Consider the following 144,179-nt stretch of genomic DNA (forward strand, 5'->3'; position numbering starts at 1 on the left):
TATCTAGAGAATGAAAAGGAGCTAAAGTAAATCAGAACCTCCAGCTAGTTAGAGAAAATAGGTAAAGAGAAAGGATCAGAAAAGCCTAAAGTAGGGGGCGTGAATTGGCACCAGAGGAGAGAGGATGGTGGATCAGCTCCCAGAGACCGACACAAACAACCCTCCCTTCTTGTGACCTGAGCGAGAGGTAGTGCAGAGAGATCGCTGCTTCCCCGAGGCGATCTCTGAGAGTTGCGGCCTACTTACCACCTGAAGCTGCAGACCTAGCCTATCTATCTGCCGAAGGCGAGCCCATGCATCCTGCCCGGGACCCTGACACATTCATTGGAACTGTCCTGAGGCTCAGCGTGGGGTAAGGGTCTGAGGGGCCCAATGCTGCAGCAGCCACCATCTTATCAAAATTAAATAGTGGTGAGAGACTCACTACAGGGCTGTACAAGGCGAAGGGAGGGCCGAAGGCCCTACAAGTTAAAGGGGTTGTCCCGTGAAAGCAAGTGGGGTTAAGCATTTCTGTATGGCCATATTAATGCACTTTGTAATATACATCGTGCATTAAATATTGGTCATTGCCCCTTCAGCGCAAGCGCGTCTAATCCAGGGAGAAGAAGGCTTCGGTCGGAGCCATGGAGACGGGGACGCCAACACCGGAGGGGGTAAGTGTATAACTTCTGTATGGCCAATATTTAATGCACGATGTATATTACAAAGTGCATTAACCCCTTAATGACACGGCCTATTTGGCGTTGAGGACCAAGCGATTTTTTGGTATTTTTCCATCTCCATTTTTCAAAAGCCATAACTTTTTTATTTTTCCGTGGACGTGGCCATATAAGGGCTTGTTTTTTGCGTGGCAATCTGTAGTTTTTATCGGTGCCACTTTTGGGTACATAGACAATATCGTAAAATTTTTTTTAAATTTATGATAACGGAGAGAAAACGCATCAATTCTGCCATAGATTTCTTTTTCTTTTTTTTACAGCGTTAATCATGCAGCATAAATGACACACTAAATTTTTTCTGCGGGTCGGTACGGTAACAACGATACCAAAATTGTTATATTTTTTTTAGGTTTTTACACTTGTTTGCAATAAAACCCCCTTTTTTTTGGAAATCTTTTTTTTTTTCTCTATAGCTGTATTCAAAGTCCTGTAACTTTTTTATTTTTCTATTACGGAGCTCTATAAGGGCTTATTTTTTGTGAGACGAGCTGTAGTTTTTATTGGTACTATTTTGGGGAATGTACGGCTTTTTTGATCACTTTTATTGCATTTTTTATGAGGCAAAATGCTAAAAATTAGCATTTTGCCTCTGTTTTTTAGCGGTTTTTTTTTACGCTTTTTGTCGTACAAAATAAAAAGCGTGTTCAACTTTTTGTACACGTCGTTACGGACGCGTCAATACCCAATATGTGGGGTTTTCATTTTTTTTCCCCTTTTTTTATGCTAATATTAGAAAAAGCATAAAAAAAGGGTTTTTAAAATATTTTTTTTACATTTTTCTTTTTTTTATGTTCTTCTTTTCTTTTTTTTACACTATTCGAGTCCCTCTGAGGGACTTGCAGCACTATGCCTATGATTGCTGTCATAAGGCATGGCAGAGCTACTGCTCTGCCATGCCTTATCGCTTGTACAGCGATTATAGGCACAGGCAATACAGGACGCCAGTGTCTGGCGTCCTGTTGCCATGGTGACAGGCCGGGCTCTCGCGATGACATCGCGATAGCCGGCCAGAGACACAGAGGGAGCGCGATCCCTCTGTGAACTCTTTCCCTGCCGCAATCTACTTAGATCGCGGCAGGGAAGGGGTTAACAGCGGGGGGCGCATCTCGGATGCCCCCCCGCCGTTGCAGTGGGACGCCGGCTGTGACTGACAGCCGGCTCCCGCTGCAGGATAGCGCGGGATCATATGTGATCCCGTGCTATCCCCAGGACGTACCGGTACGTCCTGTTGCGGGAAGTACCAGGCTCCCAGGACGTACCGGTACGTCCTAGAGCGGGAAGGGGTTAAAGGGGTGGTCTCGCGAAACCAAGTGGGGTTATACACTTCCGTATGGCCATATTAATGCACTTTGTAATGTACATCGTGCATTAAATATGAGCCATACAGAAGTTATTCCACTTACCTGCTCCGTTGCTAGCGTCCTCGTCTCCATGGTTCCGTCTAAATTCGCCGGCAGCTTGCTTTTTTAGACGCGCTTGCGCAGTCCGGTCTTCTCCATTCAGCACGAGCCGCTTCAGTGTGCTCCCCGCTACAGCTCTTCTGCGCATGCGCAGACGAGCTGTCACTGCTCGGGAGCGCGCTGAAGCGGCCATTCTGTACCTTCCTCTGTTAGAGGAAGGTGCAGAAAGTGGAGCTGCCCAGCGGAGAAGCCCAGCGGAGAAGCCCAGCCCAGCCCAGCAGCCCCGAGAAGCGTCTCAGGTAAGTGATGGGTCGGGTGGGGCTGCCGCTGCGCCGGGGGGGCTGCCGCTGCGCCGGGCTGCGCCGGGGGGGCTGTCGCTGCGCCGGGCTGCGCCGGGGGGGCTGTCGCTGCGCCGGGGGGGGCTGCCGCTGTGATGGGGGAACTAGCGCTAGGCCGGGGGGGGGCTGTCGCTGCGATGGGGGGGCTGTCGCTGCGCCGGGGGGGGCTGCCGCTGTGATGGGGGAACTAGCGCTAGGCCGGGGGGGGGGCTGTCGCTGCGATGGGGGGGCTGTCGCTGCGATGGGGGGGGCTGCCGCTGCGATGGGGGGGCTGTCGCTAGGCCGGGGGGGGGGGGGCTGCCGCTAGGCTCCGGAACCTAGCGCTGGGCTCCGGGGCCTTCACCTGGGCTGAGGGTCTAGCGCTGGGGAGCCGGGGGCTAGCGCCGGTTACCTGCTGCCTGGCGGTGGGCGTCTGGTCGGCGGCTGCGGGGCGTCTGGTCGGCGGCTGCGATGCGTCCGGTTGCCATGGAGACACAGCTGGCGGCGTCTCGGGAGCGCGCACGTCGGGCTGCAGCGAGCGACGGGGAAAGAGCCGGCGGCCATCTTGAGGAAACTTTTATAAGTTGCTGAAACGCTGGAACGGTAAGTACAAACCAGCTAGAAATGTCATTTACAGGGGGGCTTAGTTATGTATGCTTAATGGGGGGGACTGGGCAAAAAAAAAATTTAACTGCTTCCTCGAGACATCTCCTTTAATATGGCCATACAGAAGTGCTTAACCCCACTTGCTTTTGTGGGACAACCCCTTTAACCCCTTCTGTTTTGGGTCTGCAAGACTCCATCCAAGCAGGGCTAACATCATATAAGGTGACAGCCTGGCACATACATACAGAGGCTGCAGCCTAAGACCACCTTATTGCGCCCACTCATTATAAACCACCAGCAGCACAGCAGCAGTTTAGAGACAGTACCTCACATTTAACCAGATACCCATCTCATACAAGGGCCTGCTTCTCTCTGCTCAGTGGTACCCCAGGATATATACAGTCTCTTCTGGTAGCAGCAACAAACTCAACTCTGCTACACACATTTTTCATATCAGTGACATCTAACTAATGAACTATAGCACCACCTAGTGGATGAAAACGATATCTACATCAAATTACGTCACTGATTTCTCTATAGAGCATCTCCGCAGGATTAAATTAATTTACCAAAAAGAATATCTCTTTGCCTATAGATAAGACAAAATTTTGAACCGATAACACTAAAGTTTCAGCGTCCCGGCTCACTATATATTACAGTTTGCCCTACTATGGTCCTGTTGGACCACAGAATACAACTGCAAGACAACAATTTACTAATGTGAACAAATAAGATCTACCTTTCTCCCAGCATAGTGATATTTGAAAGCAGACACAATGGGGAAAAATACCAGAATTGCCAATTCTGAAGTAAACAAAAATACTAAAACGCCTAAAAGATCTCTGGAAAATGAAAAACTCTTCAAAAAACTCACACTCCTGAAAACCATGAGATCCAGGAACACTCACTGAAGAAGGCGAATCCTCATTTCTATTTGGCCCTTCTTCAGATAGTTATCTCAAGGAAGAGGTGCAATCACAAGGTATCTCTGAACTTAGAGATTACATTAAGGCCTTGCCAAACAAAGTTTCTATAAGAGACTTATAATTCCAAGAATTAAAGAGGAAATATCGGAGCCAAGAAAAGAGGTCAAACAAATTTACTCAAGAGTACAAACTGTGGAGGACACCTGTACCTGAGTGGTTAACCATTCGGCCCGAGCATTGATTATGTCATAAATAGGAAAAGTTAATGGGGCCCAACTCGATTATTTAATTCTAAGCGCAAAAGAATTAGCGTCCAAATTTTATGTACGTAATCTAATTCTCTCACTTCCTGATGTAATTTTACATAAAGGAAACGTCGCATGGTTACCTCCACGTGGTGTTTCCTGGGTAACGCAAAGAACCATGCAAAATGGTGAACATATTTTTTTTGGCATCTCTCAGAAACCCCTCGAATATTTTCATAAACCCCTCGAATGTTTAGGCAGAGATTAATCAACGCAGATCAACCAAGTGATGTATTATGTTGTCTGCAAAGCTTAAAGGTCAAGGAAGGGATTCTCTACAAAGCCGGGCTGGCTAAGAAGATCGAATATGCTGATAAAGAGATCATAATTTTCTAAGACCTATCCAAACTGACCCTTGACTTAAGACGCTCCAACCCCTTACAGCTCTGGGGGAAAGGCTATACTTTACAAATGGATGTTCCCTTTTAGACTGATGATACCTGTACACAATAAAACCTGGACCATCAGAACCCCTGAAGATCTTCCGTTTGTTCCAGCTAAATTAGCATTGAGCCATGTTCAAATCCCTGACTGGACCACAAGTAGAGACTTCCTGAATATTCCCTCTCTTCCCACATGTAAGGCCTGGTCGTCGGTAACATCCCGCAAAAATAAGAAATCTCAGACTCTCTACACGGATCCGTCTAAATGACCTAGAAGAGGGTTCTCCAACCAATGACAATGCTTGAATTCTATACCCGAACTGTGTGGCATTATATAGCAGCACACGCATGCGTAATGCTACTGTTAAAAAATAGCCTCTGGAATATCACCCTACCATTTTATTTTACCTTACTAATGTATTAATTTGATGTATTTCTCTGTATACTGCTGAATGGCTTATTTCATCAGAGCGGTCACTCTTTGTTGGTTGTTTGATTTACACTGTGATTACTTCCCTACCCCAATCCTATTTTTGTTGTGCCCTCCCCTCCCCATACTCCTAATGCATAAATAAGAATATATATAAAAATATTTATTTATCTAAAGTAAACTGTAATGCACTAAAAGAGAATCATGATACTTGAGAGAGCAGAAAAATCAGCCAGGACCTAAAGAAACTGTAGTGTGCTAAAGGAGAAACTTGATACTTGGAAGAATAGAAGAAATAGAAAAGAGAAAAGCAGGAGATCAAAGCATAGAGAACAAAAAGGATTGCCGTGCTTAATTACCCGCTTGTGTCCAAATACAAAGTCTGCACTTCATGCTTGCATGTGTTCCAGTTGTACTATGGATTGTCTAAGGAAAAATCTACCTTAAAGTAAAGTAATTCTGAACTGCACTAAGAAAGCTGAAGTCTCCTTGTTGTGAAGAAATAAATTGTTCCATGTTTTCACCTTGAATTCTGCCCCTGGAGTACCTTTTCACAATTTAACTTCGGCACTGAGGTACCTACCGCACGTCAGGGGAAAGAAACATTTTATATTATTTTTCCCATTTTTGTATTATTATTTTGTCAGGCACAGGCCTTGGCATCTTGAATTGACAACTAACATCTTACCCTGCCTGACTTCGTGTGTAGCACCCAAAAGCCAAAGAGACAATTTATTTTTTTCAAGCTGCATTCCGCCATCCGTGTAAGAGAGGAGCAGCTAGCCCACAGTAAGGCTGGGTTCACACAGGATGGAATTGTCACGGATTTTCCATGCGGAATTTCTGCAGCCAATCCGTTGCGGCCAAGACACATGAAAACTGACATGTACCCAGAAAACAAAGATGCAGCATGTCAATTCTTTTTTCATTTCCATAGCAGCTTCTCTCCTCTCTATGGGGGGAGATGGCCGCAGCGGAAACGCAGCAGTTTTCAAGCTGCGCTTATCCCGTGGAAATCTTGAGGTTTTTTAGTGTGGCCAAGCCGCGAGATTTCCGCTGGATTTTTGTTCCCTGAGAACCCAGCCTGATAAGCACAATTTTACGTTGATCACTCCTCCACAGTTTAGCTGGTTGCAACTTTTTGGCGTGCACGAACAGGATTGTGTGTCTGCTACTTATCCGCAGAAAGGCAAAGCATATTGTTTTCAGTCATCAAATAGAACTCAAAAGTCTCTGGATCTCCAAATTGAAATTTGTGCTGTAAAAATGTGTTTCTCTGCTCTAAAAAGGGACTTTGAAAATGTGACAGAATGTGAAGGATTAATCGGCGATCATGGAAAACTATATGTCATTTGTTTGAGGAAAGTAATGGATCTTAATTGCCTTTATTGTGAAGATCAGCAAGAAAATGTGTCATTTAATGTTGTTCATTGTTATAAAGGGCTATTTACAACTTTTCTGCCATGTAAGGGCGCCCACCCACTGGCGATTTTTTTCCCTGCGAAATTCGCAGCATTTTTTTCTCTGCAGGGGTCTATGGGACTTGTAATGTTAAAATCGCGATCGCGCAAAATCGCAATTTACCGCGAAATCGCGATTCTGCGCGATCGCGATTTTAACATTACAAGTCCCATAGACCCCTGCAGAGAAAAAAATGCTGCGTATTTCGCAGGGAAAAAAAATCGCCAGTGGGTGGGCGCCCTTAGGATGTACAAAATGGCGCTGGCAAAGTGGAAAGTTTGTGCTGCACCACCTCCTCACAAAATGGCGACTCACTACTGAGTTGTGTTGTTCTTCCCCTAAAAAGCGTGCAAAAGAGTGCCTCCAGAAAACATCCCTTCTCACCATCTACAACATCTGCACTGAGGTGCCATACTGCACACTGTAAAGGCAAGGACTACTACCCCCATTTTTGTTTAGTTCTCCACTTTTTATATTCATTATTTTTGTTCAGAATGGGTCCCTACTAGAGATGAGCGAACGTACTCGTCCGAGCTTGATACTCGTTTGAGTATTAGCGTGTTCGAGATGCTCGTTACTCGTAACGAGTACCACGCGATGTTCGGGTTACTTTCACTTTCATCTCTGAGACGTTAGCGCGCTTTTCTGGCCAATAGAAAGTCAGGGAAGGCATTACAACTTCCCCCTGCGACGTTTAAGCCCTATACCACCCCCCTGCAGTGAGTGGCTGGCGAGATCAGGTGTCACCCGAGTATAAAAATCGGCCCCTCCCGCGGCTCGCCACAGATGCATTCTGACATAGAGGAGGGAAAGTGGTATCTTGGTGGAGCTGCTATAGGGAGAGTGTTAGGAGTATTTTAGGCTTCAAGAACCCCACTGGTCCTTCTTAGGGCCACATCTAACCGTGTGCAGTACTGTGGAGGCTGCTTTTTGCAGTGTTGCACTTTTTTTTTTTTTGGTATATCGGCCGTGCAGAGCATTGCGCCCTGCAGTAATACTCCAGGGCCAGAAGCGCTTAGGCAGGGACAGAAGACATATTGATTGAATATAGGCAGTGGGCCTTTGCAAAAAAATTTGGGGAAAAAAATCTATTTGGGCTGCCTGTCACTGTCCTCAGTGTTCTGGGTCTGTGCTAGGTGTAGTAGTTCTCCAAATTCATACGCAGCCAGCTAAGTGTTACAGCAGGCTTGCGCAAAATTATTTCCTGGCGTTCCGTAAGCGAAGTCAGCCTCCAACCACAGGCCAACAAGCGGCACATTTAATTACAGAGTTCTGTTTCTGCACTACTGGTAATACAGCATGCTGAGGGGTAGGGGTAGGCCTAGAGGACATGGACGCGGGCGAGGACGCGGAGGCCCAAGTCAGGGTGTGGGTACAGGCCGAGCCAGTGCGGTGGCCAGGGGTAGAGGTAGGGCCAGACCGAATAATCCACCAACTGTTTCCCAAAGCGCCCCCTCGCGCCATGCCACCCTGCAGAGGTCAAGGTGCTCTACGGTGTGGCAGTTTTTCACAGAGACGCCTGACGACCGACGAACAGTGGTGTGCAACCTTTGTCGCGCCAAGATCAGCTGGGGAGGCACCACCACCAGCATGCGCAGGCATATGATGGCCAAGCACCCCACAAGGTGGGACGAAGGCCGTTCACCGCCTCCAGTTTGCACCACTGCCTCTCCCCCTGTGCCCCAACCTGCCACTGAGATCCAACCCCCCTCTGAGGACACAGGCACTACCGTCTCCTGGCCTGCACCCACACCCTCACCTCCGCTGTCCTCGGCCCCATCCAGCAATGTCTCTCAGCGCAGCGTCCAGACGTCGCTAGCGCCACTGTTTGAGTGCGAGCGCAAGTACGCCGCCATGCACCCGCACGCTCAAGTGTTAAACGTGCACATTGCAAAATTGATCAGCCTGGAGATGCTGCCGTATAGGCTTGTGGAAACGGAGGCTTTCAAAAGCTTGATGGCGGCGGCGGCCCCACGCTACTCGGTTCCCAGTCGCCACTACTTTTCCCGATGTGCCGTCCCAGGCCTGCACGACCACGTCTCCCGCAACATTGTACGCGCCCTCACCAACGCGGTTACTGCCAAGGTCCACTTAACAACAGACACGTGGACAAGCACAGGCGGGCAGGGCCACTATATCTCCCTGACGGCACATTGGGTGAATTTAGTGCAGGCTGGGACAGAGTCAGAGCCTGGGACCGCTCACGTCCTACCCACCCCCCGAATTGCGTGCCCCAGCTCGGTGGTGGTATCTGCGGCGGTGTATGCTTCCTCCACTAAACCACCCTCCTCCTCCTCCTACGCAACCTCTGTCTCGCAATCAAAATGTGTCAGCAGCAGCACGTCGCCAGCAGTCGGTGTCGCGCGGCATGGCAGCACAGCGGTCGGCAAGCGTCAGCAGGCCGTGCTGAAACTACTCAGCTTAGGAGAGAAGAGTCAGACGGCCCACGAACTGCTGCAGGGTCTGACAGAGCAGACCGATCGCTGGCTTGCGCCGCTGAGCCTACACCCGGGCATGGTCGTGTGTGACAACGGCCGTAACCTGGTGGCGGCTCTGCAGCTCGGCAGCCTCACGCACGTGCCATGCCTGGCCCATGTCTTTAATTTGGTGGTTCAGCGCTTTCTGAAAAGCTACCCACACTTGTCATACCTGCTCGGAAAGGTGCACCGGGTCAGCGCATATTTCCGCAACTCCAAGACGGACGCTGCCACCCTGCGGACCCTGCAACATCGGTTTCATCTGCCAGTGCACCGATTGCTGTGCGACGTGCCCACACAGTGGAACTCTACGCTCCACATGTTGGCCAGGCTCTATGAGCAGCGTAGAGCTATTGCGGAATACCAACTCCAACATGGGCGGCGTAGTGGGAGTCAGCCTCCTCAATTATTTACAGAAGAGTGGGCCTGGTTGGCAGCCATCTGCCAGGTCCTTGGAAACTTTGAGGAGTCTACCCAGATGCTGAGCGGGGATCCTGCAATCATTAGCGTCACCATTCCTCTGCTATGCCTCTTGAGAAGTTCCCTGCCAAGCATAAAGGCAGACGCTTTGCACTCGGAAACGGAGGCATGGGAAGACAGTATGTCGCTGGATAGTCAGAGCACCCTCATGTCTATATCTCAGCGCGTTGAAGAGGAGGAGGAGGGGGAGGAGCATGAGGAGGAGGGGGAAGAGACAGCTTGGCCCACTGCTGAGGGTACAGATGCTGCTTGCCTGTCATCCTTTCAGCGTGTATGGCCAGAGGAGGAGGAGGAGGAGGGGGAGGAGCATGAGGAGGAGGGGGAAGAGACAGCTTGGCTCACTGCTGAAGGTATACATGCTGCTTGCCTGTCATCCTTTCAGCGTGTATGGCCAGAGGAGGAGGAGGAGGAGGATCCTGAAAGTGATCTTCCGAGTGAGGACAGCCATGTGTTGCATAGAGGTACCCTGGCACACATGGCTGACTTCATGTTAGGATGCCTTTCTCGTGACCCTCGCGTTACACGCATTCTGGCCACTACGGATTATTGGGTGTACACACTGCTCGACCCATGGTATAAGGAGAACCTTTCCACTCTCATTCCCGAAGAGGAAAGGGGTTCGAGAATGATGCTATACCACAGGGCGCTGGTGGACAAACTGATGGTAAACTTCCCATCCGACAGCGCTAGTGGCCGAAGGCGCATTTCCGCGGCCCAGGTAGCAGGGGAGGCGCAGAGATCAGGCAGCATGTACAGCGCAGGCAGGGGACCATTATCCAAGGCCTTTGCCAGCTTTCTGGCTCCCCAGCAAGACTGTGTCACCGGTCCCCAGTCAAGGCTGAGTTGGCGGGAGCACTGTAAAAGGATGGTGAGGGAGTACGTAGCCGATCGCACGACCGTCCTCGGTGACGCCTCTGCCCCCTACAACTACTGGGTGTCGAAGCTGGATACGTGGCCTCAACTCGCGCTGTATGCCCTGGAGGTGCTTGCTTGTCCTGCGGCTAGCGTCTTGTCAGAGAGGGTGTTTAGTGCGGCTGGGGGAATCATCACAGATAAGCGTACCCGCCTGTCAACCGACAGTGCCGACAGGCTTACACTCATCAAGATGAACAAAGCCTGGATTTCCCCAGACTTCTCTTCTCCACCAGCGGACAGCAGCGATACCTAAGCAATACGTAGGCTGCACCCGCGGATGGAAGCATCGTTCTCTATCACCATCCAAAACGGGGACCTTTTTGCTTCATCAATCTGTGTATAATTTTCCTCCTCCTCCTCCTGAAACCTCACATAATCACGCCGAATCGGGCAATTTTTCTTAGGCCCAAAAGGCTCAGTCATATAATTTTTCTAAACAATTTTTATACGTTTCAATGCTCATTAAAGCGTTGAAACTTTCACATCAACCAATTTTTATTTTAACTGGGCTGCCTCCTGGCCTAGTTACCAATTAAGCCACATTAACCAAAGCGATTAATGGGTTTCACCTGCCCTCTTGGTTGGGCATGGGCAATTTTTCTCAGGTACATTAGTACTGTTGGTACACCAATTTTTGGGGGCCCTCGCCTACAGTGTAATCCAATTAATTTTTGGCCCACCTGCATTACAGCTGACGTAACATCAGCTGTGTTGGGCACTGCAATGGGATATATTTATGTACCGCCGGTGGGTTCCAGGGAGCCACCCATGCTGTGGGTCCACAGGGAGTTGTAACTGCATGTGTCTACTTCTAAAGAACCCCAGTCTGACTGGGGCATGCAGTGTGGGCCGAAGCCCACCTGCATTAAGCACGACATTACTACCTCAGCAGTGTTGGGCAATGCAATAGGATATTTTTATGTACCGCCGGTGGGTTCCTGGCACCCACCCATGCTGTGGGTCCACAGGGAGTTGTAACGGCACGTGTCCACTTCTAAAGAACCCCAGTCTGACTGGGGCATGCAGTGTGGGCCGAAGCCCACCTGCATTAAACATGACATTACCTCAGCTGTGATGGGCAATGCAATGGGATATATTTATGTGCCGCCGGTGGCTTCCTGGCACCCACCCTTGCTGTCGGTCCACAGGGACTTCACAATAGGGAGTTGTACCTGCCTGTGTCTATGAATTAAAAAGCCCGGTCAGGTTGGGGCATGCAGTGTGGGCCGAAGCCCACCTGCATTTAATCTGACGTTAGCTCTGCTGTCCAGGGCACTGCACTGGGATACATTTATGTACAGCCGGTGGGTTCCAGGGAGCCACCCATGCTGTGGGTGCACACGGAATTCCCATTGCGGAGTTGTACCTGCCTGTGACTATTTATAAAAAAACGCGGTCTGACTGGGGCATGCAGACACCTTGACAGAATGAATAGTGTGTGGCACATAGGTTCCCCATTGCTATGCCCACGTGTGCAGCTCCAGATGGAGGTGGCACAGGATTGGATTTCTCATTGCTTCTGTACAGCATTGTGGACTATCGCCCCGCCCCTTTTAAAGAGGGTCGCTGCCTAGCCGTGCCAACCCTCTGCAGTGTGTGCCTGCTTTTCCTCTGGCAGACGCACTTATAAATAGACATGAGGGTGGCGTGGCATGAGGGCAGCTGAAGGCTGGGCAGGGACAGTTTGGTCTGTGCTGTGGACACTGGGTCGTGGGGGGGGGGTTGGGCAGCATGTAACCCAGGAGAAGTGGCAGCGGAGTGTCTCGCCTGCCCTATCCGTTGCTGTGTCGTTCCCATCACTTTCTTGAATTGCCCAGATTTTCACAAACGAAAACCTTAGCGAGCATCGGCGATATACAAAAATGCTCGGGTCGCCCATTGACTTCAATGGGGTTCGTTACTCGAAACGAACCCTCGAGCATCGCGAAAAGTTCGTCTCGAGTAACGAGCACCCGAGCATTTTGGTGCTCGCTCATCTCTAGTCCCTACCTATGTATGGACAGAGCATATACGAAACCTTAATTAGCAAATCATAGAAACATGCCAGAAAAAAACAGCTGCCTATCGTTAGGATGATTTTTTTGCCCATTATATACCCCAATAGCTGAAGGAATGGCCAAAGATCCAAATTAGAGCTGAACCCTGACCTGTAAGATAAGAAAATAACATACTACAAAACATAAAACAATAAAATTCCCAATACTGGCACCCATTTCACGAGCCCCACCTTTCCCGCCTTCAACTTCATAGCAAGTGCGGCCGATTATATGATTTATATTGACATGATTTCCAACTACCAATCCGTTTCACCAACTCTGGACTCAGCGCCCAGCTTGCCGCCTCTGTTGCCGCCCCTTTCCATAAAGAATGAGAAGAAAATGAACTGCTGTGCGACCCCCCACATCCTCTTCTTCCATCGGGTCAAAATGAAACCATTAAAATCAATGGTTTTGTTTTGTCAGGTTTTGCGGTCATGAAGAAAAAAAGTCACACTGTGCATGTCCATGACATCATAATCCCGGGCATGCGCAGTGCCTGTCTGTCGCAGCCTGTACGCAATCTCTGCCAGCAGAGCGAATGAGCTGCGGTGCTACAATGCTAAACGATATTCTGCTGTACTGTGAGATGACGGGTGATGTGGGTCACCACAGAGGCAACAGGCCCCCCAAATCACATATGTGACTACAGTGAGTTGGCGCAAGACATGAAGGAGCTCCTGCCCATGTGTTGTAGGGTGTGGGCAGACATGGCTGGCATAGTGGTAGTTTACTATTAAAGTGCTAAGCCGAAGCCAGTGAGACAGAGCCCAAGTTCCACTGGATGCGTAATACCTGGTGAGAGTGATTCCCGATTACTAGAAATCGTCATGTAATTTGCATCAGAAACCCAAGGTGCAGCCTCAGATTTCCACTGCTGGTTTGCATTTACAGGCCTGAGTATTTCCTGACAATATAAAATACAGGTTTCAAGTTCGGAAAATAGAACATGATGCATGTTTTAATTTTAATGGGTATGTTCACATTTCTCTGTGTTGTGCAATCATTCTGGTTGTGCAAAAAATAAGAATAGAGCATGCTCTACTTTTCTACAAATTTATGCATCAATTGTCCCCATAGAAGTCAATGGGGGGGGGGGGGGGGGGCACAAATGCACACACAATACACAAGGAGATGCGTAAAGCACTGTGTAATTGCGCTGGAAAGAACACATCTGGAACTAATTAGCCATTTCAATCAGTGTGTTGGTTTGTCACGACCAAATGAACATGCTTCTTTGGGGCATGCAGTAAAATACTCAGGTGTGTACAGAAAAAAGCATTGTTCATTCCACAAAAACGCAGCTCTCAGGCATGCGCAAATGTGCTTGAGCTCATGTGAAGCCGGCTTCAGGGTGGTTTCATGCGGGAAGGAATATTCTGCAGCAGATTTCATGCCTTTAATTTGAATTTAATTGTAAGGAATAAATCTGCTGCAGATCTGCACCAAAGTCTGTGGCAAAATCCGCAGCAAATCTGCGACGTGTGAACGCACCCTTATGTTCCCCTGACGCGCAATTTACATAGCGGTTTTTCTGGCCTATAAAAAAGCCATGAATTTCTTTCTTTTTTACCAGCTCTTTTTTCTGGCACTTAGTTATTTCTACTAGCGGGCCACTTTCAGACGAGCGTTTCATATTTTAGCTCGATATTTGCTTTGAGTTTTTCAGACATTACTGCGGACCTAATGTAAATCTATTTATCTATTAACAAGTCCGTATTTTTCACGGCCGTTTTTTAAAAATGCAAGGTAATCTGTTTTTTCTGTCTTTGCCTTCGGATTGCTAACATTTCCTACTGATGAGTATTTGCCCAGTATAAAATAAAATATACGGAGGCATAAACAAATCAAATACTGATGACATACGGTTGTAATAGCATCTATAACACGTCCGTAATACGGATCTGTCTTACAAAGTATTACAATACGCTCGTCTGAAACCGGCTTTATGCAATAATGTCAAAGCAGCCTACACTATCTTCTGAAATGATTTCAGCTAAAAATTTACAGCGCACAATCTTATTTTCAGCCACTAGGGGGAGCTTCCTGCATGTAGATTCATGCAGCTCCCATTAAACTAAGAAATAAATCCATATTCAGCAATCTATAGACTCTCTTTAGAGTTTTTCTGTGTTCCTTTATGGCCCCACTCTGCATTTTTTTCCTGCCATGTATTCTACTGTATGAAATTGGGGGTTTCTTAACCCTTTAGCTACCAGCCATTTTTCAGATTTTCATTTTTTCAGCCCTTTCAAGAACCATCAGATTTTTATTTTTCTGCCAACAGCTGTAGGAGGGCTCGTCTGCTGCAGCATGAGTTATATTTTTTTAATGGTATCATTTAATGTACCATATAATGTATTGGAAAACTACAGGCTTGTCCCAGATCCTCCCAACCTAATTCTGATTTCCTACATGGCATCTCGCATTGTCTGGGTGGGAACCCAAAATTTGATACAGGACGTGGGAGATAAGAACCTACAGTTGATTCCGCAAACTTTTGTACGTCACCAATTGCCAGATCGGGCAAGAAAAACCGAAATGTCCCACATTATCCTCTTAATTAGCAAGAGATGTCTTTTGAACAATTGGTTGCTAGCCAACCCCCCGGGGATAAATGATACTATTCAACATTAAAACATCTTCTAAAAATGGAGAGAATAGAGACTGAGAAGTGTGTGGAGACCCAAGCCCCGAAATTCTTCATAAAAATGGAGGGAATTTATGGAAAAATGTCTTGATCTTAAAGAAATCAAGGAGTATATGATCCAGTTTATTAACATAACGAGATACTATACACAAAGTGACACAAATCCTAAAAATGACATGATGAATCATGAAGGAGAGGCGAGCGCTGGAGGCTTGCACTGCGGGTTAGTTCAGTTAGACAGTTATTATCTATGCAACATATTTCTGTTTTTATAGTAAGATACTAAGTTTTTGGATGTTCAGGGAGGGGAGGGAAGGGGGGTTAAGGGAACAAATAAAAAATGGAAGATGTTTATATGAGTTTGGCTTTCTAACAAACACAGAAATTACTAAGGTGGATAACCAATGTTGCTTGATAAAGGCGAAAACGGCAATGTGATAGAAATGTGTGTTACGTGGTCATAATTCTAGGTTACAATTACTGCCTACTTCTCTAAAACTTCCTTGAAATGCCAATAAAAAAGAGTTATAGAAAAAAAATAACACGTTAAACTTTATCCTGTGCATCCGTGTCATTATGATGACTAGAGCATGCCGCGATTTGTTTGCCGCGCGAGATCTCGCGCTGACAAATCGCGGCTGTCTGCCTAGGGTTGCGTTTGCGTTTTCCCGCCGCAGAATTTCTGCCCGTGTGCAGGAGGCCTAAAGGAGAGCTTGTTTTAGCAAGACAAGCTGGAGTTTTTATTTCTGCCATTTTTGGGTATACATGACTTTTTATTCAATATTTATTAAGACACAGGGTGACCAAAAAATGGAATTCTGGCATTATGTATATTTTTAAATCTCATGTGAGATAATGATTAGGGATGAGTGAGTATACTCGCTAAGGCACTACTCGCTCGAGCAATGTGCCTTAGCCGAGTATCTCCCTGCTCGTCCCTAAAGATTCGGGGGCCGCCGCAGCTGACAGGTGAGTTGCGGCGGGGAGCAGGGGAGAGCGGGGGGGGGGGGGAGAGGGAGAGAGAGATCTCTTAAAGGGGTATTGTGGAGATTGGGTGAAATTTTCAAAACTTCCCTAACATTTCCATTTATCGACATTATTTCAAACTCCCATCTAAATTGTCAAACCGAGCTCCAGTACCTTTATTTTTGCTGACCTGCGCCACCGCTGCTTTCCAGACAGTTTCGGATTTCCATATTGTTACTTAATATGGGTGCTGGGAAATGCAAAAACGACATCTCCCACAATGCCCCATTGTCAGTTACTGATGTGTGTACATTAAAAGTTGCACAAACTAGGTCGTCATTACAGAATTTGAAGGCAGCGAGCATGACTGACCAGTAAATAGCGGTGCCTACCCATCATAACCACTGGATACCAGTGGAGAAATAGGAGTGGTTTCATACCTGTATGATGGGTTTCACTTTCCTGTTCCATTCGGGAAGCAGGAAAGGGGAATCCCCGAGTCTGAACAGTTTTGTCTTAGGACAGAACCAAAAAGCACTGAATGGACTCCATTGACTATAATTGGGTGCATTCATCTTCCGCTCTACATGCAGACCTTCTTCTGCCAGTATTTTCTATATCTCTGCAGCTTTCTAAAACAAGTTAGAACATTATGTTACCAAATTACATGTTCTCGCCTTATGAAGCACCCGAATACCCCTGTGTGTCTCTGCAGAGGCCACTAGAAGGAGCTCAATGCATAAGGAATTTTAAAAGTCACATTGATCTCAATAATAATCTTTATTTATATAGCGCCAACATATTCCGCAGTAGTAATCAGTTGATGAGACAATAGGGGTGCGGGTCCTGCTCCAACGACCTTACATACTACAGATAATAGGGTGATACAGAAGGTAAAGGGGCTAGAGATGTGCATGGTATGGCGAGGTGGAGAGTGAGGGATGCTATACACATAGGCAGTGGTCAGACATAAGCTGTGTGGTGGCTGAATCGGTATGACTGCAGTGAGCGGTTGATGGCGACTAGCAGGGATTGCAGTCAATAGGTCAGGGAGTAATGTTATCAGGCGGAGTACAGAGGGGTTTGGTTTAGGGGATATGGTATGCCTCCCTGAAGAGGTGCGTTTTTAGAGCACGCCTGAATTGTGTGTGCCAGTGATTGCCCGGATAGCTTTTGGTAGCGCATTCCAGAGGACTGGTGCTGTTCTGGAGAAGGGAATGAGAGGTTCAAATTAAAGGGGCACTTACTCCGATTTCGTTAGCAGAGTGGAGAGCCCGGGATGGGTGATGGATTGAGATGAGGGAAGCAATGTAGTGTGGCACTGGGCTGTGGAGGGCTTTGTGGATGAGGGTGGCGAGTTTAAATTGTATTCTGTATTTGACGGGCAGCCAGTGTAGTGATTGGCACAGGGCAGAGGTGTCAGAGTAGTGGCTGGACAGGAAGATGAGCCTGGCTGCCGCATTCAGCATGTATTTGAGGGGGTAAGAGTCTGGCTCGGGGGAGGCCCATCAGCAACAAGTTGCAATAATCGAGACAAGAGTGGATGAAGGCAACAGTAAGTGTTTTTAGTGTGTCCACGGTGAGAAAAGGGCAGATTCTTGAGATGGAGCTCTAGGGGACCCCAACAGCAAGGGAAAAAGGAGAGGAGGTAGAGCCAGCAAAGCAAACACTGAATGAGCGATGAGATAGGTAGGAGGAAAACAGGAGAGAGCAATGTCCTTTATTCCAATAGAGCAAAGCATACTGAGGAGGAGTTTACGGTCAACAGTATTAAATGAGGCGGAGAGATCAAGGAGGATCAGTAGGGAGTAGTCGCCCCTCGATTTGGCTGTCAGGAGGTCGTTTGACACTTTAGTCGGTGTGGTTTCTGTTAAATATTGGGGGCGGAAGCCAGACTGTAGGGGGTCAAGAAGAGAGTTTTCTGAGAGATAGCTTATAAGGCGAGAGCAAACCAGACGTTCCAATAGTTTGGAGATGAAGGGGAGGTTTGAGATAGGTTGGTAGATGGCAGCAAGAGTCGGTTTCTTAAGCAGTGAGGATATGATGGCATGTTTGAATGAGAAGGGGAACATGCCAGAGTTCAGAGAAAGATTGAATATAGTGGTGAGGCGGGGGATGACTACCGAGAAGAGAGATCGGAGAAGTTGTGAGGGAAGATGGTTTTAGAGCAGGTGTTGGGGCGAGCAGAGGAAAGCAATCTGGAGACTTCTTCTGTCAACAGAGTGAATAGGAGCTAGATGCAGTACTGATGAGACTAGGGTCAGGGTAGTCTGAGATTAGGAGGTTATTTCCTGCCGATGCCATCAATTTTCTTTTTGACGTAAGCAGCCAGCTCTTCAGCACTGAGATCTGTCACTGGGGGCTGCAATTTTGGGCTGAGAAGGGAGTGGAAATAATGAATCAGTATGTATTGAGCTCTCCGAAGAGATTTTTTTTATTTCACTGGATATTTTCTGCCAAACTATCTACAGGATAGGCAATAACTAGCTGATCGTCGGGATTCTGATTGCTGAGTCTGGAATCTCCCTTAATGAACTCAGCGGTGGTCACACATGCAAACCAACATTCCATTCATTTCAATGGTACTGCTGGAAATAGCCAAGTTCAAGGACTGTGCAACCACTGGCGCATTCATTGAGGGATGCTCTGGATCCCAATTCTTGGGACTGGTGGAGGTTCCATCAATCGAACCCCCACTGCTGAGCTAGATAGCCTCTATCTTTTGGATAGGCAATAACTTAATTTTATGGAACAACCTCTTTAAATGTTACATTAAACTCTACAGCAAATTACTGAAAAGTCTACATATACGAGTGATTTGTTTGTGATATTTTTGAAGGTTGTGTCTTTTTTAATACATCTTCTGATGAGTTTTTTGGCATTTTTCACATAGGCTTCTATATAGGACTTGTAAAATTTAACAAAATAAAAAACATGACTAGACATTTTTGTAAAAAACTTGATGAAAAACATGTGAAATTCAGGGTGTCTTTTACAAGCATTTTAATATGGTGTGAAGGAGCCCTAAAAGGGCTTTCAGGATTGGAGAAAGCGACGCCACTTCTGTTCATGGTAATGATGATGAGCCGTAATAGCAAACACAGCCCCTTTACCAAAATATTAGAGAATACATATATTATCCTGCAGTATTAACCCCTTAAGGACCAAGTGCGGTAAATATATGGCGTTGGTCCTGGGCTTTAATCCCCACAAATAGCAAATATAAGGCGCAGGATTAAAGCTTCTGCTCCTACAATCAAGCATATATGCAGTTATTACAGGATGTACCGGAAAGACTTCTAGCAGAGGCTTTTGTTGCCCCTTTCGATACAACACTCCTTTTCTAAATATATAAGCCATTGTTGCGGTCCAGCAATACCTGCTATATGTTAAACTTTTCTTTTGTTTATGTGTATAAGTACATAAAAGTTGAATAAAATATATTAAAGTAGCACTAGTTCTGTAGAACAGATTTTCCTGCAATCCCCATTCTGCATATAAGGTTGGTACTTTATTCTCGATGTAATATAGTGCCCGCTATCTTAAAGGTGCTCTATATAAGCGGGAGAAATAAAAAATTGGCACATTTCATGAGTGTAAAGCTTTACAGACTTCTGTTTTACTCTGATGAGAGTACGAAGATCAGCAAATCCCAGCGTGAATGCCAGAATATTCAGCTTGGCAGTAATTCCGTATTTATTAGCCAGAAATATGTGACGCGCAGAAATCTCAGCCAAATGAGTCCCTCCTCTTATGTGTAAGATGTCGCAACTGATTCGTTACTGATTAAAATTCCAGAATGAACCATGGCACATACCAGCTTTGCTTATCTAAAAGTCTAACTATGCCATCACTGCAGTGTCAGCAGGCACCGTAAATCTTACATTTGTCCCCTACTCCCAAGGCTTGGAAAGTCTGAGGGAGGAGTCAGAGTCTTGGGGAGGATGATTGATCATAAAGTGAGAATATTAACCCCGCACTAATGACTAATACGCCTTTTTACTGACCTCATTATTTGGCTTTAATCCTGCACACACATCTTATTAAAACGGTGGCTTGACTGACAGCCAGGCTCCTGCTCTAACAGCCAGAAGAGGAGAAACCTCACATCCTGGCAGGTTAACCCTTTACACACCACAATCAATAGCAACTACAGCATGTAAGCAGATGACAGGAAGAGGCTCTGTCACCAACCGGCACCCCATATTGTACTAATGGGTTCTCATGACAGACGAAAGCACCACAAGGGCCTCCATGTCTGACATGTAACTCAGCGTCTCAGAACCCGTCTCCTGCAGAGTCTAATAGGCTGCTGCCATAGCCTTTAGGGAATAAACAGATAGTGTCAAATAAAGTCCAATGGAGTTTAATTTAAATTTTCAAAAAATCTTGATAAAAACATTACACATTTTTTTCTCCACAAAAACCCTTTTAAATAGATAAACTACCAAAAGAAATGATAAAAAAGCAACACATAATGGATATTACCGCATTCATAACGACACAGATGATGAAAATATTGTCAGTTATCTCGCTTGGTAAACATCGTAAAAATAATTTTAGAAAGTACCGCCAAAATTGCTATTTTTCTTTTGTTTGCCTCCCAAAAATGTAGTGAAAAGCAATCCAAAACTCACATGTACCTCAACATGGTACCAATAAAAACTGCAACTTTTCCCACAAAAACAAGACCTCATAGAGCTCCGTTGCTGGAGTAATATAAATGCTCCGGGTCTTAGAATGCGGTGAATAGCTTTTTTTGTATTAAATTGCAAAGAGACATCACTAATCCAAAGAAAAACCTCTCATGAATATGAAGAATAGCATCATAATGGTTAGGGCTTATTTACACCAGCGTTTATCGGCTGGCATTTTCACGGGTGGCCGATATACGCTTCCATCTGGGCAGTGCCACCCTACCCCCCCAACCGCTGGAGTGGAGGAAAGAGGCAGAGAGCCGGTGAGGGAAGAGGGAAACTGCTTAGATAGAAGCCTATATCGTCCGGCCATAAAAAAAAAACAACGGCTGATATACACTTGTGTAAATAAGCCCTTAGAAAGAGGGCCTCCCTCTGTCAGGCCATTGGCAGCCCCACAACATGATCACTTAGTATTGCTATTGGATTTATGCCATTAGCTTGGTGTTGGTACTGTATTTATGTCATGACCTTGTTTCTGGTACTTTATTCACTGAGCTGTTCTGGTGTTGGTATCCAATCTTGCTGCTTTCTGTACAGACAGACTGCTAGACAGTACAATATATATATATTTTTTCAAGATGTTGGCGGAGATCAAAAAAATTTGGCACAGGGTGCCCTCTAACCTAAGGCCAGTCCTACTCCCATCCCCCAATACACATGCAATCTAGGCTCAGCATGTATTCTAAAGAGGGGTGACGGTAGTAAGCTGCAGCCAGACATCTCCATCAGTGACTTTTGTCCTATGATAATGAAGAATCAAGCATATTAAAATTAAATGTAGCATGTCCGATCCATCTTATCCGCAACACCTACTGTCAGAGGTTAAATCAAGGCACATTAAATAGTTGGTTTCCCCCAGGAACATTGGTGGTATTGGCCAATATTCATGAATGTGCATGGGCACCTTTAGAGACCTGTATTGAAACTCTTTATACCACTTTAAAGAAGCAGGAGTCAAACGTACGTGTTAATGGAGTGTAATGAGGATGCTACCTGGTACTTCTTGCATATCTGTTTTTAAAAAGAACTCCCGAAATAGGATGATCACAGAGTGTCCTGCTACTGGGACTCCCTACGATCAAGGAATTTGTTTGCAAGTGTTCAGTTCTATTGCAGTGCCCCCACAGGTGGTAAGAAGTATTACATAGTGCCCATTGAAATCAATGGGCCATCCATATAAAACAGTTGTAGCACGTCTTCCAAAAAGAGATACTCTTTGCAACTGCAAATGATTGTATTGCTGTTTCAGTATATCTAAATTGCCTGGGAAGGTACCTCTGCTATACAATACACTGCCTCTCAATGTAGGCAACATGTGAAAGCGCAAATATACAGAAAATATACCAACACCGCTCTGCTGAGCTTAATATTGGGCTGCTGGCCATGTCTAAACCTTTACAGGATAAACACACCAAAAGATATATTGAACTGCAGAGCTGCGCTCCTGAATAGTGCAGCTGTGTATTTCAATATATAATATATGAAAGCTATACAAAAAAATGCTGTGCCTTCATCAGACCCTGCATGGTAAGGGGTTCTGTTCTAGCAGTATACAGAGAGGCTGGCCAAGTATTCCTCTTGTTATGTTTCCTGATGTTACGTAACTTACTGGCCGGCTGATACAATTGCTGCAAAAATAACTTAAGTCTGGAAATTCCACTGTTAAATTTAGATATTAGGTGGGTGAGGAAGGAAAAGATCCCAAAAGTGTCATTTTATTGAGAGTTTTATCTATTATTCCAAAAGTGTCATTTTATTGAGTAGATCCATATATTTTATTTTTTATTTATAATTATGTTTTATTTTGTTTTCCTGTTTCCTTATCAACTCTTGTACCTGCATTTCTTTTCAAATTACTATACATATTACTTTAATTTCATGTACATTCTATATAGTGTATATCCAGCGTGACTGAAGGGGCGTATTTTGCCTCTAAACGACGTGCGTTTCAGCTGTTTTTTTCAAAGTAAAGCAACACTTTCTTCTAAATATTCAAGCATGTGCCCAAGAGGTCGCGTCGCTCGATCAGCGTCTTTTTCTTCTCTACCCTTGATCTCAATGGCCAACCTATCTATTCTGCACAGTTGCTGATTTGGCAGCCCCTGGAACTTGTTGCCCCTATTCCTCTTCACCACATACAGCAATAGGAAACTATATATTGGAACAATTACTCCACCAATCTCCTCACTGGATGGTCATCGGAGTGGCTCCACTTCCTTCCTTTTTTCTTCTACACAACCACTATTTCTAATTTTAGATATGAATGAAGTTGCAAGCAAGAAGCCCATGGGTGAAGAAGTGATGTTAGGATGTGTTCACACATGAATCCATACAGATCCGTACTACAATCTGCAGCAAATGTTCCGAAAATGAACACCAAAATGTGTCACAATCTGCACTATTTGATGAGGTTTTTTGACATGGCTCGGCAGCAGATTTCTCCCATTCAACGGAAGGAGTGAAGTTTTCTGCAGATCTGTAAATTTTGTGCACCTCGGCTCAGTTATTTGTGCGCTGACCGAGCCTTTTTTGTGTGCGCATCAGCGTATTGTACTGTACTTTTTCGACCCGCAAGGCATGTTCATTCACACAGCAAACAAACGCACCGATTGAAATAGCTAATTAGTTCCAGCTGTGTTTTTTTTCCCAGCGCATTTACACAGTGTTTCTCGCATCTCCTTGGGTATTGCGCACATTTATGCATACTCATTGACGTCTACGGGGGAGGAAAAACATAGAGAAGGTTTTGGGTTTTTTGCACGACCAAAATGCATGTGTAAAATACTGAAATGTGAATGAACCTATTGAAATCAATGGGTTCTATTCTCTACGTATTGTGCATGCAAATTTTGCGCACGCAGATACGCCTGTGTGAAGTCGGTCTTAAGGCTTATTCACATGTCCGTATATCGGCCAGGCATGAAAACCCAGCCGATATATGGATGTGTGAATAAGCCCTTAGGGTGCGTTCACACACAGTGGAATTTTGCCTGGTGCAATTCCCACAGTCCTCGGCCACCCACATAGGATCACTTCCTGGTTACAGGATTCATAAATCCCACCTCCATGAAGCGTTTACTGTGATTAGTTCTTTAAATACTCCATTGATTGGCTGAGCCACGACACTTGAAGAACCAATCAGAGCCAATCAAAGAACATTTACATCTGCCTGCTCTAGGACCGGTCACCTGTCTGACAGACACAGTGCATAGACATGCATTAGCAAGTCCTTTTTTCTCGTCCATGAGACGAACAGGAATAGGATATGTAATGAGTTTTTTAACGCAGAGTGAAAAAAACATGAATCTTCATAGCCCCATAGGCTATAATGGGACTGTGTGCTGCCCGTGAACTAATACAGACAGCACATGGCCCCAGATATGCACTTATGCCTGAGGCTTTACACCCAGACCTTAAATATGACTTCTTCAGTAACCACAGATAACAATGTACTGCAAAAAATAACATCGTATGCTGTTAGCCAGAAATATCCATTTCATTGGGCTTTTTCCTCAGTCATTTATTAACACCTGATGAAGGGGTTTTTTATGCTCTGAAAAGCTTGCAAATCTAATCTCTCCGATTACCCAATAAAGTTATCACTCCTCTAAAACTTTTGTCTTTTTTGACACTAAAGTGTTAAATGCCAGAACATCTGCTTGTATGTGTATTAAATGCAATTAGCTTGATAATTACTTCTGGCGAATTCGCCGTCTCGCGTATGTAAAAAAAAAAGTTTTGCTTTTCAGACGTCACTCACTACATTCCTTTGTCATGGAAAGCGTTCGGGATTTCCCTGAAGAAAGCTGTAGCTGCCAAGTGATAAGGAGGAAGTAGGAGGGCTATATAATCCAGCAGCAGCGCTGCTAGAGCTCATCACTCACAATGAACTGCACCGCACAAGTAGTACTTTCAAGCTTCTCCACCTGGAGTGGAAAGACAGATGTGGGCTCAGTCCTTCTACAGCCAATATGGGACTTTGTCACATCGAAAGAACATCTGATTAGATCGCCTTTCTATCCAGTTCTGTTCTCATTCACAGTCTACATGGTCTTCTGTCTTCCTTACCTGGCACTGGATGCTCTCTCCTGCAAAATACCTGCGCTGAAGAAATTCCAGGTACAACCAAAGGCCAGACCAACTTTGTCTATGGTACTACACTGCCTGGCGCACACCGTCTACAGCCACTTGGTCTTCATATTTCCACTGACTGTTGCCTATTGGTACTGGAGACCAGTATATTTGCCACTTGTGGCACCAAAACTGCATCGCTTTCTACTTGATATTGTTGCCTGTATGCTTCTCTTTGACTTCCAGTACTTTTCTTGGCACCTGCTACATCACAAGGTGCCCTGGCTGTATAAAACATTTCACAAGATGCATCACAAGTACACCGCCACCTTTGCGTTGGCCACGCAATATTCCAGCACCTGGGAGATGCTGTCTCTTGGATTCTTCGCGAATGTGAGTCCCATCCTGTTGGGTTGCCATCCGATGACTGAAATGGCCGTCTTCGTCATCCACATCTACCTGTCCGTGGAAGATCATTGCGGCTATGACTTGCCATGGTCTATGCACAGGTTAGTTCCATTCGGCTTATGCGGTGGACCAAGTCATCATGATCTCCATCATGAAAAGTTTGTGTCTAATTATGCACCTTACTTCACTCACTGGGACAAGCTGTTTAATACACTGGCACAGAAAACAGCGAAGAAACCTTAAGAACTATGCAACTGCATGCAGGACTTAATGAATGGTCACAAGGTGACAATGCTTTGCACTTCAGGACCAAGCGGGTAGATGCACGATATTGCTATACCTGAGTCTTCAAGATTGCATGGTCAGTAAACGGTACAGAAACCATGCCTAGTGCTCCGTGTCCGTCAAGTGATACAGCAACCGGCTCTTGCACTTCAAGGACTGACTAAAGGATGAACTTTGCTTGCATCACATGTACGCTACATGCATCTTACCTGTACAGCGTCCGCACAGCAAGAACTCTACCCATAGAGTAAAAAAGAACTTTTAGTCTAAAGTATCAAACGCTGAGTATTTATTATAGGGCAATATTGTGAAATGAATTGTATTCTATGCAGTTTTATGCATCCATTCATTGCAGAAAGATAAATTATAAGTATTTAGAATGTAGTCATTTCAGTGAAAAACAGTAACGGGAGAAGGATGATACTAATTGTAGAAAGTTGTGTTAATTATGACCAAGTAGACTAAGTGGGCTAAAGAATGTGGTTATAAAGGATTAAGGAGGTGCTGATGGATGATTTGTGCACCTGTCATTTGGATTGACGGTATTTAAAGTGTAGATGTAGCAGAGCTGAATTTGCCTTTTTTTTTGCATGGTGACAATGACAAACACATGGCAATATCAGAAAGCTTTCTATCACATGGCAAACTCTTCTCTGCTGCATGAGCTTATACTGAGGGCTGCAGAAGGGGGTTAATATACGTAAAGCATCTGGAAAGTGTAATCGGAAGGATATTAGCAAAGTAGGAAGAGGGTAATAAAATGTTTGTATATGATGGAAATGATATAGAAGGAGACGGTATGAGATTGAATTAGAGCAATGATTTGCTGGGGAAATTATTTTTTTGAATGGGGAAAAAAATGTGAGATTTGGTTGGATAAAACTTTTGCACTAAACGCGGCGGGCTGCGTCCCCTCGCAACGTGGAGATGCACTGTGTGATATATTTTTGTACTGGTGGAATGTTGCAAATGATAAACGATGCTTTTATATAAGTTTATAAAGATGTATTTATGCTATTGAGAAATTATTAAATTCAGATTATTTAAATATATGTGAAATTGGACTTCTTTACTGTCTGATGGGATGGAATGTATGTATGCGGGAAAGTTGTGGGGTGTTCCGTGTGTCCGTAAAGGAAATAATTCATTAGGGCTCATGTCCACGACTGTGTTTTCATGAAACGCTTACCATACGCAATATATTGTGTACGGGCAGCAATTTCATATGTAGTCCCTGCACTGAACCCGAGCTGGGTATTAAAAAAAAGTCACATTGCGCATGTCCATGTGCATGTGATATGTGGGCATGCGCAGTGCAAAACGCAGCCATACACGGTCGGTGTTTACAAAATGCTACAACGCTGTGGGGAGACCCACTCAAATAAATGGTTTCTTTTCACGTGCGAATTCTATCCTTCTCACAATCTGCCAGAACTTGCAGGTGAAAATCCTCCCTAAGTACGGCCTTAGGGTTTAAACAGACAGGTGCATGCACTAATACACTCGCCACTATGGAGCGTATAAGTGCATGAACCAGGTACATTTATTTATTTTTTTGACTATTCAAACTTCCCACTATTGCGCTCGAGTTTCGAAAAAAAAAAGTGAGCGGATAGGTCCTGCCCTATCTCTCTCGCGCGTAGAAAAACGATGCGTGAGAAAGATGGGGCAAGTCTTGAGTTTCTTGCTCATAGTATTTATGTGCGAGAATCCCAAATCCATGGTTTAATTTGTCCCGTTTTGATTTTAACTGCCGCAAAATGGGACAAAATCGCGGTCGTATGAAGAAGCACTCCGGATGAGAAATTACTGGTGTGCATGAACCAATTCACATGAACTGAGTCTTTTCCTGTGCAAATTCTGTCTATATTGCAATCAGATGGAACTCCTGCGAGAATGTCGGCCATGTGAATACAGCCTTAGGGTATTGCAAAATATGCTCGCTCCTGTGCAACTTTTTGGGGGCAGTGAATGGGAATACTTTGCGCATGTGCCTAAAAAAATATTGGCGCAGGCACCACTAGTTCACATAGGCAGGGGAATCACCCTGTTCTGATTCAAATGGTCATTAAGCCCTATGAGGTTCCGGTGTGCGCTGGTTTGTAAAGCGTTTTGTGCATACCCGTACATACTTATGTGCGCATTTGTGCACCTCATATAGACCTCTACGGGGCTCTTTGGTCCGCAAATTTGCACAATATAGAGCAGGTCCCACTTTACCGCGTCCACAAGAACCTATAAGAATGAACCTATTGATATCAATGGCTTCTGATCTCCGCATTTTGCGCAGAGGATTTTTCCACATGCTAAAATGCGCTTGTTTGAAGGAGCACTTGGGCCGGACTCGCATGGGCGTATGTACAAAGACACAGGTGGTAGCACATCACATTTGCACTGGGGACGCTGCTTTTGACCGCATTTTTGCGCATATTACTGTACTTTTTGCGCTTGCAGGGCCTTTTCACATGGACGAAGGACACAGCCGCTAACCTATTTAAAAGACTATTTAGCGAGTATTTGTTTTTTCTTCTTCTCTTCTGTACTGTGGATGGTCTGCACAGTGAACCGTTGGACATGCGCGGTACAGTTTTTTTTTTTTGTAATCTCTGCTTTTCCTGCGCAACGTTATTGCGGGAAGGGCCGCAGGTCAGACGGCTTACATTGAGTTCAATGGAAGACGTCCGCGCAGAATACATTTAAAAATAGAGCATGAAGCTATTTTTCCTCTGCGAGCGGAAGTGGACGCCCGCTCTGAACTCAGCAATACAAATATGCCTGTGTACAGGCGACCTTCTTCGGGAGCTGCACCATGCTGTCTGCCTCCAGGCCGCAATCAGCCTCGGCAGGCCTCTCTGGGCTCTCTTTCAAACAACAAAAAGTGCATTGGTGAAACCATGTGCGTTTTTACTATGTTTGTATATATTTAGGAATTGCTGTGCATGCATTTCCCTTAGGCCGGTTTCATACGGGGCGACAACATTGTGCGATTTTCCTGTGATGTGACAATGCTACAAATCGCATGCGTGTGAAACCCATGCTTTCCGATGGGTTCCTTCTAGAGATGAGCGAGCATACTTGCTAAGGGCGATTGCTCAATCAAGCATTGCCCTTAGCGAGTACCTGCCCGCTTGGGAGCAAAGATTCGGCAGCGGGCGGGGAGCGGCGGGGGAGAGCGGGGAGGAGCGGAGGGGAGATCTCTCTCTCCCTCTCTCCCCCCGCTCCCCCCTGCTGACTGCCGCAACTCACCTGTCACCCGCACCGGCACCCGAACCTTTTCTCCCGAGTGGGGAGATACTCGCTAAGGACAATGCTCGATCGAGTAATTGTCCTTAGCGAGTATGCTCGCTCATCTCTAGTTCTTTCACATTAGCAATTTGTGGGCTGCTACATTGTGACAAAAAAAATTGATTGCTAAATATTGCCGTGATTTGCGAGATTTTGTAGCCCAGGTTTCCCTATAGAACTTTCCTTTCTGTTGCATCGCATCACACGTGTGGTGCGATGCAACTCTGATAATAGCAGGTGCTACTGTAAAAGCCCTAAAATAAGCTCTAGATGCATGGAAAAAAAACAAAAGAAAAATCATCTAACAGCCGCTGTCAGGTCCGCCGCACTTCTCCTTGCAGGGTCCGTGGCACTTGTTTAAAGTCTTCTGTCAGCGTTTCCTGGATTGGAAGCCTCAGAGCCAGTGCTCGAAGAACCAATCACAGCCATTCAGTAAATCATGGAATTGCTGTGATTGGTTCATCGAGTGCTGGCTTTGATTGACTGAGCTACGGCACTCGAGAACCAATTAGAGGCAGCGCTTTTCAAACTCCTGACCAGGAAGCTCTGCCAGAGGACTTCAAACAGGTGCCGGAGAATTCAGAGGAAGTGTGCGGCGGAGCCGGACAACACCTCTTAGGTGATGGATTGTTGTTTTATTTTTTTATACAGCTAGGGCTTATTTTCGGGTTAGCTCCCCCTCCCCCCACCCCCAAAAATCCCAGCAAAAGAGAAGAGCGTTACAAAGTCGTGCGACTTCATAGCAGCACAAAATTGCGATATCGCTTCGATTTTCTCACTGTGATATCGCTGACGCCCGTGTTAAAGAGGCCTTTATGTAAATAAAATTGTGTCAAAGTATTTTTAGGCAAGATTTAGCCTACGAGCAGGTCAGCTGCACCCCTCCTGTGTGAGATGGGGTAGAATGGGCAGTCAGACAATAATAGCAGATCTGCCAGTGTAAATATAATAAATTAGCATTTCAATAATGTGAACAGGGCAGCATCCACGAATGGTTTTAGCAAAATCAATGCATCACAGGGGATGCTCCTTTATTCTTCCAAAGTAAAAGACATGCAAGCAACGTTTCAGCTCAAAAATGAGTCTTTGTCAAGCTGAGGGAATCCCCACCAGCCCCGCAACAAATACAGGCAAACACCAATCATCGTATGCAATCAACTTAAAACCACTCCCCTAACAGGTGTGTATACTTACAGGTCAATGCAACATAGCCTGTAGGCGGCGTTCAATATATGTATAAGAGAGCACGGCACTCCAGCGGCAGATTTCTGCAGCGCCATGGAAGCACACAACGATGTCTCTCTTATTTGTTTCCTTGAAAATAAGACATGCCCTGAAAATAAGACATAGCAGGATTTTTCTGGATTTTTGAGGATGCAGAATGCTTTTTCAGCATTTTTGAGGATGCTTGAAGTATAAGCTCTACTTCAAAATTGAGCCCTATTTACAGTTAATAAAAAAGGACAATATAAATAGTGTCCAGGCAGCTGTACATGTAAAAAAGTACAATCTATTGGAGCAAAAATTAATATAAGACACTGTCTTATTTTGGGGGAAAGAGGGTATCATCACACTTAGGAGATGCTCTACAGTGTGGCCACAGATAACAGAGCCCAGAGGAATTATAGCATGATCGATACCCAGGCTGTGTCCAGAAGACCTGCAGGAAAAGAGTACATATAGTTAAAAACAAGAAATACGTGGGACAAAGTCAAAAGCATGTATAGATAATAGCTTACACATACTGTAGCCGGTTGTATTCTAGATTCAGACCATGAGGGTGGAGGAAGTCAAGTTCAAAGATCCATTTGGATTCAATGAGCTTGAGTCTCCTCTCCCTGTCTCCACCTCTCAGGTTATCAGGTACCGAGTCTATAATTTGAAATCGTAGCTGGCTGACAGAGTGTTGTTTCTCACCGAAGTGTTCCACCACAGGTACATCTGTTCTGCCTTCCCAATGTTTTGACGGCCATACTCACCTGTCTAGACAGATTGTACTTGCCCCTGTGCATGTATTCCTGGTTCCTTAGTGACTGTATGTCATTCGTAACCATGGTGGAGAACGCAATAAATGAGCACTGACTGACAGGCTTATCCACATTGTTGAGTGTCTTCGACCTCTTTCACACGAGCATTGCTTTTTCACGCTGACGGCATCGCAGGCAAAAATTGCGTGAACGGAAAAGGTTGCGATCAAGTCTCGGCCAATATGTGCATTTTATCCATTCACACGAACGGCTATGTCGTATATATGCCACAGCATGGAAAACCCTCGGTCAGCATAAATCTTCGTCATGGCATCTAAGGGTTAACTAAAGCCAGCCGTAATGTTTTTGCAGAGTTGGACGCGGATAAACTCCCTCTACCTCACTTTTCTTTGCATCTCCCATAGGAGACTATGGGAGCCACCAGCGTATATATCGGCCGAAAGATAAGGCAAGACCTATCTTTTCTGTCTGCGGATAAAATCAGTTGCCATTTTTGGTCGCAAATGCCCTATTATTGCCAGCGCAAAGTTTTTATGTGGCTAAAGATCGCTCTTCTAAATGCATACATTGAAAACCGCCGATGTCCGATGATGTCCTAAGATATAGCTGCATTTAAAAAACATACATTTAACCCCTTCCCACACTGCACTGTAAATGTACAATAGAGGTTTAGGGGCTGCACTGTCCATTTCCTTCCATTGCCTTTTTCAGGGAGTCAAACAAAATGAAAATAGAAATTCTGTCGTTAGTTTTTTAAATTTATCAGGCTTCCGGCTGCCATGGGAGCCCACTGGTACCTTGCAATCATACTGCAGGGTGCCAATGGGGGACAGAAAGTGCTCCCTCCCCCTGTCATCTGTATGCATGCTGCAATTGATTTTTGCATGTAAGGAGTTAGAATGCCAGGACTGGAGATTTCTCCATTCCTGGCTGTTAGAGCAGGAGACTGGCTGTCAGTAGTCAGCTAACCCACTGTCTTAGGCCTCATGCCCACGACCAGGTCAGATTCCGACTGTGAAATTTTGCAGCGGAATTAGACCTGGCGCCCCCCAGAGACCCTATACTCACCTGTCCAGATCCGCGTTGAGAGTCTCGGTCGGCGTGCAGTGCATGGCATGATGCTGCTGTCGCCCCAACAATGACAACTCGCTGTGGGACGGACGGCTTACATTGACTGCAATGGAAGCCGTTTGCGTGATTTTATGCACAAACTAGAACCTGCTGCGATTCTTCCCCGTGAGCAGAAAATCATGGTTGATTTCCACTCGTGATCAGGGAAAAATCCTTTAATGTGGCATGTCTATGGACGGACATTGCTGCGGAATTCTGCAGTGATAATCCGTCTGTGGGCATTGGGCCTTAAGAAGATGTGCAGGTTAGGCTGGCTGCACACGGGCATATTTGCATTGTGGAATTCGTAGCAGTGTCCGCCCCTGGATTTCGCAGCAAATACTGCCCATAGCACGCTATGGAAAAGCGTTTTTTTTCCTGCACACGAGCTGAAACCAATCGCAATTTTGCGCTTGTGGAGGAAATATCGTAGCATGTTCTATTTTAGTGCGGTGTCCGCACGGACAGCTTCCATTGAAGTCAATGGAAGCTGTCTGACTGGCGGGCCACCAGCAATTAACATTGCAGATAGGTTGTGGATTCCGCAAAATCGCCTTGTGACAGCGTGGGAAAACCTGTACTGCGCATATCCGATGGCGGTGAGCCGTCCAGACCATATGCAGCACAGATATTTCAGACGACTGACAGGTACATGGGGTCATGGGCCTGGTCGGTCGTGTGCAGCTGGCCTTAAAAGCCCATTAGTGAGGTCAGTTAAAAGGTGTGTCATTAAGGGGTTAAATTAATAATGTAGCAGAATGATGTTAACCATTGAGTTATTTGGGGTTTAGTCATTTCTGCTGCTGATCATGATGCAATAATTGCTTGTAATGCCATGTAAAAGCACAGAGCTTGGCACTTAGCACAACTCATGATATGACAATCTAGTAAGTAATTACTAAACTGTTGGATGAGAAGTACTTTTATGTTAAAGGGAAGTGGCATTGCTGTACTTGCTGCTTGTAGTCGGGCTGAGAGACGCCCTTTTCCATAGCCTTATTAGGGGCTCTCATACTTATTAAAGCCACGAGCCACGTTCAGCACTTTCTTAAAGCCCACCTCTCAGATCAGGTAACATTTCAGAATCACCTATCCTGTGCGTACATCAGGAAAACAATATTATTTCCGGCCATTAACCCCTTAATGACGCTGCCTTTTTTTTTCCTTTTGAATTTTTCCTCCTTGTTTTCAAAAGATCCTAACTCTTTACTTCTCCAGCTGTATGAGGGCTTGTTTTTTGTGGGACGAGTTGTATTTATCAGTGGTACTTTTTATATGTAGCATTTAATGTACTGAAAAACTTAAATACATTTCTAAGAGAAGTGAAATGGAAACAAAACACAGTTCCCCCATCTGTCGAGGGTCTTTTTTTACTGCCTACACGCTGCAGCAAAAGTGACCTGATGATTTTATTCTATGGAGCAGAATGATTATGACAATTCCAAATTTATGAAATGAATGAATACAAAAGCTACTTTGAGAACTGTGATTAACCATTTTTTGCGCATGGTACAGAAGTGCTTAGTGCAGTGGATGATTTGTGCATGGGAAAAACGTCTGAAAAAATTCCCAATTACTAAGGGCTCTGGAGATTCCGACTTTGTGAGATCCAGTACTTCTGGAGCTGCCTGCTTGACACTGGGAACTGGAAATTCCACTGGTGACTTCAGACTCCATGAGGTCAGCATGTGCTTGTATTGCTATAAAGAGAATGCAAATGTGTCACATGCTCACTTGATTGCGTAACCCATGGGAGGAGAGAGACAAAGCAAAATACTATCTTTTTACTTTCACATAAAACATTGTATACTTAGTAGTTTTAGATCTGAAGAATGGGAGCAATTCTGCAATTGTTTCTTTTTCCTAAGCTGTTCAATAAAAATACTATATTTGTTTTATTCTACAGGTTGTTACTAGAGATGAGCGAGCACCAAAATGCTCGGGTGCTCGTTACTCGAGACGAAATTTTCGCGATGCTCGAGGGTTCGTTTCGAGTAACGAACCCCATTGAAGTCAATGGGCGACCCGAGCATTTTTGTATTTCGCCGATGCTCGCTAAGGTTTTCATGTGTGAAAATCTGGGCAATTCAAGAAAGTGATGGGAACGACACAGCAACGGATAGGGAAGCGAGGGGCTACATGTTGGGCTGCATCTCAAGTTCACAGGTCCCACTATTAAGCCACAATACCGGCAAGAGTGGGCCCCCCTCCCCCAACAACTTTTACTTCTGAAAAGCCCTCATTAGCAATGCATACCTTAGCTAAGCACCACACTACCTCCAACAAAGCACAATCACTGCCTACATGACACTCCGCTGCCACTTCTCCTGGGTTACATGCTGACCAACCACCCCCCCCCCCCACGACCCAGTGTCCACAGCGCACACCAAACTGTCCCTGCCCAGCCTTCAGCTGCCCTCATGCCACGCCACCCTCATGTCTATTTATAAGTGCGTCTGCCAGAGGAAAAGCAGGCACACACTGCAGAGGGTTGGCACGGCTAGGCAGCGACCCTCTTTAAAAGGGGCGGGGCGATAGCCCACAATGCTGTACAGAAGCAATGAGAAATAGAATCCTGTGCCACCGCCATCAGGAGCTGCACACGTGGGCATAGCAATGGGGAACCTATGTGCCACACACTATTCATTCTGTCAAGGTGTCTGCATGCCCCAGTCAGACCGCAGTTTTTAATTCATAGACACAGGCAGGTACAACTCCCTATTGTGAAGTCCCTGTGGACCGACAGCATGGGTGGCTCCCTGGAACCCACCGGCGGTACATAAAAATATCCCATTGCATTGCCCAACACAGCTGAGGTAGTAATGTCGTGCTTAATGCAGGTGGGCTTCGGCCCACACTGCATGCCCCAGTCTGACTGGGGTTCTTTAGATGTGGAAACAGATGCATTTATAATTCTCTGTGGACCCACAGCATGGGTGGGTGCCAGGAAGCCACCGGCGGTACATAAATATATCCCATTGCATTGCCCAACACAGCGGATGTAACGTCAGCTGTAATGCAGGTGGGCTAAAAATTCATTTGATTACACTGTAGGCGAGGGCCCACAAAAATTGCTGTATCAACAGTACTAATGTACATCAGAAAAATTGGCCATGGCCAACCAAGAGGGCAGGTGAAACCCATTAATCGCTTTGGTTAATGTGGCTTAAGTGGTAACTAGGCCTGGAGGCAGCCCAGTTTAACGAAAAATTGGTTCAAGTTAAAGTTTCAACGCTTTTAAGAGCATTGAAACGTATAGAAATTGTTTAGAAAAATTATATGAGTGAGCCTTGTGGCCCTAAGAAAAATTGCCCGTTCGGCGTGATTACGTGAGATTTCAGGAGGAGGAGCAGGAGGAGGAGGAGGAGGAATATTATACACAGATTGATGAAGCAGAAATGTCCCCGTTTTGGATGGTGAGAGAGAACGATGCTTCCATCCGCGGGTGCAGCCTACGTATTGCTTAGGTATCGCTGCTGTCCGCTGGTGGAGAAGAGAAGTCTGGGGAAATCCAGGCTTTGTTCATCTTGATGAGTGTAAGCCTGTCGGCACTGTCGGTTGACAGGTGGGTATGCTTATCCGTGATGATTCCCCCAGCCACACTAAACACACTCTCTGACAAGACGCTAGCCACAGGACAAGCAAGCACCTCCATAGCATACAGCGCGAGTTCAGGCCACGTGTCCAGCTTCGACACCCAGTAGTTGTAGGTGGCAGAGGCGTCACGGAGGACGGTCGTGCGATCGGCTACGTACTCCCTCACCATCCTTTTACAGTGCTCCCGCCGACTCAGCCTTGACTGGGGAGCGGTGACACAGTCTTGCTGGGGAGCCATAAAGCTGGCAAAGGCCTTGGAGAATGTTCCCCTGCCTGCGCTGTACATGCTGCCTGATCTCTGCGCCTCCCCTGCTACCTGGCCCTCGGAACTGCGCCTTCTGCCACTAGCGCTGTCGGATGGGAAGTTTACCATCAGTTTGTCCACCAGCGCCCTGTGGTATAGTATCATTCTCGAACCCCTTTCCTCTTCGGGAATGAGAGTGCAAAGGCTCTCCTTATACCGTGGATCGAGCAGTGTGTACACCCAGTAATCCGTAGTGGCCAGAATGCGTGTAATGCGAGGGTCACGAGAAAGGCATCCTAACATGAAGTCAGCCATGTGTGCCAGGGTACCTGTACGCAACACATGGCTGTCTTCACTAGGAAGATCACTTTCAGGATCCTCCTCCTGCTCCTCTTCCTCTTCCTCCTCCTCAGGCCATACACGCCGAAAGGATGACAGGCAAGCAGCATGGGTACCGTCAGCAGTGGGCCAAGCTGTCTCTTCCCCCTACTCCTCATCCTCCTCATGCTCCTCCTCCTCCTCCTGAACGCGCTGAGATATAGACAGGAGGGTGCTCTGACTATCCAGCGACATACTGTCTTCCCCCGGCTCTGTTTCCGAGCGTAAAGCGTCTGCCTTTATGCTTTGCAGGGAACTTCTCAAGATGCATAGCAGAGGAATGGTGACGCTAATGATTGCAGCATCGCCGCTCACCACCTGGGTAGACTCCTCAAATTTTCCAAGGACCTGGCAGATGGCTGCCAACCAGGCCCACTCTTCTGTAAATAATTGAGGAGGCTGACTCCCACTGCGCCGCGCAAGTTGGAGTTGGTATTTCACTATAGCTCTACGCTGCTTATAGAGTCTGGCCAACATGTGGAGCGTAGAGTTCCACTGTGTGGGCACGTCGCACAGCAGTCGGTGCACTGGCAGATTAAACCGATGTTGCAGGATCCGCAGGGTGGCAGCGTGCGTGTGTGATTTGCTGAAATGTGCGCAGATCCGGCGCACCTTTCCGAGCAGGTATGACAAGTGGGGGTAGCTTTTCAGAAAGCGCTGAACCACCAAATTAAACACATGGGCCAGGCATGGCACGTGCCTGAGGCTGCCGAGCTGCAGAGCCGCCACCAGCTTACGGCCGTTGTCACACACGACCATGCCCGGTTGGAGGCTCAGCGGCGCAAGCCAGCGGTCGGTCTGCTCTGTCAGACCCTGCAGCAGTTCGTGGGCCGTGTGCCTCTTATCGCCTAAGCTGAGTAGTTTCAGCACGGCCTGCTGACGCTTGCCCACCGCTGTGCTGCCACACCGCGCGACACCGACTGCTGGCGACGTGCTGCTGCTGACACATCTTGATTGCGAGACAGAGGTTGCGTAGGAGGAGGAGGAGGGTGGTTTAGTGGAGGAAGCATACACCCCCGCAGATACCAGCACCGAGATGGGGCACGCAATTCGGGGGGTGGGTAGGACGTGAGCGGTCCCAGGCTCTGACTCTGTCCCAGCCTCCACTAAATTCACCCAATGTGCCGTCAGGGAGATATAGTGGCCCTGCCCGCCTGTGCTTGTCCACATGTCTGTTGTTAAGTGGACCTTGGCAGTAACCGCGTTGGTGAGTGCGCGTACAATGTTGCGGGAGACGTGGTCGTGCAGGCCTGGGACGGCACATCGGGAAAAGTAGTGGCGACTGGGAACCGAGTAGCGCGGGGCCGCCGCCGCCATCATGCTTTTGAAAGCCTCCGTTTCCACAAGCCTATACGGCAGCATCTCTAGGCTGATCAATTTTGCAATGTGCACGTTTAACGCTTGAGCGTGCGGGTGCGTGGCGTCGTACTTGCGCTTGCGCTCAAACTGTGGCGCTAGCGACGTCTGGACGCTACGCTGAGAGACATTGCTGGATGGGGCCGAGGACAGCGGAGGTGAGGGTGTGGGTGCAGGCCAGGAGACGGTAGTGCCTGTGTCCTCAGAGGGGGGTTGGATCTCAGTGGCAGGTTGGAGCACAGGGGGAGAGGCAGTGGTGCAAACCGGAGGCGGTGAACGGGCATCGTCCCACCTTGTGGGGTGCTTGGCCATCATATGCCTGCGCATGCTGTTGGTGGTGCCTCCCCAGCTGATCTTGGCGCGACAAAGGTTGCACACCACTGTTCGTCGGTCGTCAGGCGTCTCTGTGAAAAACTGCCACACCGTAGAGCACCTTGACCTGTGCAGGGTGGCATGGCGCGAGGGGGCGCTTTGGGAAACAGTTGGTGGATTATTCGGTATGGCCCTGCCTCTACCCCTGGCCACCGCACTGGCTCGACCTGTGCCCACACCCTGACTTGGGCCTCCGCGTCCTCGCCCGCGTCCACATCCTATAGGCCTACCCCTACCCCTCAGCATGGTGTATTACCAGTGATTTGATTTCCCAGGCAGGAAAAAAATTGGCGCAAGCCTGCAGCCAAAATAGAATTTTTTCCCTTGTTTTTCAAAGGACAAGCCACACTGCGTGTATTCAATGAATACTACTAAGTTTAATAACTGTGTTGTGGCCCTGCAAATGTGTCACAGAACTGCAGTGATGCAAAGTTATTCGCTACAGCAGATCAGGGATTTCCCATGCAGGAAAAAAATTGGCGCAAGCCTGCAGCCAAAATAGAATATTTTCCCTTGTTTTTCAAAGGACAAGCCACACTGCGTGTATTCAATGAATACTACTAAGTTTAATAACTGTGTTGTGGCCCTGCAAATGTGTCAGAGAACTGCAGTGATGCAAAGTTATTCGCTACAGCAGATCAGGGATTTCCCATGCAGTTAAAAAAAATTGGCGCAAGCCTGCAGCCAAAATAGAATATTTTCCCTTGTTTTTCAAAGGACAAACCACACTGCGTGTATTCAATGAATACTACTAAGTTTAATAACTGTGTTGTGGCCCTGCAAATGTGTCAGAGAACTGCAGTGATGCAAAGTTATTCGCTACAGCAGATCAGGGATTTCCCATGCAGGAAAAAAATTGGCGCAAGCCTGCAGCCGAAATAGAATATTTTCCCTTGTTTTTCAAAGGAAAAGCCACACTGCGTGTATTCAATGAATACTACTAAGTTTAATAACTGTGTTGTGGCCCTGCAAATGTGTCAGAGAACTGCAGTGATGCAAAGTTATTCGCTACAGCAGATCAGGGATTTCCCATGCAGGAAAAAAATTGGCGCAAGCCTGCAGTAAAACGTAGCTGGCTGCGTCTGATTTTTTTTTAACGTTCTGCACGCAGCACACACGTACCCAGAGCCCTGAGGACTGTCAGAGGCAGGCGATATAGAATTTTTTTCCCTTGTTTTTCAAAGGAAAAGCCACACTGCATCTATTCAATGAATAATGTATGTCTTCTGGCCCTGCCTACACAATTCTATCCCTGTAGTATTAATGCCGGGTGCAATGGTCTGCACAGCCGGTTTTGAGAAAAAAAAATAAAAAATGCAACACTGCTAACAGCAGCCTGGACAGTACTGCACACGGATAGAAGTAGCCCTAGAAAGGACCGTTGGGGTTCTTGAAGCCTACACTCACTGCTAACACTCTCCCTGCCTAACCACCACTTCTGTCCCTATTGCAGGGCGCAATGCTCTGCGGATCCAATTTTGAAAAAAAAATAAAAATACAGTGCTAACACAGTACTGCACACTATTAGATGTGGCCCTGAGAAGGACCGTTGGGGTTCTTGAAGCCTACACTAACTCCTAACACTCTCCCTACAGCAGCTCCAGCACGATAGCACTTTCCCTCAGCTAACTCACAAGGCATCTGAGCCGAGCCGCGGGAGGGGCCGATTTTTATACTCGGGTGACATCAGATCTCGCCAGCCACTCACAGCAGGGGGGTGGTATAGGGCTTGAACGTCACAGGGGGAAGTTGTAATGCCTTCCCTGTCTTTCTATTGGCCAGAAAAGCGCGCTAACGTCTCAGAGAGGAAACTGAAAGTAACCAGAACATCGCGTGGTACTCGTTACGAGTAACGAGCATCCCGAACACGCTAATACTCGAACGAATATCAAGCTCGGACGAGTACGTTCGCTCATCTCTAGCTGTTACATGTATAGTAACATGTTTTTTGTTATTTCGTTTGTTGCAACCTGTATATAAGGGCTTCTTCACACGGGCATATACGCAACTACAATAGCTGATATGGAGCGTAGTTGCGCATGAATGAGATACAATTCTTTTTTTTTTTTAACCTCTCAAACTCCTTGTCATTCCCCGTGAATTTGAAAAAAGAAAGTGGGAGAATAGGTCCTGCCCCATCTTTATCTAGTTAATACTATGTGTTAGATAGATATTGCAAGTCCCATCTTTTCTCCCTTGTACTACTAGACTGGATTCACACGGGCATCAGCATTTTTATGTTTGCCTGACGGAAACGCCTGAACGGGGGCACAAATCTAACGTTTGTGTACCAGTTTAGAAAGCCCGGCCCTGGCACATATATGCTGAGCAGGGGGAGACAATTTAGCTCTGCTAAACTGTCTCCCCCTTCCCTCCCCCTCACCAACTCTCTGCAAGGGGAGGAGGCGGGATGGGGCGGGAGCTAGTGGGCTATACTCCCGCCCTCTCTTCGCCCCTTGCCGCAGCCAGCAATGGGAGTGGGCGGGGCAGAGTTTTGCTCCGCCCCCTCCATTGCAAACAGCTGGCACGGGGCGGAGAGCAGTAGGGAAGAGGGTGGGAGTCTATGCAATAGCTGCTGGCATAACAATGCCAGTCCAAAAATGCTGATCTGATCTGGCTGGGCACTTTTACACCACGGAAATACGCCTATGTGCACCAATGCATCAGAGGGGTAGCGTATATTGGCTGGGTGTGAAACCAGGCAAACCATGACCTCCGGTTCATCAATGAGCAGCGATAAAACTTAAAAAAAATCACCACTTCGAGTTCTGCCTTTCTATCACAAACAAATATTTTTAATAAGTTCAACAATATGGCTGCCCTCCCCGCTCCCACAGCTATGGTCACCTAGCTTTCCCAAACCTCTGAATGGCAGATCTGCCAAAATAGGGCACAAACACATAGGTGCATGCGCTAATACACTCGCCACTACTGTTTTTTTTTGGACTATTCAAACTCTGCATTAGTGCGCACAAGTAGTATTACCATTTCGTTTCATCCTGTTACGTGGCCGCTATTTTCAAGGCTGCACAATGGGGCTAAAACAGGTCTATCTGCTTAAGTCCTAATGCAGTGATACATTCCCTGCTCCTCTGTTGCTGCATAACTTGGCAGATGTTATGTTCAGGAGAGCAGGAGAGCTGTGTGACAGTCCTGCGGAGCGGTAATGTAATATCCGCTAATGTACATTGGTTATCAGCCAGCATTACTAGAAACAGATACAACTAAGGGCTTATTTACAGAAGCATATATCAGCCGCCGATTTCATGGCCGGCCAATATGGGTTAACATCTGAGCTGCTTCGCCTTTACTTCCCCATCGCCGTCTCTCTGCCTCTCTCCTGCCCCCCGGCTGTTTGCAATGGGGGGGGGGTGAAACAGGGGTGGGACTAAGCTCCACCCACCCTGACCCTCCCATTGCTGGCTGTGGACCAGGGGCGGGAACTTAGCCCCACCCCTCCCCCTTCTATTGCAAACAGCTGGAGGGGAGGAGAGAGGGAGAGAGGCAGAGAGTCGGCGAGGGGGAGGCAAGGGAGAAGACAACTCAGATGTTAGCATATATCAGCCAGCCCTGTAAACAGCAGCCGATATACCCTCCTGTAAATAAGCCCTAACGCCTACTTTTCATAGACATATTTGTGCATGATAAATGTGTGTGCGCAATATGCAGAGAATAGCACCTATTGATAGTAATGGATTTGCAAAACATTTTTCATATTTTTACATTAGAGATACTCCAGAAATAACTGATGTAGTATATACAGTACATTGCCAGTTCATCTCTGCAAGTCTGACTCGTTTTATTCCATACTTGTGTACAATCTTGTGTGTTTTTTGGCTTCTGTTAAAGTTTACATTATAGGAGGAAATCAGCATCTAATTGGTTTTTGCAGTCATGCATGTTAAAGGATTTTATGCTCTGTATATAAATAAATCTGAGTGAGTAAACGTAAGACGGGGATAGAGACAGCTGTGGGCTGAGTAAGGAGCCAAAATTGTAGCATACCTACATCTTCAGGGCGTATTCACATGAGCGTATATCGGCCGCTGTTTTCACGGCTGGCCGATATATGCTACCATTTGATGCATTGGAATCCAATGCATCAGATCACACAGGCGTATTCCCGCGTACTCCCTCCTCCTTCTCTCATCCTCTCTCCTCCTCCAGCTGTTTGGGAGGGAGCAGGATGGGGGTGGAGCCAAGCTCCATCCCGCCCCTCCCATTGCTGGCTGCAGACAAGGGGCGGGAGCTTAGCTCCGCCCCACCTCACCCCTCCCATTGCAAACAGCTGGAGGAGAGAGGAGGTGAACTGGGGACGGGGAGGGAAGGGAAGCTTAGCAGAGCTAAGCTGTTTCCCACCGCTCAACGGTATATACGCCGAGCCCATGCATCACATGGTAGCGTATATCGGCTGGCCGTGAAAACGCCGTCCGATATATGCTAGTGTGACTATGCCCTCAGGTGAATTTTTAAAATAAGCTCCCATGTGTGTACAGGATAATTAATACTATTTCTGGCCATTATATGTCTTGTATACCGCTTTCATGAGCCTTGTGTGGCGCAGAAATGCAGTCCTGAGCTCTCATTCACAACCTGAAAGTTGCGGGTTCAATCCCCGTGTGGTTCAGGTAGCCAGCTCAAGGTTGACTCAGCCGTCCACCCTTTTTGAATTGGTTGAGCCGCAGCCATCATTCACCGTCGCTCAGCCAATTCATACAGTGAATGCACAGAGCGATGGCTGTGATTGGCTGAGCATACGCTCAGTCAATGAAAGACATTGCTTTCTGGAGGAGAGATTTTTAAATTGACTGAGCCGTCACCATTGCTCACCCAATTCAAAATAAGACATCCCCTGAAAATAAGCCCCAGCACATAATTTGGGGCTGAAATAAATATGACACAGGTTTTTTGCAGGGGAAGCATGGTATCACTATTTCTAATATACAGAGACACATCAGCATGCATGGGAGACATTATGGAGAAGTAGACATTATGCTGAGCGATGTAGAGCAGTAGACATAAGACAGCAAAACATCTCTGCGTCTCTCCTCCTCTCTTCTCCATAGACTTCTATAGGCAACATGTAATCTGATCTGTTAGTAAATCTTAGTCTGTCTTGTCTTACAAGTCAGGTATAGCAATTTTTCAGAATACTCGGTGGGTGTATAGTTGGGGGGAGGAAAGCAGTGGGTTAACAGTAATGTTTGTAACCACATCTCTCACCTATAAACTTTCTGAAACCAATCTAAAGCCCACCCTGGACATGAGAAAGCTTGCTCTCTGCATCCATACAGATTATGTATCTGGACTTTAATGCACAGACTATAAATCCTCATGTACATGATGGAGCCATATGCAGAAGGCTGTATGGTGTCAGATGCAGTCCCTTAAAGCTCTGTACTACTACCGAGTCACAAAGGTTCAATGTATTGGTGTACCATTCCCATCCATACTTACATAGTGGTCATAATACAACCAGATGCAGGAGGCCTTAAATAAATTTTACTTCAAGATAGAAATAAAATATCAGTAATTCTGTAATCCGTTCTGAAGTGTTCAGTCATTTTGAGCTTTTATTGAACATACAGAATGACATGACGGCAGTGGGGTGGGGTTTGTTCTTTATAACCTTGTATTCTACTTCCATATCAAGTAATGTTGCATCATTTAGTTGTCTTGTATGCCAGGAAAAGTGTTGATGCAATAAGTAAACCGCTGAGAATGTGTAAATTCTTAGAGAGCAGAGTGATGGTAGCTACTTCTATATCCTGGTGCCTAAAGGGGCTCAAAGATCCCTCTGCCATACAAGAAATTGCTGGCTTATTCAAACTCTATAGCACACAAGATATTAACTGTATTTCATGAAATATATAGGACATCTTGGAAGCAGCCTACAGGAGATTTTGGGCCTTAGGATGCCCATAGATATTAGACTAACATTGATGGAAATGGACAATTTCAGCTAAAATAATAATTGGTTGGATATAATATAACAATTGTTTTAGCTGAGTGATGATACGCTGTCATCGCCTGGAAATAGGTCAGCCTTCGCTTGAACTTTTCATCCGGTAGGCAGATGAAAGAGCTTTCATTTTCGCAAAACATCTTTTGCCCACAAACAAGCTTTCGTCGAAAGAATGTTCTCAGAAAGCTTGTACATCCGTCGTCCCGTGTCATTGAACATGTACGGCCACTTTGTAAAACATTAACAGCCACTATGAACTAAAATGTATAGGGCTGCATCTGGGAAACCAGACAACTATCTGTTCAACCATCAACCTACTTCTATCTAATGTGTATGGCCAGCTTAGAGTGCAAGTCAATGGTTGGTCAACTTCATCTTAAAGGGGGTGTACCAAAGTAGCCTTTTATCACCTATCCATAGGACCATAGGAAAGGTAATAAAAGTCTGATCAGTAGGGGTTTCACCACTGAGACCCCCACTATGCCAACAACGTGTCCCCCTTTCACTGTGGGCTCACTACACCTACTCACAGTGAGGAGACTTAATGGAGCGCCGGTCATGGTGCTGCTCCATTCATCTCAATAGGACTGTTGGAGATAGCCGAGAGCTTGTACTTGACTATTCCCGTCAGCTCCATTGACATGAATGGAGCGGTGCTGAGCATGCGCGACCGCTGTTCTGTTTAATCTGTGGATGGGTGCAACAAGTTGGATGCTGCAATAGTTTTCTGGAGTGATGGGTGTTTTAGCAGTGAGGCCCCCACCGAGCAGACTGTTGTCACCTATACTATGGTCCTTTAGATGGGTGATAAAAGTTTATTTTTGTACGTATATAAGTGAACTACATAAACTTAAATACTTGTTTTATTAGTGTTAAAACATGTAAACAAGGAATATATACATTTTTACGCTGCCCCAATAATTGATCTTGTTCATCAGTGTCCTTCTGCAGGTAAAGGTCCTACATCTGTGAGCAGCTGACCTTTTTGTTAGTTGTGCTGTAACGGACAGACCATATTTTGCTGACAGAATTGCTTGCCCATACCAGAAAACGTGAATTCCTTGTCACTGCTATGGTGTCTATGTACACTTGCAGGCTTACCAAGGGGAGCGTATACTTTTATCTCTGGTGATTATATAATGTAAGAATGGCCTAAACCATATGGCCTTATTTATAAATTGGGAAGTACACGTCCTTGGTAATTAGGTGATGTATCATAAGAACATTCGCTGGTAACTTTGTTGCATCTACTTTACTACTGCTACTCCGTGCGTCATTATTGGTAACCCACAGGCATGTTCACCTGCACGCCACTTAGTGAAACTATCCCTATTTATTTGAACAGTTTCCAAACTGAAGAGGAGAATGAGTATTACAGCTAAGAGCCTCATGAGTAAGGGAATGTCAGCACCCTCTTAACCCCTTAATTTACAATTAGGCACATGGGCCTGGAACCAAAATAATTACACAACTGTTTATTCTTTTGCTGGATGGGACTTGGTCACAGCGTTTAATAACCTTCAAACTGAATACTAACATATTTTTTATTGCATTTCCTCCATGTCCCGAGCTCCTACTTCCCTATTTCTCACCAGATACAGTACTGCTTGCTGTGACTTGAAGGAAACATTGCAAAAAACCTGAAAACATGGAAAGTAGCACCTCAATACTTAACCCTTTCCAATCCACTGTCTGATGTCTGAAGACATTCTGATTGAAGCCTGTACAGCTCCTATGTCAGAAGACGTCCGTTAGGGTATTCTTACTGTATATTACTGGTCGCTCTGTTGTCGGGGGCCACTCAAGCATGTCCCATATTGCAGTACTGGGTCTAGCCAGCAGATGGTGCCATTGTATAATGGCAGAAAGAGAAACCCCCCTAGGAAACCCTGAATCCAAAATTGGATTGCAAAGGGTTAAACAATTATGCTCTTCAAGTTTAACCTGAAATATTATATTAATTATTGTTATTTTATAATATATAAACATAGAATATAAATATGTATTGCCTCCCTAAAATATGAATAAATCTTATTTGTATTTCTCCCCCTCCCCCCCCTTTTTTTTTGTCTTATCCGTCTTTGTCTTCTTGCTTTTCCCTCCCCCTCAAACCTTCTATGTTCCCTTTCCTTGCCCTTGCTGCAAGTTAAAGGGGTTGTCCCGCGAAACAAAGTGGGGGTATACACTTCTGTATGGCCATATTAATGCACTTTGTAATGTACATTGTGCATTAATTATGAGCCATACAGAAGTTATTCACTTACCTGCTCCGTTGCTGGCGTCCTCGTCTCCATGGTGCCGTCTAATTTTCAGCGTCTAATCGCCGGATTAGACGCGCTTGCGCAGTCCGGTCTTCTTCTTTTCTGAATGGGGCCACTCGTGCCGGAGAGCGGCTCCTCATAGCTCCGCCCCGTCACATGCCGATTCCAGCCAATCAGGAGGCTGGAATCGGCAATGGACCGCACAGAAGACCTGCGGTTCATCGAGGGTGAAGATCCCGGCAGCCATCTTCACAAGGTAAGTCAGAAGTCGCCGGAGCGCGGGGATTCAAATAAGTACTGGACGGTTTGTTTTTTTTATGCCTGCATCGGGTTTGTCTCGCGCCGAATGGGGAGGCTATTGAAAAAAAAAAAAAACCCGTTTCGGCGCGGGACAACCCCTTTAAGGTACATATGGTCAGGACCTACCTGTTCCCATATTGTGACTGATATTTTAGAATGTTAAAGATGTATGTACACATATATTTTGTTTTTGTATTTGGTAAATGTTGAATTGCAGTTTTATATGGAAAACTTATAAATAAAGAATTTAAAAAAAAACAACTCATTTGTAGAGTAACAACTTATTTATAGTGTAGGAAGGCAGTGCTAGGAATGACCTTTAGGCCTCATGTCCACGCAGTCGGAATCAGACCTGGGGCTCCCTAGAGACTTTATACTCACATATCCGGATCTGCCGCGAGTGTCTTGGCCAGCGAGCCAGCACGCATGCGCAGTGAAGTGCATGACGTGCCGGCACTGGGCTGTGACGCGGATTCCTACGATACTTCTGTAGTGCTCACAGCGGAAGTATTGCAGGACGGACAGCTTCCATTGACTGCAATAGAATTTTTTGCACAGAATAGAGCATGCTGCAATTCTCCCCCGCGAGCGGAAAATCTCAGTTGATTTCTGCTCGTGGGCAGGGGAGAATCATTTAATACAGCATGTCTAGAAACGGATATTGCTGCGGAACGCGCGGTGGGTGTCTGACCGTGAGTTCCACAGTGGCAATCCGTTCGTGGGCATTAGGCCTTTGGGTGAATGCAGACGGCTGGGTCAGATTCTGACTGCGAGATTTTCGTAGCAGGAATGCGACCCTTGCCCCTGCAGTGAGCCGCAGCATACCTGTTCAGCGTCTTCGCTCTGTGGATGTACCGGCTGGCGCACAGCCACACGTGCGCAGTGCAGAGCCAGCGCAGCAGCGATGAAGCAGCAGTGCGAGTCTCGCAGAGGATCACACTGAATTAGGACTTGCTACGATTTTGTTATCTCGCAAGTTTTCCACAATCAAAATCGTGGCTGTCTGCATAGGATTACATAAACCAATGCAATCCTATGGCAGCGTGCAACATCGCAAATTCTGCAAGGAAATCTCGCCATGGAATTTCCGCCCGTGTGCATTCAGCCTTAGGGGGCTTGAGAGCAGACTGTTGGAAGGAATATTTGGCAGGAAATGTGTGTAGACAAGAGAAAATCTCCTGAGTTACCGAGTTCTGGGTCCCTGAGAGGTCGATTCTGGTCTATTGGAGACCAAGCAATGGTCTAGTGTGGAACTCCAGTCTGACAAGGGTGAACGGCCCTCAGGCTGGCACCAAAATATGCCCAAAAAGTTCTAACATCTCAGTCAGCAAAAATTGCGTTCTTTAGTAATTCGGGGGTCAGTAAAAGACTTGGGTATACTAATAGATCATAGACTGAACATGAAGCAACAATGTGATGCAGCAGCCAAAAAGGCAAACACAATTCTGGCATGTATTAAGAGAAGCATAGAATCCACATCACGTGAGGTTATTATTCCCCTCCACTCTTCCTTAGTCAAACCTCACCTGGAATACTGTGTCCAGTTCTGGGCACCCCAGACATAGACAAACTCGAGCAAGTTCACAGAAGACTTACCAAGATGGTGAGCAGTCTGCAAATCATGTCCTAGGAGGAACGGTTAAAGGATCTGGGAATGTTTAGCTCGCAAACAAGAAGGCTAAAAGGAGACTTAATAGCCGTCTACAAATATCTGAAGGGCTGTCGCAGTGAAGAGGGATCAGCCCTATTCTCATTTGCACAAAGAAAAACTAGAAGCAATGGGATGAAACTGAAAGGGAGGAGACACAGATTAGATATTAGAAAGAACTTTCTGACAGTGAGGGTGATCAATGAGTGGAACAGGTTGCCATGGGAGGTGGTGATTTCTTCTTCAATGGAAGTATTCAAACAAAGGCTTGACAAATATCTGTCTGGGATGATTTAGTGAATCCTGCATTGAGCAGGGGGTGGACCAGATGACCCTGGAGGTCCCTTCCAACTCTACCATTCTATGATTCTATGAACCTGGAATCTCCTGCACTTCAAGCAGTACCCTTTCCTATTGAGCCATCCAGCCCTTTGGACAGTTCCCCTGCATACCTTTTGTCTTGTTCCCAGATCCTGCAAACCCAGCCCCTGTCCTAGCTCCGCCTGTGTTTATTGTGCCTTGTGCCTTTAACCAAGCTGCTTCCCTTCATATCTGACTCTCTACAACTAGATCATCCTCCTACATTGCCAGACCTTGGTTATATCCTGACTTCATTATTGCTTGGACCCTCTGTACTGCCCGCCATCTTGTGTACCAGACCTCGGCTACTGTGTCATGTGAAGTGGTGTGGAGGAATCTATAAATGTGACTGATTGGGTTCCAGAGAGGAGTTGTGAGTGGAGTTCCATCTTGTCGGCTGAGCAGCACCCATCTTCCACCTGAGGGTTTGCTACCACAGAGGTGCATGAGGGCCCAATTAGTTCTCATGTTGCTGAAGATGGAGGAGAAGGAAAGACTGCATATTTAAGAAGCGACTGGGAATGGGAGTGAGTGAGCCTGAATGTTTTCCCCCAGGAGTCCGTTATTAGAGAGCCTTTGTAAGTAACTACTTCCTCTAGTGACTGCGTGTTTTCTCAAGCAAAGCCAGCGCAGAAGTCTAACAAGCCTCTGAAGTAATTTTATGTTTGTTTTGAAATTCCTATGTGGCTGTCCGTTAAATAGATCACCGTATAGAGGTACACCTTTAACTGACGCACCCACGCATGCCGAGGTCTATGAAAGCGGGGTGATAATTACTGCCATACTGTGGCCATTGACTTTCATGTCAAGAATCTGAGTAATGTAAATTTTCCTGCACTGTAAAGTCTGCCTGCTGAAGTTATTTGTACCGTGTTTGAAGAAGTCACTAGTAAAGTTTTACCAGGCCTCTACCGTTCATGAGGACCCGAGGTACTATACACTTATCCAGTGTTGTTTTATCCGCCGTGCATGAATGCCAGTGTGTGGAACAGTGGCGTCATGGACTGACAACTACTACAACCCTCATGCTGATGACTACTGGTCCTATCCTCCGCTGCGGTAACTTCCTCTGGGACCTGGAGTTGATAAGTGCCACGGTGACAGGACCATGTACTGCACCCTCCCAACTCTAGCCATATGCGAGCCATTTGCCCTGCACCAACCCGCAGGGCATAAGTGTACGTTACAAGTTTTAGCGGTCACTCACAGGAATAGAGTGTGCCCACCACACATTAGCCACCAAAGTTAAAGCAAAGGGGTCAAAGTGTGGTGCAAGAAAAAGCATGTAGGCTTATTTATATTAGATGTAACATTAACCCCCAACTCAGCTAAATTCTACTGTAGTGCACTACATAGACAGATAAAGCAGAGCCGAATGTGTTATTTAAAGGGGTATTCCTAGAATATCATGTTTTATCATTCCATGTGGCCGGAGTGCTCTGCTGCCCTCCAGCTATGCCACGCTGTGGGCTATGCTTCCCACCAACCTCACTACGGGAATCACCTTCACCACAAGCTGCCATCCACGATGCACCCTCATGCTGCATGTGAGTCACCAGCCTTACCCCAGACAGGGGAGGGAAGAAGCGGTCCCATTGGGATGCTCGGCAGAGGGCCGAGTGATGTCCTCAAGTGCGCCTAGAGAGGGGGAGGGGAGCAGCCCGGCCCCGCGTCCTTCTGGCTTTCTAGTAGTACTAGTACTGAATGGCACACATGCATACAGAGAGGGTATTGAGTGCCACCTCTGGCACAGGTGCCATAGGTTCGCCACCACTGTCCTAGTGAATGGAGCAGCAGTGCACATATGTAACCACCATTGACGTCTAGGGGACTGATGGAGACACAGGAGTGCATCACTCAGCTATCTTCATAGACAGTGAATGGAGAGGTGGTCTTGCGTGCGCATGGCTGCTCCATTCACTAGAGGGATTTAGGATGTGCTATTAGAAAGCAGACCCCTAGTAATCATGCATTTATCAATTATCTTTTGAATAGGTGATAAATGTTTTGTGGGATAACCCTTTAAGCTGCATGTTTATTTCTAAAATCTGGAAGGGTATGGCAGCCATCTGGGATGAACTTGCCTTTCATACTTGGACGGGGCCATTTCTACCAGCTTTCCCTTGGAAACACTGTCACTGAAAATCCTTTGTCAAGCATTCTCGTCATTACTGCTGTTTTCACATCACTAGTTTTTTTCTCATGATGAACAGAAATTGACTGTAGGGGAATCACCAAGGGTAATTCTGCTTTTTACTTCAAAATGCAGTTAACCGCCAGAACCCTTTTTGGAAAACCCTTAACTCTCAATTCATTTTATGCTAATATGGAAACTTTTGCAAATGACTAATGTAGTATAATTCACAGACGCGACTAACACTAAAAACGTATATTTATTATTAAATATGTTAAAACACATATACTGGGCACTACAAAGACAACACACATATACCAGGTTCCTCCAAGCACCAGTTAGTTATAGGAGGTAAATACCAATGGGAGCCTGGAATTGTTTTCCACTCGATAAAAATAAAAAAATAATGTTTTTAGATAACAAAACACTCTACCCAAGATGGATTCAAGAGAACATAGGACGATTCAGTATCGGAGCTAAGGATCCTGAATATTTTGTATATAAGCAAAACAGGATCACCGTTTAGATTCTCACTTGTAATGATCAGTACTTACACTCTACGCGTTTCACCATTAGTTTAGTGGATCATCAGGAGATACAGTACTAGAGTTTTAGATTCAAAGGTAGAAAGAATTCAATATCCCAGAAAGAACATCATTCTGAGTTACTCAGTCTTTTTTCAGTACATTATATGGAACATTAAATAGCACCATTGAAAAATACAACTCGTCCCGCAAAAAACAAGCCCTCATACAGCGACGTCGATGGATAAATAAAGGAGTTACGATTTTTTTGCAGGGGGGAGGAAAAAACAAAAATGGAAAAAGAAAGGGGGGGCCGCGTCATTAAGGGGTTAATATTCATGTAACAAAAAAGCAAATAAATAGATTTTTAATAAATGATGTGCTTGACAATCTTTTCACCCTAAATCGTATGCTTCTAATGATAGATTTTGAATATAACTGAAGTTTAGATTAACTATGAGAAACTTTCCAAGGCACTAAAAAAGCTACAGCCATGCTAGACGTCACTTTTTGGCATGTGTTTGGGGAGGCAGAGTTATTAGTATTAGGACTTTCATCCTTCAAACACCTAGAGCTCATGTGCAGGGCAGAGCAGCATGTTTGTGCCCTCAGAGCCGTTATCAGTAAGTATAGATGCTACAAGCAACAAAATCTGGTCAGACGGTGCAACCTACCAAAGGAAACTAGAAGGCAAGAAGTATTAGTACCCAACTGCTCATTTGTTTAAATCACCAGCAGTAATAATGCATTTTGGGGTTAAAAAAAACCTCAAAACCCTTCTTTAGTTTAGCTGGTGTAGATACTACTGGTATGAAAAAGGGTGATTTAAGTAAAGACAAGTTGGATACTAAGCTTTTTCATCGCTGAGTTTCCTTTGGAAGATTGCGCTGTGTGACCAGACTTTGTTGCCCGTAGCACCTGTGTTCTCTCAAGCCCACCTAGTGGAGCATCTACCTGGTTGGCAGAACTTCCATAACATTCTGTGCAGTGAGCCATGAGATGGGGGTGTGGATGAATGCGAGTGGTAGTTAGGTTAGATATGTCACAGTTATCACCAACACTTCCCCAAATGGCAACATCTGCAGGGGTAAAAACTGTAATTTGTAATGATGATGACGATGATTTGTGATAACCGGAGAAATTCTTCATTTCTTATCTAGATTAATTTCTCTCACCTCTTATATACACTCTTTCTCTTTCTTTCTTGTATAATCTTATTATATATATATATATATATATATATATATATATATATATATATACACAGGATGTACTGTAGAGGGCAATAGACATTTTGACACCTGATGTGAGAAAACAACAATAAGAGGTGTGGCAGGAACTAAATAAAAACTTAGTTCCTGCCACATTCATGGGGGAGAGTATCAGCGCAACATAGCTGAAGGGCTGCAAAGCTGAAGGTACTAAACTATACCTTTCCTTGCACTTCACTGCACTATTAACTCCTCTATCTTCCTCCCACCCTTTCTTCTTCTTCTCTCTCCCTCAGACATGCTAGACTCCACTAGACTTGTTTACTCCATCTGAACTCCTCTCAAACAACAACTCCAAACTGCCTTCCTGTGCTGGACTTCCCTTTTCTTTCCTCCAATCACGGGCTCTCTCTCACAGTCACTGCACTGTCACTTCACTGTCTCTCAGCCAATCCCAAATCAGTTCCCATCAGGCAGAATGGCCAATGAGGACTAGGACAGCTGACATCTACTCGGGGAAAAGAGGGTGGCTGTCGGGCAGATTAAACTTAACCTTGTTGCTAACCATTTCTTTTTCCAAGGGCTCATGCTCACAAGCATCACAGAATACGCCCGCAGATTTATGCTACGGGAGTACCGCAATTAAAAACAAAAAGTGGCTGCTGGTGATCGCAGAATTCCGTGGTATCCATTAATTCTATATTAATGGAGACCTCCCACAGCGTAAGTCTGTGGCAAATAGAACATGTCGCGATTTATTTTCCGCTGAGGAAATCCGCGGTAGAATTCCGCATGTGAGCATTGGCAGGCAGAAAGCTATTAGGTTCAATAGAACCTAATAGCTGTGGAATTTACGCACGGATTTTCACTGTGGGAAACGCGGTAGAAATCTGTTCGTTGGCATTCACTCTTACTGTGGGTTCTCCGATTACAAAAATCCTGTTCTAATAAACACAAATTTAAAGTTGCATACATACAGGAGGTGGACAAAAATATGGAAACGCTGTACAAAATGCATAGGCTTTTAATTGTTAGCACTGAACTGCCCTTTTGCCCCCTGCTTCGCTTAGAGCTTTCCCAACAAATTCGTGTTTACTTCACCTCTTGCCCTGCTCTGAGTGGTTTTGGGAGTCAGCTGGGAACAGCAGCTGAGTGACTCAAACCCCTGACCAATGGAACCTTGTTGCTCAGGCAAGTATGAACATCTGCCCAGCAGCATCTGTGTCATATTACCTCAACCTAAAATCTGTCTCTACATGTCTTATTGAAATATGACTTATAATCCCATGTAACTTAAGGCATGCATTTTGTATGATGTTTCCATATTTTTGTCCATATTTTAGGCCTCTCTTTTTACCACAGTTTTTTATTCTTCTGCACATATCTGCTGTCAGTGAGTGAGCCGATGCCAAAGTAGGGCGTCTGCTAAGGAGGAGTGCTAGATGCATGCCACGGCCGATAGGGGTAGTAAGTTGGCGGCCACAAACTGTAACACAACGATTTCTAGGATTTTTTTTGCCCGATTATCAGCCGTGTAAAAGGCGCTTAAGTCAATACTCAGTACTTTACGGAGCCTCGAAACAAGCCTTGGATCATCGGGCTGAGTGAAGAATTTACTATGCAAAAAGAATTAAAAACTTCTGGGAGTAGTTGTAATAGGTAACTAAGCTGTTTACCCCCGTCTCACTGCCATCTAGTGATACTGCAGTGTAGCTCAGAGGAAACAGCATATTGTGAAAGTAATTCCCTGAAATTTGGGAAATGTCTTTAGTTACTCATTAATTGGGCTTTGTATAAACTAATCAAGTTCACCTCTCGAAAAGAAAAAAAACTCCTGAGTAGAAAACCCCATTTACTACAATAGGGGATTTTGGAGCAGTTAATCACATTTGTGTAAACATACTTTTATAAAACACAGCCCAGTTTAACTCCTTGAAGTCCAGGCCAATTTTAGGCTGGGTTCACACAGGGCGGATTTGCCGCAGATTGCAGTTGCATATCCGCACTGCTGCAAAACCGCTGCGTTTGCAGTGCAATGCAGCACAAATGAGATTTGCCAAAAAGCTGTTCTCACAGGACAGATTTTTTCCGCACAGCCGCAGTGCGGAAATGCAACTGCGGCGCAGTTTTAAAAGATGCAGCATGTTCATTCTACGGTCTTTTCCGCAGCACTTTTTTGTCCATAGACCTCTATGGACGCAGCCAAAACCGCACCAAAAACGCGGCAAAAAGTAAAAAAGTGCTGCGGAAAAATCTGCAGCAAAATCCGCAAGCCCAAAAATAAGCTTTGAAGCGGTTTTGCCGCAAAAGCAGTTCTTCTGCAGCAAAACCGCAACGGAAAAACCGCGGCAAATCCGCCCTGTGTGAATCTATCCTTAGCCTTTGAAATATGAAAAGTATTTTGATGATGCTTTTTTAAATTGTGGCTGTCATAATATTTTTAATTTTTGGACAAAGTACCTGTACGAGGCCTTGTTTATTGCAGGATGAGTTGTACAGTATTCGCATACCATTTCTGATACACATGTATTAATGTTTAACCCCTTGGCACCATGTTATACATGTAGAACAGATGTATGTAGGATCTGTGGCTAGACTGGGCTTTGGAGCTGAGCCTACTCTATACGTATGAGGCTGATAGCTCAAACACAGCTGCAGTGGCCAGGATCTGAGATAATTCTGATCCCGGCCTTTAACGGTTTATATACTGTGATCAGTGTTGATGGCAGCATTTAAAAGGCTTTACAGAGGCAGGGGGTTTCCTCTGTCCCTAGAACACTGCTCAGTGGCAAGATTGCGGGGTGCCATTCAGTTGTTATGGCAGCTTCGGGCCTTTTGAAGACTCTCAGGTCTGCCATAGATTTCATCCTATTAAGCCTAGCTGAGGGCAAGGCTTAAAGTGATGCTGATAAAAGTACAATATACTGCAATATACTGAAGTATTGCACTATATTGTACAAGCAATTAAACACTCACTAATCCGTTTGTGCACTGGGATGAGTTCCATAGCTGATTTCCGTTATGTTCCTTAAAGGGGTTGTCCCGCGCCGAAACGTTTTTGTTTGTTTTTTTAACCCCCCCCCCCCCCCCCCCGTTCGGCGCGAGACAACCCCGATGCAGGGGTTAAAAAAACAAACCGGAGAGTGCTTACCTGAATCCCGGCGGTCCGGCGTCTTCATACTCACCTGCTGAAGATGGCCGCCGGGGTCTGCTCCCTCCGTGGACCGCAGCTCTTCTGTGCGGTCCATTGCCGATTCCAGCCTCCTGATTGGCTGGAATCGGCACGTGACGGGGCGGAGCTACACGGAGCCGGCATTCTGCACGAGCGGCCCCATTGAAGACAACAGAAGACCCGGACTGCGCAAGCGCGGCTAATTTGGCCATCGGAGGCCGAAAATTAGTCGGCACCATGGAGACGAGTACGCCAGCAACGGAGCAGGTAAGTATAAAACTTTTGATAACTTCTGTATGGCTCATAATTAATGCACAATGTACATTACAAAGTGCATTAATATGGCCATACAGAAGTGTATAGACCCACTTGCTGCCGCGGGACAACCCCTTTAATACACTTTCAGTTCAAGCGGGTTGGCAACAAGATAGCTGATAAAATTCAGATTGGTGGGGCACTCCAGCTGAGAGCCCGCCAATCCTGAGAATGGGGGTCATGTGTCCCCCTTTTCTGTCACTGTAGAGCAACAGTCGCACATGCAAGCTGCTGCTTCATTAATTTCAATGGGACTCAGCACTGGAGTGGAGCAGCACTGCGTGTTTCAAAATCGCCCCTCCATTCAATCTCCTCCTCACTGCCATGGAGAGAGGGGGAGTGCAGTGACCAAATAGTTAGGAGGTGGGAGGGGGGGGGTTTGAGACCCTCATTGTCAGGATTGGTGGGGTTGTCATTGGTAAGACCCCCAATCGATCAAGCTTTTATCACCTATCCTGTGGATAGGTGATACAAGTCTAAATGAATAAAAGTTATATACATTGATATGACATATCCCACTGATCAGACTTTTATCCATAGTATAGGTGATAAAAGTTAATCTTGGTACAACCCCTTTAATATGTGATACAGTATAACAGATCTTCATGCTCCGGTTCCGGAAGTCAAATGAATTCATATTTTTTATGCGTTTTAATTAATAGTTCCATGAAACAAGATTAATTTGGGACTACCTGAAGACTGAAACCAGTAATACGCAGTGCACAGGTAAGTTATATGTATAGCGCTAAGAAATAAACACAGGCACTAACTTCTTATTATCTTTGTGGGTTTACTAGCGTGAGCCAAGCTGTATTACATTTTCAAATGATTTATCTTTTCTTTTACTCAGCTTCAGGCTGCATTCCCACGAACGTATATCGGCTTGGTTTTCACGCCGAGCCGATATACGTTGTCCTCATGTGCAGGGGGGAGGATAGAAGAGCCAGGAGCAGGAACTGAGCTCCCGCCCCCTCTCTGCCTCCTCTCCGCCCCTCTGCACTATTTGCAATGGGGTGAGGCAGAACGGGGGTGGGGCTAACTAGCGGGACTTAGCCCCGCCCCCTTTATTGCAAATAGTTCAGAGGGGCGGAGAGGGGGTGGAGAGGAGGCAGAGAGGGGGCGGGAGCTCAGTTCCTGCCTCTGGCTCTTCCATCCCCCCCCCCCCTGCAGATGAGGACGACGTATATGGGCTCGGCGTGAAAACCGAGCCGATATACATTCGTGTGAATCCAGCCTCAATGAGATATAACCATAAAAGGGAATGGGACCCACTTGCCAACACACATTAGAAGGATATGTGAGTCCAAACCATAGAAATTATAAAGAGGACCACCAACTGTGACATTTAAGGACAAAGAACACTTTAACAAAATCAAGAACAACCATGTTAAAAAAAAGAAAAGGGGAGTTTGATTCTGTTGAAAAGGGAAACCCTTTCCCAGAATCGTCATTAAATAGCCCAGGCTCCACCCCATGCTTCTTCTCCGGTGGTGACGCATAAATCTTAAAGAGGCCATGCTCATTGAAAACACTTGACCTTTTCAACACCTGTTTCATTGCTAAATGTTTCTCAGTTGAACACTCATTCACAATCAATGTTTACAGTAATGTGTCAGAAGCACATGTATAGTCAATGAAAGAAGTAGGTTCAGATAACTAGTTCATCTTTTGGGTGGAAACTTTCTGGAAGCGAGTCTGTGAAACATGGCTTTCTGAAAAGTTTACAAGTATTGCTTGAAACTCCTCAGTTCTAGATGTTTCCGTGTGTCCACACTTAACAGCTATAATGGTCTACTTATACATTGTGATCACTTTGCCATGATTTTGCGGTAATGTGGCTAATAATGATTTGACTGCAAAGTATGAATGTGCTTGATCTGAAAGGCTCTCTCTCTCTCTCTCTCTCTCTCCCCCCCCCCCCTCTCAACTGTAGAAATAATCCATTTAACAGAAGTTATAGTCAATGGGGTCCGCCCAGCAATGTTCATTTCTGTCCAGACACTGAACCATTTGGCCGTGCGGGTTCCCCTTTTCTGCTCCCCGAAAAGAGCAGAAAAGTGATATCCGCAGTGCAAATATAAAAGCACCCTTAGTAGCAGCATTCTGTAGCACTGTTTTGGTGCAGGGGGCTTTGGGACCCCTGTCTCCTGGAATTGGCTACAGGGATTCTGTGCCTCCATACTGGCTCTGTGCACACAATGTGGCACCTAACAATATTACTGATTTGTTCTGTTCTGTTGGGTTAATGATAAATGACCATCATTTATATCGTTTCTGAAAAAGCAGAGTTAGGGTGCCTGATCACAGGCGGCAGACCGCTGGAGCTTTCCATTGCTATGGAAAGCGCCAGCCCCGTGTCCAAGAGCGGAGAACCATTGCGATTCTCCACTCGCGGCGGGCAATTCGCAGCATGCTGTTAATTGCCCCGATTCTTCGCGGTCAGCCTATCTATCAGATTAGGCTGACCGGGGGAGATTCCTGTGCAGGGAAGAGAGGGAGAGAGGGAGAGAGAGATCTCCCCGCTCTCCCCCGCAGCTCCCTGCCGACACTCGAACCTTGTCTCTCGAGCGGGCAGGTACTCGCTAAGGGCAATGCTGGCTCGAGCAATTGCCCTTAGCGAGTATGCTTGCTCATCACTAATCCTGATCTGAAATGACTCCAACAACATTGTTCTAACATTGATTTACTGCCAATTAGTTGTGATACAAGCAACTAGGGAGAATTTCTACATAATTTCCAGCTTCAAGCAAGCCCATCATGGGTCAGGCTGCAGAAGGCTTTGTCATCTGTTTATCATTTTGGGAATCTTATAAACTTTTCTTTAGAATCATAAAAAAAAATATTTGGTATGTTCGGCAGTTGTAGCAGCATTTACAATACATATTGCTGCATAATACATTGCCATTGGACCCTGGGGAATGCATGTTAGCCATAGCCAAATCCATAATATCCCCTAATTCCCCCTTGCTAACATGCTTCATGATGATGGCACTGCAGCTTGTGTGGTACCTTCAAGAGCTGTCAGCAGAACCAATTGCCTAACTGATGCCATTTCACTCTAGGTAAGGGTCACCACCAATTGAACATTGATGGCATTCTAAGTGGTATGGGATATGACACCGGTTATGGAGAAAACACACACATATAAAGCAAATATTTCACTTCATGATAATGATAGACGTGGGTAAATAGTTACTTATAGTGTGATCATAAGAAACAATTTCGAAAGTACACAGTCCATTAAAGACACCCAAGCAGGGTCTTGCTTTATTAAGCTTTATACACTGCAGGGAAAAGAAAGGAGTGCTGTCCCTTTAAACATTGACGATTCTCCTTTTTAAAGGGCTTTAACCTTCTTTATGGACAGCCATACTGTGATCTTTCCTTGGCTAGGGGTTTGCTAACAGAAGAATGATGAATTTAAATCTGGAATGTCCTAGTGGTAGTAACCCTATAGCTTTAGGGTTGCATTATAATCTTGTCCCCTCCCATACTGTCTACCGCTCACTGTCTGTGTAGATGTCCTTTGCTGACCACAATACTACGATGCAATTATGGGACGGGCTGACTTACAGTTCCCCAAAAGAGCAGAATGTGAGGGAATACCCTTTTCACTAATACAGAGCTGAAAAAGAAAAATGTATTGTAGAGGAGAACAACGCCACTCCTCTACTGAGCACCTCTTTCTGTAGATTCTCTTTCATGCTACCCCCCCCCCCCCCCCCCTCTTACCTGCCTCCCTCATATTGCAGCAGGTCACAGCACTCCCAGGTCCTTTGGTATTTTCAAATGTTTTTTGCTCTTCTGTGTTAGCCTCTATGAACATGCTCTATACTGTTATTTGAAACTTAGCATGACAATGAATTTACTGAGCGACCACAATTCATCCTCACCATACAGTAGTTCTCAAAAAGGCATCTTTATGAAATTATGACAGTCACTTGATGTGTATGGGATTATAGTGTAAACCTTGAAAGAGTAACACAGTTGTTGAGAATAAAAGCCCGCTTGCCGTATGCCACAGGAAAGCTCACAAGGGAAATGGAACAATACCTCCACAGTGCCACCTATTGGAAGGAAGCATTCCTTCAAGTCAGCGTTAGACTCTTTATACAAGCCTTGTAACAATGACTGGGAATTAAAATCTAAGACAGAATCCATGCACAGACAGCTGTTTTGTGGTGTTTGCTCATGGCACATACATCAAATCTATCCATTGGTCCATATTCACCCAATGGAGGCCACAAAAAATGTTCGCTTGTCCTCTGTCATGCCAGTTTATGCCAGTATACCTTTCTTGGGTGACACCACTCTATTCTTTAGCATCCTTCAAAGGTATACATCGGGAAATTGTCCACAGTGAAAAACACAGCATGAGAAGTAGCCTTAGAGAAGCAAGAGTTGGACAACATTTTAAAGCAAGCATAAGTGAATGCCAAATTGGAAATATCATTCAGTACATTATGATAAAGCATTAAAGTAAGTGTTTTTATAACATAAGTCTTGCGTCTGTTCTAGAAGAACTACCCACCATCTGACATCATCATTAGTAATAAGAATTAAAGGGGTTGTCCCGCGGCAGCAGGTGGGGTTGTACACTTCTGTATGGCCATATTAATGCACTTTGTAATATACATCGTGCATTAAATATGAGCCATACAGAAAATATTCACTTACCTGCTCCGTTGCTGGCGTCCCCGTCGCCATGGTGCCGTCTAATTTCAGCGTCTAATCTCCCGATTAGACGCGCTTGCGCAGAAGGGTCTTCTCCCTTCTCTTCGGTCTCGGCACGAGCGGCGTTCTGGCTCTGCCCCTTCTACGCATCATCGCGTATCTCCGCCCCATCACGTGTGCTGATTCCAGCCAATCAGGAGGCTGAAATCGGCAATGGACCGCACAAAGCCCACGGTGCACCATGGGAGAAGACCCGCGGTGCATCGTGGGTGAAGATCCCGGCAGCCATCTGGGCTGCAAAGAAGAAAGAAACTGCAGAGACGGGATTCGGGTAAGTAAAATTATTATTTTTTTTTTTATCACATCCCTTGGGTTTGTCCCGCGCTGAATGGGGGGTCTATGAAGAAAAAAAAAAACGTTTCGGTGCGGGACAACCCCTTTAATAACTTTATTCTTTCATCGCCTTCAGGTGGCCATACAGCTTAGATAGCTGTTGGATGAACGCTCATTTGGCTGAAAGTTATATCACTTCCTCTCCCATTAGCACGGCTGATTATGTTGTCTGCCATGCTAGTGCCTCCTGAGTCAGTCCAGCGTAGATGTCTGTATAATAGATGCATTATAGATGACATACAGCCGCCAGTATTTGCCTCCCTATTTACTGTCACTATATGAGTTTTCTACAGGGTGTACAGTGGCATCTGTAGCCCATGGGCTCCCATGTAAAAAAATAAAAGTATATTGCAAAGTTTTCTTCTTTTTGCATACTGTATGGAATAGACTGCTGTATCTAATGTAGTAGAATAAAAAGAATGCCATATGACCATACTGATGTATGCCAGAAGGACACTCTTTCTGTCTCCATCATGTGATTGGACGTCTATGGATATGTTGGATGTATGCACCAAAGCAACCTGAGTGACTATGGCCTTTTGTGCATGATGTGAGAGGTGATTGTGAAGGGATGGGGGGAATTTAGCCTTTTCTGTCTAGGGCACCAACATAACTTGTCCTGGTCTGACCTGTAGGTAAGGAACTATGTGGGTACAGGGGGTGGACCAAAATATGGAGACACCATACAAAATACATTCCTTAAAATCGGTCTCTATATGTCCTATTGAAATATGATTTATAATCCCATGTAACTTAAATGAAGGTAATATGAAGAAGTGAACATCTGCCCGAGCAACAAGGTTCAATTGGTCAGAGGTTTGAGCCACACAGCTGCTGTTACCAGCTGGCTCCCAAAACCACTCAGAGCAAGGCAAGAGGTGAAGTAAACACAAATTTGTTGGGAAAGCTCTCAGCCAAGCAGAGGTCAAAGGGGCAGCTCATTGCTAATGGTTAAAATCCCATGTATTTCGTACAGTGTTTTCATATTTGTGTCCACCTTCTGTATGGTGATAAAATGAGCTGTTCTATTATGCCCAGAGACCCTCTACTTAAATTCCAAGACTACTATTTAGTATTGAAACTTTGAATAATCAAAAAAATTAGCAATATAGTTAAAAAAAAAAGGATTTTTGTAACATATATTCTAACTTGAAAACAGAATGTAAAATTACAACAAGCAGACAGGTCTACTAGCGCATGGTATAAATAGAATATTCTGTGTATTTGCTCAGTGTGAATAACCACAGACCACAGTGGAAAAAATATAACACCAGTAATACATAATGTACCATTTTTGCTCACATATTAATTATGTCATGAAGCTATTTTAGTATAACAAATTTATATTTATCTATATGGTGAATAACCTCCCAGAGGGGAAAATGGTACCAGTGACATGTAGGAGAGTATAAGGGCATATCATTGAACTGTAGGTGTCTTGAACTTTATCATTGTACATATGTGGAAACATTGATCTATTTTATACCATATGACATGTTTTTTTAATATGAGTTTCTGTATGTAAAGTTGATTGAATTCAGGACATTAGGAACATGTAAGTGAGACTTAGAGGAAAAAAACATACACTATGTGTTTTGGGGATGAGATCATAAAATTTGGTATAATGTTTTTTTGAGCTGAAGCAAATACAAAGAAGACAAGCTTTCTGCTTTGTTGAGTGTATCAGATATCAGAATATATAGTGTATGGCCAAGTCATATGGCTCGTATAAGTAAAAGAGAAGCAGTTTCCTGGTTATTAAGGTGAGAAGCACTGAACTGGTCTATGGATCTCAGGTCATGGTCACAAGCAGTGGTGCCAATCAGCAAAGGGTTCCTGGCATTTTGGACAGTGGTGAAGCCAGGTAGAGTAGGGTAGGGTTGAGGGCCAGTATGACAAGCCTGCTGACCAGTATAACTGCTGTGGTTGATGTTTTAACATGCAGTTTTCCTTGATATGTCTAATCCTTGGAGAAAATGTTACGGCTAGGTGAGGGAATTCCATATACAGTAAATGTTTTATCTTGCACTGATAACAAAGAGTAATCCACTTCTCATCTGTCTTAAATCAAGGGTTGAAGAGCATTGGTTGCTCATGCTCAGGAATGGTCAGGATTGTCCTCTACCCTTCCAAGACTGGGCATAAGTCACTTGCAATCTAGGCCATAGGATCTTACTTCCAACACCGATGCTGATCGATATTGTTTTATTTGGGCCCAGGTACAGTGAATCACCAACAGCCTCAGAAAGAATGCATGGCTACACCGGCCTTGTTTCGCCCACATGTTGGAAGAAAGAAACTTATACCAGTTCCATATAACTGGATAACTGGAACAGGCTTTATTGCAAAGACAGCAACAATCAATGGTAGCCACTCTAGGTACAGTATAACAGTCTCTGAGTGCCCGGCTTGGTACTCATCATCTTTCGTCTGGTTCAAAGCTAGGCATAGTCTCAGAGGTCAGGAGCAAAGAAGACTGGAAGCTATGGTAGTTCTTTAAACACTAGGATTAGAGTGTCCGATAAGGGTGCAATCCTAACAGTACACTCCTTCGCAGCCTATACGGCTGGAAACTCTCAACCTCATCTATGTAATAATCACAAAGGACTTCCTCACACTTCAGTACTTTATGGCTAACTTTGCCTAACTGTGCCACACATCATGGTCCCACTGCCTTTCGACTTCTGTCTTTTTTTCGATCACCTAACCACTGCTTAAAGTAACAGTGCGCCATTATTGGACATTGACAGAACAAGATTAAACAGTAAAACCTTAAAAGAACGCAAGAGTGGGGGAAATATCCTATTACAATCACGCCAAAAGCTTTTAAATCCCTCAGAGAGGACTTGCATCTGGTATGGAAGTTGTGTTGGAGTCCATCGAAGTGTATAACCTGAATTTTAACTTGCTTAGTCACCCTGAAACCACAGATGTCTAAAAACAATAGGGAATTCCAGTACAATGCTCCATTTTTAGGTCATATTTTCTGTAACGTTCAATGTCTGCGCCAAGCAAGGTGAGAGGAACGTAAACACATTTTTTCCTAAGTCATAACTTCCTCCAATCCTAAAAAGTAAAAGGGGTTTTCTGATCAGCATTGTTGACTCCTAGGAGATAGGTGTAAGCAGACTTGACTGATTTCCTGGATAATTGGCAAAGACTTACAGTAGGTTTACTCCTAGCAATCTGGAATAACAATGTTCATAGTGCCTTTGAGCCCTATGTTTGTCATATACAGTATCCTGGGAACGATCCATTCATCTGACAGACGCCAAAACAATGCCCTTTTTATGTTCTTCGGGCTGGTACCCAACTTCTTTTTATGCAGCAACATCAGCTAGAAAACAAATATCATGCCTTATAAGTTTTTGTCATACAATGTGTTTCAGTGGGTGATGGATGCCACTATAGGTGGCATATGTCAGAGCCTTCTGTCGGAGGTATACATCAAGCAATATTCTCAAGATATGTCTGCAAAAACATCAGACTTACTGTGAAAAAATATTTCTTCGTAATCTTATTTATAAAACACAAAATCTGTTTGTTTGCCTCGTATACAAATCTACAGTTCTGGTCCGATTTGAGTATAATTTTGCACAAGTGTTCTTCAGCACCAACCAATGAATACTGGCATAACTAAAAGTTGAAAACTTATTGACTTCCACTGTAACTTTTGTTGCCAATAGCAACCAATCACAGCTCAGCTTTCATTTTTTACACTGCTGAGGTAAAATGAAAGCTGAGCTGTGATTGGTTGCTATTGCTTATTCTGCTGAGGTAAAATGAAAGCTGCATTGTGATTGGTTACTATGGGCAACACATGATTTGTTAACGTTTTAATGATGCTATTACAAACATGCAAACCCAAAATGAGGGTTCTCAATTGAGCACCCTCTTTTTGGGTTTGCATGTTTGTAACCTCATCATGGAAATGTTCACAAATTGTATATTAGGTCGGGCAAAGCCGGCTGCTGTCTAGGATATACCACCAAAACAAACTTTTCGCATGTCAGCAACTTCGCCACATTTGTGATCTATTTGATCACATGCCCTTGTGGCATGGCATATGTGGGTGAAACCACATTGGAAATACGTACCCGTATCACTAAACACAAGAGTACTATCCGTAACAAAAGCATAGAACTCCCTCTACCAAAACATTTCAAAGAAAAAAATCATAAGATCAGCCAATTACGTTTTCGGGTCATCGACCATGTCCACCCTCTAGCTAGGGGAGGGGACCGTCAGGCACTACTTAAAAAGGAGCTCAGGTGGATTTTTAACTTGCACACTTTGTCCCCCAAAGGTCTAAATGTTGACTACCATTATATGCCCTTCATCTAGTGCGTTTCTCTTCGTGACATCATTGGTGTTTGCATTATGCTGCTAATTGCATTATCATCTGATTTTTCTTGTTTTTATATTTTCAGTTTTTTTTAAACATTTATATTCTTTATTTTAGATTGGATTGACTCCATGTCTGGGATGTTTCCACAGTCCAATGTCCACTTGTCATATTTTTCTTCATTATAGTTTGGGAAATTATCCTCCACTTCACATCAATTTACTTGTTTTAGGTTCAAAAGAGTTTTATTAAGTTTTCAGAATATTTCGAAGTGTTGCGCAGAATTGTTCCCCACGCAGGGGGCATACATAAACAGTGTTTATTTATCAAACATTTAACATATAAAACATATGATAGTGAAAAAAAAATAAAAGCAATGCTCCACACACAATTTAGAGTTTCTGAGAGCCTGTATTTATAAAATCTTTTTCTCTTGTTCTCCTCCCCATCTTGTAGGTATATGTTATTTTATTTTCTTAGCTATTGTTTGTTTTGTACTTTTTTATGTTTCTATTGATATCCTATTTTTTCTTGGTTAATGCATTTTACTGGAGTTTCTTCTCCGTTTGGTGTTTCATGCACTAAGTGGCCTATTTAGGCTAGCTATATCTAGGAATTCTGCCCAGGGTTTCCATGTCTTGAGAAAGAGGTCCATGTTGTCTTCTCTCATGGCCGACAGTTTTTCATAAAGCATCATTCTAGATATTCTAGCTTTAATTGGTTCTAGAGAAAGGTTGGGTGAAAGCCACTGTGAAGCTATATATATTTTGGTCACCATACAAATTTGTTGTGACAATTTATGCTGTTGGTTGTTGTACCCTAGAGGTTTGTCGGCCAGGAGACAGACAGATGGTGAAAGGGGAAAGGCCCTTTTCAGGACTCTTGATATCAGTTTAGTTATTTCTCTCCATAGTCTGGTGACCAAGGGGCAGGTCCACCATGTATGCGCTATTGTTCCCAGACTGTCACACCCTCTGAAGCAGTTTGGAGAGGTGGATGGGGAGTATTTGTGGATTGTTGTGGGGACTAAATACGCTCTGTGTAGGATTTTTACTGCCGATTCTGCAAGGGTCACTTGGTGGCTTCCTTTTGCTATGAATGTGCAGCAGTGGTGCCAGTGAGGCAAGGACAGGGAGATACCCAGGTCTGATTCCCAGCGCTGCATGAATGATAGTTTTGCTTCAGCAAGGGGCTTATTCATGCTGTAATACAGTGCGGAAATTATGCCTGGTTGGAGTGGGGACCAGAGGCATACTCCTTCGAGCGGCGTGAGGGTTGTCTGAGGGCTGGTCTTGCTTTGTAAGGAGTGTATTAAGCTGTGTATTTGTTGTAGCTCGAGCCATAGATCCTTTGGAACCGAGTATTTTTCAGCCAATTGTTGTGGGGAGAGAATTTTGTTGTGAGCTGTAAAGTGGTGAAGGAGTGTAATGTGTTTGGATTGCCACCAATTAAAGTTTTCTTCCTGGAGACTAAGTGGGAATGCATGGTTGGGGATCACTGGTGTCAGCGGTGAAATAGGAGACATTAAGTTGAATTTGAATCTGTTTTTTCTCCATATCAGGAATTGGTGGTGCGTTAGTTCTGTCCCAGAAGATGGTTCTCAGGTCTAATGGTCTGATGAGAGAGGCTTCTATGTCAACCCATAAGGGTTTTTTTGAGCCCGCCAGCATGGAAGGAATTTGTGTTAATTGGGCTGCTAGGTAATATTTCTTTAGATTAGGTACCGATAGTCCTCCTATTCTTTTATGGTAGTGCATTACTTTCTGGTTGATTCTAGGTTTTTTGTTTCCCCAGATGAAATGAAATATGGCACTTTGCATATCCTTTAGTTCTTTTGGGGGGATATTTATAGGTAGGCACCTAAATGGATATAGGAGGCACGGCAGTATATTCTTTATCTCCTGCCCTCACCCCGGATATATTTGGGCTCACTCTAATCATATGAGCTAGGGGTTCCATCGCCATTGCGAAAAGGGCTGGTGAAAATGGGTAGCCCTGTCTCGTTCATCTCTGTACCTTTATTTTGTTTAGTGTGGACGAGGGTAGTTTTAGTTCAGCAGAGGGGGTTGAGTAGAGGGTATGGAGTGCTGTAATGAAGTTCCCCTTTATCCCTGCTTTTTCAAACACTGCAAATAGGTAATCCCCAAGAGAGGCTATCAAAGATCTTCTCAATGTCCAGGGCCAGTGTTACTTGTGGGTTTTTGTGTGACTTTGAGATATGTATTAAGAACTTTTCTAATATTATCTGGTGCTTGTCGGGACGGTATAAAACCTACCTGGTCTTTTTTAATTAAAGCGGGGAGGAAGGAGTTTAATCGTTTGGCTAATGTGCTAGTTAAGATTTTGTAGTCTAAGTTTAATAGAGAGATATGGGCCTGTAATTCTTAGTGGAGGTATGGTCCTTATTGGGCTTGGTGATAACCGTTATATGCGCTTTAAAAAATTCCTCAGGGGTTGATTTTCCTAGTATGATATTATTGTAAAAGCGTGTTAACGGGAGGGAGAGGGTGTGGATGAATTTTTAATAGTATAAGGCCATTAGTCCATCCAGGCCTGACGCTTTCCCTGGTTTTAGAGTCTTGATAGTATCTTCTACTTCTTCCACCGTGATATGTTGGATGAGGTGATCATTTTGGTGTTCTGAAATCTGTGGGAGCTGTATGTTTTCTAGGTATTTCTGGGGGGCGGAGGGAGATTTCTGAGGCTTGTATTTATATAATTTATTGTAGAAGTCGGAGAATGTGCGGGCAATTTTGTCGGGGTTCGAGGTGCAGGTCCCACTTTCTGTTCTGATAGAGTGTACTATGTTGATTCTTTCCTTTGCTCTGAGGTGGGCTGCCAGTAATTTATCTGGTTTATTAACTAACTTAAAATAGGTCGCTTGTGTCCAATGAAGAGCTTTTTCTGCCTGGGTTGTGTATAATAGGTTTCTTTGAAGTTTTGAATTTCTTATATTTTTAGTTAAGGCTATATTGGGGCGCTGTTGATTAGCTATTTCAAGTAGTGCGAGTTGTCTTTCCAGGCCTTGTAGGGCCTGCGATTTTTCTATCCTTTTGATGGAGGCTATTTTGAACATTTGACCCTGCATGAAGGCCTTGTGCGTGAGACAGATCCAAACTGGTGTGGACGCCTCATTGTCATTTGTTGCTATGTATTCGTTTAGTTTGTCTGCTATCTGGGCCAGCGTTGTGGGGTCCTTTAACAACGATTCATTGAGTCTCCATCTTCTGGGAATAGATTTGGGAGATGAGCTTATAAGGTGTGTGAGAACAATATCGTGGTCTGACCATGCACAGGGGATATGCCTTGACTGAGCAAGTGCGGGGAGTAGATGAGTTGAGATCAGTGCCCAGTCGATTCGGGAATATGATTTATGCGGGGTTGAATAGAAGGTGTATCCTCTATTCGTTCCGTGGACCTCTCTCCAGCAGTCCGTCAATGCTAGTTCTCTTAGTGTGGCTGAGATTGATGCTCTTTGTGATGGGCTAACTTTATCCGTAGTATGGGATGAGCGATCCAGGGCAGGTGAGATGATCATGTTAAAGTCTCCTATCCAATAAATGGAAGTTTTGGGTAACGCTTTGAGTTTTCTTAATATCAGTGTAAATAATTTGTAGGGGTTGTTCACTGGTGCATAGGAGTTTAAAATCACCATTTTTTCTTCCCGCATCGAGCCTTGTAATATGATAAATCTGACTTTGGGATCTATTTCTGTTTTATCCACAGCGAGGGGGAAGGAATTGTGAATGAGGATCGTGACCCCTTGGTGTTTTTTGGCAGCTGCCGAGGAGTAAAACCTTGAGTATTGTGGGTGTAAGTAATTGGGTGTGGAGGAGGAGGAGAAGTGTGTTTCCTGAAGGCATATGACATCGGGTTTTAATCTGAGATATTGGGAAAATGCTTTCTTTCTTTTTAGTGGGGAGTTAAATCCTCTGATATTATGTGAAAGTATGGTGGCCATTGTGAGTGTGAGAGAGGGTGCCAAATAATTCTAGGTTTTTGATATGGTCGTTGGAGGCTCGTTTGGTAGCGGAAGTTCCGCTTGTAGTGTGTGGAGATGAGTTTCCATATGTAGTGTAACATCGTGTACAAATGGTACTATAACAAATATTTAGAGAACTGAACTGATTTGGGTTCTAAGACCCAGAAAATCCCAAACTGAGTGTGTCTTCTTACTTTTGTAGAGGGGGTGACACTCGGAGTCTGGAAGGGAGTGGGCATCAAGTCACTCCGCCCCGTCCCAGTGCAACAAAATCGTTAAGTATTAACAGAAGTAGCATAACTTAGTCTTATTATCTGATAAACCTATACAACTATAATATTTCGGGTAACCTTGTCAGTAGTGTATCTTGTGTCTGCATGTGGCTCGAGCAGCGCCCGCAAGTATGACACTATGGTGTCTCTTGATCTATTATCAAGGGGTCATTTTAGTGCGGACTATTTGCTACAGGGCCACACCCGGACCAACACTTGTGAGTACAGGTCACCACCCGGCTTTTCGCCGCCATTAAGATATTCTCATGTAGTGTCGGGTGTTAAACTTGTAAGAAGCTGTCCATGTAGCCCTTAAAGGGCTAGATTTGGTGATGTAAAGTCCAGAGAGACCTAAAAGTTGGGTGAAAAGGCTGTGAACTATCCCCGACCCCCCGAAGGGAGCCCGGGATATCCCCAGTTCCCCAACAGTGTTAAATTAGAAAACGTGGGTGATACATATCTGTCTCCAGTGTTCGGGGATCAGTTTTCTGTGGTGGTCACTCTGCGGCGTGGGTTCCCCACTGTTGTCCACGATCGGGTTGGTCGTTGTGGCCTGGGGGACCTGGCCATTTCATTTGCGAAGGGGATGCGTTCTTCTTCCAGCATACGTTTGCCTTCTTCCAGCAACCTGACCGAGTATGATCTTTGGTTGATGCGGACCAGAAGGGCCAACGGAAAGTTCCAGCGGTATCTTATATTTGCTTGCTGTAGAGCTAGGGTGACTGGCCTTAGAGTCCGCCATTTGGCAAGGGTGGATGGTGCGATATCGGCAAAGATTTGAACGAAGGAGGGGACCCCCGGCTCTTCGCATTTTAGTTCGAGAGCTTCCACTCTTTCTGCATAGTCCTCCCATCTTGTCCTCTCTTGATCAAGTGCATCTATTATGTCGTCGGTTTTGTGTTCGAGGTCATTAGTGCGTTGGCCGAGCTCGTTGATCTGTTTAGATATATCTTGCATTGCTGTCTGAAGTTCCTCTCTGAACATTTTTTTTTATATGAGTAAGGAGCGTAGAATCTGAGGCGAAGAGGTCGGCAATTTGCGGTGATGTGGGGGGTTCAATGTTCGTGCCATTGTTGAGCGTCTCTCCATTTTCTGAGTTGTGGGGCGACTGCTCCATTTCCACTAGCTGGGAGAATTGGTTGCTTGCGAACAGCTCTGGTAGTGTGCACTGGGATGCTGCTGTTTGTCCCTTGTTCTGTCTACTGATCCTCCTGGACATATTAGGTTTTCGGTGTTGCAAGGTCGTTTAGTTCTGTGCTGGATCCAACTTCTGTTCTCTTGGTTGGGACCGGGGCAGAGCGTAGGTCACGGTTAGACCTTGGTCATTCCCTTAACTGCGTATGAGCCTTGCCCTGTGTGGTGGGGGGTGGCTGGGTGAGGGTGGCCCGGTTAGGTAATGCTTGTATTCTTAGGTATAGGTATACTTCTGCTGCCGCTCATAGAATGACTCTGGAATTGCACTGTTGCAGTAGCTTTCTTTTTTTTGTTGCAGTACTGCACTTCTGTGCAGGTTCTGGCCAGCAGCTTGGGTGCATTCTTGTCAGTGTTAGCAGGGGTTTGCTCTATTTCTGCACTACTCCAAAAGTCCTCCAGGCGTGAGCAGGGGGGCCTAAGTGCCTTGATGGGACTGTGTTGCAGGCCTGTTGACTGCACGTTGCTGCTGTGGGCTCTGGGTTCTGCTGAGTGCCCTACTGGTTTTTTAGACAGCCGTGCTCTCTTCAGGGTGAGGGGAGAGCGTGGTGTACAGGCTCTGCGGTCGGCCCCAGAGGGGTATTTGTGGTTGTGCTGTGGTGAGCTCACTATCACCCTCCTCTCAGCTTCTTTCCCCGATTTACTTGTTTTGATATGATATTACACTTGTAATTTTTGCAAAATCAATAAAACAGTGCTGAACTGATACATATGTGTCCTTTTGTAGATTTTAATACCATATTGTTATGGATGACTCATGGATATAATTCCATTTGTATCATTTTTTCTGGTTTGCTGTCATTATGTTTGTCCGTTGTGACATATATATATATATATATATATATATATATATATATATATATATATATATATATATATATATATATTTGTGACATATATATATTGCATATATCTTTTCATTTTTATTTTTTTTTGTGCTGTTAAAGATGTTTTGTTTTGGGCATAAAGGTCGGGTATTAGTGGGTGGTAGCACACTTTACACTTCTGCCCTCTTCCTTACCTTCACTACGTATGCGCTTTATGTGATGGCAAGTGGCGCGTCATTGACGCGTCCACGTGATTGTTTACATTCCTCATACGTCCGCCCTCTTCCCGTACCTTTACTGCGCATGCGCTTCCTGTGATGTCAGGTGACGCGTCATTGACGCATCTACGTGACTCCTCGCAATTTCGCACATGCGCATTGCGTGTCTCTGTGGCACGTCTTGTCAGGTGACTAATCATGTGACTTCTTTACATGATCCCTTTTGATTAGCGCGTGCGCACGAAGTGCTTCATTGAAGTGTGACGTGGATCTCTCCTGAAAGCAACATAATGTGCCCCAGATATACATGCCATTTTGGTTGCCATGACACAGACGCTGCTATGATATTGATGCGCTACACCTGCAATTCACCTGGAAACAACTCCGGTAGCATTGTTAATCAAGGGAGTGGTTTGGTTGGGATAATTAATTGGCTACCTTCATTTGTGGATTTGTGGAAGAGTGGACACTGCAGTTGTGTGGGCATCCTGAACATGGAGGTTTTGTCCAGATAGCGGTATGTATTATACCATTCTTTTGTAAAATGCTATGTTTTATATGTTTATATAAATTTATATGTTGTATGTCTGTTTTAGGCTGGAAAAAGACCTTGTAGGTCGAAACGTTGCCTATATGTCTGATTATGGAGCAATAAAGGATTGTGTCATTTGAAAAACGATACACCATTTATGCTGCCACTTTTTCTTTATCCTTGGAGAACATGGTACGGCGAGGTAAGGGAATGCCATAGAAATGTTTGGCAGTATGTTGCTATAAGGTTTCTGTTCAGAGCAAGCTCACCTGTGTCCAATGCAAGGAAAACAAAGTCGGTGCATGTCATTAGGTCTTGATTAAAAGTGTTCTATCGCTTTGTATCTACGGCTCCTGTACAGACCTCTGTATCTCTCAAACACCAAACAATGTATTTGTGTTCTGACCTGTTAGTCGTACTCCATTCTATCAGTTCCCTATTGCCCTTTACATACATTCATGAGAGTTTCTATCTATCCATTCCATATCTATCTATCCATCTATCTCATATCCATCTATTTATTTATCTTATATCTATTTATCTATCTATATATATCTATCTCATATCTATCTATATATATCTATATCTATCTCATATATGTTTGCATATCAATCTGTCTATCTGTTGATCAATCTATCTGTTGCATAGATATTCTACATCATTTCTAGCACTAATAACAGAGAGCGATCCACTTCTCATCTGTCTTAAATCAAGGATTGGAGTGCATTGCTTGCTCATGCTCAGGAATAATCATATGGCAGGTTCAGGATTGTCCTCCACCCTCCTGGGACTTGCATAAGCCACTTGCAATTTAGGCCATGGGATCTTACCTGCAATACCGATGCTAATGCTGAATGGTATTGTTTTATTTGGGCCCAGGTACAGTGAATCGCCAACAGCTTCTGGAAGAATGCATGGCTACACCAGCCTTGTTTGCCCCATCCGCTGGCAGAAAGACATTCTGCCGGTTCCACATAGCAGGATAACTGGAACAGACTTTATTGCAAACACAGCAACAATCAATAGAAGCCACTGTCGGTACAGTATAACAGTCTCTGAATGCCCAGCTTGGCATTTGTCGTCTTTCGTCTGGTTCAAAGGCAGGTATATACTCATAGGTCAAAAATGAAGAAGACTGGATGCTCTGGTAGTTCTTTAAACACTTGGATTAATTTGACTGATTAGGGTGCAATCCTAGCAGTACACTCCTTCTCCGATGAGGGTGCAATCCTAGCAGTACACTCCTCCGATTAGGGTGCAATCCTAGCAGTACACTCCTTCTCCGATTAGGGTGCAATCCTAGCAGTACACTCCTCCGATTAGGTTGCAATCCTAGCAGTACACTCCTTCTCCGATTAGGGTGCAATCCTAGCAGTACACTCCTTCTCCGATTAGGGTGCAATCCTAGCAGTACACTCCTTCTCCGATTAGGGTGCAATCCTAGCAGTACACTCCTTCTCCGATTAGGGTGCAATCCTAGCAGTGCACTCCTTCTTCGATTAGGGTGCAATCCTAGCAGTGCACTCCTTCTTCGTAGCCTACAAGGCTGGAAACTCTCAACATCATCTATGTAATAATGACAAAGGACTCTCTCACACTGTTGTACTCTATGGCTATCTTTGCCTAACTATGCCATACATCATGGTGCGGCTGCCTTTCCACTTCTGTTTTTTTCCATGACCTAACCACTGCTTAAAGTAACAGTGCACCATTATTGGACATTGACAGAAGAAGGTTAAACAGTAAAACGTTAAAAGAACTAAAGGGTGGGGGGATATATCCTATTACAATCACGCCAAAAGCTTTTGAATCCCTCAGAGAGGACTTGCATCTGGTATGGAAGTTATGTTGGAGTCCATCGAAGATTATAACCTGAATTTTAACTTGCTTAGTCACCAACCACAGATGTCTAAAAACAATAGGGAATTCCAGTACAATGCTCCATTTTTAAGTCACCTTTTCTGTAACGTTGAATGTCTGCGCAAAGCAAGGTGAGAGGAACGTAAACACATTTTTTCCTAAGTCATAACTTCCTCCAATCCTAAAAAGTAAAATGGGTTATCTGATCAGCATTGTTTACTCCTAGGAGATAGGTGTAAGCAGACTTGACTGATTTCCGGCATAATTGGCAAAGACTTAGGTTTACTCCTAGCAATCTGGAAAAACAATGTTCATAGTGCCTTTGAGCCCTGTGTTTGTCATACACAGTATCCTGGGAACGATCCATTCATCTGACAGATGCCAAAACAATGCCCTTTTGATGTTCTTCGGGCTGGTACCCAACTTTTCTATGCAACAATATCAGCTAAAAAACAAATATCATGCCTTATAAGTTTTTGTCATACAATGTGTTTCAGTGGGTGATGGATGCCACTATAGGTGGCATATGTCAGAGCCTTCTATCGGAGGTATGCATCAAGCAATATTCTCAAGATATGTCTGCAAAAACTTCAGACTTTTACTGTGAACATAGTAACATAGTTCGTAAGGCCGAATGAAGACAATGTCCATCTAGTCCAGCCTGTTTATCCTCCTGTGTTGTTGATCCAGAGGAAGGCAAAAAACCCCAAGAGCAGAAGCCAATTAGCCCTTTTGGGGAAAAAATTCCTTCCTGACTCCCTAATGGCAATCAGACTAATCCCTGGATCAACCCCTAATAGTTCCTACCTGCCTGTATACCCGGATTAACAATTAACCTAAGATTTATAACCTATAATATGCTTCCTCTCCAGAAGAACAAATATATCTTTATAATATGTTATAGCAGACTTACATGTTAGATGAATAGCAACCAAACATCTAATGTATATGAGGGTGTTTCGACTTTCCCCCGACAGTAGATGTTGCCGGAAACAAGGATTGGCATGTTGGACTTCAACATGCCCAATCCTTTGTTCTCATGAAGAATAAGCTGTCAGCAGAGGTGTTTGCTGTGGCTTATTCCACTCTTCTAATTGAGAAGATGTGTGTGCTTAGCCAAGCCAAAGATGCATGTTTATGGGAAGGGGGGTGGGGGGATGAGAGGTTCGGCAGCAAAAGAATCATCCTGATGAAAATGGCATTTAGATATTTGCAACGTTTTCCAACCACTGATTGCTGCTGATGGTTTGAAACGTTATTTTATGTAAAGGGATCAGGAGGATTTTTTTTTATTACATACTGCTCTGATTAGCACTTGTTCTTGCTCTCATGCTGTACGTCACTCTTCTAAAGTAGAAGATACATGTGAGAGCACTTAGATTTATCTTCCAAGACCTGATCTCTATGATCAGGGGAGAGTGAACGGTGCTGCCATCTACTGACAGTACTCCGTTCTCTGTATCGGAAGGACATGACCATCTTGACCATGCTTGAAAACGGAGATATAAGTCTCCGAAGCTCATCGCAGTGTACTGTACCTGTCTTTGATCTATAATACATATTTTGAATATCTTGCACAATATGGAATACATCATTATATTTGAAGAATACGCTTTGGATTTTGGCATTCCATATCAAAGGGGAGGGTGGTGGTGAGCTCGGGAACCTACTTCCCCACCGAGTGAGTACTCTGATGTTTCACCATTTTGGTTTTTAAGATGTATTTTAAACACTTTGAGTTCAGGATTTTAATAGTTGTGCTTTTATCTCTTATGATAAGGAATGGCCGGCTTGTACAACCCCCTTTTCTAGTGTAGGTCCATAGAAGACCTTGACTACATCAGCCTCATAATGCACGCTAAAATGGACACAAGGCATATTAAAGAAGTACATACTGACCATCGAAATCAATGGTTTTCCATTGAGTTGAACGCAAGCAACCAGCCTGTTGAGCTCATAGACGGTATCCATTCGGGGGACCCTTGTCAATTAGTTCACCAAAGTTTATAGTTTTGTAATATAGTGGAATATACCGTGTATCAAATGCATTTTATGAAGCTGCACTTATAAGTTATATATTATTACTTATTCTCTTTGTAGTTTGCAGTTGAGTGGGTTTCTAGAAACAAGTGAGACAACTATGAGGAAGCTTTTGATTATGCATCATCTGGTGCTTACTTCAACCTGAAACATAACATAGAGGAAGTAAGTCAAACCGACTACTGGCCGGGTACTATTCTGCTAATTATTAAAACTTATTGAACCCTTACATCGGTACTCAGTTTGCCATTTAGTTAGGAGAAGTAAAGATACAAAATTGAGTGATCAGCTAATATCTGCTCAGTTGTTCCTAAAAATGTAGAGAAGTTTTGGGTTTTTTTTCCTCTTTAAATGAATTTACACTCTTAGCATCTGCTACTTGAAGAGCTAGTAATAGAACTTAGAATAATATTCAGATCATATATAACATACACCAGTAACATAGTATGTAAGGCCGAACAAAAGACATATGCCCATCCAGTTCATCCTATTACACCCCAATGTTGATCCAGAGGAAGACAATAAGGACATTAGCAGATCCTTTCCATGCTTACTATTCCTTACTAAAATGCTTAAAGGGAACATGTCAGCAGGTTCATGTTGGCCGAACCACGGGCAGCATGGACCTGATACAGATGTGCACATTCAGTCCATATACTGTATGTTTTATTCTGAAATGCTGCTACATTTCAGAAAACATATACTTAGAAGTTTGACTCTTAGGCCACTCTCACATATGCTGGCAGCAAAATACTGTGATTTCCACAGCAGCGTTTTGCTGGATTTTTCTTCCATTTTCGGATGCAGGTTCCGCACCTCATTATTGTAATTGGTGATGATGTGTGTTAAACACGATAAAATAAAGCAGACAGCGCTCGAGAATCACGGTGCTAGAAAACGCCGCAATTCAGCGCTTGTCTGCGAGGCCCCATGGAAATCAATGGGAGTGCTATACTACAATTACTGCGGCGTTAAAAATGCCAGGAGTTTGTTGACTAAATACTGATAGCAAACATTACAGTGCATTATAAAATTAGAATGGGCGGACTACTTAGCAGCGCTGCTCAATGCATTGAGCGTCGGCTTCCAGCGTTGTCACCGAGGAAATGACTGGGAAGACAAGTATAATACTTTCAGCCCATAAGATTAGCACGCAGGGTTAAAAGTAGGTGAAAGATTCTCTTTAACTTTCATCAATTTTTGGGGGGAGGATGTAAAAAAAAAAAAATACCCCTTCCTTGTTTTTTTCATTTTTTATGGTATTCCCCATACAGTGCAATTGACACATCAGTTTTTTTATACGGGTCAATACAATTATGTGTTAGTACTTTTTTACAATAAACACACTTTGTTTAAAAAAATGGGTTTACATCGCCACATTCCAAAACCCTTAACTTTTTTTTCTCTTTTAGCCAATGGAGCTGTGTGAGGTTTTGTGGTTTGTGGGATAATTTGTAGTTTCTGTTATTACCATTTTGGGGTAAATCTCATTTTTTGAGTGCTTTGTATTGTGTTTTTTGGTAGATGGATAAAGGAAAAATAGAAATTGTTTTGTGATTTATTTATTTTTTAAATTTTAATGTGCAAGATAAATTACATAATATTTTTAGAGTTTGGGTGTTTTGAACGCAGCGATACCCCTTATGTGCATTTTTTTCTTTCATGTAAAATGATGTTTTTTGGACCAACGTTTTTTTTCCCCTTTGGATTTTTTCATGCACATGTTGTCTTAAGTGGACTTAAAGATGGCAGAGTCTAATAGACTGGCTCAGAGATGTAGCTGGGGGGAGGGGAGTGGCAGATGGGGTATGTGCCCCAGGTGCAAGAATGGGGGAAGCCAGAGAGAGCACTGGTGGACACTGCATACTGATATACCGCAGTGGACATGATCACAGCAGGGGAGCCCCAGTGCTGCACCATCCATCCTTCATCCCAAACACTAAACAGCTGATTGCTGGCTCAACAACAAGCAATAACCAGCGCGGCCCCAGTCCAGAGAGAGTGCCCAGCCCTGAGGGTCTCTGGAAGTACAGCAAGATGTAGTGCAGGACATGCCATTGTGTTGCAGGGTATTATGGTGAGGCCCACTGAAGTATATAGCTGATTGCCTGCAGCTGATTGCCTATCTTTGATATTGAATAATTCTCCAGTTAGTGGATGTCTAAACTTGAATTTCACTGCATCCATTTTGAACTATAGACCTGTGTTTTTTTACAATACAAGCTATTTTTTTTACTTATGCTGTTATATGTATAAAAGGTACTCTAGTTGTTCCAGCGCTTGTCTGCGAGGCCCCATGGAAATCAATGGGAGTGCTATACTACAATTACTGCGGCGTTAAAAATGCCAGGAGTTTGTTGACTAAATACTGATAGCAAACATTACAGTGCATTATAAAATTAGAATGGGCGGACTACTTAGCTATCACGAATTCATCTCTTCTCTTAAGTTTAACCTTAGCGGAAGCTTCCTCTATTAATTCTTTCGCGTTACCCCTGGCAAGGATCTTTTGACACATCTGTTCCAACCTATTGTCCAGCATGTCCTCATTAACGATGCACCTCACCCTCAATAATTAACTCCAGGGCAGGGAATTAATAATTTCTCTTGGATGGTGACTATCATGTAATAACAGATTGTTTGTATCTGTTGGTTTCGTAATAATATCAGTAATAAGACTCCCTGCTGCCTTAGTCACTAGAACATCTAGAAATTTAATTTTTTTCAGCCGAATATGTGAGAGTGAATTGCAACTCAATATGAATAGAATTCAGTAATGTCTGAAAGGAGAGGATGTCTTCCACAGAACCCTCCCAAATCATGAGCACATCATCTATAAATTTCCACAAAGCATTGACAGCTGAGCAGTGGGGATAAGTATAGACGTCATCTTCTTGAAAGGCTCTCTAAAATATATTGGAGTAAATTGTGGCCACGTTGGACCGCATGGCTGTACCCTGCTGCTGGAATTTCTAGATGTTCTAGTGACCAAGGCAGCAGGAGGCCTTATTACTGATATTTTTACGAAACCGACAGATAATTATATGATAGTCACCATTCAAGATAAATGATTAATTCCTTACCCTGGAGCCAATTATTGAGAGTAAGGCGCATCGTTAATGAGGACATGCTGAACAATAGGTTGGAACAGATGTGTCAATGGTTTCTTACCAGGAGTAAGAGAAGAAATGAATTACTGATACCTAAAGGCCCTTTTAAATGGGACGAATGTCGGACGAATGCCGCATATAATCGCTCTCCTGCTGCTGCACAGCGGGCTCTTACTGGCTCTCAGTGGGGAGGCTGCAGAAAATTTCTCTCCTCACGTTCTCCCATCCCTCTCTATTGACATAACATAGCGGCCATTCAATACTGAACAGCTGCTATGTTAAGTCAATGGAGAGGGGCGGGGGAGCGCGAGGAGAGAAATCTCCTGCAGTCTCCCTGCCCACTTGCTGGCCACTCTGTGAGCGAGCCAGCAGTACTAGCTCACATGCAACAGCACGGGAGCGAGGACACACAGGCATGAGTGTCGGGCATTGTTTGCCCAACATTCGTCCCATCTAAACAGACCCTAAGATTAGGGCCACTAGAGCAACTAGAGTACCTTTTGCTGCTGTTGTAAAAAAAACACTGGCCTATAGTGCAAAATGGATGCAGTAAAATTCAGGAATTGACATCTTTTCCGATGATGGCATACAGAAGAGGCAAGAACTTGAAAGACAGGTTGGTACATCCAATGTTTTAGAGCCATAAGGGTTTGGTGTAAAAAACATTTATGCCTACTAAAAAAGGTAATTTCCTATGTTTGAGCTGTGATTGTTGTGGAAAACTAGTCAATGGGGACAAGTTTAGACACCCACTAACTGGAGAACTATTCACCATCAAAGATAGGTATACTTGTACCACCTCCTGTGTCGTGTACCTAATTACCTGCCTATGTGGGCTGGGATATGTGGGTGAGACCACAAAGGAGGTGAGGTCCCGTATAACGAAACACAAAAGCACAATCCGCATTGGCGACATGGAATTCCTGGTATCTAAGCATCTTCTAGAAAAGAAACATGCAATCAGTCAGTTGAAGTTCAAGGTCATAGACCATGTTCCAGCATTGCCAAGAGGGGGAGATCGCATGCTTCTATTAAAAAGAAAGGAATTAAAGTGGATATACACTTTGGACACTATGGCCCCGAGAGACATTAACTTGGAATACCACTACTTACCTCACATATGAAGCTGTATATAGTGTTTTGTTTTATTGTGACCGCAGATATGATTTCAATAGATTGTCTATGGAGTATTTTTATGTAACAATCATTGTAATGTTTTTTGTCTTTTGTATCACAGATCTGGGGCCCATTCAGTATCCGGGTGTGCTCTTCCCATATCAGGTCTGGATTAAAGGGATTTGCAGATGAAACAATCAGAAAAGTATAGATCTGGCTTTACATGGGAATATGCCTGAGATGATGTTGGCGATATGTTTCCCTTTGGGAATATGGAAGAGTTTTCCCTGTGTATTAAATAAAATATATTGAGCTGCCCTCTGTTGTACAGAAATGGTCTCGTAGTCTAAGGCTTTATTTCCACAAGCGCATATACGCTGCATTTTACACCCGGGCGTATACACGGTACCCATGTGAAGCATTGGTTTTTAATGCAGCCGTTCACAGGTACGAATATACAGCATGTAAATATGCCGGCAGTGTGAAAAATAGAACATATATGCTGCCGGCGCATGTATGCTCAGCCAAAAGATAGTTCTGGAAGTATCTTTTAGCCAATATACGCAGGCAGGTCCCATAGACTCTAATGGGAGCAGGGAAGGAGAAGGGAGGGGGAGGCATTTTTGCAGCGTCCAACGCTGCGAAAAGCTTACAGGTGCCTCTATATAGGAGTTTGAAGTTATCCCGATGTTTTTTGGCAGAGCGAGGGTTTTTCGGGGTGTTGTGTATTTTTTCGCTAAAAACAAGGCTCGCGGTCTTGTGAATGGACGAGAAAACGCTGTCGGTGATCGCGGGAAAATGCCCATTCAGGCACTTACATGGAGCAGGCGTGAAAACGTAAAAATGCCGTCACCGTATATCCGCTTGTGGGAAAGAGCCCTAAGGAATAATGTCTGAAAACTCTATCAGATGGAAGAAGGAATGACCAGCTTACACTGCACCTGGTTAGACATAAGGGGTCTGAACAGCGCAGTTTGTGCAAATTGATTCCGCGGGCACATTTGCATAACAAAAGTGATGGAATTGTTCCCTTTATATAGGAACCATTATAAATTTAAGCAATGGGGTAGCTGAAAAAAGAATTATCGTTAAGGGATTAATGCCAGACTGGGAATTTGGGGCAATGCTGGTGCTACACTGAAGAATGTTGTCAAAATGTATAGCTGGTTGCCATGGGTACATGTAATCACCTTGACAAAATGGACAGAGGAAGGCATTGCGCATGCCTAGTTACAATAATGCAAGATGATGGTGTAATTACTTCATTACGGCAACCTGCACGGGCACAGATACGTCCCAGCTGATTAATACGACATGCGCAGTTCAGCACATTGACTGCCGGAAGATACATGGAAGGGGTTAATTGCACCTGGATCCTGGATGAGCCCAGTAGGGAAGCTGGTATGATGTTTGCCTTGATTGTACACAGATGTCTGTTCGGATCTGAACGGATCTCTCTATTGGTGGTGGTCATTACGATGTTGTTATTTAAACCGCACAGTATCTGCATGTCTTTATGCTTGAAAAAGACCGTTTGACGGTCGAAACGTCGCATTTTTTTAATTGACGAAGGAATAAAACTTTGCTGATTTTGAATGCACCAAATCCTTGCTGCCGCTGAATCTAACTTTTTAAGTATTGCCTTTTTGGAGTTTTTTGGATCCATAACTCTGCAGTAGCTCTGCAATGTGTGTGCCTCACCAGTGAAGGCGTATAATTGGAGTGCTGCTGCTGACCTGAATATACTGTCAGAGAATAATGTTACTTATCACATTAGTTATTCTGCATGCTGAATCCTAAATATGACTTCCTGAAAACAATGGTGGAATATGGTTTTTTTGCCCCAATCCACCCACAAAAAATGAATAAAAGTTATACAATACGTTATATGCAGCCCAAAATGATGCCATGAAAAAATATATTGTGTTCTACAAAAAACGTCACCATATGGCTATGTCAATAGAACAATTTAAAAATGATGGATCTAGGAATTCGAACATTAATTAGACTGGCAAAAACTTCATATGGAGGTGTGCCAAATTGAAACTGGCTGCACGAAAGCTTGCTATGCCATTGGGCTGGCTTGCACAGTAGACCTAGAGGCGGGGTGCCAATGGGTGACATGGGGAGCCCCCTTCCCACCAACTGCTTATATGGTGCAGTCAGTATTGACTGTGACATGTAAGGGGTGAAAAATCTGAGGTTTCTCAGCTCCCAGGCATTAGAGTTGGAACCTGGCGGTCAGTAGACAACCAACACTCTCGTCTTCGTGGCAGGGAACCTCTATGAAGCCTTAGACTAGGCCATTGTGTCTTTATGGTGGCCTAATGTAGTGGCCCAGAACAGTAGGGTCTCTGCATGATAGTGTGCATTCATTTGTCTACTGTGTTGTCAGTGTCTTCTCTGTTGTATGAATGAACAGTATTGCATAGCTGCAGCACTGAAAGAGTTAACTGTCTGGTAGGTGAGAGGTCTGTCTGGAAATATATTGTGTTATGTTGTGAGTTGGTGGTCACCTGGCCATGCTTCATATATGTGATTGCAGGGGGTGTGCAAGAGAATTCTGTTCTGGACCTGCAAGAGAGAGTTGTTGTTTCTGAGTTCTGCAAAAGAGCCACACAGACACCTTCAGCCCTGTATGGCCCATAATGGAGGAGGCTGAAAGGAATCTACAGCCTATCCTGGGCCTGCTGTACCTAGGAGATGCCAGTGTGTGCATTCAATACTAAGGCCGCCTGCAGACGGGCGGGTCAGATCCGGCAGCGAGAATTCTCGCCGCGAGACCCGACCCGAGCGCCTGCAGGGACCAGCACGTACTCACCCGCAGCCCCGGTTGTTTGATGTGCCTGCGAGCCCCGCACAGAAATAGAACATGCCGCGGTTTGTTTGCCGCGCGAGATTTCGCGCGGCCAAACCACGGCCATCTGCATAGGATTGCGTTTGTTAACGCAATCGAATGCAGGCTTCCAGCAACGGAAATCCCACCGCGGGATTTCCGCTCGTCTGCAGGCGCCCTAAGAGAGAGAGAGCGCGAGTGAGGAGTCATCATGCGGTGCACCTTTTCCCAAATGTGCGTGTTTACAGGTAGAGAGTTAGAGAAGAGAAAAGTGTTGCCCGGATCAGGACCTACAGATAACAGGACTGTGGTTTCTCCTGACCTCCCGTGAATCCTTCCTGACACACCATCTTGAGTTTTTGCACTGTTCTTCTGCTGGCGTTTATTGATGGATTGTAACCAAGTTATTTTCAAGTAAACAAGCTTTACCGACCATTCCCGGTTTGGCTCAGAAAGTTAACTCCCTGTGTGTGGACTCTTTATTACCAACAACTGGATTCACCGCAGAGGATAGAACAGTGGCGTCACGCGTGACACAAAGGACTAAGGCAATCCCTCATTGGGTTCCCCTGTTTAATAGCCTGTCCTCTGCCCCTTGATCGTGTCACCGGTTACCCTCCAGGTGCGAGACAGTAGGGCCACCGTGACGGGACCCAAACTCTACCCTGCTGTCTCCTTGGCTTGGGCTTGCTTCTCGGATGCTGCACTAACTTAAAGCAGGTGTCGTAAAGGGATAATAAATATAATGATTACACTTTGCACTAATCTCCTTCACTATCCTCTTTTCAAGCCTTCACACTTTCCTTCAACGTCCAGCCCCAACACACTCCATCCACATCAGCCCTTCCCTCCTCTCCTCACCTATGTATGGCTCCCATGCACTGTTCAACTTCCTAAGACGCCTTCAACCCCCTAATACTGCAAAGAAACACCTCAGCCACCCACACAAATCCCCTAGCCATGTGCTCACCCTTGCTACTCTGCTACTTCTAGCTGCAGGGGACATCTCCCCCAACCCAGGCCCACCCCGTACTGTTCTCTACCAAAATGCCCCCCCTGCCCCATTCAAATGCGCCCTATGGAACTCCCAATCTGCGTGTAACAAACTCCCAACTATCCATGACCTTTTCACCAGTAAACACTTGAACTTGCTCGCCCTCACGGAAACCTGGATACAGCAGTCCGATTCTACCTCCCCCGCTGCATTGTCCTATGATGGCCTGCAGTTCTCCCACACCCCCAGATCGGATGACAGACGCGGTGGAGGAGTAGGCATCATCCTCTCCCCAAATTGTACCTTCCAGGTCATTCCCTCAGCTCCCTCGCTTACTTTTCACTCCTTCGAAGTCCACACCCTGCGACTCTTCCGCCCACTGCCTCTGCGTGTCGCAGTTATTTACCGCCCCCCAGGTCCTACCCGCCTGTTTCTAGACCACTTTGCTGCCTGGCTCCCCCACTTCCTATCCTGTGAAATGCCAACCCTCATCCTTGGTGATTTCAACATTCCTACTAACGACTCTAGCTCCTCATCTGCCTCCCGGCTCTTAACACTTACCTCCTCCCTTGGCCTATCGCTAATCTCTGACTCCCCCACTCATAGAGATGGTAACACTCTCGATTTAGTTTTCCTCCGTCTCTGCTCTGCTTCTCACTTTACTAACTCCCCACTTCCACTCTCGGATCACAACCTTCTCTCTTTCTCCATCAGGCACCCTAGCATCTCTCCTGACCCTCCTATCTATCGCACCTCTAGGAACCTCCAGTCTGTCCGCACTAAACAGTTTGCCGAAGCTATTCAGTCCTCCCTATCGCCCATCTCTCGCCTCCCCTGCCCTAACCTGGCAGCCGAATACTACCACACCACCCTCAGCCGTGCCTTGGATGAAGTGGCACCGCCCGTGACGCGAGCTGTCAAACGCAGACCACGGCAACCCTGGCTCACGTCCCAAACACGCTTCATCCGGCGGTGCTCTAGGTGCGCCGAGCGGCTGTGGAGAAAGTCAAAGCTGCCAGCAGACTTCCTCCACTTCAAATTCATGCTTAAAATGTATAACCTAGCCCTTCACCATGCCAAACAAGTTTATTTCACCTCCCTTGTCTCCTCACTATCCCACAACCCCAAACAACTCTTTGAGACCTTTCACTCCCTCCTCAGCCCCAAGGAACAGGCCCCTGCGACAGACCTGACTGCTGGAGAGCTAGCTGCCTATTTCAAAGAAAAAATTGACCACATTCGAAAAGAAATCTCTGAAAGCTGCGTGGTTAGCCCTGATCCCAGCTTCATCAGCACTGCACCCAGCACCTACTCACTATCTACGTTAGAACCAACGACAGAGGAAGAAGTCTCCAGGCTCCTTTCCACTGCCCGCCCTACCACCTGCGCCAGCGACCCTCTCCCCTCTCACCTCCTCCGCTCCCTTTCCCCAGCTCTCATTACTCACCTTACCACAATCTGCAACCTCTCCCTAACCTCTGGCACTTTTCCCTCCTCATTCAAACACTCCATTATATCCCCTCTGCTTAAAAAACCAACCCTGGACCCGACTAATGCTGCTAACTACCGACCCGTCTCAAACCTCCCCTTTATCTCCAAATTACTGGAACGCCTGGTCTACTCCCGGCTTACTCGCTTTCTCTCTGACAACTCACTCCTCGACCCCCTCCAGTCTGGTTTCCGCTCTCTACACTCGACCGAAACTGCCCTTACAAAAGTAACAAATGACCTGATGACTGCAAAGTCGAGAGGATATTACTCTCTACTAATCCTCCTTGACCTGTCTGCTGCATTTGACACGGTCGACCATAATCTCCTTCTCACTATGCTCCACTCTATTGGTCTAAAGGATACTGCTCTCTCCTGGTTCTCCTCCTACCTCTCTGACCGCTCTTTCAGTGTTTCCTTTGCTGGTTCTATCTCTGCTCCACTTCCTCTCGCTGTCGGGGTACCCCAGGGCTCGGTCCGTGGTCCCCTTCTTTTCTCTATCTATACTGCCCCAATTGGACAAACCATCCACAGATTTGGCCTCCAATACCATCTCTATGCTGACGACACCCAACTATACACCTCCTCTCGTGAAATCTCTGGACCATTCCTCCAAAATATCACCGACTGTCTGTCTGCTGTCTCTAACACTATGTCCTCCCTTTTTCTCAAACTAAACCTCTCTAAAACTGACCTCCTTGTCTTTCCACCTTCTAACCGACCTCCCCTCAACATCTCCATTCCAGTGTCTGGCACCATCATAACCCCCCGACGGCATGCCCGATGCCTTGGCGTCACACTGAACTCTGACCTCTCCTTTGCCCCCCATATCCAATCTCTGGCCCAAACATGCCACATGCACCTTAGAAATATTGCTAAAATACGTCCGTTCCTAACCACGGACACGCTAAAGACGCTCGTGGTTGCGCTCATCCACTCCCGGCTTGACTACTGCAACTCGCTACTCATTGGCCTCCCCCGCACTAGACTCGCTCCGCTCCAATCCATACTAAATGCAGCAGCTAGACTCATTTTTCTATCCAGTCGTTATTCAGACGCCTCTGCATTATGCCAGTCGCTGCATTGGCTGCCCATCCACTGCAGAACTAAATTTAAACTCCTCTACCTCACTCACAAAGCTCTGCATGGCGCTGCACCACCATACATCGCCTCCCTACTGTCAGTACACCACCCAGCCCGCTCACTCCGATCGGCTAACACCCTCAGACTAAACACCCCTGTAATACGAACCTCACATGCTCGCCTACAGGACTTCACTAGAGCAGCACCCATCCTCTGGAATGCTCTACCCCAAGGCATCCGGACAATTCCCGATGCACGAAATTTCAGACGTGCCTTAAAAACGCACCTCTTCAGGGAAGCATACCAAATCTCCTGACCTAGTCCCCTGCCCCTCACTATGGTGCTCCACCCTGTTTGCCTTCTGATAAATGATCTGTACATAATACTTCCTATTGCCTGTGTTCCCCACCCCCTGCACCTCCTGTACCACCCTCAACCCATTTGTGTCTAACCCAATGTACCTTATATTGTAATTGTTGTATTGTTTTGCATTTATCCATGCCTGAAAGCGCTGCGGAATAAGTTGGCGCTATACAAATAAAGATTATTATATTATTATTATTACATTCTAGGGAACAATTCAGCAGATTGTCATAAAAACATATTTTAACTTTTTCACTTATTTCTGACCAGGAGATATTTCTTTCTTTAATTTGTGTTGAAGAATGAATGCAATCAGTCTGATAACTGCATACTGTTCATTGGAAATGATGCAAGATACAAGAAGGCCAATTGTGACATAACATTACACCCTCTATAAAAGGCTTCATCTGCTGCTAATAGTTTATCTTGTGCAACTGACTTTCTAATTTCGAGAAGTGAAGACAACAGAATTCTAAGGAAATACAAAATAAAATTATAGACTTGCAAAAGACTGCAAAATAAGATCCCAACAAGTATTGCTTGATCAGTTGTGGTATTGTAAGCTGGGGTGTCATTAGATGACCTGAGCCTGCTGCCTCAGGTGGCAGGGCTTCACTAGGTCTGGATCAGAAGCTCATTACCCCGAACCTCTGAGCTGAGGCTTCCTGATGCTGAATTTGCACATCACTTAATTTACAAGATCCCATAGAGGGCAAGGACGTGCCTAAGTGAGCTGCGCAGCCTGTAGTGGTGGATGGCATAAAGGAGGCTTCTTACATAGGGGCTCAATTATTGTGGAGGTATAAAAGGGATATTGCTGTAGCGGCAAAAAGAGGCATTATTGCAGAGGCATAAAAGAGGCTTATTACTTTGTGGGCACAAATAATGCATTTTAATCTGGGCGTAAAGGGGGCATCGGGACTCAAACGTGGGAGCTCATATGTCCCAGGCAGCGTCTCTTCTGATTGAGCTATCAGTCCTCTGGATAGCTTCCTTGTAAAACCTTGCCCTTGTTCCTGTGTTTCCCTGACTGTCTCCACCCTGTGTTTTCCCTAATGAGTCTTCCTATATAAACCTGGTCCTGTTCCTCCCTCCTTGCCAATTATTGTACTTCAAGCCGCTCACCTGCTCATCTTACAAAAGATAGTTCTTCCTGTGTACTAACCTCTGACTTACCTGACTATTCCACTTGCCTGCTCCTCTGTACTTCATAGTTGCTCCTGTGCACCGACCTCTGCCTTGCCCTACTACGCTACCCGCCCGTACCGTTTAAGACTAGGAACTCCGAACTGGGACCTCATCTCTACAGGGTGCTTATTGTTGGGGTATAAATGAGTTGTATTATTTTAGGGACATAAAAGGGGGCACTATTGCTGTGTTGGGGAACCGGGGGAAGCATTCCTGTATACTTGCAGAAAAATAGTGTTTTGAAAATTGTTTTCAACTTGGGTTTTATTGCAGTTTTTAAAACAAACCCAGCAATTGTTCTGCTGCAGTTATCATATTGCAGCTATATATGTAATTTTCTTTAGGGGGGATGAGAGGGTTATATGCCTTGGGCCGAGGAGTAAGTTGAAGCTCCTGGTCCCCAATGCAAAACCTGTAAAAGGGCCCCCAACTATAATACTTTATTCATAGTACCGGGCTCCCTATATGGAGAAGAGAGGCCTTATGGGCCCCCCAAGTCTCCTGGGCCTGGGTGAAACCACATTCCCTGCATCCCCTATAGTTACACCCTTGGCTTCGGGGCTTGTGTCCCCAATCTTTTAAGAACCTAGCAACACCCCTTGGTGGCAGTCTGCAGAATCTCAGTGGGGCATTGGGTTGCCATGTGGCCTGCAATTATTTTTAACTGACCATATTAATGGCTTTGAAAAAAATAATTGCCAGCTGCGAGCTGGCCTAGCAGGAACCCGAAAACAGCTCACTCAGTTTGCAGCTGCAGCCCGGCTTCAGCAGCCACTGCTGTAATCAGTCTGTGACCCCTGACCTCTCCACCTGGCATCTTTGTTCCTGCACGCAGATGCCAGCCAATATGTCACACAGAAACACAGGTACTGGGCAAAGAGTTTAGGCGTCATAGACTCATTACAACAGTGGTGGCCACCGGCGGACTTTAGCTGCAAACTGAGTGAGTTAATTGCTTGTTGGGTTGCTGCCCAGCCGAATATCCACTATAGAAAGCACAATTGCTACTTGGACCATTATGTGGGTCATTATTAATACTGGGAATACTAAGGTGGACACTATTACTATTAGGGCCACTATGGGGGTCATTATTACTACTGGGGCCATTAAAGGACTGTTTGGGCAAAAAAAAGGGACACCTGCTATTAGGGCTACTACTGGGGGCACTATTAGGGTGGTTTCACATTTACGCTGAAGATTCTGCTTGCCTGCTCTGTTCAGGAAGCAGAGAAGGGGAATCCCTGAAGCTGAAAAGTTTTGTCTCTGGACAAAACTGAACAGCGCCCACTGGACCCCATCGACTATACTGAGGTCCGCCCGCTTTCCGCACAGCTGGCAGGCTTTAGGGCCAAATCTGTGACAGAACATGCAGCTGCAGGATCCGACACAGATGTAAACCATCCTTACTCTGTCACTTCAGACAAGTCTCAGTGGTTCAAATGTATGTTGGGTATCTTGTGTATTGACGCTTTGAACACTTGTAACATTGGCTGTACATGACTGTAATTCAGTCGTGCAACATGCAGCAGGTAGACAATGACATTGCATACTTGTTGCAAGGAAATTGGTGACTGGCTACATCTTGGCATGTATGTACCCATAATATGCACCAAAATAGAACATGGTGTGCTCTTTATTGTGCACATATTTTGTGCAATATTTGTGTAATTGGCAGCATGGTAGTGTCAGGGAACTGAGGTCCAGGTATATGGAAGTCCCTGAAATCTACCCCCAACCCCAGTCCCTACCTATTGCCCTCCTAGGCTAAGCCCTAGGGCGACAACTGGGCAACAGTCCCTAGCCTGACTAGGGACACAGGGCTGGAGTCAGACCTACAGACAAACACAGAAACAAATGATACAAAGGCAGGCCTGGCTATCCGGGTCAGCAATGAGAAGGAACGCGGTACAGAAGGGTCAGGCAAATCGTAGTCAAGTCCAAGCAGTGGGTCAAAGTAGGGTATCAAATGAGAAAGTATGCGGGTGCATCTGGAGACAAAGCAAACACTGGCAATCCTCATAAGGAACTGAGTTGTTTAAATGCTGTCAGAACTCCTCAGCAGCTGATTGGGGCGGGGAGCCTGACAGCAGCAAGAACCAGACATAAGGCAGCGAGTGCATCTTAGAAAAACGGTCAACTATAACCCAAATGACCGTTTACCCAAGCGAGGCAGGCAAATCAGTTGTAAAGTCCATGGACAGATGGGACCATGGCCTGAATGGAATGGGCAAGGGGAAAGAGGACCCTGAGGACGTCTCCTGGGATTCTTTCCCCCTTGTGCAAACCGTGCATGCAGACACAATCACTGGACATCCTTGGCCATATGAGGCCACCAATAAATCCTGCATAGTAGTTCCTAAGTACTCCTGATATCGGGGTGACTAGCGAGGACTGAAGCATGCGTCCCCTCTAACACTTTCAACCTCAAGGACAGTGGAACAAAAAGTTTGCCTTCCGGAAGGGCTTCAGGAGCTGATTGTTGAGCAGCATGTATGAGGTGAAAGGTCGGAAGAGACTGCAGTGCGAACCACCCCGGGGGAGATAATAGTCTCCGGCTCAGACTCAGAAGGTTTCAGGGTACCAAAACGCCTGGACAAGGCATCCGTCTTAACATTTTTTGAGCTGGGTCTATAAGTCACCACAAAATTGAACCATGAAAAAAACAAGGCCCAACGTGCCTGCCTAGCATTCAACCTCTTAGCAGAGTCTAAATAGATGAGGGTCTTATGATCAGTGACCACAGTGACCTGATGGCATGGTGCTTCCAGAAAATGCTTCCATTCCTCAAACGCCCACTTAATAGCAAGTAATTCCCGGTTGCCTATGTCATAATTTCGTTCAGTAGATGAGAATTTCTTGGAAAAGTAGGCCCACAGTCTAAGATTCATGAGTGTGGAGGGAACTTGAGACAGTACTGCTCCCACTCCAAACTCGAAGGCGTCTACCTACACCACAAATGGACTGGATAAGTCTGGTTGGATGAGGACAGGTGCGGAAGAGAAAGCAGCCTTCAGGGTTGAGAAGGCTGCAAGTGCATCAGAAGACTAGGTACTCACATTTCTGGTGAGATCTGTTAAAGGCTTAGCCACCACAGTGAAGTTCTTAATGAACTTACAGTAGTAGTTAGTATGTAATGATATACCCCTGGAATGATATCTTCTGGACACCGAAAACACATTTCTCAAATTTAGTGAGCAATTTGTTAGCCCTGAGGCAAGTCAGCATGGTCCATATATGGGCACGGTGAGTCTCCCAGTCAGAGGAGAAGATTAGGATATCATCCACGTATACCACTGCGAACACACCCATGATGTCCTGGAAAATGGAATTCATATACCCCTGGAAAATAGCTGGTGCATTACATAATCCAAAAGGCATAAGGAGGTATTCGAAGTGGCCAAGAGGTGTATTAAAGGTCGTCTTCCACTCATCCCCTTCCCGTATACGGATTAGGTTATACGCTCCCCTTAGGTAGAGCTTAGAAAACCACTGGGCCCCGGAAACCTGATTGAGGAGGTCGGGGATGAGAGGAAGACCGTATTCGTTATCTTATTGAGCTGCCTGTAGTCAATACAGGGTCTAAGACCCTCGTCCTTCTTCTCGACGTAGAAAAACCCGGCGCCTGTGGGAGACTCCAAGGTTTGGATGTGCCCCTTGACCAAACTGTCCTGAATATAGTCCTTCATGGACTCCCTCTCGGGGACGGTTACATTGTAGATCCGACCCTTAGGGAGTTTGGCCCCAGGGATCAGCTCAATCTTACAGTCAAACTCTCTATGGGGAGGCAAAACCTTGGAGAGCTTCTTAGAGAAAAGGTCAGCAAAACCAGAGATATAGCCTGTTAATTCAGCACCCTCACAGACAGAGGTGTCTTAGTTTACCATACCCATGTGATTGGTACACCCGGAACCCCACTTGACCAGCTCCAGCGTGTCCCAATTTATAACAGGGTTGTGTTCTCTTAACCAAGGTAACCCTAAAACATTGTCCACAGACAAGTCTTTCATGACGAGGAATGTGCAAAATTCGGTATGCAAGGCTTCTTGTTACAGTACTATTAGTGTGCACAGGTACGCACGGCAAGGGACTCCCTAACCCTCACCCACGCCAATGTCCCTTCCTGGAGGTAGCCCCAAAGGTGGACAGGTCCAGGCCGCCAACACTGACCCTACGCTGCCTAGTGGCAGGACAGGGAGGAACCGCCATACCTATGCAGATGACAACTTACTAGTACTGGCAGGCTAGGCAGATGAAATACCCAACACAACAGGAAAACCACAGAACACAGGCAGAGCTGGATCGAGACAAGGTAATTTCCACTGGAACAGGACTGAGGTCAAGCACACAGGGAATGGAACCAATAACTGGCAACTGCTATCAGCAGCTGCCAGACTATATTTAGGAGTCTGCGCCCCTTGGGCAGAGACCAATCCAGCTGGCTGACCGGAGCTCCCAGCCAGCCACTATAACTCACAGAGATAGAGCGCGCGCGCCTCCCATAGCAGGCACGTGCGCGCCACATGCCGTGCCCGCACACTGGAGCACAGCATCGACGACCCGAATGTGGGCGCAACACCATCCCAGAATGCCGCAGCGAACTGTGCCACTGCCACCCAGGGTTCCTGACCTCATGGTAACACTCCTACTGTAAATTTAAGCTCAGAGGTAGCTAGACTGACGAGACCAGCATGCAATGGAGTGGAGTCTACCCCTGAAACCTGAATTGGAGGATCTAAACGTACCATAGAACTAGAAATCAGAGCTGCAAAATCAAAATTAACAAAATTTGCTGCGGCACCGGAATCCACAAAGGCTTGCCCTGCAAGAGAAAGAACAAAATTCCAAGGCACAGGGCAAGAACATCTTAGACACAACTGGGGGTACCTTGGCTCCTAGATGGTCCTCCCGAAAACGGACTAGGAGCAGATATTTTTCCTGACGAGGCTTACGTCCGCAGATAGCGATCCGATGACCTGACTCTCCACAATAGAAACAAAAGTTCTTCTTCAGATGGTATTCCCTTTGCTGTTGAGGTGACATCGTACCCAATTCCATGGGTTCAGCGGAGGGAGGTGAAGTGGGCTGGTCTACAGGGGAGATGACTGGATGGACCGGACTAGTCCCAACGGAACGTCTGGCCCTCAGTTGTCGGTCAGCTCAGATGGCAAGCGACTTTGCTTGCCCTAGGGTGTTAGTCTCCGGATGGGCAACCAGCAGATCCTTGAGGTCCTCAGATAGGCCGGTCAAGAACAAGTTCATGAGGGCTGGATCATTCCACCCCGACTCCATGCAGTATTGTCTGAAATGGGAGCAGTAATCCTCCGCCACCTTCCGACCCGGGCGCAAAGACAGCAGTTGGGAGACAGCATAGGCAGCACGGTCGGGCTCATCATAGATTTGTCCCAGAACAGGAAAAAAAGCGTCTTAAGTCTGTCGGGTGGGAGAGTCAGAGGGTAGCGAGAAGGCCCAATTTTAAGGGTCTCCTCTCAAGCGGGAAATCACGATTCCCACTCTCTGGTATTCTGTGTCAGAAGAGTAGGGTCGCAGGTCAAAGTACAACTTGCAGGCAAAAAACTGTCTCCCCTCACCAAAAAGAAAATCTGGCAGCGTAACCCGCGATTTAGACACTGTCATCAGAACAGAAGGGGCTGACCCTGAGCTCAAAAGCAGGTCTGGCTATCTAGGTTGGTAACGAGAAGGAACACGGTACAGAAGGGTCAGGCAAATCGTAGTCAAGTCCAAGCAGTGGGTCAAAGTAGGGTATCAAATAAGAAAGTATGCAGGTGCAGCTGGAGACAAGGCAAACACTGGCAATCTTCATAAGGAACTGGGTGGTTTAAATGCTGTCAGAACTCCCGCCCAGAAGCTGATTGGGGTGGGGAGCCTGACAGCAGCAAGACCCAGACACAAGGCAGCGAGCGCAGAAACCTAGACATTAGCAGTGAGTGCAGAGCATGCTAATCAGGGTGTCATGGCAATGGGGACGGCATCCGCCGCATCCCCAGCAACCTGATACCCAGGCGTCACCCACTGAGCACGGGAGCATGCGTCCAGAGCCGGCGTCTGGGTCCTCAGCAGCAAGGGGAGGTCACAAGGACCGGGGCTCCCCTGTACCGTAGCCCAGCAGCCTGAGTGACAGGACCAGGGGTGCAGGCACAGAGCCCCAGAGAGCCGCGGGTCCTGACAGGGAACCTATGGCAGATTGATATAATGTAACAACACGATCGTGTAAAGGAGCCCTAAGATGAGTGGGTTTTTTGCAGGGGGGAGGAAGCTATTTAACATTTTGCCTCGGGCACCCCTGAGTATAAGGAAGCTGTATCATATCTACATGAGACTGGAGTGCGGGTGTACCAGTGAACCATATAACGAGCTCTGAAAGCACTGTACTGTATTGTAGAATGGCACTGTATTCTTGGGCGCAACTCGCATCAGATAGCAGACGTCCTATCCATATGCTGTAGGATGTACAGGACCCTGCACATGTATATGTGCTATTTTCGTCCAAGAATCAGACAAGAATTGGACATGCTGTGATTTTTTTTTTTACTCTGACTTTCTGTACAAAAATCAATCAGAAATATTGACTGTGTGCAAGTAGCTTAAAGTAAAGCCACATACCACAATAAAGTACATGTGAAGTTTGTCAGAGTGACTCAGCGGAAATGTGGGAAAAGAGTTTGTGGTCAGACAAAACAAAAACTGATATTTTTGGTCATAATTTAAAAAATTGTCTGAGGTTAAAAAACATCTCTTCCCACTTCTCAGTAAACTCTAATCCTAGTAGGGGGCGGGCAATATAATGATGTGAGATTTCCTCAGAAGAGATCATTTTATTAATTTTGAGGAATGGATTAGTGCCAAATAAAGCAATTTAGTGGAAGATAACTCACATTAGTTTACTAAAGAGCTAAAGCTTGGGAGAAAGTTTACTTTCTAGCAAGACAACGATCCCAAGTATAAGGCCAAACATAGGAATGATTAACAGCAAGCTAAATATTCTACAAAACGCAAGGCAATGTCCAGATCTCAATTCAGTCAAGAATCTGTGACATTTGACTTCTGTAAATTACAGTCCAGTGGGCAAAAATTACTGTGAAATACTATGCGAAGTTGGTAGAATCTTACTGTACCCCTACAGACTTAAAGGGTCTGTAGGGGTACAGTCTGGGCAAAAACTATGGGTGACCTATCATCAGAATAGGTCACCGATATCAGATTGGCAGGGGTCCACTACATGGGAAGGAGCTGTAGACTGCTAAAACTCTCAGAACACTGTTTGCAGCATATTGACCCAGTTTGGAAGTGCAGTTCTTTCCCGTTAATTTCAATTGGCGAGAACTGCACTACCAAACTTGGCCACTGCTCTGCAGATGCCGTTTTGACAGATCTGGCTGTTCACAGCTTCTTCTCATCAGCTGATCGGTGGGGGTCCTAGGTGGCAGACCTCAGTCAATCTGCAATTGGTGACTTATTCTGAGGATTTTGACTCTGTTTTTCATACAGATATGCTGTGGATTGTGCCACAGAATTTTCAGCTGCATTTTCATTATATGTGAACGTACCCTTAAAGTGGTATTAGCAAAAAGGATGTTCTATGGATAGAATAAATTAGCATGTGGTTAGTTTAGGATAGAGAAATTATGTTGTGGACAGGGACTGTGGAATATGATCGTTCTATATAAGGAATAGACATAAACTAATGTGTTATTCAATATTGGAATACGGGTATGTACTGACCTGCTGTAACTGCGCGGTTTACTGCCACTTGCTGTGCTTCACCTGTATTCACCAAGTAAAGGAAGGCAATCAGCAGTAATCTGCAAGCAATTACTTGAGCTTAGCTGCAATATGTGCTAGCACCCTCATATACTCATTTATGTACTACAGGCAAACCGTGATCTGTGTTTGCCGCTGGCAAGACTAATTGCAAAAAAATCCCCTATGTGTAATTCCCTAAATTGCCTTCGCCACTATACAATAAATCAAAAGAGAGATTTATAGTAGCCAATCTGCTGTTTATTGGAAAGCTGACAAGTGATTACATGGGTAAGAACCAGAGTGAGAAAAAAATTCCAGCGCTCCAAGGGGTTTGAAAAGCATAAAAGCAATATGTGATAAGAGAATAAAACCAAATAACATTCCACTAACTTTGTAGGGGGGCCTAGGATAGAGAACCCACCTAAAATCCAAGAGCGCCCTAAACTGACTGTCAGCGTGGAGTAAAATCCAAAGCCACAATTCTAGTTTAACGCCATTTTATCTTAAATAAATAAGTACAGGAAACTGTAATGGGACACATTTCAGAGGCTCACTTCCCTTTATCGAGCATCTTTGATAAAAGAGGTTGAGCCTCTGAAATGTGTCCCATTACAGTTTCCTGTACTTATTTATTTAAGATAAAATGGTGTTAGACTAGAATTGTGGCTTCAGATTTTACTCCACGCTGACAGTTGGTTTAAGGTGGCCCCCCTGCAAAGTAAGTGAAATTTTATTTGATTTTTGTTACGGTATCCTACCCGATGATACGCCAGCCTGGGTTGCCCTAGAACTTACCCGCAACCCCTGTTACTGCCTACTTGCCTCCCTCACCAAAGGAACAAAAGGTTTCAATAAAGACTTTTGGAACACCCTGTGAACCCTCCATGTAGCTGGCAAAGCCAGTTCATAGGCGAGAGGGTTCACCACACATGTGATGACAGAGGGCCCCACGTAACGCGGCGCCAGCTTCAAAGACGGGACCTTTAATTTGAGATTTCTAGAAGACAGGTATACCTTCTGTCCCACCCTGTAAGGTTCAGATACTGACAGACTTCTCCCACTACACAACTGCTTACGAGCCCCCGTTGCTTCCAAGTTTTTCTGTACCTCTTTCCATACTCCCTGTAACGTATCTGTGGCGATGTCAGCTGCAGGACAGACAGATGGCGTAGTGATGTCTGTAAGGAAGCGAGGATGCTGACCGTATACACAAAAGAATGGAGATATCCCAGTGGAGGAACAAATGCGGTTGTTTAGTGCAAACTGCCAACAGCAGGAACTCTGCCCACTGATGAGCTCAGTCTGACCATTGTTTTGTGGGTGGAATGCTTACGAGAAGGAAATCAACAACTGAACCCCGCGATCAGATACAATGTTTTGGGGAACCCCATGTAGGCGAATGATTTCTTTTACAAAAATCTTGGCAAATTCTATTTCTGAAGGAAGCTTCTTTAACGCCACAAAATGTGCCATCTTTGAGAACCGGTCGACAACCACTAAGATAGTGGTGAACTTCTGGGATTCCAGTAGATGGGTGATAAAATCTACCGATAACTGCGACCACGGGTGAGAAGGTACCGGTAATGGTCTCAGAGGACCCTCCGGAGGACGCCACTGACTTTTATTGTGTGCACAGACAGAGCATTCCTTAACAAAGTCGCGGATCTCCTGAGACATGCCTGGCCACGAGAAGTGTCTAGAACAAAGATCCAAGGTCCCCTGAAACCCAGGATGGCCTGCGAAAACCGACAAGAGATTCTTCCATGAGATTCTTCCATGACTCTGAGACGTAAGGTCTCTGGCACAAACCATCTGCCCTCCGGCACCCCCGAAGAAGTGTCCTGCTGACAGTTCTGTAGTTGAGATATGAAATTAGATTCTAAGGCTGCCACCACCACCCCAGGTGCCAAGATATTCTCGGAAGTCATAGTCTCACTTTCTGGCGCCCCGAAACTCCGTGACAGGGCATCTGCCTTCACGTTCTTCTCTCCTGGGATATATGTTATGACGAAATTAAACCTGGCGAAAAACAACGCCCCGACGAATTAAAAATGGCTCCCTTAGGGATGGGACTGTCGGGAATTAGATCAATATCACAGTCCCACTCCCTATGGGGAGGCAAAGTCTCAGACAGGTTTTTTTGGAGAATACGTCCTCAAAATCCGACAAATACTCAGGGACCAGTACAGTATCTGCATGGCTGTAGTAGTTAAGGGATTATGACAGGACGAACCCCAATGTGTCAAGTTTGCAGGACTCCCTAGTCTTACATGCCTGACGTTCCTTTTCTCTAGATCTCAGTCTCCTGTCAGCCTTTACTGCCAATTCCATTGCCTCATTAAGTGTTGCGGGAGCGGGATGGGAAATAATTAGATCCTTGACAGCATCAGCAATACGCCGCATGGTAACAATTTTATTCTCTTGCTTTTATTGTCGTCAAAGCCTTGGAGCACTGGAATTTTTTTCTCACTCCAGTTCTTACCCATATATGAGGTGTCCTCCACCCTTCTTGGATGTCTCAAGAAGACGAAGGGTTCCTACCAGGTGGACCTAATATATTTTCAAGCCAACCTGGACTAAGGTGTGACCATCTACCTACCTAGGGTAGACTGATCACACCAGGTGAGACATCTCCTTTTAGGAGTATTTTCTCCAATGCCTTTTTTTCTAGACCTCAGAGTCCTGCCTTTGTTTTAAATGATTATATGGTATCACGCCACTCCTATCAAAGGCCGTAGTTCAGTTCTGTAATGCATAGTCCATGTACGAATGAAGGCAATCCAAAACCATCTTCCTCTTTTGTGTACTTGGACAGCAGCACCGGTCTTTATCCTTTTTTCCTGCGCATCTGTTCCATATCCTCGGACCTGGGTCCCAGCGATCCTGTGGTGCAAGGGTTGCAGCTGTCTCTCCTTTCCACATTATGAGCGCTGGTTCATAGCGCTTCAGGTGAACACTTATCTTACTTCTGTAATTGTCTATAATTCGGAGATGCTTGCACTATGGTAGCATTTTTTGCATTTCCTATTTAGAATCTGATAACTAAAACAGATAAATTAAGTCCTTGAATAAAGGTCAGAAAAAGCTGTTCGGAGGCCGAAAAACCATTAACTATTCAGTATTTTGAAGATATAGGCTTCTTGAAGGTCCCACACAATACACAGAGTTAAGTAATAATAAAATGGAGCTACCCTCTCTTGGTGTCTAAAGAAGCAACTCATCTTGTCATAGATATACAAGAGCATAGCTGTGGGTTGTAGAGGTAGCAGTTGCTCATTTAACCTTGTGTCTGTATCACAAGTTTAGATATGGCAATGCAAGTTTCAGGATAGGATGCAGCAGATGGAGTAACTAAAGTTGTACAATATTTATTTAAGAACTTAGAATTAAAAGTGAACAATGAACTAGTAATGAGTAAGTGATTAAACTTTCCCCTTTAATTATCTAGACCCAATGTACTATCAACTATAACGTAGTAGTACCTTCTAAGCAATATCCACACTAGTTTACTAATACCATTCTCATTTAACAAGAATACAGAGCTCAAAGTATAAAACACAGTCTCTTAGGTCAAAGACCTATACCGTTTTTTCCTGTTTTTCTTGTGATACAGTATCCCAGGCCCAAAATATGGATCTTTCTACGATCATTCAAGTGCGCCAAATGTCTCTCAAAGTTCAATCTCTCTCGATGCCAGGAGTGCTTGGTACAGCAGACCTGCTGACTAACTATTCCTGTCCTGATTTGTGCGCACACCTAAAGTTTAAACTCAGAGGCAGTATAATTCTTTCAAATTATTATATCCAATCACTGAAAAAAAAAATATAAAAAAACTAACTTTATTTGATTCAAAATTTTAAAAAATGGACAGACTAGCTAACATATAGTAAGGGTGGAACCCTGGTGTCAGTCAGTGGAGAAGCGCTATTTTTCTATATATTTAATTACATAATAAGAAAAAAATAAATAAAAATTGGTAGTGTTATTATTATGTAATAAAATATAAAAAACAGCGCTTCTCCACTGACTGACTTGGCACCATCAGTACTTTATACACCTAGTATTTAAGCAGATTATAGAGACATTCCCGCGATAATCTGTAAGTTTAGAAAGTCAAATTGTTGGCTCCTGAGGAATGCCATCCGTTCACCTTATTCAGTACACAGCATTATAGACTGAAACCCATCTGTCCATACTGTGACACAAACACAGACTCGTTGGGCTAGCAGTACTGTACTGTTGAGGGTGAATAGGTCACAGGGTGTTCAACCCTCTGGTGGCCATCCATACACCAGGGTTCCACCCTTACTATATGTTATCTAGTCTGTCCATTTTTTTACATTTTGAATCAAATAAAGTAAGTTTTTTAATATTCTTTTTCAGTGATTGCACACCTAAAGTATTAGCTGAGGCTGGGCTCATGGTTGGATGCCCAGGAGTTGCTGTTTCTACTGACCCAAGCAATCCTGCAGCATTATCTGGGGTTGCGAGCGCCACTCTCTGCTCCTCTCCTCACCTCTCTGCCGGCGCCAGTCAATCATGTGCCTCTCTGTCCTAGATAGTAGGGTCTCAAGTTACTTCCCTGCCAACTCAACTTTCTGGCCTTTCTTACAATCCTTGTATCTACAAAACTAGTTCTTTTTACACCAATGCATCAACCAAATGCTTAATATCCAGTGAGCATGCTCATATTGTTGCACCACATTTTAGTGCATGCTAAGATTTTAGTGCAATTTTTGGCACATCTCTCCCATTATTCTCTATAGCAACATTAACACATTGTGGTGAGCCCCTTACATCTGAGGGATTCAAAAGGCTCGTCTGTCACATAAGAAGATGTCAGTATTATAAATCGCATAAGGTATGTACAGATAGTGGACAAAAATATGGAAACATTGTACGAATTGCATGCTTTAACCCTTTGCAATCCTAATTTGGATTCATGGTTTCCTAGGGGGTTTTCTCTTTCTGCCATTATACAATGGCACCACCTGCTGGCTAGAGCCAGTACTGCAGTATTGGACATGCTGGAAAGGTACCCGACAACAGAGTGGCCAGTAATATACAGTAAGAAGACCCTGCCGGATGACTTCCAACATCGGAAGCTGTACAGCCTTCAATCAGAATTTCTTTAGATGTCAGACAGTGCATTGGAAAGGGTTAAGTTACACAGGATTATAGATCATATTTCAATAAAACATGTAGAGATAAATTTTAAGTGGAAATAATATGACACAGATGCTGCCAGGCAGAAGTGAACATCTGCCCAAGCATCAAGGTTTCATTGGTCAGGGGTTAGAGCCACTCAGCTGCGGTTACCAGCTGGCTCCCAAAACCACCCAGAGCAGGGCAAGAGGTGAAGAAAACACAAATTTGGTGGGAAAGATTTCAGTCAAGGAGGGGTCAAAAGGGCAGCTCAGTGCTAATGATTAATGCATTTCGTATAGTGTTTCAATACTTTGCTACCTGCCTCACCCATCTCTACAGGGAACTGAGACCTTCCATCGCTGACTACGCAAACGTCCTGGCTTCCCCTTTGACTACGCTATGCACCTCCTCCATCTGTACTGTGAACTGTAGCAGCTTCAGGCACTCAGGTATAGTAGCTGCAGATCTGGAGAGTAGCAAGGTAAGAGCCAGGAGTATGCAACGTGAGGTCTCAGTTCGCAGTACAGATGGAGGAGGCAATTAGCATAGTCATTAGGGAAGCCAGGGGGCGATATCAGAAGGTCTCAGATGAGCAGGCAGAAGTGGAGCTGATCAGGGCTTGGAGCATAAAAATCAGGAGGAGTGTCAGGGCCAGGCATTTATAAGACGTCACAATTAATGGCAGGAACTAGATGAGCAGGAAACATAGAACCAGGCTAGAGTCATGTAGGGGAACTGTCCAAGTTGGATGGCTTAATAGGGAGAGTCACCAACTAGAGTGCAGAAGGTCCCAGGTTTGATCCCTGTTACAAATTTTGCATTGGGGCCCGGGAGCTTTAAATGATACCGCTGACTGTAATGCAGAGAGGTGCTATGAGCCAATCAGCCTATATACTTCAGTAGTACTGTGTCCACTGGTCTGCTGTACCTGCCCTCAATGTGATTAGATAGTGCTTTATTAGTGAAATGTCCATGCAGACCTGCTGGTTCTGTCTGGTAGTCATATACGCTACAGATCAGTATTGTTTATGGCTTTTTCTGTTGTATGTTATGATGGCTCTGCAAAAGTCATTGTAAGTTTGATATATTGTAACCTGAAACTATTGTACCTTCTAGGACCAATGCATTAGGTAATTGCTTTCTAAACAGTTGCACAATAGATGGCTTATTTCAGAATCAATAAAGTCAACAGTAGAGGAATCCCTATAATGGCTACGTTCTGTACAAATGAGGGGATGTGTGAATTTTCAGTAGACCTTTCAGTGATGTTATTATCGTTTTTGCTCCCATGGATAGGCAGATCTAATACTAACATTATGTAGGTACTTGCTATTTCCGTTATTCCTTAACACATTCTAAAAGCATAGCAAAGCAAGCCTTCTCTTTCAAATTTCCTATTTATTTTTCTGTAGAGTATATTGACTACAGACAATTTGAAGAAATATAAAAATAATGATCGGAGAAAACTAGACTTGATTTTAGAAATATGAGAATCACAGTGTAGCCAAAGGAAATGTCAAAATATACAACAAATTGACTGGGGATCAGATTAGTGGGCATGACCACCATAGGTGTATCAGTGTCCCCCGATCCTGTAGGCACCTCTAGCACATATTCGGATACTGGGGGTAAATCCTAGCTAGCCCAACGGGAGTCTTGTACCATCATGTTAAATTTTATAGTTGAGTTCTTGCATCTTGCTAAAAACATTCATTTTATGCATCAGGATGTATGCCTTTCTCCATAACTCCCCTGGGGGATTGCTGCCCAAATCCCACTACCAAGCCAGCTCCAGTGACCTGCCACCCTCCGTGGTGTCCTCCTTCAAAAGCAGTTTATATAAAACCGAGATTTTCATCATGTTATCGGGGGCCATCAGGCACAGACTATCAAAAGGGGTCATAGCCTGCCCTAGGTGTTGCAAACTGCCCAAGGACCTAATGTAGTGACAAAGCTGTAAGTACTGGTACCACGCTGCGGTCAGGGGGCCCCCCACCTTCAAAATCTCTCATAGAGGCTTAAGCCTAGAGCCAATGAGCAAATCCCGAACCCTGGGAACCAGATTCACCAGTCCAGCTGTCAAGGCAGAGCCCTGAAAGAAGGCTGGGATGTCTGGATTACCCACCAGCGGGGGTAGAGGTCCCGGTCGCGATATCAACCCCTGTTTGGTGGTAGGCCCTATCCAGGCTCTAATTAGACTTTCCAAAAACGGGGACATCCCCTGATTCCTATGCTTTCCTCTTCTTGTCAGCCAGAGACAACCTAGCTCCCTAAATAGGGCTAGATCCTGTTCAGCTTCTACCCAAATTTTATGCACCCTATTGTGTAATAGGTCTAAAATGCATTTAGTGAGCAAAGCCCTGTAGTATAACGGGAAATTTTGTCCCATGCCTCCTGACTCCTTAGGGCAAATAAAAGCCCTCCATCTCCGCTTGGGCCTGCCGCTACCCCAAACAAACCTCATCACTGATTTCTTTATTTGGGTTAAAAATGACCTCTTGAGTTTTATGGCACTGTCTAAAAAATATACAAGAATTTAGGCAGGGAATTCATTTTGACCACATTAACCCTTCCAAACCAAGACAGAAGAGGGTCCTCCATCTGTCTAGGTCTGCCTCAGGAGCCATCAGGAGAGGTCTATAATTTTTCTCAAAGAGATTGTTAGCATCTGCCATGATCACTGTCCCCAAATATTTGACCTCCTTCTCCCCTCCAACAGAGAGAGAATGCTGGCTGAAGGGTGATCTAAATAGGAGGCTATGGCCGCCTGCAGACGGGCGGAAATTCCGCTGCGGGATTTCCCATGGGATTTCTGCCGCTGGAAGCCTGCATAGGATTGCATTAACAAACGCCATCCTATGCAGACGGTCGCGGTTTGGCCGCGCAAAATCTCGCGCGGCAAACAAACCGCGGCATGCTCTATTTCTGTGCAGGGCTCGCAGAGCCCCGCACAGAAATGTCACTCACCCGCCGCCGACTCCGGTATGCGCATGTGCCGGCTGCCCGGCAGCCGGCTCATGAAAGAGCCGGAGCCGCGGGGAGCGGGTGAGTGCGCGCTGCTCTCTGCAGGCGCTTGGGTCGGGTCCTGTGGCGAGAATTCTCGCTGCCGGATCTGACCCAACCATCTGCAGGCAGCCTATTGCAGAAGGAAACTGCCCAGATATTTAGACTAAATTGTTGTCACCCGCATGGCATCATTGAGACGTTGTCTTTTGACCCATGTATCTAGTCTCATGCTTCTGTGCATATTTTCTTTTCATCTGCATATGCGTTCCCTAACATCACTGGAATCTAGTGTCTTAACCACATGTCTTGGCTATTCTGGTTCACTTAGTTCTATCCAATTACCTTCCTAATTATGGATTATTATCTGATGTATCTGTTATTTATTTATTGAGGTTGTGATTGCTCTCCTCCTTTGAGTGAAACTTAATTTGATATCATCGCCACTAGGGGCAGGTATTTTGGCATTTTGCTCTATTCAGTTCCAATATCTTGCACATGTGCGAGGGTTTCTTTGTCTGATTTATTTCAGCACACGCACTGTTTAGGCAACTAGTACATTCCTTGCAAATATTCTGTGCTAGCTAGCCAATTAATACATTACCTGTGTCTAGTTTCAGTTCTTTCAGTTTATATGTCAACCCTTCTCCTAATGATCCAGTGCTGATGCACTGGGGAAACGCATCAAACTCTTATTTTACTGAGTTTCTGAGATTTCTTAGGGCTAATTCCCATGGACGAATTTCCATCTTGTTTCACGTGGCAGAAATCCGCAGCGGTATTCATCAGCTATTAGGTTCAATTTAACCAGCCCTCGCCAGCGCATCACCACCCACCATGCACATCGGCTCGTCGGACGGGACTCTCACGGCGGATCCAGAGAGTTGAGTATGGGGTTTTTGTTGGGCGCCGTGTCGCACTCCTCTGTGATATTCCGATAGCGGATTCCGACATGGCCGTGGGCGGGAGGCTTTACTGAGCTTTCTTCTACTTTCAAACATAATATTTAGCTTGCGTGAGGTCATCTACAGTCAAGTCATTTTTGATTTCGAGGTATCTACCTCAGACTGAGTTTTGAGCCCTTGGCTATACTGTGATTCTCATATTTCTATGTTCTCTCATGTAGATTGAGGAACAATATATTTCAATTTGGATTTGGGGATTCACTTACAATGTCCCTCCTGCTTTTTACTCTGAGGTTGTGCTTTGATTCTCAGCAAACTGACCAACTAACAGTGGGTAATCTATGGCTACTTGTGTCTGATTAATGTGGTTTCCCATGAGTTTATTTTTTAGTGACTAATTGATCTGGGACTATTTAGTCTATTGTCCCTGATCTATTAGTTGTGCAGTGAATTTTTTGTATTATTTGTCTTTTTTTATGATATCAGCCCTTGTTTTTAGTTATATCTTATTCTTTAATAATAGTTATTTTTTATGATTTTAGATTTATAATGTAAGATTTGGTAAATGACAGACACACCACATTCACTTCCTATGGAACATAGAGAACACAACCTGAGGCTAATTTCCAGTGTTACGATATTGCGTAGATAAATCTGTGCAGCTACGCCTTACAACATTCCACAACTACATGCAAAAAACCTCTACACCCCCAACGTACTGTACAACCTTTTCACATATAGCAATTTTTCAGCCTCCACAGTATGAGCAAGTGAGTCATGGGCTTATCCATATTAATCTTATTGTCATCACGGAATGACTCATCGTGTAAAGTAATTAAACTAAATACAATGGACTTCCCCTTCAGAGAGAACAACAATTATAGACTTCATATCAAGGTAGAGTCCCGTCCTTCATGAGAAGCATGTGATTTATAGATGGGGAATTCAGTTATGACTTTCTAATGTATTCCCTTGTTCCTATAAGGTATACTACTGTACTCTATAGTTTATACAATTTAGACTATGATTATCTAAAGCCACAGGTCATGCTGTAAAATTCCGTTAATCCAGCATCACGTGTGAGATCCATGGTTTTTACAGAAGACTACCTATTTCGCACCTGCTGTTAGCTCATGTCATACCTCTGATTCATGATGCTTTTTTTGTTTTATATGTGTCAATAAATGATATCTACTTTGTATAATCACGCTGCTTGGATTTCCGCTGGACTTATCTTGGAGGATCTATGTTGCTGAGATGATTGCCTGGACTATCAATTCCATACAGGGGGGTCTCAATGGAGGAGACCTCTCATTTAAGTAAGTCATCTAATTATAATACTAGAAGCAATACAACTTTTTTTGCTCTCTTAAGGCCTCATGTCCACGGGGAAAATCAGATCCGCTGCAGATTCTACATGTAGAATCTGCAGCGGGTCCCTCCTGCCCCGCGGACATGAGCGCTGAAAATGCAAATAAATGAGAATAAACTTACCTCCGATCCGCTCCGTTTCTTCTCTTCGCGGCGGCGTCATCTTCTCTCGTCGCGGCCGGATCTTCATTCTCCGGCTCGGCGGATGTGCACGATGACGTCGGTGACGTGCCCCGCGCATGCGCCGGGCCGAAGCAAAATGATCCGGCCGCAGCTGAGAGAAGATGGCGCCGCGGAGAACAGAAGAACCGGAGCGGGTGAGTAAAATCTGATTTTTGTGTCCCGCGGATCCGGACGGCTTCCATAGGCTTCAATAGAAGCCCGCGGGAGCCGTCCCCGCGGGAGACCCGCATGAAAATGGAGCATGGTCCAGATTTTTTCATGCTCCATTTTTTTTTAAATGCCTTTTATTGACGATCCGCGGGTATTTATCTACCCGCGGGTGGTCAATGCATCCCTATGGGGTGCGGATCCGCGCGCGGGAGATCCGCTGCGGATTTTAAATCACATTTTGCCCGTGGACATGAGCCCTAAGGCCTCATGTTCACGCATTGAATCCGCCCATGCCCGCGGCTAGCGACCCTGCATACCTGTCCGTGTCTTCTTTCTTCTGTACTACTGATGTGCTGACCGTCGTGCTGGCGCAAATTTGCAGTACTGATTTTTAATTTTTTTTAAAATCTCCTGCTTTTCGTGCGGAATGCACCGTGTCAACTGTGAACGGGCTGCGAGTCGGATGGCTTCCATTGACTTCAATGGAAGCTGCCTGTACGGGAACCACAGTAAAGTGGAGCATGCTGCAATTTTTCATCCGTAAGCGGAAACCACAATTGGTTTCCGCTTGTGTACATGCAGAATCATTTTTCCATAGCATGCTATATGGGGTGTTGCATCTTACCAATGCTGGATTGGAGCCACAGGTGTAGTAGCCGAGCCGGCTAGGCTTATATAGGAAGTACAATCAGGAACAGGGCCTGTGTCAGGGTCAGGGGGCAGGAACTAGGTCACTAAGAAATACAGAATAAGGCTAGCTTTCAGCAAGGGAACTGTCCAAGTCCTGGATAGCCTAGCGGAAAGAGCTGCCAACTGGAACACAAGAGGTTGTGGGTTTAAGCCCTGACATAGGGTTATTGCTGTGGAATCTGGAGGCAGACTTCCCCTTTGTATTCCGCGGCAAAAATCCGTCCATGGCATTAGGCCTAAGAAGTGCATGACTTTTTTTCATTTTTGTTTATTCCGTTGTTATTCCCGGGAACCATTATTGTTAACTGGTGCCAGGCCCTGCAGGTCTCCACATTGTGGATCCACAAAGGTGATGTGTAAGGCCGTCTGCACCAGGTAAGTCCCTTTAGCAGAGAATATTCGTTCACACAGTTGGTGTAAATTCACTACTTTTGGTATACTCGAGCACTGTCCCCATATAACACGGAAATGCAAGGTTTTGTTTTTTTGAAGTGAAGTGGTGTATCGAAATTGATTTTGTTCGCAAATTCCGAAAATCACCTTAAAAAATCCCATATCATATCAATTTTTTTTACAAATCACAAAAATGTGAAAATTACAAAAAACTTAATTTTTTAATGACATTCATATATGATAACGTTTGTAACATGTAAAAATGCAAACATACCTAACATTTAGCCCTTTGCTCTCCTTGAAATTTCCTCTTTTGGGATTTTCTTTGGTGTTCGTCCGTACAGTTTCTTTTCAACATCCAACAATAGTTGGCCATCATATGTGCATCCACTTTCCCCGATATCTCTTTTTCATCACTTTAATATCCCAATGAAAATGCACGCCATGTTCTTCTGTAAAATCACGAAGATTGTCAGTAAAGTAATTTAGATGAGCATGAGGAAGTGAATTTTGATGCTCATGTTGCAACCAAGCAGTTTATAGGATTCCAACATCTCGTCGACTAAAATGGTGTAATTTGCAGCCTTCGTGTTCCCCAAAAAGTTTTGTACCACATTTCTGAATGCAGTCCATGCTCGCAATTCGTGCTCATTCATGGTTTTCTCAAATATGTTGTCTGCCACTAATGTTCAGATTTGTGGGCCTATAAAAATGCTTTAACTCTCCTATGACCCCCCTGTAGGACCGGGGAGCATAGAAATAGAGATGGGAAAGATAACTCCACATAGCAGAAGGAGAAGAAAAAGTATAGTAAAGAATACCATAGGTGTATCAGTGTCCCCCGATCCTGTAGGCACCTCTAGCACATATCTGGATACTGGGGGTAAATCCTAGCTAGCCCAAAGGGAGTCTTGTACCATCGTGTTAAAATTTTATCGTTGAGTTCTTGCATCCTGCTAGAAACATTCATTTTATGGGTCAGGATGTATGCCTTTCTCCATAACTCCCCTGGGGGACTGCTGCCCAAATCCCAAATTGTTTTTTTCAGAATATTAAAATATTTTGTTTTTGAGAAGCCTGCAGTGTAGAATGTTATGGAAAATTATTCTTACTGTAATAAGAAGATAAAACCAATTGCCAAGTAAGACTGAGCTATAGAAGTTAGTACTATGTGAAGCTACAGTTCCTAATATGACCTGTATAAAGGTTAAAGATATGCTGAGAGTTTCTTTAGAAATTAGAAAGGTGCCAGACATCATCTCGTTGCAGACTCTACTAGTGACTACAGGACAGATCAGTCAGAGACAGAATTAACGGTTACATCCATTGACTCACTGGTTGGAGTCATTCTCCTTCCTTTTTTTCTCCATTTGATCCATACCGCTACGACTTCTTCCACCTACGTCTTGATTCTGCAGGGTTGTTAAACAGATGTCTTGTGCTCCTAACTTTTGCAGCAGACCCTCACTCTTTTTTACCATACCAGCTCTGAATACTGTCACAAACTGTGACCCTGAATATAATACTGGAATACACCGTGCCCCCTGGATATAATAATGCCACAAATTGAGCCTCCTGAAAATAGTGACACCCACTGTGTGTATCTCTGATCTATTAACCCTTTCCAGTCCAATTTGTATCCTCGTTTTCCTAGGGGGCTTATTCTTTTTTTGCCATTATGCAACGGCGCTATCTGCTGGCTAAAGGCAGTACTGCATGAGGTGACACGTTGGATAGGCTCCGACAGCAGAGAGGCTGGCAATATACAGTAAGAGAAACCCGATGAATGTCTTCCAACATCAGAGCTGTACAGCATTAAATTATAATGTCTTTAGACGTCAGACAGTGGATTGGAAAGGGTTAAATTAATAATAATATACATTGTGTCCCCGTAAAAAAATAATATACATTGTGCCCCTGAAATGAATAACTGGGTTCACTATGTCCCCTGAAATTAACGTGAATGTACACTTCTGTTCCAGAATTAAAAAGCCACTGTGCTCCCTGAAATGCACAATAATTGCCACTGTGTCCCCCTAAAATAGATAATAATGACCACTGTGCCCTCTGAAGTTAAATATAACGGAATATGCGCTCTGTGAAATAAATAATTGCTAATTTGCCCTCTGACAATACTTACCACTCAGAGTTCCTGCACTGTCATTTAGCTATACCTCCTAACTTTCTAGTAGATCAAAGAGGGATAACTATGTTTCATTGTGTGAAAGATCCATTTTTTTATACCATCTATAAGCTTGCATAGCTTCAATGTAAACATTAGCACAAAAATCATCAGCATATAAAAAAATGTAAGACCCAAATTGGACCAGATTATGGAATACACAGTTTGTAACTATACAGATAGTTTATGGCGCAATATAGTAAATTTCCTAATAGAAATCTATTTCCTAGGTTAAAAGGTCAATTTAGGGGCAAAGATGGACAGATGGACTTTGTCAAAAGTAGGACTGCCCCTCTAAAGGCCTAGCCTAGCAACAATGGATGGAGACAGAGAGTGTAATAATGTAATCACTTCACCTGTATCATATAGGGTATTATTTTAACATCTAGATCAGGAGAATCAGAGATAAGTGGCCATATCTCACCCATATCCAGCATCTAGTAATCCAGAATAGTCTGAATTTGGCCCCATACCTCTCAAGGGGGCGTCCTCTATGTTTGGAAGAAAGAAGGTTTCTACACCGACATAGAAGGGGGTTCTTTACTGTAAGAGCAGTGAGACTATGGAACTCTCTGCCTGAGGATGTGGTGATGGCTAATCCAATAAAAGAGTACAAGAGGGGTCTGGATGTCTTTCTTGAGCGATACAATATTACATGTTATAATAATTAATAACTTCAAAGGGGTTGTTGATGCGGGCATTATTCCAATTGCCAAATTGGAGTCAGGAAGGAGACAGGCAGACGTCAACGCTGGATCATGGGCTTCTTGTTTAGTGCTTCACATTAATGATGATGTGATTATATTTTCCTTCCTCCAATCCAGGTTTTTATTACCTTTTTGTTTTTCCAGAAAATACTTTTTTTTTAGCAATAAAGGGGTTGAAATAATTCAAAGGGGCTGAGGAAGCAAATTTTAATCCTTTCCATAACAAAGTCTCCTTCGCAGGAGATAGGATATAAGAACTCAGGTTAAATATCTTACAATCTGGTAGTATACCCACCTCTACTTTTTTTTGTTGCTCACTTTTTTTGTGGGATTTGCAACCCATTTTTTCCCTCCTTGGCCTTTTTTGACCCAGGACTTGAAAGGAATCCTTCTTGATTGTCTTTACTTTTCTAGTAACCCCACAATTCCACTTATTTGTTTGCAACCTTAGAGAGGGTAAACTGAAGTAAAATGCATACTACAGGTGGCATTGTGGTCAGAAATACTGTTAATAATCAGGTATACACGTGATAGCTTATTGTTACGTTCGTGTGGGCAAGTGAGCACCGGGCCCACACTAACGTTACTGAAGATAGGGAATACCAGGTAACTACCACAGATTAGCTCTTCTCTCTATCTTCCACTAGGGTAAGTGACCACGAACCTGACAGAGACTGACAATAACTCGGACACTCACCAAGCATCCCCAGATGGAATTGCCATAATAAGTATGAGGTATTGGCCACGATACTTAAGCCCACAAGCCACTTCAAAGCTCCTCGTTGTCTTGCAGGTCCCTACACAACCAAGACAACTGAAGCCAGACTTGCACACATAAGATACAACAAGACACCAATCAAACCGAAATCTCCACAAAAAAGACACAATTCACACAGCAACCTACACCGCAAAGGCAGCAAGACACAAATCCCACAGCAAGCTGCACAGACAAGGAAACATGACTGCTCACCCTGAAAACCCAGCAGATGCTGAAAGGAGCTCGTGAGCATATATGAGTGGGATATATGAGCACATACCCTGGGGATTGGCTGACCAGAGCAAAGCACACCCAGCCAGCTAAACCAACCACTTGTGGAGCTGTTATGCTAGACAGACTAAGGGAAACAGATTCCAGCACAGCACAACCATAACAGTACCTCCTCTTTAAAAAAAAAGGGTCCTCTGGACCCTTAAGGCATAAAAAAAAAAAAATGTATGCAACGACTCCAAACCATACACGTGTACAGGATTTAACTGAAAATGACCTGACACCAAGGCAAAGATGGCAAATATGGATGAGTAACAAATAGTGCACCTATAGAGAGCATCACTGCGCCTTACACAACCAGCCTCAGTCACAGAAGTCTGCAAGGAAAAGTGCACAAGCCCAGAGGGGAAAAGATGGCAACGACTCCTACTGACACAACGCCTCATAGGACTTATCCATATGGGCCTAGTACTGGACGTACAGCAGGAGAAGGCCTAAAACACAGGTACATCCACACAGGGAACTGAAGCAAAAAGTAAACTGTGAACAGGACTTAGACAGAGCAGGGCACTCTGAATCCCTCAGACTGAACCCACCTCACAGCGGAGCACTCATCCCGAAAGGTACAACCCCACTTTCTTCCATGAGGACTGCATGGGGGTCCAAGGGGAGACAGAATACTGCAACTAAGGAGCAAACAGACAAAACAAAACCCTAATGTCTGCCTACAAATGGACAAAGGGGGTAGAATACGAATTGGGGTGTCCGCCCACCAGCGGATGGTTAGGCATATAGAACAAGAACCGGGTGTCCAACAACTAGTGGACAGGTAGAACAGATACAGAACGGAATAAACAGATAGACAAACAAGGCCCTAATGTCCGCCTACCAATGGACAAAGGAAACAGGATACGGATCGGGCGTCCGCCCACCAATGGATAAGTAGACATATGGAACAAGAACCAGGCATCCAACAACTAGTGGACGGGTGGATCAGACATAAGACAGAATATAGACATAAACCAAAATTGAAACTAACACAGACGTGACACTAACATTACATCATGCAACATAACATAGTGCGACATGATGCAACATAAAGCAACATCGACATGTTACTAACATAACATTGTGTAACACATCACACCTGGACAAAGACATGTACTAACATAATTTATCACTAACATAACACAACACAGCGCAACATAATGCTCCTCTTTTGAAACTGGGGGGGCATTATGATACGCTCATGTGGGCAAGTCAGCACCGGGCCCACACGAACGTGACCCAAAGATAGGGAACACCAGGTAACTACCAGAGATTAGCTCCTCTCCCTATCTTCCACTAGGGTAAGTGACCACGGACCTAACAGAGACTGACAATAACTCAGGCACTCACCAAGCATCCCCACATGCATAAGCAGATGGAATTGCCATAATAAGTACGAGGTATTGGTTCGTATATTGGCCAAGATACTTAAGCCTGCAAGCCACTTCAAGGCTGCTAGTTGTCTTACGGGTCCCTACACTACCAAGACAACTAAAGCCAGACTTACGCACACAAAATACAACAAGACACCAATCACACCGAAAGCTGTACTGCAAAGGCAACAAGACAAAAATCACACAGCAAGCTGCACAGACAAGGAAACATGATTGCTCACCCTGGAAACCCAGCAGACACTGAAAGGAGCTGGTGTATATATGTGTGTAAATATACATACATACATGAGCACAGACCCTGGGGATTGGCTGACCTGAGTAAACCACACCCAGCCAGCTAAATCAACCACCCGTGGAGCTGTACTACTAGATACACTGAGGGAAACAGATTCCAGCACAGCACAACCCTAACACTTGTTTAATATCATGGTATACCACTGGAAGATGTACACAATCAGTACTCCTACCATGATAGAGCCTCTTGAATTATTTAGCAAATATCTCGCATCACATTTTATTATTCCAGCACCCGTATATTGTATTTGGCAGCTAGCGCATTGTAGACAGGTTATTCATTGTTACTTAATCTTTTATTACAATTACATAATGTTATGATAACAAATACAGGGATACACAAGAATCTTTTTGTGAGATCAAAAGAAATTAGTATATTATACTATAGAAATGCTAAATGATATACTAAACATAGATTATAACTGCACAAAACATATTAGTTAATAACCCACGCTGCACCATGTATGAAACATAATACAATCTTCGATACAATAATCTACTATATACAGTATCCTAATAAAGTAATCATGCAGCATAATAAAGATAAAGGAGAGAATACAAATCAATGACTGTATTCTGGCAGAAACAGCAAATTTGGGGTTCACAACAAATTTGCAACTTTTTAATGTTTTTGCTGCTCTTGATACTTTTCAAAAGAGTTGTTAGGTATAGCAAGGGGGCGGGGCCTGCAGCACCACAAATTCACTGTAATTTACACAAAAAAACTGCTTAGTTATTTCTGCTAGGAACCACTGGCCAACGAATGGAACTTTTGGACTAGCTGAGTTTTTTACAGCATGTAATGTTGGTGATCACTAATTGTATATGTCTATCTTTGGACTGTACAGCATATTTGTAATATCTGTATTACTTTTTATACGTATGCATGTATGTGTAAGGCAACTTTGTTTTTAAATCATTAAATAAAACAAAAGATATGTGTTTTGGAGTGAACTCCTTCATCAGTCAAGCTGGGAAATACATCACTCTTGGGACTGCAGACGTATGGACCCAAATGTGCTGGTGACACCAGTCCCAGTCCTCTCCACTCCTGGTGTCATCAGCACTTCTGCGTCCCTACGTCTGCAATCCAAGAGTGATGTTTTCCAAGCTAGACTGATGAAGGGGTTTCCCCTGAAATGCATATAGTTTGCTGGGTTTTAGTTCATTAAATAAAAGACAAATTGGATATTTCATCTTATTGTCACACAACATTCATTGGATAGTTCCACCAAGATACCAGATTTTTGTTTTTCAGATAGAATGAAAACAGTTTGGCAGATGGTAATCCAGTTTTGCATACACACTGCAGGAGAAGGGGAAGATCCTGTTAGGCCATGTCACCAGCATGACAGCTATTTTGAATGCTGCCATCTTGGATTTTAAAAAATTTCAGAAAGTGGCTGACATGAAAGGGAGATAGGTGAGATGGGGAGACCAGTATTGATCCTGCCTCTATCACCGACTTCTCTCAGATCAACTAATTTGAGTGCTCTCGCCGAGGCAAACGCTTGTCACGGCAGAGCTTCGATTGATCACTCTCGCGGGATTGCAAGCATTAAGTCATTAGAATACAGGCGGATTTGTAACCAGCTTTCCTAGGCTTCTGCACACATACAGAATGAAAGCTCAAATAACCCTCTGATCTGGGATGACTCCAGCACTCTACATTACGCACACACACTCGCTGCCACCAGCAGCTTTTGATTCCCAGGTAAGCTGGAACACACAGTTATGAAGTATTAACACAATCTTTGGAGTTATGGTTTGTTTTAAAGCAGACAAGGTTAGACCAATAAATTGCAGATTTATTCTAAAAAAGACCAGCAGTGCTATATATATATATATATATATATATATATATATATACATACATACATATATATATATATATACAGAAGAAGATGTTACAGTGGAGATAATGTTTACAGGTATATACAACAGACAGTACTTAAAATAAAGCAAGGAAATAAAGAAAGGTACCAGGTTTGGGATGTTCGGTCAAAGGTTCTGATTGTGCGGAGTCACTGGAAACAAGTCACAGGAATAATTCTTACAGCGTAGTGTATCTCCGAAGGTCTAACACCCAGTCTCTTTGACCCCCCAGTTTTTAAATTCTCCATTTCAGCCGTATCTCCGTAGCAGATCCTCCGATCGGGAATATATGCCTCGCATATTTCCGGTCATGATTTTATCTACTCAGTGATATCAAACATGGCACATAGATTATAACCAGGTATGCAGATATGCCATTTGGGGGGGTTCTGGGGCTCGTACCTTAATGAGTTTCAAGATGTTTATTCAACTGGCCCACTCAATTCAGAAACTATAATTCATATTGGGCTAGGACCTTCATATGACCAATAATCCTTATTAAAAGATTTTTCACTAATTTGATTCTTGGAGCCAGAGCATTGGTGAGATTCCAGCTTCTAATATGATAATTTCCTTTGACTTCATTAACAAGTAAATGGTCATACAATTTGGGCTGCTCATGCTAATGCTAAACTAAACAGGCAAGTGGAGCCAGGAGGGCCAGAAGAATGAAAGGGGCTTATTCCCTCTTGTCCAGAGGAATGCCAGACAATTGCCTTTCTAAATGTGAATATTCAAAAGACAGGGGGGGAATGAGAAACTTATAACTGCATTCTAACTACTCAAGGCCTGAATGGGATATCACAGTGGTAAAAAAAAAGATGACACATACAGCCAAAATGGTGGACGCCTCACCAGTCTCTATATCACAGTGGCCATATTCTTACTGATATACTGATACAGGAGGACAGGTAAAAACAACCCATCCCTCAACAAACAGACCTATAAACTTTAATTTTTCCAATAGGAAGGTTGGTGTTTGATACATCATACTAGCAGAGAATTACACCAGAAAAGCAATTGTGAGCTTCATTTTAACATACCAGTATTTGTTCTCATGTTAATACAGTGTTTTTCTTCATTACAGGCAATGTGAATGATGGTGTTATCTCAAACAGAACATGTTAAGATCATCCTGATGTCAGGTGAATGAAGTGCACCCCAGATTTCAATTAACACCACCCAGCCAGACCTCCCATTACCCACAGTGCAGTCCTAAAATTCTTTCCAACTTCCGAGAAACAGGCTGTGTCACAGATAACCTAAAATCTGGACGACCAAAAACTATTTCTAATGAACCATAAACAACTGCTATCCTGGTCTCATTCAGCATATTTTCTCTTGCTCCCCCAATTATTCCAATAATAGATCTTTAATAATGGTAACATCATGTTATAAGAATGTTTTACATCTGCAGAGACTGGAAAACTAGTCAGAATTGAAGGAAAAATGGATGGCAGTGAATAGAGTGCAACTCTTGAAGGAAATCTGTTAGTCTGCCAGAGATGTGAGACTGGCATGACAATGACCCTAAACATACTGCTGAAAGCTACACTGGAGGGGTCTAAGGAGAAAGATGGAAATGTCTTGGAACAGTCTAATCAAAGTCCAGATCTCAATCCAGTTGCGGTACTGCAACATGACTTGAAGACTGCTGTGCAGCAACACAGCCCATCTAACTTGAAGGAGTTGGTGCAGTTTTGCCCGAAAGAATGGACGGAAATCCCAGTGTTTTCATTATTTTGTTACAGCAAAAAATATTTTGCACCTTCAAAGTAGTTGACTTATCATGTAAATCAAATAGTACACCGCCCCCCCCCCCCCCCCCCCAAAAAAAAAAATTCATTTTAAGTTCAGGTCGTAATGCTACAAGGCAGAAAAACACACCACGGCGGTGAATTCTTTCACAAAACTCTGTATAGATTTAATGTAATTGTTTACAGATATCTAAATTATTTGTTTTCATTCAGACAATTGCAATTAAAGTTATTCACCCTCCATTGCAAAATTAGGTTTATTTGCAAATTTTGAGCAGTTTTAAAAAAAAAATAAAAATCAAACGATCAATTTAAATAGCTCAACACAACTAATATAATAAGTAGTTTCTTACGGACTAAGCTGCAAGTCATCAGCTTCTTGCTTTTCTTAAGAAGTCATTTACAGCAGTGAATTATGCTTTGCTATTTGAATTTAAGCTCCAGGATTATAGCTAGTAGAGTGGGAAATTCATGACCCGTGACCACTGATTCATACTCGAGAGAATTAATCTTTGTGCAGAAGAAAATACCAAAGCTTTATTACTGGGAAATAAAGGAAGACATGTGGGTCTATTTATCCTGGCGTGATGCTGCGTGCTAAAGTGATGAACTTTGTCATTAGCAATATAAGTTATAACCAGTTAACTGTGAAGTTAATGTATTTACTGCTGTATTAGTCTTTCACATTGACCTTCATTTTTGTATACTGGGTTATATGCAGCAAGTAAATTGAGTCAGGAAAGGGAAAGCTTGTCTTTGTGCCTAAGGTAGAGGAAACAAAATGCGCCAACCACAGTCTCTCCATCATTTTATAGATTGTGGCATAGCCATAGGGATTAGAGATGAGCGAGTATACTCGCTAAGGCACATTACTCGAGCGAGTAGTGCCTTAGCCGAGTATCTCCCCGCTCGTCTCTAAAGATTCGGGGAGCGGCGGGGGAGAGCGGGGAGGAACGGAGGGGAGATCTCTCTCCCTCTCTCCGTCGCAACTCACCTGTCACTGGCGCCAGAATCAAGTTGTTTTTGGAAGGCAGCACTGGTCCAGGGGAGATCAACAGGCGCCCGAATCTTTAGAGACGAGCGGGGAGACACTCGGCTAAGGCACTATTCGCTCGAGTAATGTGCCTTAGCGAGTATACACGCTCATCTCTAATAGGGATCTCAATTGTGACCTGGTTCCTAAACTACAGGGGTTTCATTTTAATGTCTGTTTTGTCCCTTCTTCCGGCCACGCAGTGAAGCTGTGCTATTGCTGCTAACTTCCTGACACCACCCGTCAGTCACCTATCCTAGTCAGCATCGACTCCCAAGTCCTCCTCCGTGGTCTGAGCGCTGGAGCCACAGACAAGCAGTTGGGCTCTGATGCTCAGTCATCTAACGCAGCAAGCAGCATTAAAGCACAACTGCTTCTCCGTGTCTCCAGAACTCAGACCATGCGGCAGACACGAAAGAGGAGTTGGGCTGCAATGCTGCCAGATAGTTGACTGACTGGCATGGTGACATGAAGTTAGTGATAACAATGCTGGGAGGCCGGAGAACTTATCTTAAGTAAAGGACCATCCTCACAGGAAATGTAACTAAGAGGCCACAACTGGAGGTTCAGTTACTGAGGGGGCCTTATTTGGGGACACTACTACTATAAGAAGCCACTATTATTAAAGGGGGCACATTATGGGGCACTTTTCCTAAAGGGGGCACATTGGTGGGCACTGTTACTAAAGGAGCCACATTGGGGGTAAGCACTGTTACTAAAGAGGCCACATTGGGAGCACTGTTACTAGAAGGGGCCACTTATGCTATGAGGTGGCATTCTCATTATTCAAGGTGTGGTCAGAGCCTGAGCAGGTAAAAAAACGGGCAACTAAAGTAATTAATAGAATGGGCGGACTACAATACCCAGAGAGGTTATCAAAATTGGGGCTATTTTGTTTAGAAAAAAAAAACGTCTGAGAGGCAACCTAATAACTATGTATAAATGTATCAGCAGATAATACAAGGATCTCTCTCGTCCTCTGTTTATACCCAGGACTGCGACTGAAACAAGGGGGCATCCTCTATGTCTAGAGGAAAGAAGGTTTCTGCACCGACATAGATGAGGGTTCTTAACTGTAAGAGCAGTGAGACTGTGGAACTCTCTGCCTGAAGATGTGGTGATGGCAAAATCGATAAAAGAGTACAAGAGGGGCCTGTACATCTTTCTGTAGCGATACAATATTCTATGTTGTAATCATAAATAACTTCTAAAGGATTGCTGATCCAGGGATTATTTGGACTGCCAGATTTGTGCGGAAAAGAATTTTTCTCCCTTAAATGGGGAAAATTGCCTTCTTCCTCATTGTTTTTTTTTTTTTTTTGCCCTCTTCTGGATAAACATTGAAGGGTTAATAGGTAGAGATGAGCGAGCGTACTCGCTAAGGCAAACTACTCGAGTGAGTAGTGTCTTATGCGAGTACCTGCCTGCTCGTCTCAAAAGATTCGGGTGCTGGCGGGGGCGTGGAGCAGCGGGGGGAGAGTAGGGAGGAACGAGGGGGAGATCTTTCTCTCACTCTCTCCCCCCCGCTACCCCCTGCTCACTCCCGCAATTCACCGCTCTCCCCCGCCGGCACCCGAATCTTTTGAGACGAGCGGGCAGGTACTCGCATAAGGCACTACTCGCTTGAGTAGTTTGCCTTAGCGAGTATGCTCGCTCAGCTCTAGTAGTAGGCTCAACTGGAAAGATATGTCTTTTTTCGGCCTAATATACTATGTTACAGTCTTACTATGTTACTATGTCTAATTCTTAATATTCGACTTGATGCTCTACATGTCTGAAAATAATTTAAAAAGAGCCTATACTGCCCTCAGCTCCGATCTTGCCAGTGGCGTCATGTTTACAGGCTGCAATCAGCATGTATATGGAACATAACAGGCTACTGCAGCCAATCACAGACCTCAGTGTTAAAATGCTGAGTTCTATGATTGACTGCAGTGGTCTGCGACGCCCTACATACATGCTGACTGTAACCTGTAAATACATTGTCATAAGGGAGACTGGAGCTCCGGACATGTGAGGAACCAGAAGAGGTCAGTATAGCATATTTTATTATTTTCAGGCATGGAGAGCATGCGGGAGGCCATACAAAATTGCTGTGCGCTGCTACAGTTGTCCCTGTTTTTGTTGTTCAAAAGTAGAGAGGTATGGTATACTATATATTTACAGACCCTAGTTGAACCACAACAAAGCCCTAAAAAAATTGCTTCCAATTTCAGATGAGTGTAATACAGATATATTCCAATGCCTGTATTATAACTGCTAGTCCTGGCCCTCCTATGGGTCTAATGACTTTGAACTAAGAGTATCACAGAGATCTATAGTGCTATTATCTCATTAATTAAATTGGCCTCAGGTGTTCAGTGTCTACAACCAAGATTTGCAAAATGTTGTTCTCAGTAAGAAAAACCAAGTCATCTTGTAAATATGATACTTTTTAATAGCTAACATAAATGTTCCTCTCTGTCTGTGGGGTTGGATTAGATCTGGTTGTATCTGAAGATCTGGCTGTAGACGATGGACTTTTTGATGTGTTTAGGATGGTAACTCTCCCATCTGACGTATCGGTTTTCGGTATAGGGATGTCTGTATTGAGTTGTTTGAGATTTTTATAGTGGTGCCCAAAAAGTTGATTTCTGTATACGAGTAGCTTAGTGTCAGGTTTATGGTGGGGTGGAAGGCATTGCATCTCTCATGAAATTTTGTTAGCTCTTGTTTGGTGTGGGTCCAGATGATTATGATGTCATCAATGAAGCGGAAGTAGGCCAATGGTCCAGCAACTTTTCTGTGCACTTTTTGCGTAGATGCTGGAGGATTACCTGCACGCATATGGCATCGTAGCGGTGAGCCTTCCATGACATCTTGTTTGCCATATAAAACATTTTCATTGTGAGTGCCAAACTAGCCACCAATAGCTGGACCCTAATGACTCATGGTGATAACTGAAATATTGGCACTACGGTCTTGTGTATTAAACCATTTCATGACAGAACTAGAATGCCATGTATATTTAGTCAATGTTATACGAAAAAGGTAATTAAAAGGGTAGAACCAAGTTACTACATGTCTGCAAATTGAAATAAACAAATGCCACAGTTTATTGTCTAAAGTCCACCACATTAGATAGTCCGTCACCAATCATATAGGTAGACAATATAGCATGGCAGTTTTTGTTTGTTTTATTAAAGCAAAAAAAATCTAAGAACGCTCTGAGGTCACAGGACAATGGGTATAAGTGCTGGCAGTGTGGATGTAGCACATCCATATCGCTACATGAATATGGTGACCTCATGGGCGAAGTTAGGGTAAGCTGGTTGGGCATGTGCCCATGTGCAGGTGGAGCACACAATCCAATCTGCTTTGGTCAGAATGTTTGGATACAGGGTTAGAGATGGGAACTGAATCTTTGTCCTGAGGGAAAGAAAGCCAAGTTATGACTCAAGATGATTCATGTGCCATTAAGTGACCACAGATGAGGACCATAAAATCAGCGGTTTTATTTTTAATAGTTTTGTAATATTATCTAAAATTAAATATGTTAGCCTGAAAAAATACTATTTCAGCCTATTCCCCCCCCCCCCCAATGTTGATCCAGAGGAAGTCAAAAAACCCCAATGAGGTAGGAGCCAATTTTCTTCATTTAAGGGGAAAAAAATCCTTCCAGACTCCAATTTGGCAATCGGAATAATCCCTGAATCAGCAATTCGAAAGTGTGTTTTTACTGTTGTTCTGACAAGTCTGCTGGCATGTTAACTTTCTATCCTGTTCTCATATTACAAACGTATGTATAAAAGACGTGTGACGTTTATAATCACTCTACACCTTAGCTTATCTCATATCAGGGCGTTAAACATTCTAATGCAAATCATTTTCAAGTGATACTGAAGACGTATGTAATTTATACCTCCAGAATCCTGATTTCATTTTCCATTGGCGAGTGTAATATGCAATTATATACTCTGAACGATCACTGTATTAGGAACAGCTGAATCATGGCATCTTATAATCAGTAATGGAGTACCATGCGATGACCACATCATGATCTGCTCTCAGATAATGTGCTGACCTCTCCTCTGCGCAGCAGAAGGCCACAATTCGCACTCATGAGTAAACGTGGTGACTTGAGTGACTTTGACCATAGGCAGATTGTTCATGCTGTGTGGTGCCAGTATTTCTGAAACAGTCACAGTTGTTAGCTGCTCCTAAATCATTGTATCGAGAGTGTACCAAGACTGGTTGAATCATGGACAGACATCCGCCAGAAGATTACACAGTGGACCCGACCTGAGCGCCTGCAGGGACCAGCGCGTACTCACCCGTGCCCGCTGGCTCCGGCTGTTTGATGTGCCGGCTTGCCGGGCAGCCGGCGCATGTGCAGACCAGAGCCGGCGGCGGGTTAGTGACATTTCTGTGTGGGGCTCTGCGAGAGCATGCAGCGATTTGTTTGCCGCGCGAGATTTCGCACGGCCAAATCGCGATCGTCTGCATAGGATTGCGTTTCTTAACGCAATCCTATGCAGGCTTCCAGCGGTGGAAATTCCGCGGAATTTCCGCTCGTGTGCAGGCGGCCTTAAGGAGAGGTAGCACTTACATGTGGCTCTTTTTTTGAATTTAGGGGGGGTCCACCTCTCAGTTGTCCTGATAATTCCAATAGACTTCAGTACAGGGCAATGCACATGTGTGACTATAATGAAGTGGCAGAGGTCTGGTCATCCTTGGCCTCCTGCACGTCTATCTGTATTACAAAATGCGGATGTATATTGTGATCAATGAGAGGATTAGGGAACAGTTTTGTTTATATACAAATGGTCAAGAAAGAAGACACAGAGCCAGTAATAAACTTGAACTTGATTTTACTGATTGGAACAGCAATGCAACTTCTTTCTAAGCAACAGTCCACTTAAATTACAGGCGGCACACAGGATTCTGCAATGTATAGTTGTTGAACATTACAGAAAAAATACCACTCTCAGGTACAGGCATGGCAAAAGTGACAAGGATGGTCCCTTCCTTGTGTAAAGGTAACTTTATACAGGGGCGATTATCGACCAAATTAGCACAGGAAAAAGTGAATTTGGGCGATAGTCTATAAGCAACTGCTGACATGGCACTAACCAACAAATCGATCATTTGTCGACGCTCCACCTCCATTCACAGAACCACAGGAGTGGTATTTGCTGGAACAGCTGTTGGGCGCTAATTCAGCCAACGGTCATCCACGAAATGGATGGTCGCACATAAGTAAACCACGTCCAGGCCGCAAGTTTGTACAAACTTAGTAAATCTGTCCTTTATTGTGGAAAATTAACAAAAGAACATAGCACAATATTCACACTGTTGTCATTTGTCAAAGTGTACATGAGCATGTGCTAGTCTCTGGCCACTAAATAACATAAGAGTTTCCTTCATGTATATAAGATGGGAGAGTTACCTCAGGTAGAGCGTAGGGTTGCAGTGTGAGCCGCAGTCAGAGACCACAACAGCATAAAAAGTCCATACAGGCTTGGCCTGGGTTTATTAGAAAGTGTAAAAATAAACAAAATACAGCCTTAACTTCAGGCATGAAACAAAAATCCTGCTTATTCAGCACTTTCTATACAGAGTCCGTCCCTGACTATACAGACGGTTTGCTGCAGCCGCGCGAAAGCCAAACGCTTGTATAAAAGTCTAGTTTGTCCCTTGGTCAAGGATAAGGCATCTCTTGAGACCAGCAGCTTCCAGCGTACTTAGCTGCACCCAGCCTCACCTCTGTCTGCCTCTTTGCAGACTTTATGGGCTGGGTTAATTACCCAGTCTCTACACCTGGGAAGCTTGCCTCCCCCTAATATGACCTGGAGTGGAGGGGGTGGAATAGACAGCCCCACTACCAAACTTGCCATCCATTCCAAAAAAAATAGGCCCAAACACATTTTACAAAACATCTCCAGCAACTAACTGCTGGAGATCACATCACATCCCTGGTTTTTCCCCGTGTCCCACGCAGTGAGACACAGTTCCCTTCATACCTACTGGGCATAACATCTGAACCGGGGTGAAATATAGCGACCGTCTAGAGTTAACATCTTCAGTGTCTCACATTATATATATATTATATATATATATACTGGTATATAATGTGATTTATACAATAGGTCATTTTCTGATGACAGATTTCCTTTCAGTCAGTGAGAGAAACACCCATTACAAGAAAACCCTGTATGTTATGTTGAATGCCCTTGCAGAGACCTGATGGTAATTAAGAGAGACTCTGTATTTCAATGGAGGCTGGTGAATGTTTAAGAATCTGAGAGTTAGGGCTCTCCCACACAAACGTATTGTTACAGTGTATTCTGCATGCGGCTTTTGCACGCAGAATACGCTGTATTAATCAGCCATAGGCTGCCATATTGCCACTCCCACGAATTCTGCAAAATACGCACACAAGAAAACTCGCGGCATGCTCTTTCTGGGCGAATATTACATGCGTGTACATGCCAAAATAGTGCATGGTGATTGCCGAGCCGTAGCAAGAATGCTGTCATTGCATATATGCTGCATGCCACGCGTCTATTTCTTGCGGGCAGCATGCAGTGACTTACTAAATGGAACAGAGTGACTAAGTATATTTGTGGTCTACAACGTAACTGGAGACTGTATTCTCGAAGAGTGTTAGCACTTACAATGGGCCTGGGCTTGTACGAAGGGCTGTAACAGAGTTGCTGGAGTATTCTGGACTGTGACAGTGTTTTAAAGAGAGTAAAGTTCAAATCAGTGAACTGCTGATTTCTGCAATGTGGCTGTAATACTGAAACAGCTGCCAAGTAAAGGTGTGCATTTTTTGGACCTGTGCTCCATCTCTTCCTTCCACCTGCTTGTGGAGGTCTGCCACATAGGTGTAGGATTTGGATTGCCATTTGGATTTTACATTCAAAAATATGCTTTTGGCAGATTATTCAATGACAATAATACAAATTGGCTTCTATAATTGTATTCTGTTGTAACTTTAACTGTTTATATTGATTATTTGAAAGGGTATTCTGGGCTTACAACTGATGACCGATCGACAGTGGTCTGCTGCTCGGGATCCCCGCTGATCAGCTGTTCATATGGTCTGCTGTCTGTGCAGGGAGGCCAGAGGATGTCATCACTGCTGAAGGCCAGAAGTGTCACAGCGGCTTTACTCCCATTGTAATCAATGAGAGTGTTGCACTCCTATTACACTTCCTGCTCCTCATTATGCTCATGTCCGTAATGAAGAGCAGGAAGTATAATAGGTAGCAACACTGCAATTAATTTAAATGGGAGCGAAGCAAATTAGTACACTTCCTCCCCTGACCACAGATGACGACATCCAGCCATATTGCACGGACAGTGGGCTGGAAGATCAACTGATCAGCAGAGAACCAGAGCAGCTGACCCCCAGCAATCAACCATTGATGACCTATCCAGAGGTAAAAGCCTAGAATACCCCCTGAAGATTACAGCTCTCCCTTTTAACCCCTACGTGGAAATACAAGCATAATTACATAATTACAGTCTTCTAAATACAATAGTGCATAATGATGTGTCCTGGAGATCATGTGATCATTAAACACGCGCTGTAATGGTTGGGATCAGATAATCCTCTGCTCCCAGTCCTTCAACCCCTTAGTTGCTACACTCAATGGTGAGACATCTAAGTTGTTGGACAGAAGGATGGCACTCACCGCCTTTTGCTGGGTGAAGTTCAAAATACCAGACAATCCAGTGCTACCTTTACTGTAGTTGTACTAAAATGCATCAGAGACTTAGGGATCCAGTCAAAGTTTAAGCCTGCATGGATCAAAGAGAGCGAAGGAGATCTAGTAGCAGCACCAACAGGTGTGGGTCCTAACTAGTGATTATATGTATTATTCTATTTGACTCATTGTTTTCCTATTGTTATCTATTTGTTTTTGTAATACTTGTGTTACTCTTCATGTGTTGCACTAATTACTGGTAAATGGGTGTGCTTGTTTACCTTTTTACCAGCATCAAATTATTTTTTAATCATTTGAATTTGTAACGTATTTGTTTTATGGTTCAGCCACATTTGGTAGGGCTCCCTTAAACCACAAATATTTTGTATTATATTGTATGTTACCTGTTTACTGCAGATATTGTTTGGAAGTAACCTAAAACTGAAGGGCAAACACTTTGGCTATGTTCACCTTTGTTTTAATCTGCAGAGGTCATTAGCACTGAAGGCAGGGGCATAACTATAGGGGATGTGGTTGCACCCGGACCCAGGAGCCTTAAGGGGCACATAAGATCTCTCTTCATATAGGGAGCCCAGTAGCTACCTACTGATAAGAAGAAACATGGTAAAGATACGTGTTTAAGGGCGGCTTCAAACAAACGTATTTACGCGCGTATTTGTGTGTGCAGTACACAGTGAATAGAACCCAATGATTTAAATGGGTTAGTTCACGTGTGTATTTTGCATGCGCCTTTATGTGCACGCAAATAAAAAATATAGAACATGCTCTTTTTGCGTATTTGCGCACCAAAAGCCCTCATAGAAGTCAATAGGTGGGTGTGCAAATTCGTGTGCAATATGCAGGGAGATGCGTGAAACACTGTGTAATACCACTGGAAAAAAGAACACATCTCAAACTAATTAGCCATTTCAATTGCTGCATTTGTTTGCTGCATAGAAAGGACTATACCTGAGGCATGCACAATTGCTTTATGTCCCTATGAAGCCAGCCTAAAGAATAGGTATTAAAAGAGGCGCAAAGGAGCTGAGGCATCACCTTCAGATACCTTGAAGGGCTCCGCTCAACTGCCCTCTTTTTATTTTGAGCAGTAAACAATAAGTAGCGCTCCAGAGAGTGGATATATTAAAAATTGGTAAATTGATAGAAAAGGAAAGGACTCACCCGACATTACCATATAGCCCCTATGGGGTACCGGTATGTCTAAAATCCAGGATGACGTATAGCAGCGATGTGCTCCACGGGTTGCGTTCACATGACCAGTAGCAACGTCATTAGGAAGGGCCAAATGGGTGCCACCAGACACTGCATAGACGGCATGGGCAAGGTAAATTGAGAGACTGGTTATATATAAAGGATGTAATGTTTTTAGGTATTTTATGCTTGAGAAAGGCTTAATTTAAAGCCGAAACGTGTCGCATGTGGACAAATAAATTGTTGAATCTATTCCTTTGCCACGTCTGTGATACTATTTGCTGTCTGGGAGTCAGGGGTGCGGAGGACAGGGCACCCCTGTGAAGTAAGTTATGCCTACATGTTTTTTATCTCTAACCATACACCGGAGCGCTGTTATTTTTTTACCATCTGTTACTATTCTTTTTATTTTGAAACATTCATATTGTGGATCAGTGTTTGTGTGCGTCATTGCTTGTCTCCCCTAGATGTGCTGTGCTGCATTTTTGTATCCTTTTTTGGTGATCTTTTCCCCTGCTATCACACCTGGAAAGCTAATATTCGGCCTGAATGGAGGACTTTAAAGATGTGTACACTACATGCATCCGTAAAAAACTACACAGATCGGCATACGGGATGTTCATCTTCTTAAGCGGTGATCACACGAAAAATTTCAATTTCTAATGTTGCTCAGGGCAACCAGTTTTCCATCATGTTAACCCTTTGCAGTCCAAATTTGTCTTCAGGGTTTCCTAGGGGGTTTTCTCTTTCTGCCTTTATACAATGGCGCCATCTGCTGGCTAGAGCCAGTACTGCTGTATGGGACATGCTGGAGAGGCCCCCGACAACAGAGCGTCCAGTAATTTACAGTAAGAATACCCTGCCGGACGTCTTCTGATATCGGAGCTGTACAGCCTTCAATTAGAATGTCTTCAGACATCAGACAGTGGATTGGAAAGGGTTAAATGTTTCAGTAAGCTGTGGCCTTCCCCTTTTGACCATGCAACGTCTTGTGCTTTTATTCAAGGTTAACAATGAGTGTAAAAGGTAGTGCCAAAGTAATAAGGGCTTTAGTCCCCGCAGTCTTATTTCTCTCTCTGCCTCGGCTGCCACAGAGGAAATAGCCTATATTTAAAAAAAAAATTATAATATCGCTTCCCGGCAAGACATTAGCACAGACTTACCCAGGGGAAATACTAAGGACTTTAGATGTCTAGCCAAAGATCTGTTCTTTATAGAGTTTTAAGTCTTTTTGGAGAGCAGCATTCCCAAGCAAATATAAACAGTACATCTAAAATGCAGTACTGCATCTGCTCTGTTGTACTTTTGGGCAGAACCAAAAACCGTATACTTGTGAAACTCAGCCCTTCTGCAGCATGAGTTGCCTAGCTTGTACCACCCGCCAGGTGAGCAGACATCTTAATTTCTGGGATTTCATGGCCATATATTATATGTTTATATTTTAAGAATAAAAGGATGTATGTATATTGCTTTGGGGTTCATACACATTGTGGTTTTGTATAGCTACATTATATGGTGCTCATACTGCACATATAAATGTATTTATTGTGATACAGATTTCCAATCGATTAAAAATAAAACACGTAGCAAAACAGTGCTCCTAGTATCCAAAATGGGAAAACAACTAAGTAACTTTGTAGTGCAATGGCTGCGCTTTTCGGCACTGGGCAAGTGCTTTCATCATAGAGTAGTAAAGTTGGAAGCGACCTCCAGGGTCCTCAGGTCCAACCCACTGCTCAATGCAGGATCAATAAATCATCCCAGACAGATGTCTGTCCAGCCTCTGTTTGAACATGTCCATTGAAGGAGAACTCACCACCTCCCGTGGTAACCTGTTCCACTCATTGGTCACCCTCACTATCAGAAAGTTTTTTCTAATATCTAATCTGTGTCTCCTCACTTTCAGTTTCAGCCCATTTCTTCTAGTCTTTCCTTGTGCAAATGAGAATAGGGCTGATATCTCCACACTGTGACAGCCCTTCAGATATTTGTAGACAGCTGTTCAGTCACATCAGGCAAAGAACCTCTAAAAAGGCCCCTTTCATGTTTATGCCATCTAGTCCGGTCCAATTCAGGGCAACCAGACCTTACTGTAGTCCTCTTTTTAGCCCACAAGGACAAGGGTATCCCTTCTCAGGACCTAACTACAGCCCCCTTCGAGTTTGACCACAGCACTAGTCGCATCCAACACTGGTTCTCATACTGGGCTGACTATCTCCACAGCTCCTGCATATTGTACAGTGCTACCCACATACATTTATTATGCACCTCAGCTGTCACCATCTAGGCTACAACCCACATGGAAAATTATCAGAACTACCTGCTACACTACTCTGTTAGCTCCCAGACCATTTGCTAGTTATTTGCTAGCTCACTGACCATTCCATCAACCGCACTCCAGGTCTTGTTTGGCAAAGCCATTATACTGCCTCCCCCTTGGAAGGTGACTTTTCTGATCAGCTTCACACAGTCACACATCTTGTCTGCTGACCTCTGGTCACCACTCCTCTTCAGTTGACCAGGTCCCAATCCAAGTTCCAGCATCTCATGTAGGTCCCCTGCACTGTCCCAGAAAGGTGCCAAACATCCTCCTTATTTCTGTGCCCACCTCACAGCATGATGGCACATTGTACGGGCATCACCACATTCTATCCTCAGCCAGCACCAAGTTCCTCCTGGGTTTTTACCAGTCTGATGCACCACCTCTGTGGGTGTCACCCAGAGGACTCTCCTTCCTTGGTACAGTCACATCATTATAGTTAGACTGACACTGGAGACCAGCCAACCTGAAAAGGAAAACAGTGCAACATGACATATGTATACATTTATGTACACGGCACAAATAATGGACATTTGGGCACTCTCACAGTACTAGGTGTAGGTTATTTAACCATCTCCAATCCACTGTCTGACGTCTTCAGACATTGTCATTAAGACTGTACAGCTCCAATGTTGGAAGACGTCCGGCAGGGTATTGTTACTGTATATTACTGATCGCTCTGTTGTCTGGGGCCTCTCCAGCATGTTCCATACGGCAGTACTGGCTCTATTGTATAATGGCAGAAAGAGAAAACACCCTAGAAAACCCTAAATCCAAAATTGGATTGCAAAGGGTTAAAGACACACGCAACTGAAAAGGATACAGAAGCAGTTTATTATTCGCAGATGAGGGTTCATCTTACACACAAAAATGCTTGAATAGAAAAGGGCCAAAAAAAAAAAATCACTTGCAAAAAACACATGAGCATTAGAGATGAGCGAACTTACTCGTCCGAGCTTGATACTCGTTCGAGTATTAGCATGTTCGAGATGCTCGTTATTAGAGGCGAGCACCACGCGATGTTCGAGTTACTTTCACTTTCATCTCTGAGACGTTAGCGCGCTTTTCTGGCCAATAGAAAGACAGGGAAGGCATTACAACTTCCCCCTGCGACGTTCAAGCCCTATACCACCCCCCTGCAGTGAGTGGCTGGCAAGATCAGGTGTCACCCAAGTATATAAATCGGCCCCTCCCGCGGCTCGCCACAGATGCATTCTGACAGAGATCAGGGACAGTGCTGCTGGTGCCGGAGCTGCTATAGGGAGAGCGTTAGGAGGTATTTTAGGCTTCAAGAACCCCAACAGTCCTTCTTAGGGCCACATCTGACCATGTGCAGTACTGTTGAGGCTGCTTTTTGCAGTGTTGCACTTTTTTTTTTTTTTTTGTATATCGGCCGTGCAGAGCATTGCGTCCTCAGTCTGCAGTAATTTTACATAGTCCAGGGCCAGTAGTGGTGAGGCAGGGACAGTGAAAGATATACTGTCTATATAGGCAGTGGGCTTTTCCAAAAAAATTTGGGAAAAAACATTCTATTTGGGCTGCCTGTGACCGTCCTGAGTGTACTGCCTCTCTGCTGGGGGTAGTTGTCCTAATTAATACGCAGCCAGCTAAGTGTTACAGCAGGCTTGCGCAAAATTCTTTCCTGGCTCTGCTGTGCGTTCCGTAAGCGAAGTCAGCCTCCAACCACAGGCCAATAAGCGGCACATTTAATTACAGCGTTCTGTTTCTGCACTACTGGTAATACACCATGCTGAGGGGTAGGGGTAGGCCTAGAGGACGTGGACGCGGGCGAGGACGCGGAGGCCCAAGTCAGGGTGTGGGCACAGGCCAAGCTCCTGATCCAGGTGTACCGCAGCCGACTGCTGCTCGGATTAGGAGAGAGGCACGTTTCTGGCGTCCCCACATTCATCTCACAATTAATGGGTCCACGCGGTAGACCTTTATTAGAAAGTGAGCAGTGTGAGCAGGTCCTGTCGTGGATGGCAGAAAGTGCATCCAGCAATCTATCGACCACCCAGAGTTCTGCGCCGTCCACTGCTGCAACTCTGAATCCTCTGGCTGCTGCTCCTCCTTCCTCCCAGCCTTCTCACTCCATTACAATGACACATTCTGAGGAGCAGGCAGACTCCCAGGAACTGTTCTCGGGCCCCTGCCCAGAATGGGCAGCAATGGTTCCGAATCCTCTCCCACTGGAGGAGTTTGTCGTGACTGATGCCCAACCTTTGGAAAGTTCCCGGGGTCCGGAGGATGAGGCTGGGGACTTCCGGCGACTGTCTCAAGAGCTTTCAGTGGGTGAGGAGGACGATGACGATGAGACACAGTTGTCTATCACTCAGGTAGTAGTAATTGGAGTAAGTCCAAGGGAGGAGCGCACAGAGGATTCGGAGGAAGAGCAGCAGGACGATGAGGTGACTGACCCCACCTGGTTTGCTACGCCTACTGAAGACAGGTCTTTAGAGGGGGAGGCAAGGGCAGCAGCAGGGCAGGTTGGAAGAGGCAGTGCGGTGGCCAGGGGTAGAGGCAGGGCCAGACCGAATAATCCACCAACTGTTTCCCAAAGCGCCCCCTTGCGCCATGCCACCCTGCAGAGGCCGAGGTGCTCAAAGGTCTGGCAGTTTTTCACTGAGAGTGCAGACGACCGACGAACAGTGGTGTGCAACCTTTGTCGCGCCAAGATCAGCCGGGGAGCCACCACCACCAGCATGCGCAGACATATGATGGCCAAGCACCCCACAAGGTGGGACGAAGGCCGTTCACCGACTCCGGTTTGCACCGCTGCCTCTCCCCCTGTGCCCCAACCTGCCACTGAGATCCAACACCCCTCTCAGGACACAGGCACTACCGTCTCCTGGCCTGCACCCACACCCTCACCTCCGCTGTCCTCGGCCCTATCCACCAATGTCTCTCAGCGCACCGTCCAGCCGTCGCTAGCGCAAGTGTTGGAGCGCAAGCGCAAGTACGCCGCCACGCACCCACACGCTCAAGCGTTAAACGTGCACATAGCCAAATTGATAAGCCTGGAGATGCTGCCGTATAGGCTTGTGGAAACGGAGGCTTTCCACAAGCCTATACAAGCCTATATGAAGTCTGACTGGGGCATGCAGTGTGGGCCGAAGCCCACCTGCATTAAACATGACATTACCTCAGCTGTGCTGGGCACTGCTATGGGATATATTTATGTACCGCCGGTGGCTTCCTGGCACCCACCCATGCTGTGGGTCCACAGGGACTTCACAATAGGGAGTTGTACCTGCCTGTGTCTATGAATTAAAAACTCCGGTCAGGTTGAGGCATGCAGTGTGGGCCGAAGCCCACCTGCATTTAATCTGATGTTAGCTCTGCTGTCCAGGGCACTGCAATGGGATACATTTATTTACAGCCGGTGGGTTCCAGGGAGCCACCCATGCTGTGGGTGCACACGGAATTCCCATTGCGGAGTTGTACCTGCCTGTGACTATTTATAAAAAAACGCGGTCTGACTGAGGCATGCAGACAGCTTGACAGAATGAATAGTGTGTGGCACATAGGTTCCCCGTTGCTATGCCCACGTGTGCAGCTCCAGATGGAGGTGGCACTGGATTGGATTTCTCATTGCTTCTGTACAGCATTGTGGGCTATCGCCCCGCCCCTTTTAAAGAGAGTTGCTGCCTAGCCGTGCCAACCCTCTGCAGTGTGTGCCTGCGGTTCCTCCTCATGGCAGACGCACTTATAAATAGACATGAGTGTGGCGTGGCATGAGGGCAGCTGAAGGCTGCGCAGGGACACTTTGCTGTGTGCTGTGGACACTTATTCGTGCGGGGGGGGGGGGGGTTGGGCAGCATGTAACCCAAGAGAAGTGGCAGCGGAGTGTCATGCAGGCAGTGATTGTGCTTTGTTGGAGGTAGTGTGGTGCTTAGCTAAGGTATGCATTGCTAATGAGGGCTTTTCAGAAGTACAAATTGTTGGGAGGGGGGGCACTCTTGCCGCTATTGTGGCTTTATAGTGGGACCTGGGAACTTGAGATGCAGCCCAACATGTAGCCCCTCGCCTGCCCTATCCATTGCTGTGTCGTTCCCATCACTTTCTTGAATTGCCCAGATTTTCACAAATGGAAACCTTAGCGAGCATCGGCGATATACAAAAATGCTCGGGTCGCCCACTGACTTCAATCGGATTCGTTATCCGAAACGAACCCTCGAGCATCACGAAATTTTCGTCCTAAGTAACGAGCACCCGAGCATTTTGGTGCTCGCTCATCTCTAATGAGCATCATGGCATTTCTTATAAAGCAATGTAAAAAGCGTGAAGAAAGCCTCACTACATTAAACATTATTACAGGCCATTTCAGATATGGAAGAAAATTTTTTGTAATGTGAATGTATGGATGATCTATAAAATGCTATATTACATTTACTTCACCCCTCCCCCCAGATAACATTGTCCCATGTATGACAATGTTTTGGTTGCTTTTCTTGCCTTGATAATAATCCTAACATCTCATAACTCCTTGTGGTTGGGATAGGCAACTGCTAGCCAGAGACATTCTGTCCTAAGAAAATATCTGAAGAAAAAAAAAAGAACATTATGTTTGTTAAGGCATAAATTGGCAAAAAATACTGTGAAAATATATTTCCTTGGAAGAGGAGGAAAATTAGATCAGATGAAGTGTATTTTGTTTTCCCTTTGTCCCATCAGCAGCACAATAATGGGGGTGTTCCGCCCCGGTACATTTGCATGATACAGGAATTTTTTTAATAAATAAAAATACGTAAAACTCCCCCTGCTCCTCTTCCCTGGTTATAAAGCTAGATCAGCATGGATATACTGCAGTCATTTATAAAGTGTGCAAAAAAAATTGAAGGGAAGCCTGTGCTGCTGATGGGACTAAGATAAAACAGATTAACGTTAGTTTAAATCTAATATTGCCTGGTGTCCTACAGCAGCACAATACTGGGGATTCAGTGGAAGTCTATGAAACAGACATCTGCTCTTTCCATGATGTTGCAACTGCTCTAGTTGAGTGCATCCTAATAAATCCATTAGGGTCTAGCTTGGCTAGTGTATATATGAGATTTATACATCTGCAAATCCATCTGGTGATAAGCGAAGGCCTCAATGACCCCTAACAAAACTAAGATTGGCATCTTTCCTTAAATCCAGAGTTAAGTTTATGTAGACCTTTAAACATGTACCAACATCCAATTCTTGCAATCCTCACCCACGCAAATGATTTGCGATATTCCATATTCATTCAAACAATAGAAAATTTACATGTCCACTGGACAGCGATTCGCAATTTCCGCTTGCAGAAATAAAATGGCAGCATGTTCTATTTTTGTGCAGATTCATCATGAGATGGCTTCCATTGTAGTCAAAGAAAACCGTCTGACCTGCGGCCCATCCGCAATTGACATTGCAAATAGGTCGCGGGTTCCCACATTATTGCCTAGCGACCGCGCCGGAAAAACACAGATTTAAAAAAAAAAATCTGTACTGCACATGGCAAGCCACCACGACCATCTGCAATATAGATGAAGACAGGTACGCAGGGTCGCCTGCCATGGTCAGGGCCGAATTCCGCTGTGGGCTCCCGCATGTGGAATCCGATCCGGTCGTGTCCCGCCGGCCTTATACTTTTTTGTCCTAAAATTAAATTGCTTTAACTAATTTTTTGACTGATGGATCTTGAGAGATTTGCATCTGAAGAAAAGCAAAATGAACATGAAATCTAGACCCGTATTGTACGAGAGCTACGGCCCTTGTCAAAGCCATCTTGTAAAAAATCCAAGATTTCTGAAAATGAAGGAGCTGAAGCACCAGGTGGAGAAGATTTTCTTGACCATGAAATATGACGTATTGGCTGCGTCACTCCTAGAATGAGATATAGTCACCAATATCCTGTCCGTAAAGCCTTTGGCTTTTAATAGGAGCCGGTCAATCTCCAGTGAATGAAGAGAGACACACAAGCACAGCCATTTCTCCATTCAGTCCTGGATGTGGCACCCCACTAACCTTCATGACATAAGTGGTGGTAACAGAGTTGGAGTCCACATCTCTCAGACATTTATGGCACATCCTTTAAGCTTGAATGTATTATTTGATCACATTGAGTGTGGCATCACACACAACGTTTTTAGAATCATAGAATTGTAGAGCTTTATTAAAAACGCAACTTTTTTTCTGGTGCTTTTTTACAACTTTTTTTCAAATACTTACCTTGTTCAAATGTCCTCTGTAAAGCAATAAGGAAATATGAGCATACTAAAAAACAATAAATATTTGGTGGTGCTGCTTCTTCTTTCCAGTTGTTTTATTTCTTAGACTTCTTTATAGGAAAAAAAAGCCTGTCAAAAAATGTATTTTAAAAAATGCCTGTCAAAAATGCTTATAAAAAACACATAAATCATTTTTTGCAAGTAGGGAAAAAAACTGCATAAAAATGTGAGTGTGAAGGTGGCTACATTGTAGCTGACAGCAGTGGAAACTATCCTTTACATTACACAATGATTGCAGACCTCGTCACATATAGCATCTACAGTAGTTTGCTGGAATTTGAAAAAACTACGATTGAGAGATAGAACATCATGCTACAATTGCTTCTCACACACCTACATCGTCTAATCATGTAAATGGCTTCTTTTCCTTGGTAATAGTAAAAAATGAAGCCTATAATTTTAAACTCATAACTGCTTGATGTTGGGATAGGCAGTGCATTGCCAGAGGCCGGCTTCTAGGAAATCGTTTAAAATAGAGATGTAAAAAATGAAGCCTATAATTATAAATAGAGATGAGCGAACGTACTCGTCCGAGCTTGATATTCGTGCGAATATTAGGGTGTTCGGGATGCTCGTTACTCTTAACGAGCACCACGCGGTGTTCGGGTTACTTTCAGTTTCCTCTGAGACGTTAGCGCGCTTTTCTGGCCAATTGAAAGACAGGGAAGGCATTACAACTTCCCCCTGTAACGTTCAAGCCCTATACCATCCCCCTGCTGTGAGTGGCTGGGGAGATCAGATGTCACCCGAGTATAAAAGTCGGCCCCTCCGGCGGCTCGCCTCAGATGCCTTGTGACTTAGCTGAGGGAAAGTGCTGCTGCTGGTGCTGCTGTAGGGAGAGTGTTAGGAGTGAGTGTAGGCTTCAAGAACCCCAACGGTCCTTCTCAGGGCCACATCTATCCGTGTGCAGTACTGTGGAGGGTGCTGTTAGCAGTGTTGCACAAATTTTTTTTTTTTCAAAATCTGCAGTCTGCAGAGCATTGCGCCTTGCAGTAATACTACAGGGACAGAAGTGGTGGTTAGGTAGGGAGAGTGTTAGGAGTGAGTGTAGGCTTCAAGAACCCCAACGGTCCTTCTTAGGGCCACATCTATCCGTGTGCAGTACTGTGCAGGCTGCTGTTAGCAGTGTTGCATATTTTTTTCTTTTCAAAATCGGCTGTCTGCAGAGCATTGCGCCTTGCAGTAATACTACAGGGAGAGAATTGTGTAGGCAGGGCCAGAACACATATCTTATCTGATTGAATATAGTCAGTGGGCCCTCCGTTTCTCAAAAAGGGAAAAATTGTATTTGTCCTGCAGTCTTGCGCCAATTTATTTCCTGCCTGGGAAAAGTAACTGCTCTGCTGCACTTCATATAACTGCATTTCTGTGCAACACATATCTTATCTGATTGAATATAGTCAGTGGGCCCTCCGTTTCCCAAAAAGGGAAAAATTGTATTTGTCCTGCAGTCTTGCGCCAATTTATTTGCTGCCTGTGAAATCACTGGTAATACAGCATGCTGAGGGGTAGGGGTAAGCCTAGAGGACGTGGCCGAGGATGCGTAGGCCCAAGTGAGGGTGTGGGCACAGGGCGAGCTCCTGATCAAGGTGTATCGCAGCCGACTGCTGCGCGATTAGGAGAGAGGCACGTTTCTGGCGTCCCCACATTCATCGCCCAATTAATGGGTCCGAGGTGCTCTAAGGTCTGGCAGTTTTTCACAGAGACGCCTGACGACCGACGAACAGTGGTGTGCAACCTTTGTCGCGCCAAGATCAGCCGGGGAGCCACCACCAACAACCTCACCACCACCAGCATGCGCAGACATATGACGGCCAAGCACCCCACAAGGTGGGACGAAGGCCGTTCACCGCCTCCGGTTTGCACCGCTGCCTCTCCCCCTGTGCCCCAACCTGCCACTGAGATCCAACCCCGCTCTGAGGACACAGGCACTACCGTCTCCTGGCCTGCACCCACACCCTCACCTCCGCTGTCCTCGGCCCCATCCACCAATGTCTCGCACCGCACCGTCCAGCCGTCGCTAGCGCAAGTGTTTGATCGCAAGCGCAAGTACGCCGCCACGCAACCGCACGCTCAAGCGTTAACCGTCCACATAGCCAAATTTATCAGCCTTGAGATGCTGCCGTATAGGGTTGTGGAAATGGAGTCCTTCAAAAGTATGATGGAGGCGGCGGCCCCGCGCTACTCAGTTCCCAGTCGCCACTACTTTTCCCGATGTGCCGTCCCAGCCCTGCACGACCACGTCTCCCGCAACATTGTACGCGCCCTCACCAACGCGGTTACTGCCAAGGTCCACTTAACAACGGACACGTGGACAAGCACAGGCGGCCAGGGCCACTACATCTCCCTGACGGCACATTGGGTGAATTTAGTGGAGGCTGGGACAGAGTCAGAGCCTGGGACCGCTCACGTCCTACCCACCCCCAGAATTGCGGGCCCCAGTTCGGTGCTGGTATCTGCGGCGGTGTATGCTTCCTCCACTAAAGCACCCTCCTCCTCCTCCGCAACCTCTGTCTCGCAATCAAGATGTGTCAGCAGCAGCAGCACGTCGCCAGCAGTCGGTGTCGCGCGGCGTGGCAGCACAGCGGTGGGCAAGCGTCAGCAGGCCGTGCTGAAACTACTCAGCTTAGGAGATAAGAGGCACACGGCCCACGAACTGCTGCAGGGTCTGACAGAGATGACCGACCGCTGGTTTGCGCCGCTGAGCCTCCAACCGGGCATGGTCGTGTGTGACAACGGCCGTAACCTGGTGGCGGCTCTGCAGCTCGGCAGCCTCACGCACATGCCATGCCTGGCCCACGTCTTTAATTTGGTGGTTCAGCGCTTTCTGAAAAGCTACCCACGCTTGTCAGACCTGCTCGTAAAGGTGCGCCGGCTCTGCGTACATTTCCGCAAGTCCCACATGGACGCTGCCACCCTGCGCACCCTGCAACATCGCTTTAATCTGCCAGTGCACCGACTGCTGTGCGACGTGCCCACACGGTGGAACTCTACGCTCCACATGTTGGCCAGGCTCTATGAGCAGCGTAGACCTATAGTGGAATACCAACTCCAACATGGGCGGCGCAGTTGGAGTCAGCCTCCTCAATTATTTTCAGAAGAGTGGGCCTGGTTGGCAGACATCTGCCAGGTCCTTGGAAACTTTGAGCAGTCTACCCAGGTGATGAGCGGCGATGCTGCAATCATTAGCGTCACCATTCCTCTGCTATGCATCTTGAGAAGTTCCCTGCAAAGTATAAAGGCAGATGCTTTGCGCTCGGAAACGGAGGCGGGGGAAGACAGTATGTCGCTGGATAGTCAGAGCACCCTCCTGTCTATATCTCAGCGCATTCAGGAGGAGGAGGAAGAGCATGAGGAGGATGAGGAAGAGACAGCTTGGCCCACTGCTGACAGTGCCCCTGCTGCTTGCCTGTCATCCTTTCAGCGTGTATGGCCTGAGGAGGAGGAGGAGGATCCTGAAGGTGATCTTCCTAGTGAAGACAGCCATGTGTTGCGTACAGGTACCCTGGCACACATGGCTGACTTCATGTTAGGATGCCTTTCTCGTGACCCTCGCGTTACACGCATTCTGGCCACTACAGATTACTGGGTGTACACACTGCTCGACCCACGCTATAAGGAGAACCTTCCCACTCTCATTCCCGAAGAGGAAAGGGGTTCGAGTGTGTTGCTATACCACAGGACCCTGGCGGACAAGCTGATGGTAAAATTCCCATCCGACAGCGCTAGTGGCAGAAGGCGCAGTTCCGAGGGCCAGGTAGCAGGGGAGGTGCGGAGATCGAGCAGCATGTACAGCCCAGGCAGTGCAACAGTCTTTAAGGGCCTGGACAGCTTTATGGCTCCCCACCAAGACTGTCACCGCTCCCCAGTCAAGGCTGAGTCGGCGGGAGCACTGTAAAAGGATGGTGAGGGAGTACGTAGCCGATCGCACGACCGTCCTCCGTGACGCCTCTGCCACCTACAACTACTGGGTGTCGAAGCTGGACACGTGGCCTGAACTAGCGCTGTATGCCCTGGAGGTGCTTGCTTGTCCTGCGGCTAGCGTCTTGTCGGAGAGGGTGTTTAGTGCGGCTGGGGGAATCATCACAGATAAGCGTACCCGCCTGTCAACCGACAGTGCCGACAGGCTAACACTCATCAAGATGAACAAAGCCTGGATTTCCCCAGACTTCTCTTCTCCACCAGCGGACAGCAGCGATACCTAAGCAATACGTAGGCTGCACCCGCAGATGGAAGCATCGTTCTCTCTCACCATCCAAAACGGGGACATTTCTGCTTCATCAATCTGTGTATAATATTCCTCCTCCTCCTCCTGCTCCTCCTCCTGAAACCTCACGTAATCACGCCGAACGGGCAATTTTTCTTAGGGCCACAAGGCTCACTCATATAATTTTTCTAAAAAATTTTTATACGTTTCAATGCTCTTAAAAGCGTTGGAACTTTAACTTGAAACAATTTTTCGTTAAACTGAGCTGCCTCCAGGCCTAGTTACCACTTAAGCCACATTAACCAAAGCGATTAATGGGTTTCACCTGCCATCTTGGTTGGGCATGGCCAATTTTTACTGAGGTACATTAGTACTGTTGGTACACCAATTTTTTTGGGCCCTCACCTACAGTGTAATCATAGCAATTTCTATGTTCTTCGCCTGCACTCATGGTACAGAAAGGTGTGTGGGGTTGGCCTACACTTTAGCTACATAAATGTAACCTGGGCCTTGGCTATACTGCAGCTACTGAAATGGAACTAAGACTGCGCTCCCACTATACTGCTGCTTCGGAATTGTTCCTGGGGCCTGTGTAGGCTGCTACTATTACTTAAATGGAACTTAGACTATGCTCCTCCTATACTGCTGCTTCGGAATTGTTACTGGGGCCTGTCTTGAGTGCTACTATTACTGAAATGGAACTAATACTGCGCTCCCACTATACTGCTGCTTCGGAATTGTTACTGGTGCCTGTCTTGAGTGCTACTATTACTGAAATGGAACGAAGACTGCGCTCCCACCCCACTATACTGCTGCTTCGGAATTGTTACTGGGGCCTGTCTTGAGTGCTACTATTACTGAAATGGAAATAATACTGTGCTCCCCCTATAATGCTGCTAGTGATATGTTAGTGGGGCCTGTCCTAATGCTACGGCTGAAATGTTACGAATTATGGGCTCTGCCTATACCGCTGCTAATGGTGTGTCTCTGGGGTGTGGAAACAGAGGCTTCCCAAAGACATGATGGCGGCGAGGCCATTTCCCACCAACGCGGTTACTGTTAAGGTGCATATAACCACGGACACGTGGAGAGGACACGTAGTGCCTCAAAAACATCCCCCGCCACGGCCCACTTAATCCTGGCCACATTCCGAAAACCAACAAAATAAAACCGCGCTACTAGGTCCGCAGTCACCACCACATTACCACCAACGCGGTTACTGTTAAGGTGCATATAACCACGGACACGTGGAGAGGACACGTAGTGCCTCAAAAACATCCCCCTCCTCCTCCAACAATGAAAACATTCTTGGCAAATGCCTTTGCATTGGTTCGTCTGGTGGCAGTCCAAGAATTTCACCTTTACCGACACTACAAGAGAGCCCCCCCACCACCCCCCCGCCACGGCCCACTTAATCCTGGCCACATTCCGAAAACCAACAAAATAAAACCGCGCTACTAGGTCCGCAGTCACCACCACATTACCACCAACGCGGTTACTGTTAAGGTACATATTACCAGTCTGACTGGGGCATGCAGACACCTTGACAGAATGAATAGTGTGTGGCACATAGGTTCCCCATTGCTATGCCCACGTGTGCAGCTCCTGATGGCGGTGGCACAGGATTATATTTCTCATTGCTTCTGTACAGCATTGTGGGCTATCGCCCCACCACTTTTAAAGAGGGTCGCTGCCTAGCCGTGCCAACCCTCTGCAGTGTGTGCCTGCAGTTCCTCCTCATGGCAGACGCACTTATAAATAGACATGAGGGTGGTGTGGCATGAGGGCAGCTGAAGGCTGCGCAGGGACAGTTTGGTGTGCGCTGTGGACACTGCGTCGTGCAGGGGGGAGGGGGGTTGGGCAGCATGTAACCCAGGAGAAGTGGCAGCAGAGTGTCATGCATGCAGTGATTGTGCTTTGTTGTAGGTAGTGTGGTGCTTAGCTAAGGTATGCCATGCTAATGAGGGCTTTTCACAAGTAAAAGTTGTTGGGAGGGGGGGGGGGGGCACTCTTGCCGGTATTGTGGCTTAATAGTGGGATCTGTGAACTTGAGATGCAGCCCAACATGTAGCCCCTCGCCTGCCCTATCCGTTGCTGTGTCGTTCCCATCACTTTCTTGAATTGCCCAGATTTTCACACATGGAAACCTTAGCGAGCATCGGCGAAATACAAAAATGCTCGGGTCGCCCATTGACTTCAATGGGGTTCGTTACTCGAAACGAACCCTTGAGCATTGCGATAATTTCGTCCCGAGTAACGAGCACCCGAGCATTTTGGTGCTCGCTCATCTCTAATTATAAACTCATAATTGCTTGATGTTGCGATAGGCAGTGCATTGCCAGAGGCCGGCTTCTAGGAAAACTGCTGAATAGAGATGAAACATTGTGTTTCTTATGGTAAGGACTGGCAGAAAATACTTCGAAAATATAATAAGTTGGATGATGACGACAATTAATTTACAAGTGCTACATAATTAAGTCACAAGAAGCTACAAGGAAGAAACAAAGGTACAAGTACATTGAAATTGTTGTGAAGTTGAAAAATATTGTGAGAATATTTGTGGGAATTAGCTTCTATTCACAGTCCATTTTATGCTTCCAGTTAGGGGTCCCTGGAAAATCGATCAGTCTGCAGTGCTATACTAGTCAACAAAATCCTGATACAAATCCAGCGGACTTCATTATAAGTCATTGGGATTTATCATAAAGACTAGTGCTTCATGTTGTGTGCATGGATTTCTGCAGTCTACATAGAGGCAGCAAATTACAATAACACAAAGCCAATCAATTAACAGCAAACGCATAACACTATTGAGAATAAGGCCTTATTCACAGGAGCCTATATACGCAGCTATTTAGCCACAGAATGGAGTTCTTTACTGTTAGAGCAGTGAGACTGTGGAACTGTCTGCCTGGGAACGTGGTGATGACAAAATCCATTGAGGAGTTTAAGAGGGGACTAGGCGTCTTTCTCGAGCGGAAGGATATTACAGGATATAAACATTAGGTGACCAGCGGGTTGACCCGGGTCTTACAGACAGGTAGGAACTATCAGAGGTTGATTCAGGGATTATTCTGACTGCCATTATGGAATTGGGAAGGAATTTTTCCCCCGATGGGGCTAATTGGTTTCTGCCTCTTGGGGTTTTTGCCTTCCTCTGGATCAACTAGAGGGTGGACATAGGCTGAACCAGATGGACATTGTCTTCATTCAGCCTAACATACTATGTTACTATGTAAAAACATTGGCTGAAAATTGCAAACATCTGAAGCATTAGATTCCAATGCATTCATTCAAATGGTCGATTTTCCATCGCATAAGAGTTTTTATGTGCAGCCGGAAAAGATAGGTCTTGTCCCAACTTTTTGCTGGAATACACCGGCCGTTCCCATAGACTTCTATGGGAGCCTAAGAGAGCCGACAGAAAAGGGAAGGGGGAAGGAGTTTAGCAGCGTCCCCCCTTGCCAGCATCTCCCATTGGCTGGGGAAGTCAAGGGGAAGGAATTTATCATGGCGAGTGCTGCTAAAGTCCCTCTCCCTCCCTTTGCTGGCAGCTCCTATAGGCTTCTATGGGAGCTTCTATTGCTGCGATGAGCCAGCAAGGGGAGAGGGAGTGAGGGAGAGAGACTTTGGCACTGCTAAGGTCTCTCCCTTCAGTCCACAGAATTCCGGTTTGTAGAGTATATCCGCCTTACCTGGCCATGTGAACAGGCGAGAAAACAGGTGATTTAGCCGTGACTTGGTCACGGCTTTCTCTTGCGATTTTCGGTCGCAACGGGGGGCGAAAAACGCAACGCCCGTGTGGAAGAGCCCTAAAGCAGTTGCCAATATCTAAGATGCTAATCAAAGAAAGTGAACTAATTAGAATGGACATGATCTAAAGTTACTAATGAACATTTATCCGACAGTGACAACAGCCATATACAATAAACAAGTATAATCAGATACTATAGCTAGACTTGGAGGGAACATGCCTGAAATGGAGAACCTGATCTATATTGAATTAGCTTAGAGCAAGACAGATTAAACAAATTTTACAACAGCACAGAATTCAAATTGGTGCAGTAACAGTAATGGTCGAGTCACATGTGGCATGAAAAATGTCAAACAATCTGCTACAAAATCCATTTTATACACAGCTAAAATTATACAAACTCCACTGCAAAATAAGGTTTATTTGCCAAATTTGCAAACTTTCAGCCCTCTGCAAAAAAAAAAAAAAAAAAAAAATCAAACTAGAACAATTTAAATACCTCAACACAACTAATGTAACAAATGGTGTGTCCAAATTCAACACAAAATTCCTGTTTTAGGCTGGCTGCAAATGAACAGGTGGGATCTAT

At 45.0% G+C, this 144,179-nt stretch overlaps 1 protein-coding gene and 2 long non-coding RNA genes across 4 annotated transcripts; 2 read left to right on the forward strand and 1 right to left on the reverse strand.

Moving 5' to 3' along the window:
• The first annotated feature begins 24,629 nt into the window (after positions 1-24,629).
• On the forward strand, positions 24,630-26,587 carry CH25H (cholesterol 25-hydroxylase). The gene has a single exon (XM_066600736.1). It carries the CDS (start codon positions 24,657-24,659, stop codon positions 25,491-25,493), a length of 837 nt encoding a protein of 278 aa, XP_066456833.1. The 5' UTR covers positions 24,630-24,656; the 3' UTR covers positions 25,494-26,587.
• A 3,291-nt stretch (positions 26,588-29,878) lies between these two features.
• LOC136624864 (uncharacterized) lies at positions 29,879-111,191 on the reverse strand. The gene is made up of 3 exons (XR_010792462.1): positions 111,056-111,191; positions 108,146-108,323; positions 29,879-30,480 (listed from the first exon to the last, which is right to left on the reverse strand). It is a non-coding gene; the product is annotated as an uncharacterized lncRNA (long non-coding RNA).
• On the forward strand, positions 72,261-80,633 carry LOC136624862 (uncharacterized). Of its 2 annotated transcripts, XR_010792461.1 has the most exons (3): positions 72,261-72,391; positions 76,150-76,254; positions 80,437-80,633. It is a non-coding gene; the product is annotated as an uncharacterized lncRNA (long non-coding RNA). The 2 variants fall into 2 exon arrangements; XR_010792460.1 differs by lacking the exon at positions 76,150-76,254.
• Positions 111,192-144,179: the final 32,988 nt, after the last annotated feature.

The sequence above is a fragment of the Eleutherodactylus coqui genome, chromosome 4 (assembly GCF_035609145.1).
Source record: "Eleutherodactylus coqui strain aEleCoq1 chromosome 4, aEleCoq1.hap1, whole genome shotgun sequence".
Lineage (NCBI taxonomy): Eukaryota > Metazoa > Chordata > Amphibia > Anura > Eleutherodactylidae > Eleutherodactylus > Eleutherodactylus coqui.

Bases quoted from the DNA above. Each gene is read 5' to 3' on its own strand.
- CH25H (XM_066600736.1), top strand. From the start codon at position 24,657: ATGAACTGCACCGCACAAGTAGTACTTTCAAGCTTCTCCACCTGGAGT.